Source organism: Lepeophtheirus salmonis, chromosome 1 (assembly GCF_016086655.4).
Source record: "Lepeophtheirus salmonis chromosome 1, UVic_Lsal_1.4, whole genome shotgun sequence".
NCBI classification, from domain to species: domain Eukaryota; kingdom Metazoa; phylum Arthropoda; class Copepoda; order Siphonostomatoida; family Caligidae; genus Lepeophtheirus; species Lepeophtheirus salmonis.
The window spans coordinates 21,060,902-21,205,080 of NC_052131.2; the positions used below are offsets into that span (position 1 = coordinate 21,060,902).

The following is a 144,179-nucleotide window of genomic DNA, read 5'->3' on the forward strand; positions in this document are numbered from 1 at the left end:
AAATACTAAAACAACAAGTTGTTAAAATGTTATTGATTATGGTGTTTCATTCTCTAATTTCAGTTTTATTTACGCATGATCCTAGGGCCGTTCCAAAACACCCCTGTCAAGTACATTTTATGAATTTACTAAGTAAATTTTGAGATGCAAATCCTATTTTTGGGCTACCAGAACGTAATGTTATTTTGCTGAGGAAACAGGAATACAAAAAATTAAGAACCACTAATTTACCATGTTTACTACTTAATATACCGGATGGTCCATTGGAATCTGAACACTTACTAACTCAATAATTACTGAAGGTTGAGTAATTGAAATTAATTCATATTTCGATATATTATAGTATAAACCATTAGTTACAAAATAGAGCAAATCTGAGCTCTTTATCTTACGTTCAAGTCGAGAAAAGAACACTTGAAAGGGATCGACAAATTTTCATTTGCCTACTCCAAGCAGTTGGGCGTCTCCAGGATAACTATCTACGCCGTTTTAATTTTATGCTATTTTTTGGTAAAAAGATACAGAAATTATAAATTTTATGAATACAAAACAATTTATTTACAACTTTTCAGTATAAAATATTTGTTTAAAAGTAATTATACATATGTATATTATCTGATAGGAACGACAAATGGTACGAAAAAACCCACAAAAGATAAAAATAATCAATGTTGATCTTCAAAAAACTACTTTACAAAATCATACATAGATAAATATGCAAATATATAGCAACTAAAATGTATTAATCACATTCATTGATGGGCTCCAACTTCTTTTTCACAACGAATTTGATATGATCCACAAGACTCATGTGTCGAGGTCCAAGAGCTATGATTTCTTTGAGGTGTCGACGCACAAACATGATCCATAAGTATGTTAAAGAAAGGGTACGAATGAAGACGATGATTCCAGCGACTCGGAATCGACCTATGATAGAAAATAATAATGACATAGGTTGGCATAATAAACAATGATATTATTTACTGAAAACTGGGAAATTATCTTTATTATTAGTACGTATAGTGAACATTTTATGTTATTACTTTATTACTATCTTTATTAAAGTAGTAGACAATAAATATTAATTCAATCTTGATAAGGAAGAAAAAATAGGTAAAAGAATAGGGTTGAGAACATACCTCTTTGCTTTTCTTCAAAAGATAATTCTGTTTGGTAGTGATTATCTTTACATTTCCCTTATTCATATATCAATAATAATCTTAATGTCTTAATAAAACCGAATCTATTGAACCAATGATAATTATCCTTTATTTTCTTTCAAAGAAAGACATGCATAATCCCTTATTGTCGTAAGAGGTAAGATCATTATCCGCAGAATATAGGATTACTGAGTCTAAACTAAATCCTTCCTAATTTTTAAATATTTATATAAAGTATATAAGGATTTACAAATATATGTTCGTATACCGGGTGGATCAAAAAAAAATCCTGAACCCTTTAAATCCTGAAATCTAGAGGTTGTACTGACGGATTTTAAAACTTTTGATGGGAGCTGATAGGTAAGAGACTTCTCTGTTGATCTTTCTTGTTATGTTTTGTTTTGTTATTTCACTACTACGGAGAAAGTGAATCGTGTTAAAGTTTATCACTTTGCTCCTTGCAAAAGAGGACATTTTCAAGCAGAACGGTCTGGACCATATGATGAAATGATCAATATATTGCATTTGGGGATGTTATTGAGGTGTTGCATTATATCAACCACAAAACACCCGGCTTCAATAATGAGTCTGAGATTTGTTGCATCAAATGACCACAACATACCATTGATTTTGTTCCTGGCAGTATACACACTCACAGTGGCCGACTACATCACCCATTTGAGATTTAAATTGATTCCATGCTTCCCTCCAAAAAAAATGTGGTTTCCAACAGGATGGATCACATGCACATACTGGGAATGTGACCCAGTCCTTTCTCCAGAATAACTTTTAGGACAAGACAATCTGCCGACCATATGCACTAGACTTGAACCTCTTTGACTTTGGGTGCATGTGGAGAATAATACCTGTGGCAAACTCCGGTCCAACACTGAGGCCCAGAATACCTCTGTCAATAAGATTTGGGACATTATTGAAAAGGAATTGGAGTAAAGTTGATGTTCTGGCTTCCGGCCCAGGTTGAAGGTCATCAATAAGGCTAATATAGATAATATTGACATCATTAGACTCATGAAGTACATAGTTATTGATTAAGTTTGGTATTCCCAATTGCAAAATAGTTTTGATACTCTAGGTATAATTATAACCAAAGTGGAGTGGGATGTGATGTGTTCATTTTCTATTAGATGAATTAGAAATAAAAGGTCTAAGAGGGCATAATCAAACTAAAAAAATATATATTAGTCACAATATGGTGTGGCCATAGACATAAAACACATAGAGTGAGGATGTGAAGAAGTAATTGACATCGTCAAAAAAAGAGGATATAGTTTACTAAAACGTTTAAATAGTAATAGTCAGGTAATTAAAAACATAGAGGGCACTTCAAATACCTTTATATTTTAAAATGTTTATTGTAAAAAAAGTTAAAAAAAAAAAAAATATGTATATAATCCTGCGGACGCCCCTGATTTATATATATAAATTCCCTGCTTAATAGATTTAATTAGTATGAATATTTGGTTTGATTCATGAGTTGAAACAAAAACATGTCCATTTATACTTCGAAAAATCTAAAAAAAAATTCTTAAAAAAAAGTAATCCACAAAAAATTAATTTTTGTCGTAAAAAATTTCAAAAATCCATAGTTATTTACTAAAAAATTCAGAAATTAAATTTCAAATATGGAAAAAACTTTCTTAAATCCATACTTACGCATAAAAAATTAAATTTTTTGAAAAAAAAGTTTCAAATAATTTTACCGAATAATAAAAAACAATATAAAAAACTTTCAAAAATCAACAGCTTTCAGCATAAATTTCTAGAAAATGACCAAATAGCACATTCAACTTTATCTCCTCTAATTCACAAATTCTTATTTATGACTTTAAAAGCCTACTGTTTGTTATAGTGTTCAATAAATAATAAATAACCTGAGAAAAGCACCCTCACGCAAACTGACAAATTTGATTCAACATTTATCTCTCATGTTATACAGTTATATAATATTCTTATATTATTATCTAGTGGAATTTATATCGAATTTCCTTAGCCCCAAACTTTTCATCGTTTTCTTTTTAAACTCTCTCACATATTGGATATCATTTTATATCCTATGTATGTGGGCTTATAAGTACATAAATATATAGGTATAAGAAGAACTTTTTCTATAATTTTGAACAGTTTTTCTGGCTATGGAAAATTCCAAGAGTGTTTTTATATTCATATTTATCTCTTCTTTTTAACCTTCTTTTTCGGAACTTTACATTGCTTAATAATTAAAGATTCCATGAAAATTAAGAGTTAAAATGATGAATGCTGGGTACTCCCGTTAGTTTCTAATATATTTATATTATTTACTATAATGGCGTTAAATAAATGAACTCAGTTTTGCAGTATCACCAACTATTCTTGAATTGTGCAAAGTTTCAATCCCTTTATGTTATGCCTATTTATACAAATTATGTATATAAATGCTACTATTTAACATTCATTTTTTTAATGTAGTAAAAATTATTTCTATTACTTTTTGGCAGTGCTTTTGTGGAATTTTTCATATACTTGAAAAATATATATTTAAATACATACAAGACAATAAATTGCAAACATGGTAATGTCAACATTATAACAATATTTACGATTGCAATTTTTCTCAAAAAGAAAAGAAAAAAGAAAGCAAACTGGGTCAATTCCGTCTTTTGAATGAAGAAAAGTTCCCAATTTCAATTATTTATGGAATGGTAAGCAATTCGTGATATGTAGAAATAAATAATCTTAAACTCATTAGATATGTTCCTCAAAATCATAGTTGCAGAAAAAAGAAGTCCAATATGTTTAATGGATTAAAAAAAAATAATAATAAAGTTCCATTAATGCTCATCTCCTTGGCAATCAAAACAGTGCTTATATAAAGTCCGAGAAAAAGTAATTACGTATTTCCCGCATTTAAAAAAAACAACTAATTATACATTGTTCATTATTCGTCACAGGCAGGAGTATATTCTACAAATGATTTTTGTACTTTATTGCACTTGGCCAGTTCAGTCGTGAATTATCGTGCGTCGAGTTTGGAGATCTCAAAGGAAGATATTCCCCGTATTTTACTATTTTACTATCTGAAAGGGAAAACACGACGAAAACGACTAAGAAAATAACGAGGTATTTAGGTTATTTCTGTTCGTGTTGCACAACAGTGGTTCGAGCGATTTCGTTTTGGTGTAGTGGAGGTGAATGATGCACCACGTACTGGGAGGCCTGTAGTGGATAAAATCATGGGAAATATCATGTTAGCAGTCGTAGCATCACCCAGGAGCTAAACCATTGATCATAAAACGTTTTTGAACCATTTGAAGAAGGCTGGATACAAAAAGAAACGTAATGTCGGGGTGTTTACGAGCTGACACAAAAAATAATCTCATGGACAAAAATTTCCATCTGTGAATTATTGCTGAATTGAAACAAAATCGATACATTTTTTAAGCGAATTTTGACAGACGATAAAAAATGTAACACTAAAATGGATATCATCCGACAGAGATTGTGTTCGAAAGCCAAATGAGCGGCCCAGACTGTGGCCAAGCCAGGATTAACTGCCAGAAAGTTGATGCTTTGGGTTTGGTGATATTGGGAGGGAATAATCTACTATTAACTGCTTCCTTATAGACAAACGCTCTATTCTACCATCTACTGTGAATAACTAGACGGTTTGAAGCTGGCGATCGATCAAAAGCGGCCAGCATTGTTGAATAGGATAGGAATCGTGTTTCATCAAGACAATGCCAGTCCGCACACATCTTTAATGAATGTCCAGAAGCTCCGGGAGCTTAGATAGTAAGTTATTTACATCAACAATACAGTCTGGACCTGACACTAAGCCACTACTTCCTGTTCATATCGTTCCCGTCTATGGCCAACACACTTGTGAGTACTAATTTAGCCTCAATAGAGGCCTGTGGAAATTGGTTGTCCAAGTTTTTGCCAATAGGGACAAGAAGTTCTACGAGGAAGGCATTATTATGTTGAATTCTCGTGGGCTTATCCAACAGAACGGGGCATCCTTGGCTTAAATCGGATGATTGTAACACTTCTTATAAAGCATTGAAAGGAAGCGACAAATATGAAATTACTTTCTGCCTAACCTATTATTATGTTCATATAAGATCTTATCGAATCCCAATGAGAGAGAAATAGATAACGTGCATCAAAAGTTAGGGCCGATTAAACTTATCCTTCAAATACCAAAAAATATATGACTATGAAACATTTTGATCTTTTTATAATGTAAATGAAGTTATTATTTTTATAAAGCACACCATTATTCTTAATTCCATGAATTTCTTCTCTATAGTTTAATTTTTTGAAAGAAGGATTTAACCTTTATATGGTTAAAATCTAAAAAAACCAAAGATATAGCTTGAAAAATTCGAAATCATAGTTTTTTTTTTTTTTTGTATACAAAAATTTTAAAAAAATTACTCAATAAGCTTTGTTAATTTTATTTTGCTTTTTAATGATCTGCCTATTATTACTTAAATTAACGATATGTTGCTTATTAAATATTACTCAAAATGCCAATTTCTTCATCTTTAAGGCTTCAAAACTCAGAATTGGATTCAGTAACAGATCAAAAATGTCATTTCTGAGTAGGCATTGACGGGGAAATACATCAGTGAATAAGTCCCGGGTCTAGATAGGAAAACAACATTTTTTTGCTAAAATTCATTTTTATTCATCATTATAATTATTCCAACGTTTCTCTAGCTTTTCGATACCATGGGTGTAGAACGATTTATCGAGACCTTCAAAATATGGTTCAGTTGCGACAATCACTTCCTCATCTGAGCCAAATCTCTTTCCACGGAGCATCTTTTTGAGTTTTGCGAAGAGCCAGTAGTTGCTGGGGGCAGTAGCTGTTCGAAATCCAGTTTGACCAATTTTGCGACTGCTTTTATTGACTTGTGACTTGGTGCATTGTCTTGGTGAGAGAACACTTCTTCTTCTTCTAATGCGGTTTTTTCTGGGTAATTTCATCCTTCAAACGATCCAACAAACTGATATTATAGGCGCTGTTGATTGTTTTTCCATGTTCCAAGTAGTCAATGAATAAAATTCTATCCGAATCCCAAAATACAGAGGCCGTGACCTTCCCAGCCGATGTTTGAGTCTTTGGACGTCTTTCTCCGTCTACACATAACTCAGAAGAATGCTGTTTTGATTCTGGAGTGAAGTTGTGAATCCATGTTTCATCCATTGTGATGTACCGACGCAAAAACTCCTTCTTATATTGTGTGAACATCTCCAAACAGTTCTTTGAATAATCTTCTCGTTGTTACTTTGATACTGGGGTGAGTAAACGTGGCACTCATTTGAAGAACAGCCATTTCATACCCAAATGTTCGTGTATGATGGTTCAAACACTACCTTTTGATAACTTCAGAGTGCCAGCTATCTCTTGCAACTTGCCTTTGCGATTGCCAATGATGATTTTCAGGATTTTTTCAATGGTTTCCGGAATAACCCCCTCATTTGGCCCACCAGTGCGTTCAACATCATCGGTGTCCGTACGACGCGTTTGAAATCGGCAAACCATCGCTTGATGGTTGTTTTCGACGGGGCAGAGTCCGGATAACATTTTTCAAGTCAAACTTGGGTTTGAACGATGTTTTTTTCCTGTAAAAAGGCAATGATAATTCAACACACGAAATTGATTTGAATCTATCGTTTTTAAGAATAACAAAAGTAGCGTCACTTAAACCCCTGTAACTCGTCAAATGATAAACTAAACATCATGAAATTTTGAAAATAACCTTTTTAATGTTTGTACTCCCGAAAAATATTTTGCTCTTTCGTTAGTGGCACCAATTAGTAGTTAGGCCCGTGACTTATTGTCCGATGTGTTAGTTCTTTGGCATGTTGGACATTGTCTTCTTGATGGAGGCTATCAGAGAATTCCTGATGGCTTGATATGTCTAGTTTGTTTTAGATTCACGTAGCATCATACAAAATAATACATAGTCAAAAGAACACCCCTCCCCCCAACCCCCAATTCTTATTCCAAATTATATTTTCTAAATTTGGCATTTATGAAACAAAAACCATTCTCTTATAATTGCCAAATAAGCCCCTCCCCCCAAAGCCCCTGCAAATGCCCCCGATTACGTCACCATAATATAATTAAATAATAATTGCAAATACATTATAGGCCCACTGCTGAGATTACCATTCTATGTAAAGGTAGAAAAAGTTTGAATAAATAACCCATTTTTAGATTAGAAAAGGAAAAACAGTTTTTACGTTTGCTTTTTTCTACTTTTTGTTCATTCTTTCACAAATAACTGTTGTGAGAACATCTCCCTGTTATAAGGGATCTATAATTTGCCGTCTATCTATGTGCAATATAGTAAATATTATTAGTGAAATGTTTTAAAAAATATAAACTTTTTTTACTAACTCTCCTCTCCCTAATGGTTCTTTGAAATCTTAAAGATTCTCATACCTAGAGACGAAACACATCATATAATTTCCTCCAAACTCATAACAGCTTATTTTCAAAAAAAAAAAAAATCAATATTGCCATATTTCTTGCTCCCACCCTGTCCTTGTGCTTACCCATATTCCCAGCCCTAATTATATATATTTTGTTTCTTATTCCTTGTAGGTTTTGGTTCAGTAATAATCAAATGTCAATAGACACACTTGATAGACTTTTTAATTTGTATTGTCTTCTTTTTATAATTCATTATATTTATGATATAATAGAAAAAAGAAATACTTTTTACTAATATAAAACTTTTTGTATTATATAATTATATCATTTCTTTAGGAAAATAAAATAAAATTAGAAATAAGTCATTATTAATCATTTTCTAATTAAATGAAGGAGCAAATAACGTCATACATAGAATTAAAATAATAATCGATAAATGTAATTACAGAAATGATGCTGTTGTTAATATAGGTTATGACTGTACGTATGCTGCTCTCATCAAAGATATCTTTCACCCAGCAGAAAAATATGCGTTCTGAACAAAAGCTGGAACTGAGATATTAAACTTTCAATATTTGGGTGACTATATTTTTGCTATTATTGAAGCTTGGAGATTAAAATTTTAATATCAACATTAGCATAATCTAGACACTGGATGGGGGTCTGATACTGTTAGAAGTGGCCAATTGCTTGGGATGTTTCTGGAATATTATGTCAGGTTCATTGGAAAGAACCTTAGTTCCCCTTTTACAGTACGTGGGTATGGACACACCTCTGAGTTTGAATCCCCTAAATAAATTGCAGAATGAATCCTTTAGTTAGAGGGGGTTCAGCAACAATAGGAGATTATCATTTGAGATGTAGGAGCCTTCCCATCTTAATTCTCGATTTCAAGGGGAGACGGAACAAATGGAAGGTTAACAACCGATTCTATTTTTTGTCAACTTGGGAAAATGATTTAAAATACAATTAGGGACACATTGACGATGGCAAAGTAACACAAGTTAGGCATCAATTAATAAATGGTGCTGCAGTAGACTGAGGATTTAAAATTTAAACGGGAATCCTAAAACAGTATTTGGGAAACCTTCTTATGAACAAAAGTGGCTCTGATATCAAATGGCTATATCTTTTCTCTACACTAAAAAATTAGCAGCTGAAAATATATCTGCATTTTCATTACCATGGAGATTGAAAATTTAGAGCACCTCTACTTCCTATGTCTGTGGTATTAATTATGAGAGTGGAGGAGATGTTACAGAAAAAATGGAACTGTAGAATCAAAAAGCGTGATTTGCCATTGTCAATAGTGTAAAGTAACACAGAAAAAATTGGTACTCTTTGCCCTACCCTAGGTAATATGAGACACCCTAATATACACTGTACTATTCAATCTACAATAACATTGTTTTGACAAATGTTTGTAAATTATATGCTCTTCCTGTCATATTGCATTCAAGATAATTGTGCCCCTCATGTGAAGAAAGTATGTATTGATACTTTTATTTTAAATTGCAAATTATAGTGGATTAAATTTGTTGATGTGCAGGACTGAAATGTACCAGACTGAGACTGGACATGAATGCAGTCTTCAGTCCTAAATAAGGACCAACAAAACACTAATTTTCTCTAGATTGTGGGCTTGCCATTAATAAAATTTTTAAATATACACATAAATAATTTTTTTTTGTATAAAAATAACAGTTAAATATAAAAAAGGCCATTATGATACTGCAATGAATATATTTTGAAAAAAAAAGAATACATTTAAAATTAAATATTTTCTAAAAAAGTGAAAATGCTAAAAAAATAAAAGTAAGAAAAAGGCCTTATATTTATGTTTCTCTAAGCCCCGCTGACGTTAAAGGCGGACCTGGATACTAATAGAAAATTCAGCGCCAAATTAAAAAAAAAAAAAAAAAGATTATCAACCTCGTGTGATAAAAAGAAATCATTTCTCTATCAGCGAATATAAAGAGAAAAAATAGTCTAAGTTGAGTCATAAAATCTATAAATTTTTTTAATATTACTTTTTAGTTATAATTAATTAAATATATATATGGAATAAATTATGTAATTTAATCATAAAAAAATGCATATTCAAACAAAAGGAGCATAACATTAAATTAATCTTAATAATTGAAAAAAATATTTCTATAATTTTTAAAATTTGATGTAGGGATTAAATTTGATGTTTAAGATTTTGAACAATCTATAACTGATACTGAAAAACCAATCAAAGAGGGGAAAAAAATAATAACTCTTTATATTGAGTGTTAACTCTTTCTCTGGAATTCTTGTAAAGCGTAGTAAAAGTGGGATTTCAGCAGAGGGCGATTTTATTGATTGAACATCAAATTTATGTCGGCTTGCAAACATTTAGATGAACCACCCTTTACAACCCACGATTTATAAAATGCGTCTCATTCCTTTGGATCTACATTCTATGGCCACTATTTTTCAGTTTCTTCATAAAATATTCAATCTGATTATTTGCAATTATTTATCTATCTTGGTAATGCTTTATTTAGGATTTATTTAGATATTTACCATTTTTAATCGAAGTTTAGTAAATTTTAATAAACTTTCCTGCTTAAAAGTCGTTCCTTTTGATGTTTTGGATTCTTTTTTTTTAATGTGAAAAAATGTAATATTTTGCTATTATTTTATATCGTACACACAACTTCATCAAAACTCATGAGTACTAATTTGATTCTATAATTTGGATAAGCTATGAATATTTCATGGAAATATTCATACCGAAAACAAAAATTTCATGTTTGCACTTTAAAAAGAACAAATTATATCTTGTTGAAACCCTAAACTCATGATGTTAAGATTATTTTAAAATAAAGATTACTTTTTTTTCAATGTATTACATATTTATAAAAGCATTTTAGGTTTTAAATTGATATTTACGTGTGCAAAATGATACAAAATTGAAAAAACGTAATTAATAAAATTGTTCAACTGTTTATCGTGTAATTAAATACGTTTTATCTTTGAGATCTCTTTTTTATTCAATTCAATAACTGCATTATATAAAGGATGTTCACTAACGAGGGGTTAATATATCGTTAAATTTACTGAAGGTATCTAAGTAGATATTCTTTTATTATGATAATAATTATTGACTCATGAATGGAACTCCCTACCTAGTAAATTCAATTTACTGCTTGACATGTCATTGTACATATCTTGTCTATTCATGATTAACCATTAGTTTCCTCTAGCTATTTAATTAATGAAATTACCTGTCATCGAAAGGAATGAAAGGAAAACAAAGTATCCACAAAATATTTCAAAACCATAAAACACCAACCAAGGTAGGAATAACCTTTGAATATCCAAATACACTCCAAGGACGAGTATTCCTATGGTTATTAGAGCAAGTACCAGAAATAATATATCCATGCAGTGGTTAAAATTGGCATCTGGAGATCTGGTAAATTATAAATGATTATTATTTTGAATTTTTTCAAAAGCCTCACGGATAAACTTACACCAGTTCTTTCTCTTGCTCTGACGTTGAGATTGGATTCAAGAGAGATGTCTCATTAAAAATGGTTCCATTGGACGTTGTTGTTGTAATATTTAATCTATAAGGAATAGCTTTCTGACGTTATTTAATACAAAATTTATCTTACAACTAACTACAATATATACAATATTATATATTGTGATGCTAATTGATAGTATTTTAAGCATGTTAAAAAAACGGGAAATCAACTTGGTAACCCTCACAATTTGAAAAATGTTTTCGAGGAGTGCAGTTTATCTGTCATGACGTTTCATTGGATCATCTACAAGCAGCTGTGGCGAGGTTAAGGGAGAGAAGGAAATAATAATTTTACTTTGAGTCCAACAAAGACTTACATTTTTTTCTCTGCAAAATCCTCGAGGTCTTTTATGAGTACACACAAATGATCAATCCGATTTTGTATCTATTAATGATAGCTTGTATATTTTAGAAAAGGATGTTCGCATGTCAGGAATTAAATAATAATGATAGCAACAAGGAAAAAGAAAATTCCCTCTTCAGATTGATATTTAAAAAAGAAAAGAAAAAAAAAAAAGCAGCTAAAAAATGAAACCGATTTGAATATATCGTCAAAACATACTTTTTTATTTTCCAAAGCTGTTACGATTGGTATTTAGTTCTCGAGAAAGAAACAGCAAAGTATAAATGATATTTTGGCCGGAAGTTATGAGTATAAATCTTTCTTGGACAATGTGTTGAATTGAGACCGATTAATTCCACCTTAAATGTCCTTCTTATATACGGAGTGGGGTTTGTGTTTATTTCTATCCTCTCATGGCTGCTTGCAGCTTATCTAATAAAACGCTATGACCACTAATTCTTAAATATAGTTTTTTTCTCATTACAAACATAATAAAATTATGCACACTGCTGATTATATATACCCGTATTTAACCTTCATAAATAATATATGTAGAATATAAAACGTGTCAGGTGACGTCAGCATTGTTGATTTTGGCCATTTTTTGAGCCTAAATAACCACTTTTATAACAATATAAACCCATAAATATTAAGGAAAATAGTCAACTATTCGATGTCAAAATGGGACCAACAAATAAAACAACTTAAACCTTACTGGCAATTAATGTTTGTTTCTATATTTATAATAGTTCCTAAAATGTATTAAAAATATGTTATTACATCGTCTTACAATATTATTTCCATAATGTACACAATAAATGAACTATTATAGTGCAAAGAATAAGATATATTTCGATAGTTATACTACTTTTCTCATCCTTAATCGATTCTATAAATTTACAAATCAATCCCATTTTAGAGACTTTCAGTTCATGTTATTACTTTGATTCAATTCAAATATCCAGGATTTTCTTTGGGGTCAAGTAGTATTCAATACATGGTCTTTTTTTTATTCGTACAGTCATTTGATAAAGTTTCATCAAAATTGATTGGAAATTTGTTCATTGCATCTAACAAAAATATCAACCAAAAACACCCAAGATGGCATCGCCTTCAACTTTGAAACCATTTATGATGTCTGCAAGAACGCTTGATAGCTATTTTTAAAGGATGATTTGACGATCATTAGTGAAATTTATTTCTTACATATTCATTTTATAATGTCTACTTGCCTCATTTCGAACAATTAAAAGTAATACTTAGAATAAAACAAGTGTTATAATTATATGCGTAGTAAAAAAGAATCCATTATTATTCCATTAGATGGCTTTAGTAATGTGTTTCTTTCGCGCAGTATAAGTGCAATCCCTTTATACTAGATGACATTACAAAGATAAAATTTTGTAATAAAAACATTATAAATTAGTTTTACGATTGTGAGGCTCATTATTATTTTTTATTATTGATATTTATTTAATATATATTACAATATACACCTATTCAATATTATTAAAAAAATTATGTACTTCCCATAAAAAAATTACAGAGTGTGAATCTACACTTACATAAATATATTAAAATATGTAATATGTTCATCAATACATAATATGTACAAGTACTTCGTATATTTTATTTGCGCCTGCTAAACTCATAAGTAGTACATACCTACAAATGTTTTATAAACCCAGGAAAAACAACGCCTTGTGGGATGATTGATGTGATTTCTCACCCTCCCCCACGCGCTCGTATAGAGACGAGTAGAATAATGTAAAATTATAATAATAATGATTCATGATGCATAAATAATAATCTTTGGACTAATTTTCCAATCCCTACTAGCACGGTTTGATCATTTAGTTTTTCTGCATATATTATCCCCTGAACTTGCATAGGATAAACTCTATCTTTAGAGCCTCCTCCATATTTACTGTCGTCGAGACCAGCCAGTTGGAAGGACTCAACCTCTTGTTATAATGGAGCCAGATCTCAGCCTCTACTACACTCACCACAGGGGCGATACCAGTCCAAAAATAAAGAGGTGGAATGAAGTCTCAATTATAATTCCACAAAAATGACACATCCGCTCCTCTGGAGTATCTAGACTCTTGTTGGTAAAGATAGACGATGTTGCTCATCTATAACTAAACCATTTTTGCTTTGTGTTGGAAAAATGATTTTAGAATATCACGCGCAGACCATTCTAGACCAAGCCTCTCCATTCTTGTCCTCACGTCGTTGACTGTTGAATACAGCCCTTCTATTTATATTTTTTTTTCAATTTTATTTATTACTTGAAATATTTTATGATTTAAATAAATACACAATAAAAACTTATTTAAAGTAATTCATAATATTGATTAGATGTTGACAAATTTCAAAAAATATGAGTAGGTGTATATAACTTGTTTATAAAGATGGATATTAAATTCTTCTAATTTTTTAATTACACACCGAAGAAGAATGGAATCGGAGGCCCGTTTGACACATGGCTCCCAGGCTGTGAGAAACTTTTTCGAGCTCTCCATAAAAGTATAAAGTCCTTCAAATCCACTTCCTCCTGGCAGAGGAATTGACAAGCTAAATATAAGTCCACCTCCTTGTCAAAATCATCTCTACTTCTAAAGTCCTGGGTTAAAACTTAATGATTCGTTAGGACCGAGAAGGGGAAGCACGGAATTGAAAATACCGGCCCATGATGATCCCATGTCTCACCAATACGGTCCGCAATTTTTTGGTCACTGAAAGGAGTATGGCCCCATACATACTCTTTCCAAAAAGTTGTATTTAGTAACTTCTATAAACTTTTCTTTAATTCTTTTAGCCCAGAAATCTTCACAGTCAAGGAGTCTTTTGATCCAGGAGAAGTTTACTGTTTTCCACAAAGACTTAATGTCTAGAAATACAAGTCCCCAGCCGTTTGTCGGAGTATTAACTTTATCTTTTGATATGTACGCCCTCGAATGCTTCCAAGATAGATCGGTTCTAATCTTATATACTTCATCGCACAGTTCGCCTGAGAATGGGACGTACCTCATTTGATGAAAAACTTTTGGAAGGACGTTAATGTTCCATTCTAAAATTGCTTCGTATCTAGAGAGGGGAGTGGGGGATCCTATAAATCATGATACTTCTTTGAAGCATATTCATTACTTTATTTTCGTTCTTGCTTTTAGCCTCATGGTTGGACAAAGCAACTTCAATTCCAAGTAGAGAGGTTGACGTAACGAACGCAAAGTTACTAATGTGTGGCCTCAGGAATTCTTCCAAGTTCGACAAAATTTCTATCTCCCCAAGATTAATCATAAGTTATCACTATTGTGCTAGGGGTTGTCAAAGATCCGTATATTACAGTTTCTCTTCGCAAAAGGAAACAAATGCAAGCCAGGTGGCTGAAAATGTGGGCACTTGGTACTTTCGCCTTATAGTTAAAGGCAAAAGTACCGAGCACCGAAAATGTGAATAGTGTTTCAGGTGTGTCCACAGAGGGTGGATTAAGAATGAAAAAACTTTTAATAGAAAATTCAATATTTAAAATTTGATTTGATTTTTAGATTTTTTTTCCAAAAAGTGAATAAAAAAAAAAAAAAAAAAAAAAATCCAAAACTTTATATCTAAAATTTAATTTTTGACATTTTTTGATAACAGATATAAAAATTTTTTTCAAGAATTTTTTTTTAAATAGCTGTGGTTTTATAAATTTTTTTACAAAAATTTAATTTTTTGATAATATCTTTGGATTTTTTGCAAATACTTGTGGATTTTTGATTTTTTTTTCGAAAAAAATTAATAAATGAAATTCTATTTTGGAAAGTGTTTTCCAAAAAATTAATTTTTTAAATTAATTCAATAATTTAAATTAATTTGAAATAAACATAAAAAAAAAGTAAAAACCTAGCACCCTCTCAATATAATCCTGTGGGCGCCCCTGTGTGTATGGTTTTGATACTGTAATCAATCACGCACAATTTTTGGTTTCGTCGATTCCGTTCCGGTAATTTTGATGACAAAGATGCAATACCAAATGTCGAAAATGTAAATATTATAATATAAATCATCGTGTCTTACCGTCATGTAATCAATGTTTTGATTAGCAAGCAGATAAATATTAATGGAAATAAATGGACTATACTTTATATGTACGAATATATAGGGAATAATACTTTAAGAGTTAAAGCAAAACAAATAAAAGAATGGAATATAATTATTATTAAACAAGAGACGTACATGTGATGTAAGTAATGTAAGCCAATATTTGATTATATATCATAGTTATAGAGGAGACTTATATTAGATTGAAACTTAAGTTTGATAATAATAACACATTAACCATACATTTATACATGGGATTGAAAAAGTTTGTAGATCATTTTTTATCCTATTTTTTGAATAGTTGAACGAGTTAACTCTACTATCACAGAGAGCGACATTTTTAACCTGTTGTGTTGTTACTAAAACACTCAAATTAATTTCGACTATTTTCATTATAATATCTACATTTTCGAAATTCTTATAGAAATTACCCTATTATATAATTATTGTTAATAATATAATTTAATATAATTGTGTACATAAAGTTAATAATTAATCAGTCTTAATCATTATTGGATCTATTGAAACGATACTAGGAAAACTGTCCTAGGGAAATTTGGCCGTTGAAGATTGCCTTGGAGAAAATAGCTATGGAGGAAAATTGCTAGTTAGAGAAATTTCCTGTATTTTGTTTAAACTTTGTGATGAATAATAACACATTATAAATTTACTTGATATTATGTATGAAAAATATAATTTTTTAAATCCAATCTTCTAAGAAATGGATTGAGAGGTATGGTAAGGAGGGGGGGGGGATAAATAGCTTAGGGCCTCATAAAATATGGTTGAATAACCTCGGCCCTCGGAATGGCCGGGGAGTATTGTGGGATTGCTAAAAATCACTACCAATTCATCCGAGGAACCCCTCTAACTCCAAAAAATAGTTCCAAGCCCTGGGCTTGCATGGGGTACTTGGGGGGGCCTGGATCCTTAAAAACCACCGTCAAAGCATCACACACATATAAGGAACCCCTCTGATACCAAAAAATAGTTTCAAGCTCTCGGGTTGCGCGGGATACTTGAGGGTACCCCTGGATCCTTCAAAACCACCACCGTAGCATCATATACATCCAATAAACCCCTCTAATACCAAAAAATAGTTTCAATCCCTCGGGTAGTTTTTAGCAATCCCACCCTACCCCCGGGCCAATACGAGGGCGGAGGGTATTCATTTATATTTTAAAGGGCCCTAAGCTATTTATTCCCCCTCCTTACCAATCCTCTCGATCCATTTCTTAGAAGATTAAATAAAATTGTAATAATTGTTACTCACACTTTAAAAGTACTTCCACGGGGCACAAAAATGTTTAGATATTTTTCATTCATAATATTAAGCGAATTTATAATGTGTTATTGCTCATCATGAAGTTTGAACAAAATACGGGCAATTTTCCTTCATGGCAATTTTCTCCAGGGCATTTCTCCACAGGCAATTTTCCCCAGGGCAGATTCCGTGCACAGTTCTAAACATGACAGTAACTAACTGAAAGCTTAGGTTATTAGCTTTTATTTGATATATAGAACATTAAAAAAACCAAAATAATTACGATTGAAGAAAAAGGTTCCAGGACACTTTACGGAAAACGTAATTGCCGATTGCCACTTTGCCGAACGGACACTTTGTGGAAAAAAATAATTAATATATTAGAAGATAATTCATGCTGCAATATCTATGAATTTATCTACTACACCATTTCTAATTCAAAATGGAAATAGTCCAGTTCAAAATGGGAACAGTCAAATTCAAAAAGCAATAATCCAGTTTCAAATGGAATAGTCCAATTCAAAATGGAATACGCAAACTCAAAATGAGAACAATCAAATTTAAAATAAGAACGGTTCATTTTAAGAAAATAGGTTGGTAGGATTGAAGCTGTGATACAAAAATTCACTATGGAAGCCTGTGCATGATGTATGGATAGTTCATATATAAAATAAAGTCACTGCTATAAATATATCAATATATATATAGTCAACAAATTTTTCGTCTTATACTAGGGTTATTCAAAAATTTGTAGCTCCTAAAACAAAATTTATTTCATTTTTTTAAAGGTTCAAAATTTTCAACCCGTTTCCCCCAAGAAAAATCCTAGCGAAATCCCTTTATATAAATATACGTATAATAATACATATATTAAATTCAAAAACACATTATATACCTATCAAATCCTAAATATTTGGTCAAAGGCTTGATTAAACATATAACAGATATCCTTTGTACTTTCAATTTTATACCCAAATATTTTTTGACTACCATTAATAAGTTCAAATAATATCATTTTAAATTGGACTGGTCTCACAAGTCAAAACCAATCAAATAAATTTTGAGTTGGAGCAGCAAATTTTTTTAAGGTTTGGATCTACAAATTGTTAAAAAATGGAAAAATGAATAGCTTACGATGAATAATACTTCGAATAAAATATTATTTATCATTTTCATGCAGTAAACGTTTATTTTCTTCAAAAAAGTTCCAGATTCATATTTCCACACCTGGTACTTTAATAAAATTTAAAAAGCATGTATAAATGATTTGATTTGTCTCAAAGTATCTATTGATTTTTAGTTGTGTTTTGGGATAAAATAAATATATGTTGTTCCTTTATATTTAATATAAAGGGTAGGGCAGCAAAACGTGGGTTCGAGAGATGGATTTAGAAATACATCAATAATTTTATATTTTCAATAATAGGGGGAAAATAATGTTGGCAAAACATATAGACAAGGTTTTTGCAAAAAAAAAAAAAAATCACTCAATATGGCCTCCTTCATTTCAATCACAGCATTTACACGTCACCTGAAGGCCATGCAAGAGTTAGTGACAAACTCCTCTGACAAGTTGTACCATGCAGCCACTATGGAGGACTTGAGTGATTTCACATTTGGGATTGAGGTTCTGTTGCTTTCCCTCTCCAAAGAGCTCCATAAAAAAAAGTCAAGTGGGTTCAAATCTGATGATGAGCCATGTTATCTGCGCAGAACTTTTGGCACTTGCCGGAGTTGTTAGAGGGGGCGCCGTCCTGAGTCCGCACGTAGTTACCCTCTAGGTTGTTAGCTTTCAGCCATGGCAAGATGGTGTCCTAAACACCTTATAGTGGACCTTCTGGCCGATTTTCCATCCACCCTTGAAAAAGAACGGCGGTATATATTTTCCATCTGAGACCACAGCGCTGAAGTTTTGGCAGGATATTTGGTGTTTTAAACACCTTGGACCTCTTCTTTTGTTTCTGCAAGCTAGCGGTCGTTTTGGCGGTTGTGGAATTGATCAATTATGAAAATCTTATTGTCCGAAAAAATTTGCACAATTTAATTGATCCATGTGAGGATTTTCTTGCACATCTCGAGCCTCCTGGCTTCCATGCCCTCTCTCAGAAGGTGGAGTACGGTCCTTGTGAAAGAAAATAATCCCAAGTTGTGCTTTATAGCCCTCTAATGGTCCTAGAAGCAACGGAGAAGTCGTTGGCCAGGCGATTTATCGACTTAGTGGGATCCTCCTCATATTCTTCTTCAAACTTAAAAAGAACTTTGTAGAGTATTTTTATTTATTGATAAGTGAAGACGTGCCAGTCCTTCATGATGCATAAATAAATCTAAAAAGTGAGATTAGAGGTTGGTTACATACTTGAAAAGTGAATATTTGGAATCATGAAGTTTTAAGTGTTTAAATTTGTGTTCACAAATAATATTTATTGTTATTTGAGGCCTTGAGGTTTTTAACTTCTCATGGGGTTCTACTCTCTGGAATCCTTATTCTTTGACGTTTTATCTGGAACAGATTGTCGCCATCTTTTATGAAGTAACATAATTATTATTGCATTTCAATTTTTTTTCGTATTTCTTCACTCATCGCACTCGGAATATACACACATAAAAAAATCGAAGAGAGTTTTCTTCTTCCTTTTTTATGTCATTAATCAAGGGTAGCTATAGACTGGGATAGCCACCGATTTTTTACCTGTTCAAGTGTAGTATCAAAAACAAAGAATGATGAATAAATTCAATAGCGCTGAAATATAATCAAACATTTATGAATAACCGAAAATCATATATTTGAGCAGTATTTTTTTATATATTCTCTTAAATTGAGACCTTTTAATACAAGGTAAGGTATAATTCTGCATTATCAATGATATAACTAATGAATAACAAATATTAATCTTAATCAAAATGTGGAATGTATTTTTAGGATTTAAAAGGGGTTATCAAAAATATTCAAATAAAGTTTATTTTCGGAAGAGACAGAGGATAATTGAGCAGCTTTTCTTCGTTGATATGATGTTGATTCTTTTATCCGCTTCAGACTTGAACGAATTTCATTATTTCTTGACCTTGATAGTGACATTGAATACTTTGCATGAAATTTTGCTCAATAAATCCTGGTACTAGTAACCAAATTCACATTTTTTAAATCTAGAATGCACTTTCATAGGCATTAATTCTTTGGATCACCGCACAATTGAAAATATTAGTAGCAGATGAAGCTTTGAACAACTTTTTAATTAAATCTGGGGTCTTCAAAATGCTACTTAGGAAGTTGTTTATGTAGCAAATCGACAAAAAGAGCACATTCAAAGGGTTAATAAGTCCTCCTCTATTAATCAACTAAATTAAACTGTTTTATCAGCTTCTTCTTCGGTGGTAGCTTGAATATTATTGACATCGAATAACGCTCTTTGATTAAAATATTCTTGGAGCTGGAACAATATTTTTTTTTTCAGAGAACAACCTTGCAAGGAACTTAGAGATGCAGTAAAGAGTAGCATTGAGATCGGTATCTTCATTGGTAAACCCAATTTCGGTATTACAGATGTTAAACACCAAATCGAAGTCCCCTTCACATTCTAATTCAATGGTGCCTTCAAATATTCCGGATAACTCGGTAATTGGAACTTTTCTACTTGAAGAAGTTGTCTAATTGAGTTGAAATAGTTTGCCCCTGCCATTCAAGAGAACGACCACTTCGACTTTTTCTTCTAAGTTGTTGAATGCATCTTTAACAGGAAATTCTTCTTTTTCTAGTTCTATGCTTTTCAAAAGAGACAAAATGTTTGTAATTTGCAAAGTCTCTCTTAGTATTACATCTTTCTTAATTAAGTGCTTAAGACGATGAGTAGGTATAATGGAACCATGGAGAAAAGCTTTGAAGCTCATATTGTCTTTTTATAATGATTCATTCCTCTTTCTATCACTGGGAGTCCATTTTCACCCTCACAAAATTGGAGAATATCTATATTTTTGGGTTTGATTTGAAGAATTTGAAATCCGCTGGGTAAGAAATGTTCCCTTCTGAAATGAAGGAAAAGAAACCGTGACTTTCAACTACACTGTTCTTGAATCAATAAGTGATTCTAAACAAAAAACAGAGATGGTAACCAGATTCATGAATTACTGGAAGGATTTTTTCAGCTTTGAAAAGCTTTAGACGCTGAATCTATCCTTTCTTTTTCTTTCTCAAAGCGAGAAACAGAAGTGGCTGTAGATGATCTTCTTGATGTTGAAGGAGTGGATAGATAACTGGGTAAGTTGGGCTACATGCAAGGAACAGCATCTTCTTTTAAGCAAGGTCTCGATACTTTCTCATTTGGGATTTTCTTTTTCTTTCTACTGGGATTCCTACTCAAAGACTTAAAAATGAAATCATCGGACCGTTTAAGTAGAGACAGAAAATTCAATATAAATATAAAAAATGAGTGGGGTCAGTGACTTATGATGAAGTGACAGACCAATTATCCCAATTCATAAAAGTAGAAAGCATTCAAGTGGCCCAATCAAAGCCCATGGATACCCAAGTCATAAAAAAATCCCTTTCCTTTCAACAATTTCCTCATCTTTTAAAGAAGCTCAGTTCTTCTTTACATATTCTGTCAAAAGGAACCCCCAAAAATATGCCTTTATTTCTACCTATAAATGAAGCTATATATCAATTAGAATTTGATAGGGCAATAAAGAAATGTTCTAGATGCGTTAAACATAGAGATGGTAGAACCAAATGCTATCACTTGTCTAAGGGACCAACGGAATATTCCTAATGGACTAAATGTAGGCTTCACAGCCTGGCAAACGGGCACACCATATATTTCACATATAATATTATCTCCAAGGATTCTTCAAATCTTCATGTACCTTTCCTTTCTACAATCTCCCTATCTTTTAAAGAAGCTCAGTTCTTCTTCAAATATTCTGTCAAAAGGAACCCTCAAAAATGTGCCTTCATTTCTACCTTTAAATGGAGCTATTTATCAATTAGAATTTGATAAGGCAATAAAACAATGTTTTAAATGCTTTGAATTTAGACATGGTAGAACCAAATATAATCAATTGGATAAGATATTAAATGCATATCCCCAATGGATTAAAAGTAGGCTTCGCCGTCAGGCAAACGGCCACACCATACATTTCACAGATGAGGTTATCTCTAAGGACTCTTTAATTCTTCATGGATAAGATAAGATTGATGAAACACCAGAGGAATCTACAAAACAACATAATGAGAATGAAACTGAAAAGGAGGATACGACCCCACGAGATAAAATAAATAAAGCTGCAGACGAGACAACTACGGAGAATCAAATGTGCTCTGGAAATGAGAGGAGGGAGGACCTCTCCATTGAATGCGGGGAAGTATGTCTAAAGAGGAAGGGGAAGAGAAGAAGATATTAGAGTAACGAGGGTGACTGTAATAATGGGAACTCAGGTGACAACTGTATGGAAAGTAATAAAGAGGAGGGTTCCGTAGAGGATCAAGATAGCAGTGGGGCTGTAGATATACAAGGGATACCCAGGAATGAGAAAGAATCCGACATATTGGAAACCTTGATTCTCTTTCATAGAGCAAGGAGAGGGTTTGTGTCTCCTAGTATAGATAGTGGGTCCAGTCCTCCGATAAAATTGTAATTCGACCAATAAGGAGGACAATATCAGATATTTCAATTTTGCAATTGAAGCAGTTTTTGAAAGAGGATCATTCAAGAGGCCTTGATCACTTTTGAATTTACCAAGGCTTCAGATTATATAAAACATGGACATGTCATGAGAGCTGTGAAAAAACTTTTTCCAAATGAATATTTTAATTCAGAAATAGGTATATGTATAATATACATCGACTGTCACGTTAGGCAATCTGGAAGGAAAGGAGATCAGAATAAAGAGAAGTTGTCGTCGGGGCTACCCCGTGTCCCCTCTACTCTTTATTGCTGCTCTTAACATACTTACGTAAATAATTCAACGTAAATACAGGGGTTTTGGAGTAAGTTTTGTTCAACAGAAGCATGTCATCGACCCTTATGCTGATGTTATTACTTTAATTATTGAGGCAAACTCAGAAAAACAACTAAAAACAGGATTGAAATTATATTAAAGTATTTTGATATTTTCGAGGTCAGAACTGGTCAAAAAGAAGACTGTCATCCTTTCATGGGTTCATGGAACCCATCGGATAAATTGAATGTGGGTGGGCGGGCGGGGGGGGCTATTTTATTAATGAAATAACTTTAATACTCGGATTAGAATGTAACAAAAATGGAGTTTCCGGCAAAAGTTGGTCAAAATTAAATTGACACATTTTGATAGATATGGAACCTCCAAAAACGTATTGATCTTTAAAATACCCAGGTAGTTCCTTTAGTTCTAGGTATATAAAGCAGAATCAAATCCAAAATTGGGGGATTTAATTTTAAATGAAGAAAAGTCTTGTTTAGAAAAACTTTTTCACAGTACATATATCCCGCTCTCAAACGACCGAAGAAGTACATAGGAGGTGCCCTAATTTTGTGGGGAAAAGTTGTTAAAAAATGTGTAAAAGTATATTAATTGTTCTCACATAAAGTCAAGAAGCTGAATGGAAAGGATATATCTCTTCAAGAGGAGGCATTAAGTGGATTTTGTTTGGTACAACTTTATCAAACAATCATATTAGTGGTATGTCAGAATCATTGTCTATAGCGAGGAAACTTCTTTGGAGAGGTTCTCCAGTGTATAAATCGAGTTTCACATTTGAAATCATCCACCAAAATTTAAAAAAAAAGCCCTTTTTCATACAACAGGCTGATGCAGCACTTTGGGAGGTGGAACCGGTGCCATGACACTTTCTCAAACTGTATGTAGTTTCTCAAAGGGAAAGTTACTAAAGCTATTAACAAGAAGCTCCAAGCTCAACCAAGCCCCTGCACTTTAGCCAGTGAAACTTAACTATTGAGAAATTACATTAGACGAACCAATTAAGGTGGCCCAAGATTATTTGGGACTACTTAAACTCCCACAAATCTGGATCAAACGAATACTAAGAACCACATGTAAATTTACGGCTCAGTTACAGATCTCGACAGATTTATGATGTCTGTAAAGACTGTGGGAAAATGTATTCATGCATTCACTTAGTTTCCCCGTCTGGAAATACTTAAACTATTTGTATCTCTAAATATGAAGGGTCTCATAAATACAAAGTCAAGTTATCTATCGGCCATTATTCTTTTTGGATTATCTATGAGAAGGAAGTCGCCTCCAAAAACCAAGGTACTCTACTATGGACTTTTAAATTCCAAGGCATATATTACCAAAAAACTCACTTTGAGAGAGCCAATCACAGTAAAAGATTTTTGAGGCATTTAAATCAAAATACCGAGAGTCTTTGGAAAGCTTTGGGTCCTTGCCTCTGACATAGTGAGGTTCATACCCTCTGAATTAGAACGTCACGTGAAAAATTTAAAACATATTGTGAATATTTTTAGAAGGCATCCTTGTCCCGCGGATAAGTTATAGCTGTGGATATTTTTATTACTGTAATTTTTATTATAACTTTTATTGCTTACTTAGTATTTATGTCCTTTTTCAATATTTTTTAAAATTCTTTTCATTTTTGTTTTTCCTTTCAAACTTGTGAAATGAACCCTTTTATAGAATTTTTGTAAATGAAATATAACAAAAAAGAACCGAGAAATTGGTCTATGTCTGGAGGTATAATTTTAAATTAAAATGTTAATTATATTCTTATAATGCAATTTATTTTATTTTATTTTTAACTTTATTAAAATGTTATACTTAATAAAAAAAAAAAAAAACACTTGGTATCCGTCTTTAAATTATGCCATTTTTATTTTTTTTCATCTTGTCCAACTTAAAAACTAGGCTCCTAGAACACTTTACAATGTCTGAAATCTTCATCACATCAACTCCAGCATCTAGGAGATTTGAGATGCTCTGCCTTCTTGCTCGCTCATGATGATGAAATGACTAAATGATTAGTATTGTTTGTTTATGTAAAAATGACAGCGGAAATAGTATATCAACGTAAAAATAACTAAACCTTTTCATATGAGTAATGTGAAAATAAACATTAATTACCAGTCGATGTTGTGCTACCATAGCTTGTACGTTTATCCAGTTAGATACATACAAATGCGTATAGCCCTTGTTCTAAAAATTATTTAATTCCCAAAGGGTTCAACCATCTTCGTTTTTTTAAATAATAAATAGTATTAAAGCCTTTCCTTCGGTACATAATTTGTATAATATACATACAAGAGCTTCTAATGTCCGGAGAATGATTATTAATTCCCGGATCTTGGGAAATATTGTAATCCCGTTTTTAAATATTAAATACAATAAAATTTTAGTATTTAATTGAATATTTCTTTTAAGAGAAGTAATATGCTTCTTGCTAGTATTAAGTATATATTCTTGATTATCACTTTTTTTCATTTTTTAAATTATTACTAATAGTGTCCAAGTTGATCTTCTTTTTTTGAATTCCGTAACCCAATCCGACCGTATAAAAAAAACAAAAACTAATATTGTAAGTGATAGAAAACTCATTTTTGGTGGAGCTGAGGGTTGTACAATAGTGAAATACACAAATCCACCAGCGGATTAAAAGTTATCACATCATTGACCCAGCGCAAAAACATGCTATCTGGACAACAGCTTAAACTGAAATATATAACTTTCTATATTAATGTGATTGTATCTTCGCCAATATTGAAGCTAGGAAATTTAAATTTTGCTTTGATCATTCACATTATCTTGTCACTAGATTCTAAGTTTTTCAATTACTTTGTGTCTGTTATAAATACCCAAATTATACAATACATTTACCATTTACTGTGCTATTTAGTTTGGATTGTATAATAAAACAAAGATTTTAAGCGTAAAAAACTATTTTATCAAACATATAGAGATAGTACAGTTTACTAAAATGGTTTTTGTGTACTAGTACATAGAGCTATTGAAGTAAAATATTGTTATAATTGTAATATAGATTTTACACAACTCTAGCTAATAGTCAGGTGTAACAATTTCTCTGAAGGAATGTAATTCTGCATTGCAAATAGGATTGTTAAAGTCACAGAGCATAGATTCATAGCACAATTGTGTTTCTCTAACTCCCCTTAGACATACAAGTCCAATGGGGACAGGTCAGTGGAGCCGTGATGGATTTCTTTAGCCCTGCCCTGAAGATAGGAGTTGCATTCCTCACCTGAGATCAGTCCTGGATTTTCCTGGTGATGATGCTGGAGGTATCTTAACTAAACCCTAGACTGTATTTGTAGGTTAGGTAGTCAGTTTAGCGATGGCTTTTGCTTTGTGGCCCAAGTGGAATAATACGGTGATCGTCTTTCTTCTAAGCTGCTCTATCTCAACAGCTGACCCAAAATTAAATTATATAATTTTATTATTTACCTAACTTTTTCTATGGGCAGGAAAAATTCGGCTGTGATGCACTCATACGGAATTTGGATGAGGTCAACGTTTGTTACAATTATAAAAACTAGATTTAAATGTTGCTAATTTTACATCTATGTCTGACTATTCCTTGATATTAGAGATATATTAATATATTAATTTGCTAACAGGATTTAACTTGAGTTCCTTTTAAACGAGTTCAAAAACTCTATTTATAGTAATGTTCATATTTTAGGATAATGTCGAGTTATATGATTCAAATTGGTTAATATTGAGAGAGATGACGTAATTAGCAAGCTTACTATTAATATAGGGCCTTTCTTTTTCTTCTTCCTATATTAGAAAAAAGGTTGAAAGATGCAGTCATTTTGTGCATCTTGTCCACATTGTCTGCTTTTATTTATAAAACAAAAAATTTACTATGATGACGTAATTAAGTAACTTTCCATTTTTTGTTGGTATAAATATATAATATTTGCTTCACTTATAATAAATATTGCTTTGTTATTACAATTATTTTTATTGTAACATCTATTAAGACTTCCTTATGTTTTACTATTTCTTTTCCTCAAGAATTTATATTTTATAATTAATAATCATTAGTCGACTATACTGGGTCGTGCAAAAGTTTTAAGATTAAAAGGAACGAATTAGACAATGATGTATAATTTTCTATACATTTAATATCCAAAACAATTTTATTTATATAATTTATGGAAATGATAATTAATTTAGAGTATTACCACTGTAGGTAGCAGATTTTGTTGCTGGTGCTTTTATTTAAGTCCTCTGACAGGGTAGCCCACTGCTTATTGACAGAATCCTTTAACACCTCAACATTTGGGTGTTGGATTTATTTAGCCTAGGACTCTACTTAATAACAGATACTATAATCTAAGGGATTCAGATATGATCATTGGGGTGGCCAAGGTTAATATAAATACAAGGTAAGACCATGACATAATCGGGCTTGCTAGAATTTTCAATTTGATGTATTGTACCGACTGCTGTGCACGACAGACCAATTTTGACAAAACACGCTACCAATCATATTCTATGACGTCACTATTAAAAACTAGAACTGAACTGATGTCCACTTTTTCACCATTTCCGCTATCAGGAGTGTCACTTTTTCTGGCTCGTAGAGAGACATCACTACCTTATTTGAGACCGTGGACCTAAAGACATCGACGTTCATGACAATGTCTGTCATGAAGAGATCCGGCTGATCTTTGCTTTGTATTTATGTTAATTTATCCTACCCCTTCTTTTATTAATTATTATCATTATATAATACGTGTGTTTTATTTATAACATTAAGTACTTTTATATTTCTTACTATAAATATTTAGTGGATTGTATTGTTAATGTCAGAGTAGTATGATATTCGTTTGTATATAGAATATATGTAGTATCATATCCTATTCCTCCACGACATTTCTCTCATTCTGGATCATCTCTTGGTAGTTTGCGTCTGATAACCCTGTCAGATGCAACACTCTTTAAAGGCTTTGCCTACAGCTTCAGTTGTCAATGTCTTTGGAAGATGTCTCCTGGGGCATTCTCCGATATTCTTACCATTATTCAGGCGCTCCTTTATATGGTAGACAGCTGCCTCTGAGAAATCTCTGGGCGCAATAACTGCTTTTGGAGACATTCTGGTTGCAAACAAGGTTGCAATTTTTGTTTCTTCTCCATGATATTAAACTTTAATGTTTTGAATTTAATGTGAACAAAAAGAAAAAAAACCCTGGCTCATATCTGTAGAGAGGAAAAATAATCAAATTCTTTTTGTATAATCTACGTTATGATGTTTTAAAAATTGTTAAAAAACTTTTGTACGATCTGGCACATTTTTAGGGAAATTGTCCTTCAGAGAGATCCAGAGAAAAACATTTTGAAATTTTGACATTAATAGAAACTCTAAAAATGAGGTTATTGATAATAAAAACATTAAATTCAATATATGAAGAAAAAATTAATTTTAAACTAGTAGTGAAAGATCCATAATTTACGTTATAAGGTGAAGTTATAATTAAATATTCATTTGTTGGTTTATTATAGGTGCTACATTAGACATTTTTTTGCCGATGCACAACATTGGCACTGTAGCATGTATCATTAACCCTCCGGAAAGTGACCAGGGATATTATACAGTGCGCAAGGTAAAATTGTGGACTTGACTTCAAATCAATCTAGAATACTTTAGATTAAACTGTCTATTTTGCTATGGGTGTCTGATTTGCTCTATTTCAAGTGATTGTTGAGGAGATGATGAATATCGTAGGGTGCCCCAAGAATATTTTTTACAGGATTTAAAACATGGTTGCTCCAGGTTTGAACCTGGAGATCACAATAAATCTGGCCAAATCGATGAGGTAGGACGCTGAAGCTTTCAATGTTATTTATTGGACTCTGGTGCGGTATATGAAGCATTTAGAGAAGGTCTCTTATGTACAGTGACATTGACAACTGATTTCAAAAGCAACTAAGGCCAATCGGGTCAAAATAATCCAGAAATTGTTGACTTGGTCAAAAATATCATGGATCAATTTGGCCACCCTTCTCACCAGACAGTTCCCACATCAACTATTCCATTTAGAGTGTGGTCGAGAAGATACCTTATGCTACCCCTTACCGAAATTTTGATTACCTTGTCCAAGGTATTCATCAAGGGGTGCTGTAGCGCCTTTAGGCCTAAGTTGGATACCATAGGTGATGCAAAACGAAATTATTCAGAAAAATATAGGGATATACCAATGGAAAAGTCTGTGATAAAGCCTCAATGCTGTACTCTCTTTCATTCTAAAAAAGTGTACCATATTTGTTCGTTATCAAAATGTCTACGACTTTACCTCGCTCATTGTACAATACGGGATTTACACAAACGCTGTTTATTCCTATGAATCTTAATTTTATTGCCAATAATTTTCAGTACGCTCCAGAAACAATGGCCTTGTCTACGATTTATTCACATATTTAACCATTTTTGATCGAGGTTTTGTAAATGTAATTAACTTTTTTGCATCAAAACCTTTCTTTTGTTTTTTATGATTTCTTGTTGGATTCTTCTTATTTGAAACGTGAGGACGGAGGCATATAACAGAAGCCAACAAAACGTAGAATTGTAGCTAGTATTTTATTTAATACTGATGTAGATTTTGCGAAATAGGGTACTCTACCTTCGGCAAATTGGTATTGGGTAAAAATGTTTTCAGCCAATGGTCCGCTCACGATATATGCGTATCGTGAAAAAAGGCTTTCATCGTCAAGACTGTTCGCCAGTGTAAGTAGGGTGTTCTGAAAGAAGACATATTTAGCAATAAAAAATATAGCTAAATATAGTATTTAATTATATCAATCATTGATTTTGAATGGTTTTTTCTTGATTCCACACAAATTAGGATTTCGTAATTTAGTCATGCTACTACAAGTTTTGGGGCCTACTCGGTATATAGAAATAGTCAATTGCAAACAGGGATGAAGAATGTTCTTGGTACATTTAAAAAAGACTATACGATGATTAAAGTCGTCTGCGTCTAATATTATTTGAAGAAACATATTTATTTTTATTTATCTTCATATAGTTTGTACGGTCAGTATTAGATGTTTTTGCATTAAATAATAAAACAGATATGTGTTTTATTTCAACAGATGATACAATACAGAATTTCTCATACTAGAGATGTAACTATGTACAACCCTTTTGACTTAATTTTCCTCGTTTTATAAATATTATTCTCCTTTTAGTTGATTGTATTTTCCCTTTGGAAAGGCTAGGCACATCTGTACAGTTGATTTGTATGAAATATACTTAAATTACTTTTAAAAAAAAGCAATATACCTCTTTAAAAAGGAGGGGGTTGTTGTAAAATGGTCAGGTCTGCCTTGAATAATTATATATACAGTTTGGTTTTTTGTTCTCAAAATGAGTCTCCAAATATAAATGAAGTGGTTGCAATAATCGAATTGTAACACAAATCCCACACACAACAACCTCAATAATTCATTTGAGGGAAGCATTTAATTGGCTAAAAGACAAAGGAAAAAAGGCTTCATCTGTTATTCTTATTTGACTGTTAGTTAATAAGGGGTCTAAAAATTAATTTCGTTGAATTACATAGTCCAAAGATTTGATAATTATAAAGTTTAAGGGTGCCAATAAATCATATTAAACATCTTATCAAAAGATCTATACAATTTATCACCTCTTATTGAGGAATAAATATATTGTTGTTTGTATTTTAACCAACTTTGATTACAGAAATGTTGTAACCAAATAAATGGAGGACATCATTAACCATCTAGCCAATAAAGAAGACAAAACTATCAAAATAAGTCTAGGTATATTTTTTGGTCAGAAGTTGTCTACTCACAACTAGTGTTGGTCGATCCTTATTTATTTGATCCCGTTCCGTCTTAGCACCGCTCCTATTTTTACTTGGAACCGGCTCTTAACTGTCGATCCTTGGAGTTGTTCCTTAAAATATCCCTGGTTTCTTAAGCCTAATAAGATATATGAGATATGTATTAACATATCTTACAAAAAATATTTAGTTTTTCATCATAATTATAATACAATATAAAACGAACATATTAACGTGCCACTTAGTTATACTTATAATTGATTCTATTATATAGCAGAGTATTTAAAAAAGGAAAAACACCCTCAATGACGTCATGAGGGATTGGTTTTACCTTCTTTTAGGACCGACAAGTGGAATAGGTCCTTGTTCCAAAATTAGGCCCGACACAGCACTACTACTCACAACTGAAAGCTGAACTGATATTTCTGACACGATTTGTCTAGTAATGCACTATCGTTTTAACTGGTGTTTGAGTCTGCGCACATTTCCCCCCATTCAGTATCAAAATTAGGTCACCAAAAACGGGGACTTTTCCCTGGAAATAGGGGACGTCTTGTCACCTCAGTGTATGTCTATTAGTGTTTGGCTTCGGTCAGAAAAGCCTAAACCGGTCTGTGAACGTTAAAATTTTTGTTGGAAAGAAATAATTCGGCCTTTGAATAAGTTTGGTCTTGATCGTTCTGCTAGGAAAATTTGTACTTGATCGGTACAACAAAAAAAAGTTATTTTTTTAAAATATTTTTTATATATACTGTTTTTTTGATAAGTCCGATGGAGTTGCAATGATTAAGTACAAGGCAATATTTTTAATATTATAATTACTCCATGACCGGAAGTTACGCCCTGTGCAGTTTTGCCCTGGGAAGTTTCGCCCTCATACAAACATTATAGCAGAAATGTATTATCCTATATAATTTAAGGTCATCATTTACTTAAACTTGAAGTCCTTTGTATTTAATCATGAAATTATGGTATTCTTTTGTTCATTATTTAATAAGTTGTGGGGGTGTTAATATCTCCCTCTTAAAGAAGAATTCTCACCTATCTTTGGTGTCAATTGTTTTTTAGATTCATAACAAAATAAATATATATGTTTTTAAATATAATTATGATATTTTGCCTGCGCAAATGACATCTGTAATGTAGAAAGTTATCTCCATTATTGAAGTAATTCATTTTATCTTACCAAAATCATATAACAGCTAGCTGTTATTAACAATGGTCTTAATGCACTTCATGCTCCTGCCTTCACCTTGCCCTATTACACAAATCCTATCTCTAATAATGGATATAGTTTGTAATAAGCCTTTGAGTATTTTTAATGTCATATTTACTAATATATTAAAGTAGCATTGAATCAATTTTTGGGAATGAAGAAAATCCAAATCGCTCTTGAATTTTCTTTTTGTCTCATGCTTCATGTTAGCTTCAAATTTGTTTTTATTTTAGATGTCCAAAATTAAAGGGCAAACGACTTTAATTTCTACAGGTGGGATTCTAAAGTTTTTCTTGGAAATACAGTCAGTTACTATCATGCGTTGGAGTAATGACAAACGTACGTTTGCCGTCGAAAATAAATATTGTCAGTTAATTTTTTCAATTGTTAATATGCAAAAAAAGATTTTTGCTCTTAATCTTCATAATTTGAAATATGGAAAATTCTTTGAACGCAAAAAAAAAAAAATAATAATAATTATACTAGACAGGAATAATTGGTACCATTAAAACCAGTGTTATGCAAATTTACTCAAATTAGGTAATTGAAACCAGATTTTTTTTTTTAAATGTTCCTTTAATTGGTTAGATGGAGTTGCACTGATTAAGTATAATTAAACATTATAGTGTTACAATTACTCTCTCTAACCTAGGAATCTTTTGGGGAAATCAATATACATAAAGTAGATTTCTTTCTCTAGGAATCACCGGGCGGAAACGTACACACATCAAGTTCAAGTGAATAACTCCCAAGCGTGCTGTCTACGAGCTATGGTGATTCCATTTGGAACCATATTTATTCCGGAAAACCCCAATTTTTGAAGATTCCTTTGCAGAATTTTCAATAACTAATTACATAATCAACTATTTATCCTCAATTAAAAAATAAGGATATTTTGATAATTAAATTTTACGTCTTTCTGTATGAAATAACTATCCTTTTAAAACCTCTCAATGAAAAAAAAACCACACAAAACTGAAAAAATCACCGAGTATTATAATACCGAAGTTCGTTTTATTCAATGTATGGAGAATGGGGAACGTCACTTATCTGAAATGATTTCTAAAACTGTGTATAACAAAATTTCAAATATGTACTATCCTTTTTATATCCAAAATAAATCTTCTTTGATTTAAAAAAACTTGTTTCATTGCCTTTTGGGAAATGAAGTTATTTGCAGCACTCTGTATAAACTCTCACACACACACATATATATATATATACATATGAGACTCTTACAGTGGGATATTTTACAAGTTATGAAATAACAAGGGTATAAAATTGTAATTTTTCGGAGAAGGGTATTGATGTGGAATGACCCAAAATACCAATTCATAGATCGATCAACCCCTTTTAACTTATTTTTGAAATAAGTTAAACATGGTCTCCCACAAAAAGAAATACACAATACAAATATTTTAAATTACTTTGACCTATAGAATACTATTTTGAGTAAATTGAAATATATCATGCATTTAGAAACATCTGGAGAAATCTTTCGAATTAAGTTCTACAAATATACCCAAATGTAATTTATGGATTTTAGTTGAGGAAAAGTTTATATATTTATTAAACCTACTTAAATATGATGCAAATACCCCTTAAACCAAATCAATCAAACACTTCAAAAACTATGTTTTTAAAAAAAAATAGAATGCTATATAATTAATTAGTATAGAGAGTTTTCACGTGACGTCAGCATTGTTTATGATGGCCATTTTTGGAGTATGAACAACCAAGTTTAATACGAATAAAAACCCTTTTCATTAATATTAAGAAAAATAGTGAACTATTGGATGTCAAAATGTGACCAACAAATAAAAGGACTTAAACCTTAATGTCTTTCAAAAAACTATCCCTCTATTGCCTAGTTTTATTATATATCTGAAACTAAAATTTATTAAAAATATCTTATTACATTGTTATACAATATTATTTCCAAATTGTTGATAATAACTTAACAATATCAACGTAAAGAATAGTATATTTTTCTTTAATTTTCCAGTTCTTAATATATAAAAAAAATATTGTACGAAAATAGGCGTTTTGAAGGATTTTCAGTATTTATTACTTTGATTATATTAAAATGTCAGAGTTTAATATTGACATAAAGTAAAATTCAAAGCAGACGTTAAATTATTTCATCCAGGTAGATGTTAAATTGGTACTTTTTTGTTAAAAAATATGAATTATGGGCCCCATTAATGGCGTCAATTTCATTTATGACGTCAGTGACAACGGTCGTTTTTTTTTTCAAAGAATATATGGAGATCAATATTTCATAGGCATATTTGAGTAATTTATGGGCTATGTATTCAAATTTATAGGAGGAGTTAAGAAACCTAAGAATTTAAGCTAAAGTTTAGTACCTTTGTTTCATTTAAGAGGCTTATATTGACCCTGATATGGATCCAATTCGAATAAAATTCTCAATTTCTAAACTTTTTATTCTGATTATTAATTTTATCTACTTCAAGTGCGATTTGCGGTGGCTTCCAATGGGTAATAAAAATAATTTGTTGATGAAAATTCACGAAAAATTAAAATTTATTTTAACTTTTTGATTTTTTTAAATAATAAAATCAATATATTTATGAATTTAAATATAACTATAGTATTTTTCTGCACTAATACTATTTTAATTGTAGAAGATTTTCCTCTTTCTAATTGTAATTCATTATCCCCCAAAAAAAAAAAAAAAAAAATAAAAAAAAATAACAGGGAGTTGATACTAACAAAGGTATTAATTCAATGGTACCATATGTCTTGCTCCCCCTTCTTCTTAAGCTCTTGCAAAAAAATCATCCCTAGTTATTACATCGTTATACAATAGTTTTTATATTATTGATAATACATAAATTACCAATTACAAAAAACAGAATAGTATACTTTTCTCTAACTATCCTACTTTTCTTGTCCTTAATCCATCGAAAAAAATAATAATTGTAAAAATAATTGTCTATTACTTTGAGAATATTTAAATAAAACTGTAAAAAGTAGTGCTAAATACAGAGTTAAGTCTTATTTTATTCTTAAAACTAGTCAATTCATGACGTTTCATGAAGATTAATTGGAAATGTGTACATTGTATGTAGTAAAACATCAGCTTTGAGTCCAAAACGGCGTCTTCTTCAACTATAATACAATTTATGACGTGAGTCAAAATTCTCTAAAAAGAATACTTATTATAATATTCCATCGCTCGCATTGTCTTCAATTTTAAGTATGGGAAAACATTCTTAACATTTCATATATAACCTTTTATTGTCTTTATCACATAGTAGGTATATATTCTCCTCTCATACTCATTATGTAAATGTATGGGGTTGTAAATTAATAGTCTAAATATTTAAGTGTTTATATTGTACATTTTCATATATTTGATGAATTCAAATGCATTTGTACATACATAACATAGCTAAGCCTCCATCCAAATTGGAATAATTGTCTTTTATATTGTCATATAATGTGGAATATTTTTCTTTTTCAAGGCTAGAAATGCGAGGATTAATAATTAAGTCATTAGTAGGCATGTATTTGTCCTACTACAATTCAAGTTTGTTTGACCTCATTTGACAAATTATTTCGAAAGACTTTTAAAATATACGTAATTCTACATCAGTTTTTTCCTTCTCTAAAATATTTTTTACAATGTATGGTAGATTGCTTCTTAAAATTGTTTTTTTTTCTCAAAATGATGGGGGGTATATGATATAAAAAAATTTTAATATTAAAAAAATGACGAAATATACAGTTTGAATTTATAAATTTGACAATTTTATGAAGAAACATAAATTAATTTGAGCCTTCGGATTGGCTACTATTAACTTTGCCTTTGTTCAAAGACGCCTTTAAAATCAAATCCAAAGAGTTATTTATGGGAGAAAAATTAGAAACAAAGCTATTCCGGATGGGCTCAAAAGTCTGGTTTCGAGAAGAATAGAGTCACACCGTTCCCAAATGATGGAAGGGCATTTTTACATTTGTAAAGAAAAGACTTACCAAACCTTCTGAACCAGAAAAAGATAAGAAATGTGACAATAGTCCTCTCGTTATTGATGCACTTTAATCTAAGAATATTGTTTTCTTTGTTTTTATATTTTCGCCTTGCTAAATGAATGTGTATTTTCCCTAAAATTTAATTATATTGATTTGCTTTTTGATACAAAATTTTAATTCTTAAATAATCTTTTAGTAAGGAGTCAAATAAAATGTTAAAATAGTTTTTTCAAAATATTGGGTGGGGGGTTCTGGTTCAAAAATGTTTAAGCCACACTACTGCAAGGTGGTTTTTGGGATCCATTCTTTACGTTTAGGCCAATGGTTCAAGGGGATATAAGTTCAAAATTACCCCATACCATTCCATAGTCTCAGGGTATATATTGGCCTGACGGGAGCCAAAAGTAGGTATACATTATCAGATGTGATAAAAAAAACGTAGCTTGCATTCAACATAAACATAAGCTATATGTTGTTTGTCACGACTAAGTTTTTCACCTCCCTCTAAATCTATTCTATTATAGTAAGACGTTTGTGATATATTATACATAGATATAGTGTAATTATTAATTGTTACCTATAAATATCCTGGCAGGCGAGTTACTGTCAGGTACATAGTATGATCATGTAAATAAATCGTTTTACATATTCTAAGTCTCCTCTACGCCTTTCTTTCTGTCGTTCTGATTTGATACCTATAGTACTGTTGTAAATCCTGTGATTTTTTTGAATGGCAAGTTTTTTTTGGAATGGCTAATCGGAAGAATGAACTTTATTTTCCTTAGAAGTTCTAATTATTATTTAATTCCTGTGTAGTAAACAACCTTTCTTAAATATATTCAATTATATTCAAAACTTGATTAAACATTCGTATGTGCTCATAAAAGACGAAGGGTACACTTGATGAGTTGTTGCAGAGTTATTGTAAGTCCTTATTGGACTCAGAGTGGAATTGGGGATCGACATCGGAGTGATTCCATCAAATGTCTTTGTTTATTTCATTCTTCCCCTCCTCTCTTGTCACAGCTGATTGTAGCTGATATTTTTTTTTAACATGCCCATTATACGTATACATAAGATTTTCATGACTATCCTTTATTATTTCTATGTTATGGCGCTATGTCTTGTCACGTTACAACCGTATAATCATGTTTAAAGTTTAAGCATCAAACAAATGTCTTTTTTGATATTAATTTAATCATTAGTTCCCGGTGTTCTATTTCTATTTTTGTATTTATTTTTGAAAAAATATGAATTTATAATATATATAGTAGATAGTTGAATCTGAAAAATTTAAAGTATATTCCATTAGTAGAAATGTGTAAAATAAAAGTATTTTATAAAAAATGTTGTTATTTATTGTACTGTAGGTATGTTTCGAGATTTGACCCTGATTTTGACCTTGATAATCAACTAAAAATGGACTTGAATTTGACATGTATATTAGACATAGTATATATTAACTTCAAGAAAGTAAACTAATTTACATTCCATTGTAAATAAATGGGATTTCTAATAGACATCACTTAATTAAAACGCATATCAACACGTAAGATTTTTTTTTTTTTTTTTACGTTTTATGAAATTGCTCAAAACGGGAAAATATTATGATTAGGATTGATAAAAAATAATAAATAAGGATGGGATTTAGGTTGTTTTTTTGTATATTTTTTTTTGGAAAAATTGAACTTCAGACTCGAGTAGAACCGGGTATTGTAATACCCGCGAGTAATTTACAAAAAATATTCAAAATTGAAGAATAATGCACTTGTATAAAACATGCCCTTAGAATGTAGAAGCGGTTTTTTTTTAGTTGGCAATCTGGAACGGGCTTTTCTATCTTCCAAAGTTGTTATCACGGGGACATCTAAGTATAAAGTAATATATACAATATTTCATAGCAAGTTTTATGAAAGACGAAAAGAAGCAATGAGGGTTTTCTCGGGAGATATAAGTGTAAGTCTTTGTTGAACTGAGGAAGAATTGAGAATCGACTTCATTACATTTCCGTAAAATTTGTCGATTATCAAGAGATCAAAAAAAGTATGATAATGAAAGAATTCTTTTTGTAGTTTCTACATCAATATATGTTTTATATTTTCCTATGCTGTCATCCTTATTCTGTAAGAGAGAACATTTAGCTAATTATAGAGTGAAAGACTTAGAATATCGCAAAGGATTTGTTGCAGAATTATAGATACAATTTTTTATTTGGAATCGGAGTATAACATAGGATCGAGATTGGAGTAATTCCTGCTTATATAAGGGGTGAGATTTGTATTTGTTTTTTCAAGGCTGCTTGAATTAGACGTCATGACAGCTAAGCTGCTCTCCTCCCAAACATTGTTCATATTGTGAGGGTGACTACATAAATTTTCTGCTTCTTCTATTTTTACATAACAGTAGGACATATATTAAGTATCTCTCTGATGAGCATAGGCACCACTACAGAAGGAAACCCCACACTTTTTGAAAGGCGATAAAGATGACAAGTTGTGGGACTAATTTGCTATCAATATTATGACGTCATTGTTATATAACTGTCCCTCTTCCAACTTTTGGATTGGTTATAGAGACCCTGATAAGTCAAAATGAATTTGATGAATGAGCGTGCGGGAAGAAAACAATCAATTTATAATTTCATTTCTTGTGAATCTTTCAAGACAGATGATGATGACGTTATAAAAAACTATGAAGTGCTGTACATAAGTACTCATATAAAAAGGGATAGATTCAAAACTACGCGTAGTTGTTTAATTAAACTTATGGATACGAGTCCACAGGTATTAATCGGATCCATCCCTAATGTTTGTATTGATTATTATAGAATGGTTTAATAAATAGGGTATAAGTGGTACGTATATATATATGCTTTGGAAAATCCACTTCATAGTTGGTCTTTCTAGAGAACCATTATTTTTTCTCTTTAGCAAGGTATTTATTCCATTTAATTATAAAATACAAATGAGTAAATAAATAAATAAAAAGGAAATTTGTGTTATAAAAATAAATAAATAAACATTATAATTTAAAATTAATTACCCTTTGCATCACCTTTTAATACATGTTACAAAAACTTAAACAAACTTATATGCATAAAAAAAAATCTTTTACTTACTAAATTAATATTTTTTAAACTTAATGTACTTAAAAAATACACCAAAACAACTCAAATAAATAAAAAAAGAAAAGAAAAAGACAACTCAATCTGTTTTTCTTTCTTATACTTCTTATATTTGTTTTATATAGTTATCTTGTGAGTAATTCATTTTATCCATCCCCCTAATTCATATAATAGGGAGTTGATGTTAGCAAAGGGCTTACTTCAGTAGTATTATAAGTCTCGCTCACGCCATCTCCTTGCACTCGCTCCACCGATACATTTGATGCTACTGTTATGAAAATCAATAAGTTAACTAGATCAGGGATTCTCAAAATTTTTTTAGGGATGTACCACCTGTAAAATATTTATTTAACCACCCAAGTACCCCCTTACCAGCACAAAGCATTTTTAACTTCAGTGACTAAGGCGTCTGCAGGTTTATGTTTTGGAGGAGGGGGGGACTTGGTTTTTGGATTAAAAAAAATCCAAAAATTAACATTTTTTAGAAAAAAACTTCAAATTTTTTTTTCTAATTTTAAATTAATTTTTTTTTTTAATTTCAAAATATTAAATTTTTCAAAAATAATTTCAAAAATCTGTAGCTTTTTATTTTTTAGAAAATTTTCTTGAAAGACCAACAAAGTTTTTTTGGAAAGAAATTCAAAATCTACAGCTGTTCACAAAAATGGAATTTTTGAAAATAAAATTATACATAAAAGTTCTAGAAAAAAATACATATATATAAAATTTTTTCGAGAAAAATTTCTAATTCCATAGTTATTCATAGAAAATTAAATTTCAAATATTAAATGTTTTGAAAAAAACAAAAATTTATTAATTTGGGGGCTACATCCCCTCTAGCCCACCTCCTGCAAACACCCCTGAGTTATGTACCGCTTGTAAAATATTCTTTCCAAATTTCAAATACTTCAAGGGGTACTTATACCCCCATTTGAGAACCATTGAACTAGATAATATCATAACATGTGAAAATAAGTGTTGAGAGATAATTTTCTTGAGCATATCAATAAACAACTCAAGTCAACAACATGTTACTTTTTTGAAACCAATGATTCAATTTGGCTATCTCATCTACTCGTATGTACTAAATGATGCACTTTATATAATATAAAATGTGTTTATGAGCTTATACATCTTAATGCAAGGATTTTGAAAAACTCGTTAAATCTTTATCCATCTTTTTAACAGTTTTATTCTAATATAACCCCATATTAATTATTATATGTCAATGCACATTTTAATTCAGATAACTCAAGTCCGCTATTTTAAGTACAATTTCTTATTCTAGCTAATAGTACATGATACATTAATTAAATCTTTGATAAAAATTTTCCATATCAAATCTAGTCTTTGTGAATTTTTGACTATAATTTTTCAAAAAAAAATTACACTTTTGATTGGGCTGAGTCAAATTTAAGTAAGAAATCCCCAATAATTCCCATGGAAATAAACTTATTATTTATAAAAGTTAATGTTAACTTAAAAAATGTTTTTTTTTCTTCATATGAGATCATAAAATATTTAGAAAATCACATTTTGAGGTAAGAAGACATCTTCTTTCAATGATTGTTTTGTAAACGAATAACGTCTTGGTTTTTTATTTTTTTATACATTATATAAGTTTTATTTTGAGCATGAACAAACTAAAATATATATATATTATTATCTACTAAGGGGTGGGATAATTTGGGGGTGCAGTATCAATTTATTTTTCTAGCACAACAAATACAATTTTGAATTTGAATTTTGGAAATAATATTATCATTCAGAGAGTTGTATTATTTAGCCATACGACGGCGCCACTCTTGATCGTTTTGTAAACAAACTAATCTTAGTCAACAACCTTCATGCCTCATTAGTTTTCTAAAGGTGGGTTACCACAACTACCATGTGTGTACACGTAATATGCAGAGCATTCGCCCACTCAAGGAATTCTGAGTGCACTCCCGCTCAGTTTCTAATTTTGTCAGCACTCTCTTGCTCCCACTCGTTTTTTAAAGCAGCGCTCCTGCCCAATTAAAAATGAGCAGCACTCATTTTTTTGCTCGTATAGACATGTTTAAATTTGACAAATCTATATAGTGATTGCAATTAATTTCTTTAAATTTATATATATTATTTATTGAAAAAATGAATAGAAATAAGGTGCAAGAATAAATAAAACTTAAAGATCTAAAATTATATTTGAAATTAAAAAAATACAATGTTTTAAATATTTAATATTTTATTCATTGACAAAATTTATTTTTGTCAAATTTTTTATTTTTTAAACTCTGATATCTATCCTGAAATAATTGATCAACATTAGGAAATACTCTCTCTACGTTTTTCTGATGACAGCAGTGTATAAATTAGAAGGGGACATTTATGCTTGGTTATATCTAACGGCAAGTCTGCCAAATATTCAAATATCTTTGATTGACAATTATTAAACTGATAGAATTCACATTAACCTCTGCAAATAAGATCATATTAATTGCTAATGGGTATTGGTTTCCAGACAGATTGTCTTGCGGCAAGTTCAAGTGTGCCGTACGATTTGTGACAACCATAAATTATTTGCAAAAGCTTATAATAATCCAAATATTTGGTTTAATTAAAATCAAGAAATTTTGATTTGTCTAAAACATTTGGGAACCACTTTCTTAGAGACATATTATTACAAGGTTACAATGTGCACTATCATCCAGTTAAGCCTGATAATTAGTTTGAGCTTGAACAATCGGTTCTCAAGTTTTTGAACTTATGCTTGCGAGAGATATCGAGATCTTACGTCAATTTGCTACATAAAAATATGAGAAAATCGTATTACGGTTGGGAAAATTTGTTTACAAAAAAGAAAGATTTGTCTTCCAACGTAATTTCCACACACGAAGAAGCCAGCGGTATTTCTAAGGGAACTGACGTTTGAGTCTTCATAGAGTGACGAGCAAATGAGAGGCAAACTCGTCAACCTAAGACAGCGGAGAGCCACAACATAGAAAAAAGGATTATAACTTATCTTGAGACATAACTTCAACCGTCTTTTCTTGTAATCTTTCAAATTATTCTGTATCTTTCAATATTTTTGGTGTTATCTCATAAGATGCAGAAAAGTAATACAAATTTATATGAACGAGCGAAAATTAGAGCAATTACCTCGCTCTTTTAGAATGGCGAGCGTGCTCCCGCTCTCACTTGTTATTCAAAACAATTAGTGCAATCCCACTCTCGTTCAAGAATTTTGAGTAGCATTCGGAGCGGTGCTCAATTGAGCGCGGCTTACTAATGCATTGATCATATGTGTATGGAACATTTATTTCTAAAAAACAACAACAACAGTAGTTTTATATTATTCAAACCTCAACAACTCTCTCTTTTAAAATGAAGAGATTATCTGATTTAAAAAGAGTTTAGTTCCTAGGAGTGAAAATACTACGATAAATTAAATTTTTGAATCATTCAAATATTCTATCACAAAAACAAAAAAAAATATTTGAGAAACATTTGTAATCACACAACTTTTTAGTCTGATAGAGAGTGTCTTTGAAGTTTGAAGAGTATAATCTGTAATATTATCAGAATTAAATTGCGTGTACCTGCTTGATAGATTTGGTAAACCACCTTTAGATCTGAATAAAATATAACATTTAGCTATTTCCAACTAAACTAAAATGACAAATAACATGATAACCCTCAAAAACTCAAGACTGTATAGAGTAGAGCAGATTTGCTGTCATGACGTTTTATTGAGGAAATTAACACAAATGCCAATCCTTAGTATCCATTCATGAGCCCATGAACTAGTGATACTTTATATTCAGATTTTCTCTCTTCAAGAACGGAAGAATAATATCATCAGCATTGGAAAATAAAAAAAGACACTTTAAATTGCTAACTAAAAATATATCAAAAGTATTAAGGTCATATCTTATATAAATCTATATATTCCATACACAATAGATTCATAAAGATATAATGAATAAATTTCTTTGCATAATTTTTCCATTGCAATATATTAAAATTTATTTATATACATATTTTATATAATATATAATTTTCATTACCAAATTGCAACAACTTTGTTTTTGTCTGCTTTAAATCTATACAAAAGACATCCATAAACATATATAGTTCAATTTTATTATATAATTAAACCTATACTTACGTAGATGGAGGACGAACGCTTAAAATATACTCATTAATCATACGGAAAAAAAGTCCAGCGAATATTTGTGCAGGAATGTTGATTTGCATATGAATCACGTTTGGTCTCATTGTCTCTCTCATCTGAAGGATCCGAGGAGAGATAGTCGTTGTCGTGGTTGTACTGGGAAGAGGTGGAGGGGCAGGTAAAACAGCCCGGCTTTCTATCCAGGACAAAATACATTTATATGAGAGTATATTGATTATAACGAGACTCTAAAGATCGGACTATCAAAGCTATATACCAATTGGCGAAGCAAATATAACATGACTAATATTTGCAGAAAGTAATTCTCCATGCAAGACATATCAAGCTTGATGAAGTAAAACCTACATGCTAGACGTGTTGAATGTTACTCTATATTTAACTACGCAACCTTATGGAATTCACGTTTTTAGTAGAACATGAGCAAAGTAAATAAATATATACATATTAGGTGTAGTAAAAAGAAATTCATTAGTTTTTTCAATAGATGGCTAAAGTAATGTGTATCTCTCCTTACATAAGTACAATCAATGGTGTTAGAAATATAAGATTTCTTACTAAAAAAATTCTATGACATTTTTGTCATTGCTTGACTCAATTTTGTTTGATTGTCCGTCAACGATGGACACTACCAAAAAGGAAATACGCCATATTTTACAGTTTTTTTTTCAATAAAGGTAAAAAAACAATCCTGACAATGTTGTTTCCGTTGATTCTGTTTCGTTAATTTTAATGTAAAAGATGCCCCACGCTCTTGAAAGCCAATTGTCGAACATGTGAATAAAATAATGAGAATCGTCGAGTCCAATCGTTATGTAAGCACTGTTTTGATTATTAAGAAGATTAACATTAATGAAAAAAAAAAACCATTAAAAATAATTTTTTTTATGGATGTCATTTTTCCTACACCTATTATTATTTGCATTGTGGTGATACAGTCTGTAGCTTGTTGTTTAAATTGGTGTTTAAAAAAAATCCCACCTGCTTATAGGAATTGTCACAGTCCTCTTTATGAGACTAAAATACCTATATTTTATATTTAATAATATTAGCAATCCGAGGGATGTATTATTTTCCCGTAAGACGGCGCCACACTCTGCTGCATTGTTTACAAGCTGATATAAGTAAATAACGCTCATGCCCCATTGAATTAACAAAGTAAGAAATATTGCATAAGAAACGACATCTTGCAAGGAAAACACTTTCAATAAGCCAATGAATTTACTCAAGCCACTTGATTTATAACATTGGAGGCGACAAGCTAATCAATGGAAAAAATAATGGTCACCTTGAAATAAAATAGATTATGATTTGTTACTGCACTAAGTTCATATTTTGTCTGGTGTCATAGTGAGGGAGGATATTACAATGCGGTTTTATTCTCATAACGCTCTATTAAGGTTTTATACGTAGCCAAGAGTATATTTCATATAATGAGGGTGCGTGAATAAATGAATATAATCTAATAAGATATTTACTTTTTTCATTATTATTTCAACTGTCTTGTCGCCTCTTTCTTAATGTTGAGTATTTTTTATGCTTAAATATACTTAAATAAAGGGCAACTTTAATTTTTAAGGAACGTACCTGCGGTTGTTTCATGCTCAAGCCTCTTATAAATGAGCAAGAGGAGTGAATTTGTTTCTTTTTGAAGCTCAATAAGGTCACGAGTGTTGTAGGATCTTGCTTCAGGAGAAATGATTTCTCGCTTGATTCGTGATATGAGTATAGAGGGTTGATTTGAAGGATTAGACTCATGGGTGGGTCGTAGAAAACTCGGATAGAAAATATGTAGGAAGAGGCCGGAGTGTTGGAATATGAAAAAGTGTATTGAAATGAATATATTGACCCATGGATCTTTTGTAGGTATATATTTTTTTATATCTATATACACTTGAGAGTACATTTAAATATTATTCTAAAACAAGCTGGATTATATTGCATTTGTAAAATTGCTATTTTTATTTATCATATCTGCAATATTATATATAAAAGTATGAGAGGTCTTCAGTATATATATAAACATTAGACTGATAAAAATTATATTTTCTGCTGAGAACAATAAAATTACTTTGATAAAGTTTAACGGCTCTCAGTCCATTTTAGTTTGCTAAAATTGTATTTTTGTGTCTAAATTGGCTATTTTTAGGTCTATTTCGTGAATTTTCTTTGACATTCTGGTTCAGACTTCCTTTGAGCATACAAAAACTATTATAAACATTTTTAGAATAGATTTGGCTGCTAGGACCCTCAAGGGAGCTGTGAAGGGTGATTTGGGATTTTCCTCATAATTTATTTTGGGGATGTTAAAAAAAGAAAACGAAAATCAACATGGCAATTTAAAGAATATTTTTGAGCAAAAATATATATAGTCATGTACGTGCGATGAACTAATTAAAAGGCTATACCTCAAGGGATGGAGAAGATGATCAATATACACGATTTAGAGTTTTGATGAGAATGGAATACTGATTAAATATATATAAAGAACTGGAACAGCAACGCGTTTGCCGAATAAAAGGAGGGAACAACTGAAAATAATGCAATAGTAAAGTGTTGAAATTTGTGTATTAAACTTTTTATTTTATTCCATTAAAATTTTGTCAATATGATCCTATAAACATTTTTATTGGTTGAAATATTAATTATTGTTTAATTGGGAAATTATTGTTGTAAGTTTTTTTTCAAGTTTTTAATTAAAAAAAAAACTTTTTGGAGGAGAGCAGCTTAGCTGTCAAGATGTTTGATTAGATCAGTTACCCTCACCTATGACGAGGGAGAGAAATAATTAAGCATGGACATTGGAAAGAATTACTTCCATATCAATCCTCCATTCTACTCTGAGTCCCCCATGGAGTGAACTCTGCAACAAATCCTCAAGACTACTCACCGTCTTTTTTGAGAACACACGAATGTTTAATTAGGGTTTGAATATAATATGATCTTGTACAAAAGGAAATCCACTCCTAAGAAGTTATTTAATTGTTACAGCAGCTGATAAATTCTCCTGATTATCAATTAAAAAAAAACGAAACTGTACAAAATGCTTAAAAATTGCCAATTTTGACATAAAATTGTCATTTCCCCCAAAATACAATAGACTGAGAGGCCTTAAACTTTGTCTAAGTCAGTTTTTTGATTTTCCCATGCAGAAAATTTATTTTTACGTGTACTAGGATAAAAAATCGAACAACAAAACATAAAAGGACAAAACCTTAAATGGACAAAATGTCGAACGTTAAAAACATGGAACATAACATTTTTTATGAGGATATTTCGAAACAAAAAAAAAAAAATAAAAGTGAGAAGAAAGAAAATACAATGACTAAAAAATTTGGGGCATGATTTTTGATGATTGAACTTTTGAAGGTAAGGGTTCTGCCACTACATGATCCTTTTTATAACACTCCAACAGATGATGGTACTTCCATTTTCTTTATCTACATACATACCCAGTATTCAAAACTTTTTCCGCCGTTTTGAGTATTAATAACTTCCATGTCACAATACAATAAAAATAAAAGCTATAGTTGTAATTGCAACTAAATCTATTAAAAGAATAAATAATAGGTTTCGTTTTATACATTTTGTCCTTCTACATTTTTTATTTGGATATTATATCTAAGCAACATTTGTGCAGGGAGATAAAAATACTAAGCCGAAAATATTACAATCTTCCAAAACATAATATATGTTCAGTAAGATATAGAGAATTAATATTAACTTTAGTCATTAGAGTGCAACATTACTCTATAATGATAGTATCAAAAAGTACTTCAAATTTTCTATGAAACAAAATCCCTTTTACATCAATATGCTCTAACCAAATAAATACAAGGAACCGCATCCTTCCTTTTTTTTTTTTTTTTTTTTAGAAATGGATGTATATCGTACATATATAAACTTTTTCCACATAGATTTATACAAAAATAATCAGAAATAGTTACCCATCTAATGTACAAGTTTTAATTAAAATCCTTTTTGTTTTTGAATAATGTAGTTTGTATATTTGTATTCACAGTATAAGTGCAATGAGAGCAACTACAGTGTTTGGACCCAATACTTAAATTACAATATTGACAAATTATGATTTACGAATCGCTATTAGCTCGATAAAAATACACCTAAATGAATTTTATAACCCAAACTTTCTGATTTTGTGACATAAAGAGTCTTTTTTTTTAAAAGTATTCTACAATTTTATTTACTTTTCGTCTTGAAAGATATAAATAAAAAAAGAAAAAAACTGAAAGTATAGTTTTTAGATTTGATAAATATTTTAGCTATTAAAAAAATAAATCATTGAAAGTCTAATAAATTCCTTATTTTTACTCAAAATGACAAAAATCATAGTTTGATTATAGGACAGACAAACAATTTCACAAAAAAGAGAAACACCTTTAAAAAATATTTTAAAAGTTATTTGAAAATTTCTACTTAAATTTTTTTTTTCGTTGATTAATTTCTCTAATTGATCGTATCGTATTATATTTTTAAGATTTCACAAAAAAACATTATTTCAATTCAAGGTCAAACATTTGTTGATTAGAAGAGATGAAAAAATAATATTAATGAAAGAAGTCTTTTGTAGTTGCTACTTGAATAAATATTTTATACTTTCCATTTGTGTCATAGTTCTTCTTATATTCTTAAAGAGAGAATATTTAAGTAATAAAGTAATTAGTGTGTGAAAAACGAAGAACAACATTTAGGATTTATTTAACAAAGTTGTTAGGGAAGGTACTTGTTGGACTGGGAGTAGAATTGAGGGTCGATTTCGGAGTAATTCCTTACCTATATCATGGCTAGATAGGAAGATCGTGTTTATTTCTTTTATGTCAGTAATTTTCAGAGCTAATTTAATGAAAAGTTAAAATAGCTAAGCTGATCCTCTCTTAACCACTCTTCAAATTGTAAGGGCGACCATCTTAGTTTTCAATTTTGTTTTTGCGATCAAAATAATAATAAATTGGTCTTTATCTTATCTATTAGACTGTTTTAAAAGTAAAACATAATTATAAGATGAAGAATTTTCAGTACTTTTGATGAGGATACTCCAATATTTGAATACTCTTACGACGGTCAATATATCAATAATGTATTTTATACTATTTTGATAAAATTACTAATTTATATATAAGTATTATGAGTCACAATATAATGTTCAAGTGCCTTCAGTTTCATTATTTTTTTTAAAGATATATAATAGATAAAATATATTAATGTAACAAAATGAAATGATAGCATTATCAATTAATGTTTATTAATGTTATAATTATATTAAACGTATTGAGCCGTACAAATTGTAATTTTGTACAATATGCTCATATAAGTTACAATTTGAATGCAACAGAAGCACGATAACTCAAAATTGAGAAGATAGTCAATTTGGCTCAGGATAAGAAATACCAGTAAAATATTCAATTTTATTGTTGTTGATTTAGTTTTGTTCGGCTACCGGTACTATTGTAGTATTTTTTCAAAAAAGTAACGGAAAGTACTGAAATACCAATATTTATTTTTGTAGCAGCAACTCTGTAGCTAACCATTAATTTGATTTTGAATTCTAATAATCGATCAAAAATGGAAGAAAAATAGATATTTTTTCACTTACCTAATTCGAAAAGTAGTAAATGTTACAATTTTTTGGCATAAAGATATATGATTTTTTTTTTTAAACTTATACAATTTGATTATGCAAGTTACATTTGATCTCAACATTCATAGAGTTTATACTATCTATAGAGTATTTTCATTTGACGTCCGACTTTTTGTTGTTGACCATTTCGGAGGCCTCATTTTTACAACAAAACAAACTATTTTCGTAAATTAATAGGTATTAAGGAAAATAGGGATCTATTGAATGTTAAAATGGGACCAAAAAAAAAAAGGACATAAATCTTAGGATCTATCATAAATCTATTACTCTTTTGCCAAGTTTTATTATATATCAGACACTAATATGCATTAAAAATATGTTATGACGTCGTTATATAATCTGACTTCCATATTGTAGATAAAAATTAAATGTTACAATGGAAAGAATAGGGTATTTTTATAAAATAATCTTACGTTTATCGTCCATAATCGTGTACAAAATTTAGACATTTCATAAGAATTTTCAGTATTTTAGAAAATAATCAGCTATTATTTGGACGACAAAATGGTACCAACAAATAAAAAGGCTCAAACTTTACTGTCTTTCATAAATCTATCCCACTATTGTCTAGTTTCATTATAAATATGACCCTAAAATGTATTAAGTTAAATAATCTTATTTAATGTCGTAGATAAAAGTCAAGTACTGTCATGTAAGGAATAGTATATTTTGCTCTAATTATTCTACTTTTCTCCACCTTAATTGTTATTATTATTATTTTTTTAATTTAAACATTTCATAGTAATTTTCCATACATATTAATTTAATTATATTAAAAAATAAATATGATAAAATAATATGAAGTATTATTCAATGTATTAATTACTCATAAGTATTTTTTTATTCTTAAAGCCATTTGATGAAGTTTAATAAATATTTATTGGACATTTGCTCATTTTATGTTGTAAAATTATCAATTTTGAGTCTCTAAGATAGTCAATGTAATTTATGACGTCAATGAAAATGCTACATTGATTTTCTAAGAAATATATTAGGATGGAAATAAAGTAATTTCGTATTTACTGTCTTTATTTTAATAATTATACTTTGGATCATACGATAAAGCGTTGTAAAGATGTAATTGTATATTACAAACTCTTTTTGGACATTATTGCGTTCAGTCGAGCTCAGTCGTGAATTATCGTGCGTCGAATATGGAGATCTCAAAAAAAACTTTTTGCCATATTTTACATTTTTACTAACCGAAAAACTAAATCGTAGTAAAAATCCCCCAAAAAAATTGTAATGCAGGCCAAAACTTTTTCGGTTCGTGTTGCACAACAGTCGTTCGATAGGGGTTTCCGCCCTCTACTGTGAACAACTCAACCATTAGAAGCTGGTGATCTAAAAGAAGCAGACAACCTTGGTGAATAAGAGATAAATCGTGTTTTATCAAGACAACACCAGGCAGCACACATCTTTGATGATGAGCCAGAAGCTCCGGGATCGCAGGAAGTTCTTATGCATCCATCCAACAGTTCGAACCTTCACCAACTGACTTTCATCTGCTCCTGTCTATTGCAAACGCCTTTGGGCGTACAAAGTTGTCCTGTGAAAATTGGCTGTCCGAATTTTTTAGTGATAAATGCTTCTACGAGACGAGTATTATGAAGTTTGATTCTCTTTGGCAACAAGTTATTGAACACAACAATGAACTGCGCTTAAATCGGATGATTGTAACACTTCTTATAAAGCATTAAAATAAAGCGAAAAATACGAAATTACTTTTTCCCCGACCTATTATATAATTTAGTACTTGTTTAGATATATATTTGGAATATTAAGAAATAAGTATTTTATATCAATTAATTTATATATTAAAGAAAGAAACATTATAATAATATTAAAAGATAACATGATGGGTAGATGTGACATGTAGCAGTGAGTTTCTTGCATTTCAAATTCGTTTGTACCTTGAATACCTTGCTTTATTTAATGTATGTACTTGAATGTATTATTAAAATGCACTTATAATTTTGTATCTTTCCTAATTTTGAATCAAGTAAAAAAAAATTATTTGTATGTATGTAATATGCACGAACAGTTTTTAATTCATAGACTTGTATGTACCTATATATGTTTTTTCTAAAGTTTGTTTTAAAATGTTGATACACATACATTCATATGAAACAAACGTTGATTACACTAGTCAGCAAACTTTTGCCCTTGGATTGAGATGCTGTGTTCCTGATTGCTTATTTGTAGATAAGGAAAAAAATGACCGCTATAGTCCGAAATATCTGTTTTTGTGTTCTACTGAGAGCAAGTTTTTAATTAAAATATTCTTCCATTTATGCATCTATTTTCATAGAATGGACATAAATATTTATGTATATAAATAGCTTATATTTAGTTATGTAAAATCGCGTTTGCCCATATATATACTCTGGGCCATAATAAACAAAATGAAATTAAGTAAAAAAATCTTTAACTTTCTTATTAATTTGCTAAAACCTTTCGCGACCAGTAATTTTGACCAATATATTTTCACCTCTGGGAGATTTTGCCGTACGACATATTCGCCACCTTGATGTGTCTTAAATTATAAGTTAAAACTTTACTTTTAGTCTAAGGACTAAAGGTAAAGTTAGTTGAAATATTCCTTTATTTCTATACTGGTCTCGAATATGAAATCTGCGTCCTACTTTGATTATCCTGGAGCCAAATTTTGTCGTCATATCAATTATTTTAAAAATCAAAATATATTCATTCGGTTTAATTTGATTATAATGCAAGAACTATACTTGGAGCTGTCGCAGATTCAGATAACAGAGGAGGAACGGAGATGCGTTGTAGTTATGTGTCTAATTAATAATAATGGAACCGTTACATCTGTAGCACAACTGGGTTGACAATGTGTTGCATCCAGGGAACCATGAAGAAACTATTGGATTCGAAGAACCCTTAGAGGACTATATTGAGGTCACAAGAGGAAGGTCAGGGACGCAAAAAATTTATTAAAAGAATTATTACTTTATTCCTCTTTGTTTAATATAAGCCTGTTATTATTAAGAAGGTGTGCACTATCATTGATCGGTCCCCAAATCTACCAATACGTGATGTACTGTGATTTCCCTTGGATAAGCTAGGTGAAAACCTCCGGGTTTGGCAGCAGGGCTCTGCACCTTGCCACGTGTCCAACATGTATCTTGTCTGGCTTGAAGGTAACTGCTACAACCTCGTGACTAAGCACCAGTTGACCCCCAGTAGCCCCAATTTTAATATGATTGATTATTTTGTCTGACGCTGTATTGAGGCATACACTAATCGACGTTCCCACACCATTAAGGAAAGTCTGGTGCCGCCATCAACGAGCAGTTCGCATCTATGAACCTGTGATCAAGGGACAATCATCAATAAGGCCTGCTCCCGCTTCTGAGGCCTTATTGAGGCTGTTATTGAGGCTGAGGGAAATTATATCGAGTAAGCTTAAAGACATATAACATTGACCTACTATGACATTGTTTTTTATTTTAAATAGAAATATGAAAATTACGGACTTCATGTTTTGTTTTTACAAATACGATCGAGGGTGTGGATTTCATTTTCTACCACTGTATATGGAGTTTCTTTGATATCTTCACACCTCAACTAACATCATGACTACGAGTAAGGTCAACTAATCAATGAGTCCTTTTGAAGTAGACTTATGATCCCATATTTGTGATTCCTTACTTCTTCGTCATTATGAACACTATTGTTTTTATATTTTTCCTTTGTGTTTCTTCTATCTACAGATGAGGTACAACAGTAACAGCCAAGTAAAGTTCGAACTTATAACACTATGTAACAAAAATCATGTCATTTAACGCATGCCGGCTAAAACTAACATTCATTATTGTTATTTAAGTCATAAAAACGAAAATAATATTTAAAATTTTCAATTACTGTAAGCTATGCCCTTAAAGCTTTTTTTCAATTTTTTAAATCATGTTTCTAGAGTCTAATTTCGATTTAGAGCTATATTTCCAAACAAAATAAAGTTACAGATAAAAATTAAGGGTAATAATAATTGATAAGAGAAATTAATAAAATGATATTAAACCTTATATTACAACTTGAAAAGATCTATCGTAAAAAAAGTTTTGATTTTGATTGATTTTTTTCAATTTGACTTTTAATTTATTATGGAATATAGACAATATTAAGCAATGTAAGGTTGCATTATAATGTTTCGAAATTAAATATAATTAAGTAAATTACTTGACTAATTGTATGAAGTAGTTAATATTTTAGAGAAAGAAAAAAAAGTTCAGTACTTATATATAAATAAGTTGATTAGATTACTTACATCTAATTAATAAATACTAATAAAATAAATTGGATGCGAAACATATTTAAATTGGAGTTAGTCTTCTTGCTTCTAACATTTTATTTACTTGTTACAATTAGTCAATTAGTTTACTTAATTATATTTAATTTTCCAATATTTTTTATGTAACCTTACATTGCTTGTTTAATTATTATTTTATAAGAAAATTAAAAGTTAAATTGAATAAATCAATCAAAATTGAACTTTTTTTTTTGACAACAAATCTTTGGAAGTTGTATTATAAGATTTATTCTTTAGTTTTGGATATATTATATAGTAATTGAGAAAAATATTCTTTATATATATATTTTTTTAATTTACTTGATTTTTGTATGATCAGACACATTTTGCAAGAACTGTTATTACTTTTAATTTTCATTTATATTGTTATTTCACTTCAGAAATATTTTTCTAAATCGAAATTATACTAAAAAAAGTAATTTAAAAAAGGTAATAAAGGCCAAACCTATTGCAATTGAAAATTTTAATGGTCATTCTTGTGTTTTATGACTTCAATAACAATAATAATAATGGGTTTTTATCCGCAGGCGAAAATCCTGTTGTATAGTGAAATTGAAGACTTATTTAATAAGATTAAAATTATTATTTCAAGCAACAAATTTTAAATAAATTTTGAAACATCAATTTTTGAAAGTGCTTCTTTTTATTATAAAGTTGTATGTCTTTACTTTATGGCAAATTATAATTTTTGGCATTGTGATCAAAAAGGACGAATTGATTAGACTTTCATCAAAATGGTCTATCTTTTTGTCATTTTTATTTTGTACCTTCAAGGCATTTGTTTGATTTAAAAAAGGATAAAGAAATATTTAAAAACAAATATGAACACACCCTATCAATGAAAGGGGAGAAACAGATGAAATGTTTTACATATATGCCAATTTTCCGTCAATTAAAGTCAGAGCTCGTTTTTAAGGCAAAAGACTAGGCCTAGGCCCTATTATTTATTTTCTTTTTGAAATTGTAGTTTATATAAATATTTTTACATTTTTAGAAAACCAAATGCAGGCACTTTTCTTTTTTTCAAATATCTAATTTGGCTTTTTTTTTGCATGATTTACTAGTAGTAGTACCCGGAGTTATTTGGAGTTGACAAAGTTTCCTTTAATAAATTAGAAGAGAACTCCTTAATAAATACAGAGTCTTACTCTCCATTTTTTATCAACATACTCTCATGTAGTTACTCCATATTTTTATTTTTCCACCTCGAAAATAAAATAATAATAATAATCAGCTAAAGAAAGTTTTTTAATTTGCTTTAATGAGCCTGGGACTACTTTAGATTGTTGCTAAACCTCATCTAAAGTAAAATTTATTTATATATTTGACTGCAATGTACTTCCCTTTTTTTCTTTTTCAATATGAGTTGACCGAAACGCCTGCAAGATTTCATTCATTTTTACACACCGTTTAAATACAACTATATACGTATACTCTATTTTTTTTAACATGATGCACACGCTCGATTGTATGTACATTTCTTAAATTAAGTGGTTACACTCAAAAATGACTTACGGGTAGCATAAACATAGACAACACTTTACTTTATTAATTTGTAAGTCAAAATTTTATTTTTCGATTTTTTTAGAAAATAATAATATTTCTTCTATTTTTAAAACAACCTTTTTTCAGAAAAAGGTGCATCCATTTTCTATTTTACTGTGTTTCTTCTTTTATATATGTATATATACTTACAAATTTTAATCGGTGCAAGGCTCCACTCAAGAGGAAGTGCACCCCTAAAACTGCCCCTGCATTTAATTTTAAGGGATGTGAAAATTGTCAAAATCATTGAGAGTATACATTCTTATAAAAAGTAAATGTAGGTAATCTGCAATATATTAGTACTCTTATAAATGATTTCCCCTTATTTTTTGAAAGTTCAAATGTATTAGAAACCATGGTGCACTAGAGTTTTATTGTAATATTTGTCAGCAAATATATCCTCTATCAAAGGTGGCAGCATATATTTTTCTTTTTGATTTACACTCTTGAGGATTCAGCCAATTTTCACATCTGTATTAATTTGGTATTAGAGTATTGTTACATTCAAACTGTTTTAAATGAAATATGATATTTCATTAAAATACGTACAGAGTTCTTATAAAAAGCTGCAATATTTTTGCTTGTGAAATAAGTTTCAATAATTAATGACAATATTTAAAAAAATAGATTTAATATAATTCATAATTACGTTTATTCAAAAATTAGCATAAATTAAATTGCTAACTACTAAATGAAATAATCAGAAATGGATTACAAGCTCTATCTACAGAGATTTTTAGTTTAAAATTTATAATTTATTTACAATACATGTTTTATTGGGTTACAAATAAATTTAAGAACTTGAAATTCACATAATATAAGGAAGGGGACTATTTTTTAGCATGTAACTTAGCTGGTAGAAGTGTTATTGAGATTTGTTTCTTTATCCTAAGGTCAAAACAATATGCAGCTTTTAGTACACTTTTCATAAGTGGTACTGTAATTGTAATATCAGTATGTAGCCAACTTTTTAAACCATCTTGAGATAAGTTTTCTCGTAGTTACTCTTTGATTTCAAACGCTAATATCTTGCGGAATATTATACCGTTTTACAAAGTTTAAGTCTTAAAGTAACCACAAATAATAACATTCCAATAAAATAAGGATTGTTTAAGAACTTCAGCAAAAATATGAGTTTCAAAAGAAAATTAATTAACTCGAATAAATTTACTCCCTGCTTGTAAATTCAAGATAGGCCTTGCTACTCAATCTGTAAAAGCTAGAGTGAATGTGTAAGTAATAGGTGGTTATTCCACAGGAATATTTAAGCACCACCGATAGGAGTTTATTAGAAGTTGAAAAGTACCATCTGTCCGCGTCCGCCAACTACCACACTCTCCCCTTACCAGGGCGTTCCTAGCTTTCATTATGGGGTGGACGAGCTTAGCCTCAAAGTTTATAAACACCGTAGGTTAATTACTTATATCAAAAGGTTTATTTCTTAAATGTATATATATATATGTTGTGTAGAAGTTGTAACTTGTATAAGAAAATGGTACAAGTTGCAACCAAAAAAACGAGATGAATCTTTTTAAATGATGGATTTACATTAATTGGATTGAGGATAATGCAATATTTGAATATTCTATGGATGGTCGACTTATGAATTGTGTAATTTTTGACTTTTCTCATACTAATAACTAAAATATTATTATTCTGTGGCACATTATAAATTTCAAATGCTCACAGTTATATAAAAATCTAATAGATAAAAATTAAATGATAATATCAATAAATAGTTAGAATGCCTAATGTTGCAGATAAATAATGCATTTTAAAACAAAGACATTGCAACTTGTACTGTATGCTTTTAAAAGTTGCCTCTCTTACAACCATCTGAACTTGTACACTATAGATATATTTATATAACTAAAAATATTTGGTTATTCCATTTGATAGATTTCTAAGCAGCAAAATAAATCCTTAATAGCTGAAGTTGACTAAAATTCTTTTATTTCCTAAAAGCAGTATAATTCAGAGTGAACTTTTTTAGAGTAAAATATAAAAAAACTATTTGCCTTTTTAATTAACTATGTACAGGTTAAATCATATATATTTGTAAGCAAATCCCAGAAATGGTACTCTTGCCTTCGATTAAACAACATTACTTTATAAAATGTAATATGACTTAGAAGAAATATTTCTTTTGATCCCTACTTTCAATAATTGAATGATTACAAATAAAAATAGAGGCAATAGTCAAATTTTTTGATTAAAAAAAAAAAATATATATATATATATACTCTGAGATAGGTTTGGATCAAATGAGCCTATTTTAGTTTCTGGCTCATAACTTGTTAGTTTCAAATGTTATATAATATTATTTTATATCAAACTGTATAAAATGTTAACGCAAAAAATTCCCATAAAATAGTTTTTTCTTACGTGGGGTCAAATGGAGCTACAATTGTAAAATAAAATTAGGATATGGTTATGTAAACAATATATGTAGTATGTTTCAAAAATTGTTTTCATCCCCTATATCTATTTAGTGCATACAAATGCATGATTTAATTCTTTTTCAGACTCATATATTGCTTCTTTCTCGATATAAAATTCTTCATTTTATAAAATGGACATTGTTTCTTATTTTAAATGTACTTCTACACAAACAGTAAAATTAAACATAAATAAATTTGTAACATTATGTCGGTAAAAGTCTGTAGATAAAAATAAGTCATTAAAAAACTATATATTTCAGACAAAAAGTCTGATACACCCATTTGACCCCACATATGAATTCAAGAAGTGTACTTGACTTTTTTTCTTTGAATTTTCTAGATTATTTATTACTTACACATTAATGCTACATAGATCAAACAGCTAAAAATGCTAAAATGGAATCATGAAAAATTTAACCAATTTCTTGGGACAAACCTTCAAACGGACACACTCATTAGACCCCATAATACCATCTGCATTTAATGTACACATTATATATATATTACAAAATGAACAAATGCTTTAAGGAAAAAAAGTGATGTTATAGTGATGTAAAATAAAGGGATTGTGTTTTGTTTCTCATTGTATTTTATTAATGCGAAACTTCCATAGCGGAAATTAACATTAGGAAATTAGATCATTTCTCTTCACGTTATACTACCATTCATCTCATACTTACCTATATTAATATTGTAATTTTTCATCTTTCTCACTTAAATTCAAAACATAAAACGGGTCTTTATTCAACATGAAAGAAGTCTCATTAACTTATCTTAAAATTTATACTTTAAACGACAATATATTCATTTCATCGTTAAAAAATATATAGTTTTATTTTTCTGACACCTTTGAGGAGAATAAAAGGTATAGGGCTTAACGATCATCAAAAATATTTTGTCATACTTATAAACTAAAATTGTATACAGAGTTCGGCAGCAAAACGTGGAATCTCGACCCTCCTGGCCTTCAAAACCTCTGTCAGAAGGTGAGATGGGTGTCCTCGTATATGAGAACAATCCCAAGTTATCCATTACAGCCCTCCTGATGGTCCTAGCAGCCATGGAGAAGTCCTAGGTGAGGTCATTCATTGATTTGGTGGGGTCCTCCTTGATCTTCTTCTCTAAGCTGGACAAGAACTCTGGATTCTTCTTTAAATTGTACCCTCTACTTCCAACTTTCCTGGAGAAGTCTCCCTTAACATAACCTTAACACTTTGAAGACCTGACTGCTGGATCACTTCACAATGTCCATAATCCTCGCCACCTTAACTTAAGCATCTAGGAAATCTGAGATGCACAGCTGTTTGGCTTTTAGCTCACTCATGAAATGACGAAATATTTCTTTATTAATTTGTTTATGCACAAAAAGATCAGTGAACCAGAATATATAAATAATAATTCGTTAACCCTTTTATATTAATGAGAAAATTAATATTAAGTAACAGTCCACGTTTTGCTGCCTAACTCTGTATAAGTACATTTTTTTTCAATCTATAGTGCTTGTTTAGAAAACATTGTTGTAATAAATCACGTTTGAACGTTATTTATTTAAGTTAACTAATCATATACAGGGTATAATCTATATCATACTTAAAAAAAGAGTTCCCACTGTTTCCTTTTTTTTATTATTCCATTTTATATCTTTTTATAGTAATTAATTAATTATACTATTATTAATAACTTGGGCTCTAATGAAAAAAGAATGAAGAGTTATTGAACTTAAAATTCATGATCCTTAAATACAAGGTCTGAAACCAACCCAACTGATATGATTCTTCAAATCTACTACGGGTCCTATGGGAAAGAGATTGGGGTTTTCCAAAAACTAATTTGTGTAGGAATAAGGATAATATTTAATAACTGAGACTTGGTCCGGTTTTATCATGAGCGAGGCTTGGAACATGAAAAATGTGCAGGATTATTTTCTTTCTTTGCTGTGTAAATATTTGAATTAAATTTCTTTTCTTTTTTTCGATTGACCTCTAAAAAAAAAGAAATTTCCATTTTTTTTTTAAAAGAGCGTGAGGCATAATTTAAGTGCAGGCCGTTGGAGTCTCCCTAATATTGTAGTTAATTTAATAACTTTCAGTTATAAATTCACATAAGTAAATGACGTAAATAATGTTTGAAAAGAAATTGTACTTGTATGCGACTTTTATAAGTATAATGTTCCTTATTAATAATATTATACTCCTAGGGTTAAATTAATTAGTCATATTAATTGTGTAGCAATTTTATATGATTCAATATTATGCGACATTATTTTTTCAAATAAATAGATATACTCATAATTGAAGGAAACATTATCATATTATAACGACACATGTGGTATATATGTTTTATGATGAAAGTGTCATAGATTTGCTTTCAACATGAAGGAGTTTGATTTTTTAAAAATTTATCATAGTAAAATGTTGATGCAGATTCAATTTTTGTCTTCAATAAATCAATCGTATGTTACTAAAGTAATATTACATATGTATTTTGTACACATTGCAGGTATAAATATTTTGAAATAACTTTAGCAATATTTTACATCATATATACAAATATATATATATATTGTGTACATGCAATCTTTTTTCTTTCTTGATAAGTACTAACTCATGTATATTTAATCTTTTTCTTTCTAACAAAGAAACTACTTAGATATAAGAAATAACCTTATTTGAAATCCAGCTTTTCCTTTTTACGGGCAATGGACTTTTTCAGGGACTCCACAGACGTATAATACTTGGCACTGAGCTCATGGTCCACCCTCCCCCAGAGATAAGAATCGCATCGGCTTAGGTTAGGTCTGTTTGCAAGCCAAAAATCTAGAATATATTTTTGTAGGTCTAGTCGGGGGAGTTGCAAGCTTATAATATAAAAGGTTATTCCTTTATGTGATTAAAATAAAAAAAAAAGAAAATGAAGGTCACATACTTTGAAAAATTGAAGATCAAAAACTAAAATCCTGGTTTACTTAATAAAAATCTGTTTTTTTCTCCATAATATTTGTTATGCGAACTGATAACTTTGTAATGATTATTATATACAGCCTACTATTGAATTGGATTACGTTATATTAATAATCAAATATTCATCAAAATGCCATCTGATTTTATTTTTGAGGCCTCAAAACTCAGAATTTAAATAAGTTACAGATCTTAAATATCTTTTTTAAGCTGGTTTACTGTCAATAATACCCCATACAAAATTTGAGTCAAATCCTTTTCCTCGTGAAAATTTATGATAGAATTACACTTATAAATATTTACATATCCATTCACAAATATTTTCATTTCAATACATTGCCTATGGTTTCTACGACGGTAAGAATGTATGTTCCAATAAGGAGTTTTCTTCGTAGTGGAGTTGCTGGCATGTCTTTAGAGTGTAATGCCTACCAAAACAACTTGTTTCCTATGGGAGAAAAAAGAAAAATTATGATGACTTGAAAATTACCAAAATATGTTTCTATAATAAATTAAATGGTGCACTAAGTATTATAATACCTACCTAAGCCTTATACACATTTCATTTGGTAGCATGTTCTTAAAACAATGAATGCCTTTGAAAAGTTTATATTAAAAACACACAAGACGTAACATTGTTTTTTCACCTTGAAACTATTACATTTTAATTCTTTCGACTTAATAAAAAAAAAATATTACTCCTCAAAATCCCCATCAAACATGATTGCCTTTAACCTTATAAATACAACAAATATTTATAGCACCGGTAATCAAGCCGCCCTGTAAAGCCAGCTACTTTTTTATAATTATCAATTCGATTTATTGAGGAACTTTTTCATAATTTACAATTTTAACTTTCATCTAGCTGCAAAATAATAATGTTTTTTTTTTAAACAGATATTTCTTTCAGAGCCTAGGTTATCATCAATGGTGCAAATTGTGAGTATTTTTTTTGTAACCCGTTTTTGTTTTGGAATTGAAACATGTATTTTTTCCCCTTTGGAGTTGTCATTATTTTTTAATTCCTGTGTAATTTTAATTATATTCAAAGCCTGATTGAACATTCGTGTCTACTCATAAAAGATTGATAGTAACCTTGAAGATTTGTCGTAGAGTTATAATTTTAAGTCCTTAATTGACTCAGAATAGAATGGGAAATCGACAGCGGAGTCATTTTTGCCAATGTCTTTCTCCCTCTCCTCACAGCTGATTGTAGTAGTTCCTCTCTTCCAAAACATTCTTCAAATTGACAGGTTTCAAATTTTTTCTTACATGCCCATTCATCAATAGTTATGATATATGAAACATTATTTTCTATTCCTTTGAATCTGTATTTTATCGCCAATACTTTTCAGTATGCACATGAAATATCAAATATGATAAATATGTCATTCTTTATTTATTCATATAATTAGCAAGTTTAGTGAATTTAAATATTTTTTAAAATTTTTTTACTATAAGAATAACAAAGTATATCTTGTTGAAACCCAAAACTCATGTTGATATGATTGTCTTAAAATAAAGGTGGATTTTTTCTCAATTTCTTATATTTATATGTATTTTAGCATTTTAAGTGATATTTACGAGTGAAAATGGATGGAATAGTTAAGATATAATACAAAATTAAATGATGTAAATATTATAATCGTTCAACTGTTTATTTTCTAATTAAATACATTTTATTCTGGGTAACTGTCAGAAAGTTGCTGCACTGCAGTATACCCTAAAGTGGGAGTAACTATCTGATCATGTCTTTTTTTCCTTTATATATCTCATTTCAGTCCGTTATTATAGTACCTGGGCCTCATTTTTGTACAGAATGGGGACTCAAATCTTGCAGTAACATGAATAAATTATGATAAACGTGATTTTTATAGAATCAAGGAAAAAAACCAACTCAAAACCAATTTGTGATGTGTTCAAATATTATGTTTAGCTATATTTTTTATTCTTTATGTCTTCCTTCAGAAGCATAACAGCCTTGACATCCCAGGGAACAGATTGACAGCTCTTGACGATTAAGGGCGGGGTTTAGCACGCTGTCGTGATGGCAAATCGATTTTGTTTACAAATTTGGGAGAGAAGTGCGGAATACATTATTCTCCAAGATGCCCTAAACTGCAAAGTAAGACAGTTGAGGTCTGGCTGGGAGCGGACTCAATGGAGGCAGGCCAGAAGTAGTCCATATTGTTGCTGCGAAAGTTTTGGTTTTTCTTGACTGTTTGGCCTGTAATGGGCTTCTTGACTGTTTGGCCTGTAATAGGCTTCTTGATGCTGCAGTTATTCCGGATGATATGCCAATGGTATCTTCAGTCTTCTCAGCACTAACAGCGGCGCTATGGAGATCGAACAAGGCTTGCCATTTTTATTGTTGCTCCCACATTTTAGACTTATAGTCATGGGAAAAAAACAAAGCTTGTTTAATTTTGTTTGAGCTGTCAGCTGATTGTGTAACGGAACCTCGTAATTAAAAATAAAGGAGATAAAATCTGAATTAAATGCTGCTGCAATTTTGGTGTCTCTGCTCACTTTACTCCTTTTATAAACAAGATGTTCCTACATAATGGAGTTTCAAGCATTGTGGATTTCAAGTAAAGTGTTGTTTAGAATGATTTTGACTCCCTGTATAGTGTGGTATATTCCCATCATATCATATTTATTTTTTATATTATGATAATAAATTATAAAAAACTATATATTAAGGAAAACAAAATTTTTTGAAGTTGTTGATGAGTTTTTTCATACTATGCCCCTATATCTTCTTATAAAATAAGTGTATAACTTTGCATACAGGGGGGAGTCTCCTGTAAGTATTTATTTGATACTTAGACTAAAATTTTTTGGTTAGTACTTATTATACAAACACTTACAATGAAAAAGTTTGCTGAATAAACATTGCTTAAGTTACAATTCTTTAAATTTTATAGTATTTATGGTAAATGTTAAAATTAAAAATCAAGCAAATAACCGATTAAACACAATTTATTTTTTCTATTATACATTATTTTAATTAATTTATGATGAATAAAATGCTTTTTATTGTCCTAACTATACTAAAAAAAAGTAAAAATAGTAAAAAGTAGACTTTGGAAAATATTTTCTCCCATTTGACGGTTTTACAGCCAAAAAAATTCCCATATAACGCGGATTTCATATAATTGCTCCTAAAACGCGATAAGCAAGTACCCCCGTACAAAATTCGTTCTTTAATTCCTTTTGATATTGTTTGATATCTTTATTTTTAGTATAAACATATTATTTAGTTGATAATGTGACGTAGCTTTATTAATATAAGTTGATTATTCAAGAGGTAAGAAGCATATAATATTTTTAATTTTAGAAAGTTCTGTTATTTTTTCTAGGGTTAAAAAATAACTCTAACTATCAACATTTCTTGGCATTTTATACGTTAAATCTCATTACATCCTAACATATTACACACTCATATATATTGTATGATTGAAGAGAATGAAAAACAATGATGGTGCTATATTGTACTTATGTATGGTAGTCCCATAGGATCTCTTTTCCATTTGTGTGTCTATACATATGTATGTATTTGGATGGTTCAGTAACAAGAAGAAACGTATCTTTTGTCCTTAGAGACCATCACGAATAACACTAGGTAATACAACTTTGTGTTCCTGATTGGTTTGACCTCAAAAAACTTCCTCAAAAATAAAATTTAAAACCATTTGTTTATAAAAATATAAAATAGTATTTATTCAAAAAATAAATTTTAACCCTCCATCAGTGAACATCTTTTATAGCACATTGGCTCAAAAGTACTATTAACAAATAAAACAAGTTTTTTTTCGTTAAAATTGGATTTAAAAAAAATTATTATTATAGGAGTCCCAATAACACTTTTAAAGTCATTGCTTAGCTAGATACAATTGGCAGCAATTGATTCACTCCCTCCCAAGATTACTGGATAGTACATGTCGGTTTTGCAATAAAAGCACAATTTAATCTATTTATACCATAATTAGCAGCCTAAATTCAAACAAATAATGCATATTTTAGTCCTATTTTTTACTTTTTGATGCTAATTCTATTACTATTATACATAATTTTCGGTGGCCGTATGAAATGTACTCTCGAGCTGTCTGTTGAGAACCTCTGGTTTAGAATCTTCTTTTGATTTATAAAAATTAATTTGGTTTCAATATGGTCTTTTAAATTAATTTGAAATAATTTCATTACTATTTTGCTATTTTAAGTGCAATTTGCAGAGTCTTCAAAGGATTAGTCAGCATAATTTGACGATAGGTCTTAGACGATAGTTGGTCTAAGAAAAAAACTCATTTCTAGCTTGCTTTTGTGTTGACATGTCACATATATACTTTTTGACAAAATAGTATTATTATTCTTGGTAAATATACAGTATAGCATAAGATTGATAAGTTACTTATATATGTTATACATATTACGTATACAAAAACGTCCCATTTTATGTATTTATGTGTTACAAAACGGAAATAACTTGTTATTAATAATGACGCATAAGCCTGGAAGTACTATGTCTAACCTTGATCTACCTAACTGACTAAACAAATGCGTAAAAAGAGCAGAAAAATACTATTCTAATTAATATTAAACAAAAGTTTTCTGATTGTCATTGAAAGTCTCATCTTCTTTGTAAATACCTTTATATAGGACTGTTCCATTTTTAGTGATCAATATAATTAGTTTGGTAAAGTTTGAGGGTTCTCAGGATATATTTGGAGTACAGGTAGTTTTAATTTGAAAACTAGAATGAACAATAGGTTGAGCTCAAACCTTTGCTAAATTACATTTTTGCAATATGATGACGTAACCCTAGTGACTAATAAACAAACAAACATGTATAAGAACATAGCCTCTTTACAACTTTGTAGCAGTTATAACAATATAAAAAAATACCGGCCAATTATACAAAAATTGTATAAAAAGTACAATTTTTGACTTATCGGATGGAAAACAAATCATTTTTTTTCAATTTGAACGTGATATATAGCACAGTACTATGCCAAAAATGACCTGAGAAAAGGAAAACTGACTTTGGCAAAACCATATTTAGTGCGGTGCTATCCTTTACCACCCGTTTAATTGATAAAATGAGAATTTTCTAAGGGATATGATTAAAAAAGTCGTACTTTTTATATATTTTAGTAATATTTAGTATATTGCTTAAAAATATTGTTTTTTTTAAACCAAAAATATGTATAGAAAATAAATTATCAATTAATCTTAATAAAACTTGACATAGTTAATGTGATATCACAAATTGGTAAAAAATATTTAGCTGAGAAGTGCTTTTACTTCGTCAGCACTTGGAGAAGTGGGACTGGTTCCTATGAATAAATCAATTTCTGTTATCTTGGCTTTCAAGCTTTCCTTTATTTGGCGTTACTTTAGTTCAGCGATAAAGTATTGTTAATAATTGAAGTATACCTGTTTTAGACAGTACCGCGACAAATAGAGCCGTAAAGACCTCGAATTTTGCATGAGAGGCAAATTTTGACCAAAAAATCTGTTTTTTCCCAATTAAATTGCCCTTTACTACTTCAAAATGGCTGGAGAAGACACAAACTTTGACCATGTCAGTTTATTGAATGTCCCTAGAGAAACACGTCTATGTGCAGAGGAAAACAATATCAACCCGAAAGTGAGGCAGTCTACTATACATATTCTGTATACTTTATGATTCATCTATTGAAGTCTGCCTGTCTCATCAGTCTTTTCTTTTTGGCTAATGTAACTGTCGAGGTGGTGCAGATAAATTGGGAAATCTTTCAAGGATTATAGCGAACGAAATAGAACGGGTAAAACTATAATTTTTTTATTGTTTTGCAAGTTACATTTAAGGATATTCAATTATTTATAATGAGATCCGTTTCATTAAAGATAAACTTAACCACGTGGCGCTGAAGGTTTGGCAGGCCCAGGCGATCTCGTACGGATCAAGATTTGTAATTGTAAAGGTATGGACTTCTTCAGAGCCTCCACAGACGAATGATACTTGATATAGGATTCATGTTCTATCCTCCACTAGAGATAGAAATCCCGGGTTTAAGTATGTGCTATTTTAGGACAAAAAATCTGGGCTACATAAGTGAGGACATTATATGGCCAAGACATCCTGCACACTTTTGGCCTTGTGGGCCGGTGCACTGTCTTGTTGGAAAGTGTAGTTTCTTACTTGGGCTACTCCATCCATTCAGGGAAGGACCACCTCCTCAAGCACCTTCAGGTACACGTTTGCCTTCACTTTTTCGTCCTTATTGAAGAAGTGGTGGGTATGATATCCCCTTTCACTAGAATAGAGACCCAGGTTCATAGTTCCGGCTGGCTTCTTCGTCTTCATGATGGTGTGACCTTAGAAGAGTAGGAGCATATACATCTGTCGTTTCTGTGGTTGAAAAATGTTTCTCGTTCAATCCCGCCTCCCCCCCAAGAAGTCCTTGAGTTGACTTCATCGAGTAGATGATTTTGTTGCCTTTAATTACGATGGTGGCCTTATTGTCTTCACTGACGATATGTTGATAGCCCTGATCCTAGAGAGATATCCCAGGTCGTTACTGATGGCTCTCTTAATGGTCGTCTTGCCCAAATTCCTGGTCTTTGCAACTTTGGCAATGGAGTTTGTTGTATTTGTATCAATGAACTTTTTGAAATCTACCACAGATATGGAGGATCATTTTTGTCAGGTCTCACCTTGTGATATTTTATGTGGGTCTTCCCCTCAGCGTCAAATTTATTACAAGTTCGGTAAACTGTACTTTTCGAGTACTTGAGACGCTTGAAAATCTCATGCAGACTGAATCCTGTATGACACTGGTCACATATAACGCGTCGTCTGGTCTGCTCCATCTTTAACATTTGACTGATTTTTTCAAAAAAGAATTGTTTTCAAACATTCGGAACTAAATGAATTTGTATCACACAACATATAGAAGCCCAGATGCAATCGATTAAACTTGGTCCAAATTTATCTGGACCACCCTGTATATGTAGTATTAAATATTTTCTGAAGAATAAGTAATGTCTTGGAAGATCGCCAAACTTACATAATTAATTCATACTTATTCAAAGATTTTTTCCTTCCCTTTCAATGTCCTGTCTAAAGATTTTTTTTCATGGACGACATTTTTATGTATAGAAAATCAAAGATATTTTATTATATATGTGTTTACACAAGAATCAATAGAATCATTTTTTTAGCACACATTAAATTGATCGTTTAAAGCTATAAATTTTCCTAATTTTATCAATAATAAAATTTATCTAACTATCAAACACGTATAAATTGGTCATTTAAGGGGAACTGAAAACGAAACAGCTTTTACAGGCCACCTCTTAAATCAGGTTTGGTATTTTAAAACAATTCAAAAGTTGAGAATAGTGGATACAAGAATACAATAAAGAATATATGAATTTACGTGAGGGTATCATTAATGGATAGATATTTTTTTTTGTAAGAGTGGAGGAGAATGTGGGAGAGAGACATATGGTACACCTGAATTGAGACTTTGGTAAAATCAGCTGTAGAGAAAATGAGTTACTGATATATATGGGAGAATCTAAAATATTTAAAATAACATTTGTGCAGACAAAATATTACAATTATATTTAAATTCATGTGTATTTATTTTATTCTGCATTTTAAAATCAATTTACACCAAATATAGACGATAATTCTTCTTTTAGAGGGATATATTTACACGCCACGACTATTTAAATAATGAACAAAAAAGAAAAAAGAGCACACGTGACAATTTTTTTTTCTTTTTCTAATTGCTATACTTAGTTTTTTCTTTACACACATCCCGTCATTAGTAGCAGAGTAGTAGTAATTCTCAGATAGAAATGGAGGAAAAAACAAAAATGTGGGGGAAATAATCATTTAAGTGAAGGCATACATATTTGATTTACTAACTCGTGAAAAGAGTGTCTATCAGTCTCCATGTGGCCATTCATTCTTTGCTTTGTACTCAACAGTTTATGTCAGTTTACAAAAATGATTGTAAAAAAAAGAAACATCTATGAATAAGGTTGTAAATCTTAAGTATTTTAGGCATTAAAAAAACAACAACAACCAAAAACTTAAAATTAACATAGTAAGTCTGAAAGTTTGAAGGATAAGTTAGAGAGGAAGGCAGCTTAGGTATCATGAAGTTTCATCAAATCAGCTGTGAGCATGTGTGAGGGAAAGCAATAAACACAAGTCCCACTTCGTTTCAAGCAAAGCCATAGGGAGATATTGCTCCGTTTTCGATCCTCAAATATACTATGAGTGCAACAAGGATTAACATTATAACTCCCCATCAAAATTCAAATCTCCGTTGATGACTGTGTGCTTAGATGATTTCTCCTCACGAATAAAATAATAATGATGACAGATTTAGAAAATTTAAAAATATTGATCAGGTTGCTAACAAGAAAAAAACTCACACGCTATTAATAATAAACATTTACAACACTAACTATGTAATAATTTGCGTAACTGCTGGGTGGAGATTGCAGGTAAACGCATAATACAATATTTTTCTTTAATAAAATTCCATTGTGGGAATTCGATATGGCCGATTAGTGCGTTGACACGTTTAAATCAGATAACCTTTAGACCAGGTTTGACTGAATATTTATAAAAACATTTATACACATTTTGAATAAAATGACGGGTTTTTCTTTGAGAAAAAATAAAATGTTTTTTTTAGTTCTTGAATGAATTTATTGATTACTTTTGGTTGAAAATTGAGAATGTATCGATTGAAATATTTTTCAAAAAAAATATGAGGTTAAAAATTGTAAACCATATTGTATGTAATTCAGCTATTTAAAACTTTTGAATCCGAAATAAATTATTTCCATAGACAATAAGTTACAAAGGTGTTCTATATAGGAAGCACTAAATTAGACTTTATAGTACTATAAGTGTACAAAAAAGTCTTAAAATATCAATAAAAATATTTATTAACCAGCGGGAGTACCAGCTATTTCATATTAAGAGTCAGCAAACCAATAAACTTTGCCGTAATACTACAAATGTATAAGTGCTTCTTTAAAAAGAAAAAACATAACGTGCTGAGCTTTATCAACTCACGTTTGTTGCTAAATTGCCATTTTTTAGATCAAATAGTCTTTTAACGCAAATTCCATTAGATTTTTAAAGTGTTTAAAAATCTTTTATGTCATTGTTGCTAGAATGAAAAACAAAGTATCTATATTTTACTTCAAGCCAAACCTTGAGCATATTTATAGATCACTTAAAAAAATGGAGGTAAAAATGTTACAAGTTGCTACTATGATCCACTGCGGCAAGAGCACTCCTGACGCTATCAATTAGCTGGGTATCTATCCTCTACTTTAGGTTTACAATGTCCATAAACGCTTAGAAAGGGTTGAACACATTATGAATTAGAGTGGCTCAGAATGACTGGTCAAATTTTATGCTAAAACCACCAAAAATGTATTTAAAGATAATTCAGCAATGTGCAAGGTTGAACTTTCTAAAAGAAGTCTGTGTGTACTGCAATTGCGCACAATTCTATCAAATCTGCTGGGGTTAAGTCCTTGAGATATTTAAATTAACCATTCCTGTCTGTAAAGCGAAAGGAAACTCTGTTTTTAATGTTGTCGGTGTCTACTGAATTGTACTAAGGATAAATTTTTTACTTTTTCTCCGGTAGGGAGACATTCGATATTGATTCGGTAATAATTCTTCAAAATAATCAAGTCAATAGTATTCCTAATGTAATTTGTTACATATACAGAACGAAATATCCATCATCAGTATTCATTTTGGTTGCACAAAATACATTAATCTGGTTTGATAAAGGATTTTCTTTAACAGACGCCGACCAATTGGTGATTTTGGACAAAAAGATTATCCCATAGATTAACAAAATCATTAATATGTCTACTTGGGTATTCTCATACTTTTCATACTACAAATATTGTTCAAGAGGAAATTGAGAAAAATATAAACATTTGGTTGTAAGAGCTTTGACCTCCACAGAGCCTCGACTTCAACTCATTGGACTATTCCTAATGGTGGAAAACATGATTTAGTGTCTATAAAATACGCCAAAGTGAAATTAAAGATTTGAAGTCATCTTTCAGCAAAGGATTAAGAAAATTGACAATGGCTATATTTATAAAGTTTGTATGACTTTCCAGTCAGGAGGTCATTATTGAGTCCAATGGAGATCATATCAATGATGAATAATGCTCTACATTGTCAAATAAATCTCAATAACAACAAAATTGTGTTGAACTTCATAAACCTGACAAAGGGATAGAAAATTCATCTGATACTGAAGTTTTTGAACAACCAGGAAAATCCTTTAAAAATAAGTATTTTTATTTTATTTTCAGGATTGACTGAGAAAAAAAGAAGATATTAAATTAACATTTAAATTACAAATCATATTGTTATCTATTTTCTGGTTATATATTTTAAAGCTACAAGCCTAGTAAAAGTAAAATAAATTACAAAAAAAAGTAGAAAAACTAGAGGAAAAATTTATTATCAAGGGACCAAAACAGACGACTAATTTGAAAGCTTAAGAAAAAAAGTTTGTTTGATTAACAATCGTCCAAAACCGATACTTTGGTATCCCGTTATAACAAATGTGTCTCTCCAACAAAAAACAAAGATGGACGATTTTTTTTCAAAATTGACTCAAATTTAAAGTGTATGTATTCTTGGATAATTATTGTCAATTTTTACCAACAAAATGATATAAGTAATAGTTTGCACATATAGTGCAATTCATCGTCACAATGAAAAAATAAGACATTTATAGATTTTAATTTAAAGGGCAATAATAGGGTTAAATTAAGTATCATACAAAAAATTAAAGATTTTAAACTATAATTAATTAATATTCTTGAGTACCTCACGTCATTTCAACAAATAAATACAATGTTGACCTTAATATACTTATCAAATAATGGACTGTATGTATATATATATATGAACAAAATAAAAAAATTTCATTTTTCTTGATTTTTTTTATGATAACTTATCAAAATAAAATATTGAAATTAATAAATAATCATAAAAAAATCAATTTGACACGAAATAAAATACTGGTAATGCATATTAAAAATTTAAAGGTTATTTGTAATTTTACTTTCTGCGGAAACAACAGAGTTAAAACTTGCCATAATTTATCAATTGTGTCCCTAAAAAAATTTAAGACATCTGCTCATTACATATTTTTTGTTCACTAGGAATGTTGAATATTACTCCATAATTAAAATAGCTGCTTCTAAGAAATTAACTGAACTAACAATGTAAATTCAACGAAACGAAGGAAAAGTTTCATAAGGCATAAGTGAATAGGACAAAAATGTTATCTATAAAAAGGGACATTTTGCGGGGGGAAAAAGATGTCACGTCGTTACCTTTATTGTATCTCGAAACTTATCATCAGAAAGGAAAGTTAAAAGGCCCAAAATCCGTAGGTAGTTAACCAATTCTTCCCGACTATGGAATTATTATTTAATGATTGTGTGGAATAATTCAAAGCTTAAAAAGATCTCAATATAAGTCAACCAATCAACGCTCAGAACACTGATTACGAGGAAAGGAGCAGAAACAACGACAGCTGACAACAAAATACACTATATATTTTTGTGTAAGGTAACAGCGTGATATAACTATGGTCTTGTATCAGTATAACCACAAGTTAATTTCCGCACTCCATTACTTTGTTATAAAGTTAATGGTGAAAATTTTATGTATCTTTTAGCTCGCCCGTTTTTTTTTAATCTGAAGAATGAATTTTCCTTTCCTAACCTATTGTCATTATTATTTAACTCCTGAGTAATGAACTTATTTTCCTACTGCATTCAATATAATACAAACTTGATTAAACATTCTTGTGTCTTCATTCAAGGCAGAGTAACCTTAAAAATTAATTGCAGAGTATTTCTTGCCAATGTCCTTGTTTATTTCCTTCTCTCCCTCCCCCTTGTTAAAACTTTTTGTAGTTTATATAATGAAATGTCATGACAGCTAAGCTGCTCTCCTCAAAACCAAACAGGGTTACCAAGGTTCATTTTGCTATTATTTTTTTAACATATCCAAAAACACGCAATTTTCATCAGTATTTAAAGCTTTAGTTTTAAGAATCAATGAGTGCCCTCTCATTTATCAATTTTTGAATGACCCTTTTGTTTTAGAAAAAAAAAAATATTTTTGCATTAAACATTTTGATTTGCGAAAGAGAGATTTTTTCCCAATCTTTTTTACAAAAAATCCTTTTTTAAGTATACATAAAAACTGAAAGATAATACCCAACAAGTATTAAACCCTTCAAACTTCATGTAGATGTAATTCTACCTCACCTTACTTTTACCAAAAAACAAAGCAACTATTTTAAAGCCATATAATACATGTATATTTGTAAATATATAGACATAAAACTTAATTAGATAATAAAAAAACCAACTTGTGTTATATTATCTCATAAACGTAGTAGCGTCACCGAAATTATATGAAAGAGTTGATTTGCTCGTAAAAAAAAACACAAAATGTTATATTTAATTTAAAAAAATAAAAAAATCTTTTGCAAATAGCTGTGGATTTTTGTAAATTTTTCCAAAAAATTTCATTTTCTGTGAAAACCTTTAAATTTTTGAATTTTGTGTTCAAATAATTTTATATTTGGAGTTTAATTTTTTCCCCAAAAATTTGATTTTCTGAGAATAACTTAGAGATTTTTTAAATTTTTTTCAAAGGAATTTTTTTTTTGTGAATAAGATTTTGAAGTTAAACCTCCAAAAAAAATCCTGCCTTAAGTAAAGTAAAATATGATAACCAGTAATTTGACAAAGAACTACGGCTGCTCCTTCTTGGAATGGGATATAAGTGATTGTTTTCTAATTGTTATTTGAGTAATACATATATGCATTTGTACTGAAAACATCTTCGATGATGACAGAAATGAGTAAATTAAACTAATTCAATGAAATCTTTCGTATTAACGATTTTTTTTTTATTTTCTTCACTCTTACTATTTTCATGATATTTTCCTCTTTCCCTCATTGAATGAATTTATTACTTTTCCAATGCTCTCAAAATTTATTAAAGGGCAAAATAATACATAATAAAGATAATAGAAGAACGGACCTTTTCTCTACCTCTATACTTTTTTATCAAGCTCTCATTCCGTTATCTCATTTTTCATAATTTTTTTTCTCCTTCACTACTCCCTGTAGTCCATTATTGTATCTAACTAACTTTTTTCTTTATATATATATATTTAAAGAAATAGAAGAAAGTACACAGTATGTATTTCTTCCTAAATTGCTTCAAATCCAAATATCCATTGCAATGTGTTTTTACTATCAAGAAAGGACTTTCTATACTGAGTGGGGATTTGAAATCCGGAAGATTTAAGGATAGTATATATTACAATTTATTTCCCAAAAATAATTCAGAAACTCACCCATCTTTTGTTCTTACTTTTAGGGCCCATAATGAAGACAATCACTCATAGCATACACCCTCAGGCTTCAACTTCAGCCTCCAACCTGATCCAGAAAACCCTATAAATGCTGGCCACTACATCAAGATTGGAAACCCTCAAGGAGTCAACTGTGGTATGTGCACGTTCATTAAACTATCTCTCTAATAAACCCCAAATATAGTAGTCCAAGGCTTCAGATCCGTCGAGCTAGGAGGCCACATTTCCTTTGCCTTTTGTTTAAAGAAGTCTGGAGTGCGTTTTTTTTTGCACTTAGAATCATCATGAATCTTCCTTCCAGGTGTTCCCGACCCATCAGACTCATTGAAAGTCTTAGAAATATCGCAAACAGTTGACTCCTTAAGAGTACATCCGGCACGGAAGCACAGTAATGACTGCACAAAGTTCTTATTCGAAGACATTTCAGATTTTCTTTCGTTTTTTCTTATACAGTTTAGTCAGCAAAATCTGGGGAGCATATAGATCTCAAGTTTGTCAAGATATTTAGGTCTGAACTTGTTCCAGATTTAAAATCTCACCTTGTATATGTATATGGTGTGTAAAAGTTGTTATTGCATAAGCAAATTTTACATTTTACAATTTCTTGTCTTGGCTATTATGTGTTTATGAGTTATATAACTATGGGTATTTGAACTTTATAATGTGAGAATATGTCGTGCGGTAAAATCTACAAGATGCAAGCAAAAAGGTATACAGTAAAATTACCGGCTGCGAAAATAATGTTCGCGCAAAATTACATAGAACGATTTTTTAAACTTGTTTAATATCTTTATTTATAAATAAATGCATTTTTTTGGTATATTGATGTATATGCTATGTATAAGTTGCAATTTATTCATCTTCAAATACATTATTTAACTACAACATTAGTCATTCTTATAATCACTATTAATTGATACTATAATTTCATTTGGATCCATAAAAATCATTAATTTAGTATGTATTTATGAGTAATATAACTGTGGACATTTGAACTTTACAATGTGCAACAGAAAACTTACATTTTAGGGATTTGTATTAAAATAGTCAATAATATCATCGATGGAATATTTTATTATTGCAAGATCTTTATACCAAGAAGTACTGCACATCCTTTATTTAAAATTATTTATCTAAGGAAGATTCTCATATTTCTTTTTTTCTCAAATTGACAATACAAATGTACATTATAAAAAAAATGAAATAAAATTGAGATAAAAATGTGTCCATAAATGGCCCAGCTTAATATTCATTTTATATGCATATATATTCTTGTTGCGTATGGAAACAAGGGATATATGAAGAGAAAATGTTAGATGGCCGCAGTATATTCCATAGGTGATGCATTATTCTTCACATGGGACTGAACGAACCCTGATTGCGTCATTTTAGCACAAATTAATGAGTACGGTATCACAAAAAAGATAACAGTAATTCGAAAATAATGCATTTTCACTCACTTTTTTTTATTGGATATAATATAAAACAGTGGTCTCTGCTCTCAGGTATTCGAATCAATCAGTAAGTACAGTGCCACATAAAAATTGATAAGTTATTTATATTATATTTATTATTTAAGTTTGAGACAAAAATAAAAGGAGACTTACTACTTGATGGTACCATCTCGTTGCAAAGAGCTCAGGGCTCCCATTGATTTATCATTAAGAAAAGTTTTTTATGTTTTATTGTTTAAGCAATATGCCAATAAAGTTATTATTTCCTAATGTTATAATATTGGAACATTGTGCTAATAAAGTTTCATAAATGTAAACTTTGGACTCACATTTATTACTATTTCAGTGCGCAACAAAATTGTCTAGCGTTGATCGATCCATAATTAAAAAAATCCCAGTTTGGGGCCTCTGACCATTGAAAAATAAATACATAATTTATCTAGAACAAGGATAACCATGATTGGAATGTAGCGAAAATTTAGACATTTTATACTTAAATTCAAATTTCATGAATAAGTATTATTTAATTGATTATATTTTTTGGTGGAGTAAATATATGTAATTTTTTTGTATTCATATTTGGTATGTATAATCCGGATAATCTCCGGGTATTATTGGATTGGTCTAAAAAGAAACTAAAAAAGACAGCATACCTATTAGTTCGGTCCTGATTCAAAGGACCGGTCCTAATGAATCTTTCATTATAACTACTATGCTGAAATGACGTGTTTACTAACCACGTCATTTCAGCTGTTAAAGTTTTATCATAATCTCTTTCAATGAGGTTTAAAGTAGGAAGTGTGTGGCTAGAATATATAATACTCAAGTATTATATATTCTAGCAACCATTTATACATTTATCCATTTTTATTTTCTTCATTCCTGTCTAAGAGCGAAGAAAATTCAAAATATAGCTATATAGCTTAGGACCGATGAATGGTTAAAAAGACCATGCCGATTACAAAGACTACTAAAGGAAATAGTCATTAATTAATTGTTCTCTTTTAAAGAAGAAAGAAATAATGACAACAACTTTGTTAAGTGAAGGTTTTCAGGAGGCAAAAAGATCGCGATTAACAAATTTCATAATTTTTAAACCTCTGGTGATGTTATTGTATTTTTTCTGGGCTAAAGGATTTTCTGCTGCATATATATGAATATTTATTTGATATTCAAATATTTTCTACCTATAAAAACCATTTTGAAATCGCTCCAGATCTATAATTTGGAAAATAGAAAAAATATCTTTTTTCAAGAGGCTTCAGAGACCTCAATTAAAAAGATATAAAATACATGTGTAAGATTTTTTTTCATCCAATTTCGCCAACAATTTTTTTTTAAATTTTATATAGAGGTAACATTGGTCTTTCCAGGATCAAACGTATCACACATAGATTTTTCATCTATACGTAACCGAAAATGTCTTGATGTTGACAAAATCCTTGCAAACGGTGGTTCATCTAAACGTTTGCAAGCCGAGAAAAGGAAACAAAAACGCCGATCTTATTCAATTTCTTACATGATTTTATTTAAATTTTCACAAAAAAATTACATTATAACATCAATTTGACATTCAATCAATAAAATCAAAGTTTTTCCTAATCAAACAAAGAGTAATCACAAGCGTACCAGAAGATGTTCTAGAATGTGTAACAGAACATTATTTGGATAGTAAAATAGTATTTTCTTTGCAAAAAGGGTTAAACTGTTTTCTGTATAAGTCCTTTTTAGTATTAAGTTATAGAAGTCCTATTTTCTTTATCAAATGGTGCGCGTGAAAGCATATATTGATTGCTCTTTGCACCCTAAGAAAAACCCTTGAAATTTTTTTCTTGATAAAATATATGATGATGCCCATTTAAAAAAAAAAATTTATGACGCATAACAAAAAAATATTACTTATTAAGGAAACCTTTGATCGCCAAATGGGCCGGGGTCCACCTAAAATCTATTTAACTACGGGTATTTTTAATGTCAAGACGCTACTTTCACGGGAATTAAACCTTTGCTATCTCAATTTTCATTTTGGACGATACCCTCTAACGAATATCTAAAGAGTAGTTCTTTTAAACCTTCGCAAATTTCTCTAGCTCCATCCCATTCCACTCAAACTGGTTTTACTAAAAACATAAACTAATGGAGAATAAGTCCAATAGTAATGACACTACGTCACATCAGGTGCTCAATATACTTCCTTACGACAACACATCCTCGTCTTTTGTTAATCAGGAACAAAAATGTTGTGCACTTTTGTGTATTTAATGCAATTGAAATGCTAAAGTAGGCTAAAGGTTTTTGTATAAAGTGGTTGATTGCACCAGTCGATTACTCCAAAAATTCAAAAAACGTGCATGTCAGTATAGTGAGGGACCACTGACAATGATTTCTCAGAATACTTGTCACCTGAAAGCGGGCAAAATCGTCTGAATTTCTGCTTTGTTGAGAATTTTTAATTTGGGAATAATTCCGGTTTTCCCGCCCACCTGTAAATGGAACAACGAAGCTCAATGGAAAATGTGCTAAGGAGATATTATTGTCACGAAATATTGATGCGTTGTATTTTATAAATTTTTATGCTTGATCTCTTGGTTTATTACTTCAACAATTTTACTATTGAAGTATTTTGCATTATGGTGCAATGAGGGATAGTGGCCTTTTGCTTCACCAAAAATCAACCTATAGTCTGTAAAAAAAAATACAAAAACTGGCCTGTCTAAAAGTGGACTAAACAAAGAAAATTGCAAAGGTAAGCAAATGATCAAAGAGAGTGAGGATACCTTTGATATATCTTCATCCCAATATTATTACAAAAGAATACCCAGGGATATGATTCACTGCTCGAGAAAGATCCCCGTAAAAGAGTGGCAACACTATATTGAGCAGAAAAATAAGACTGGGATACTTGGCCCAATGACAAAAATTGTAAGCACAAGCATCATGCCGTCAAATAAACGGAGAGAGAGACAAAGAGTATAAAGGAAAATCAAAGCCTTCTGAAGAAACAGTTTACCGAGAGTGATATTCTATCGCAATATTTTCAAGATTTATCTACAGAAGATAATGATGAGCAGGAAGAAGAAGAAGCCATAACGATTTTCAAAAATTCAGAACAAAATAAACTGAACTACACAAATTTTGCAATATTGACGTCACAATTTGACTGTCCGGTACAGAAGTGGCAACAAGTTGCAACTCTCTATTGAAAGACATGAAATTGTTCATTCCTTAAAATACCTTTGATCGACTAAAAGAACATTCCATAAATTAAGATGTATTGGTTTCGATTCAAGGATTGACAAGACAAAAGGGGTTGTTATATCTCTTCATGAAAAGGAAGAGAGAAAAAAAAGAAGTAAAACATGACCTTATATGTTCCTCCTATATTACAATTTCGGTCCTATAACAACCTTATGAAAGCAGAATATAGGTTTTTGGAAATTTAAAACTTTCATTGTCATTCTCAGTTTAAAGAAAGACCTATAAAACTTGTTTGAAAGGACTCTGAAAAAGTTTATGGGCACAATCAGAGATATGTCTATATTTTATCAACACTGAAATTGAGAAAAATACTGAAAACAAATTAGAAAAATAGGAAATAATACGATTAATTTTTTAGAACGAAAGAAATCTATAAAAACAATATATCATAATAATACACTTATATCTTAGAATGAGGATGTTTATATGTATATGTTTATTAGAAAAATTATTTTTATGTAGGTATGTGTGATGGTATTATATTTAAATTAAGATGATAAGAGCTTGTATTTTCATTGCAAAAAGGGCAAAGGGGTTCTGCTTTTTCTTCTTCCTTTTTACTTTCAAATGATAGAAGTTGTTCTTTATCAGACTTTATTGCCCTTTGAGCCCTTGGAAAGTACCTTGATATTTTTAAAAATAAAATAAGGTATTCAATTTTTTTATATGAAGCATAACAAAAAAGTTTTACTTCATAAAGAAAAACCTTTGAACGCAAAATGGTGGGGTGGGGGGATCCACCCAAAATCTTTTAATCTGCATTTAACCTTTTCGATCTCAATTTTCGTTTCGGGCAATAACTTCTAACGCCCATATTAAGTGTATTTACTTTACATTCAAAATTCAAATTAAATTGGTCTACTGTAGGCAAGGCTATCCGAAAGGCTGGATGAAGGTCGCTTAGAGAAATTGAGAGGCCAATCCTGTCCCAACGTCAGAAAGAACTCCGCCTTCAGCGATGTCAAAAACTCTTGAATGATCTAAAGTACGTCTGCAACATGGTAATTTTTTTCTTTGATGAAAATACCTTTACTGTTGACTCCGTCACCAACAAGCAAAATGATCGGATGGTATGCATTCACAATGCATACAACAGCATCAGAACAGTCACCAAGACCAAATATCCGGTCTCTGTGATAATGTTGGAGATTGTGACATCAACTGGAGAAAAAATGCTTCCAGTTTAGTTTCCTGTTGGATATCGATTACCCACTATAGATCTCCAAGACCATGAATAAGTCCAAAAAGCCAACTTTTCAGTAGGATGAGGCTCTGGTCCATACTGCTAATATTGTACAAGAGTAGATGGGTATCTATATGACTTTCTGGTCTAAGAACATGTGGTCTCCTCAGAGCCCAGATATAAATCCATTGGATAACTCTATTCGGTGGGAAGTTGAAAAGAAGGCCTGCAAAGTCCACTACCCAAATATATATGCCCTGAAGACCTCCATTAACCAGCAGTGGAGGATCATAAAAAAACACTACGTTGCTCCGGAGGCGGGTGGAGACTGTCATTTAGAATGATGGTGGCCAGATTCATAATTAATGTGCATTGTTATAGTAAAAAATATGATAAAATAAATTTTTCTGTTGACAACATCATCCTGATCAATTATGAGTATTTCAATGAGGCAGGTCTCAGTACTTCTTCTATACCCGCTAATTTTTTCAAAAGAGGTAGAAAAAAAAATGACACCATCTTTGGATAGTTACTAATTATAATTACCAACAAATAATAAAATATATTTAATTAATAAATAATGCCTGTTTATCACAATATCAATTTAAATTATTTTGAAATTTATTTTTACAAAATTAAATATTTTTAAATTTAGTTAAATTTTCCAATTTTTTTCCCCCAAAAATTATTTTCTCTGAATATCTATTAACTTTTTAAATTCTTTTCCATAAAATTTAATTTTTGACATGTTTTTTCCAAAAATATAATATTTAAAATTTTTTTTAGAAAAAATTTAATTTTCTTTGAATAGCTATTGATTTTTGAATTTTTCTGGGAATTACAAAAGATTTTTCAAATTTTTTTCCAAAAAATAATATTTGAATTTTTTTTCCAAGAAACTTAATTTTTATTTTGAATAGATAAAGATTTTTCAAATTTTTTACATAAAATTAACATTTTAAGTTTTTTTATCAAAAATTTTTTTTTTGTGAATTGGATATTCGAAAAAATAGCAAAAACCAAGCCCCTTCCAAAGAAATGCGGACCTCCCTTATTTTTTTTTGTCTCGAGTAATATCTCTTTCTTCAACAAAAAATGACTTATAGGAAAGTGATATTTTCCGTTTGATGATAATATCTTCAACATTATTGCATATTTGCATACTACATGCATGCCCATAATTATAAATCGGTACTAAGCCATCCTTCAAGTGAAGATTATAAATTATATACTTACCTATTATGACATATATCTACAACATAGTACATCTTTATAACATATATTATATATGTAAATACAAATCCAATAAATTTTAATTTTAAATCGTCAGTAAATATAGAATATACATTCTTTTGCCCTTTATATTTTTCTACTTAAATATTACAATGCATTTTAAATGATTTAAATATTAAAAAGTATATCATTAATCAAATGTATTATTAATGTTATATTCTTTCAAAATAAACTAAATGCATATATTACATCGGACAATAAGTCCCGGCCGAACTAGCAGATGGCGCCACTAACAAATTAACAAAATATTTTTCTGAAGTACAAGCAATCAAAAGGTTACTGTCAAAATTTCATGACGTTTGGTTTATTATTTATCGAGTTAAAGTGGTTTAAGTGACGTTATTTTTGTAATTCATAGAAACGATGGATTCAAAACAATTTCTTGTGTAGATTTATCATTGCTTTTTGATGGGAAAAAACACCGTTCAAGTCCAAGCTTGGCTTGAAAGATGTTATTCTACCCCATCGAAAACAACCATCAAACGATGGTTAGACGATTTCAAACGTGGTCATACGGACACCGATGTCGCTCAACGCCCTGGTCGGCCAAAATGAGGCAGTTATTCCGGAAAACATTGAGATAACCCTTAAAATCATCATTGGCAATCGCAAAGCCAAGTTGCAGGAGATAGCTGGCATTCTGAAGTTATCAAAAGGTAGTGTTTGAACCATCATACACCAACATTTGGGTATGAAAAAGCTGTTTTCCAAATGGGTGCCATGTTTGCTCACACCAGAGCAAAAGCTACAACGAGCAGATGATTCAAGGAGCTGTTTGGAGATGTTCCCCCGCAATAAAAAGGAGCTTTTGCGTTGGTACATCACAATGAACAAAACATGGATTCTCCACGTCACTCCAGAATCAAAACGGCAATCTGCTGAGGGGTGTGCAGACGGAGAAATCCGTCCAAAGACACAAACATCAGCCGGGAAGTTCATGGCCTCTGTATTTTGGGATTTGGATATAATTTTATTAATTGACTATATGGAACATGGAGAAACAATCAAACGCGACTATTGGATCGTTTGAAAGTCGAAATTACCCAGAAAATACCTCATTTGAAGAAGAAAAAGGTGCTCTTTTACCAAGACAATGCAGCTTGTCACAAGTCAATAAAAACAGGTGTAAAATGAATGGGATTTCAAATTGCTACCGCACCCACCTTATTCTCCAGATCTGACCCCCAGCGACTACTGGCTCTTCACAGAACTCCAAAAGATGCTCCGTGGAAAGAGATTTGGCTCAGATGAGGAAGTGTTTGTCAAAACTGAAGCATATTTTGAAAGTCTCGACAAATCGGTCTACACCCCGTTGTATCAAAAAGCTTGAGAAACGTTCTATCGTTCTAAAAGGAGATTATATTTATGTATAATAATAAATTTTTGTAAGAAAATGTTTTTTCCTATCTAGGCCCAGGACATATTGACCGATGTGTTATATTAGGGCTGCTTCGGTACGGGGTTGTAACGCAGTTTAGGTCAGTTCGTTACTTATTTCATTTTAAATATTCTGACTCATATAAGAAATAATTTATGTATGTGTTTATAGAAGCCTGTAAAAATTGGTTGTTCAAGGTTCTTGCCAATAGGAGAGCTTCTAAGAAAAGGGCATTATGAAATTGGATTCTCGTTGCCAACAAGTTATCGAACAGAACGGGCATACTTGGCTTAAATTGGATTGAAAATGAAATAAAACGAAAAATACGAGATTACTTTTTTCCAACTTATTATATCTAAACAATGGGAAATTGTGGCAAACCAACGAATTTGATTACTGCATCAAAAATTTCTTTGCAGCACTAGTATTTCAATTGTACCCAAAATCTAAATAGTTCTTGGCGTATAATTATTCTGAACTCAACTTTATGTATGCTAAGTATTTTAATATATTTTTTAGATCAGATAGAGTTATGATTGTACTACCATGTTTACAAAAAAATAATCAATGCAATTTAAGAGTAAATTAAAAAATGTTGAAAAAATCTTTTTGTGCATATCTACGGAGCTTTCTAATAAAAGAGGTATTTATAAACATTAATCAAATTAGATAGTCAAAACACTCTTGCAATATATGATATTTATTGTAATGAGCACTGAAAAATAACATTAATAAATGTTGTATACGTCTATAGATTTTTTTTTTATAAATTAGAAAAAAATAAATAAATACTTTTTTGTATATAAAATGCAAATTAAATTTAATTTGTCCAAAGTCATAAAAACTAATGGTTAAATATTTTTACGGAAATTTCAGATTGCTAAATATAAAAAAAAGAACCAAATATTTATTTTACATTATAAAATATTTTTTTTTAAATTTAAATTTTTATTTCTTTAAGTATATGTAGTGTACAATTTCAAATGCTTAAACAAAACCATTTACGACCAAAACTTTGAAAATAAGTTTCCAAATAAATGAATAATGATAGGTTTTTTTGGAAAAAAATGGGATATTGATGGCCTACTACCTATATTTTACTTTTGCCTTTGATATGATTTCTTGTATAATTGTGAAAATTTTCCTCAGTGTGAAATTTTTAAAACTTAAAAATAGAGCTTGTCCCCCCGAACTGCGACTGACACTTTGGAAAGGAATCATTTATTTACTAAATATATTTTTCCGATATTAACTGGTAAAGGAATAAAAAGATACAATAATTATGAAATAAAATTTACTCATCAGACAAGGATAATTGAGATGGAGGCTAAAATAAATTGTTTGTCAGTGCTTTTTGAATGCAGGAATGAGTTATGATAAAATTTCACCCATCGTTCCCTGCTCTGAGGGTCTCATTACAAAAATTAAAAAGCGAAAATTCTTCAAACAGAGCCTTAAGATGAAGCATGGAACTACAAAATCAAAAAAACTCAAGAGGGGTGAGAAAACAACTTTGGAAATTTCAAGATCTTGGAAATGTAGCCTCCGTCCTCACAAGACTGTAACCCTTTTGAGTGTGGAATTTGGGTGATATCGAGAAAAAAGGCTTGTACCAGTTCCCATGTAAATTTTGTATACCTTTAAGTGTATTGTGGAGAAGGAATGGGCTGTCATTTCGGAGGAATACGTGAAGAAGACTTGAAAGGCCTTCTGGCCTAGCATCGAGCTTATGGTGGAGAAAAAAACTGGCCACTTTGAGATTTAATTGTTTATATAGGTACATAAAGTAAAACAAATATGCAAAGTCTAATTGTCTTACTACTTGGACTTTTTGGGAATCTTGAAAAGTTAAGCTTCGGGAAATTGGTGCGCTATTTGCACCATTTTGTATATAAATATAATTAAATTTCATATACATATCGTTGCCTGAGGAAAAAAATGTTTTGCTCAGTAAATTGCATATTATGACATCAAATCCACGATGATCAGAGAATTGGAAAAAAGAAAAAAATCTGGGATACTAGATATTTTTTATTTTGTATTTAATCTAAACAAGAAAAAATTATGATACATTTAAAATTGATAGTTTTGAAATAAACGCTACAAATAATTTATTTATTTGAATAAAATATGTAAACAAACGGCATTTATATGTCATATCTAACATGTGGTAGGAATGTTTGTATTCCTAAAAAGGGTAACTTAAGTCAATTGGGCCACTGGATACTAATAACAATTTTAGATTATTCTTATAGAATATTAGAAGGTGTCATTGTGAAGAAAGTAAAGGGCAATACAATATTGGAATGGAACAAAATGGATTGTTATAAAATCAGGCATATTTTTAGAGATTTCGGTCAGAAAATCATACGCAAAATCAATTGGACCTCCTGTCTTACTTCAACAAGTCATTTGATATAGCGTTTTCATACAAGCTGCCCATTAGACCTGTTCAAATTTTAAGTTTTTTTTAAACCTTTAAATATTTGACTTTTTCATGTTCTCCAAGTTCTATAGAAACTAAACATATCAAATGGCCCTTGAAAATTTATTGTTGGTAGCTCATAAAAAAGCCAAAAAAATAAATAAAAAACACCGTGATTGTTTGTATTCTTTTAACTATAGCTTCGCAATGGCTTATCTTATAGCATTAATATGGGTATCAAATCAAAGCCAATCAACTGTGCTTCAATTTGAATAAAACTGTTATAAACCCTAAATTTGTGTTCATGGGTAAATTTTACCCCAGAGATTTAAAAAAATGTTTGTTTTTTATATTTTTCCCCTATCTTTTTTGAGTATTCCTAAGCTATTATTAACTTGACGTATATGTATACAAAATTAGGATGAAATAGAATAAAATACAAAAAATACCCTTGTTCCTTTAATAAAAGCTAATAACTCAATACTAAAAAACATTACAATATAACGTACTATAAATAGATTGATTTTTGTATGGTTTGAATTAGATTTCTTGAAACTAATATATTTATTTCTGTGGTATTCCACAACTTTCAGTAAACAGTTTCTTTGCTCTTGGTCGGTGTTGCAAAGTGACTCATGAGATTTACGTCTATTTCAGCAACATCATTGGTCACTTTTACTGACTTCACAAACTACCATACTGCTCTATTTTTTATTATTTTCCCAGGTATCAACCGGTATAATAAGTTAATAATCACTTTTCAATCCGAGAGCGCCAAGAAGAAAATGTGACTCAGGTCCTACCAAGTTTGTGAGAGATGTAGCTTGAGTAATGACTGGAAAAACTGGCTTGCCTTTTCTATAGCCCTCCGGCTTTTTGGTTTTTTTGACTGCCAGCTTTTGTTTCATAGGCGTGGTCATCCTCTGATGTGAACTGAAAAAGGTGAATCGTACTCATTCCTGAGGCAGATACCAACCGTGATTTCTCATTTTCTTCGGAACTGAGGTTGTAAGTTCATTATCAATATTTTAATAGTGAAGCATGTTCTTAATCAATTGCAAATAGTGGACAAGAGCATCAGCGGCAGATATTAATATAATTCAATGGTTTGTATAAAATAAAGCCAATAATTCATTTATTATCTCATGTTTAATGATGGTGTCCTTATCTTATTTTAGTACATTTGAAAACATCAACATTTTCATATCATATATATTTTTGACCTTCTAACTGGCTTGATGAATTGTACCGGACTTGGACCAATGAATAATTCAACTAGGTTTCTTACCGATAAAAATAAAGTACAGCTCTGCTACTTCTCTGAGCTTGGCCCTTGGATATATCTTCCCTAGAAAATTGTTTATGGCATTAATTGATTTTTTCATCATGGGCTCAAAATCTTTTTTCAACATTGGCTAAAATTCTTGGATTGTCCTTATCTAATATGGACCAAACTTATTTTAATTTACCAAGCATTGAATTGTCCGGACCCTGACTCCTGCCAAAAATAGCCTCCCATTCTCCTCCAATTATCATCTCTGTTATTTGATGTCTGCTAGCGAAGTACAAGACTTTTCACCCAAGTTCGTCTTCAACCAGTTTTGATGCACCGTTGTTGATGCGACTATTGCTAGTTGTTGTGTCAAATCCTAGACCAACAACGTTGTTGTTCATGTTCCATCTTTCCAATAGGTCTCATGTAGCCTTGCATTGTTGAAGTCCGGGGAAACCTGTTATAAAAGGAACACTGAGAAATTTCCTTTGCTCGTACTGTGAGCATATAAAAGCATAAACTATATCCTTCAAAGATGAAACGGCAATTTTTTTTCCAAAACTGCTATCATTATTATTGAATTCTTGAAAAAAATAACATTTAAGTAAAACGTAATAATAGGTGCGTATGCCGTGTGTGTGGAGGTATATGTGTAAGTCCTGTCTGAACTTTGAATAGAGCTGTGGGTCAAAGTCGAAGTAATTTCACCCTATATGTCTTTTCTATATTCGGAGTGGTATTTGTGATAATTTCCTTTCTCTCACGGATACTTTCAGCGGTTTTCATAAAAAGTCTCGACAGCTAAACATCTTTCCTCTCAAACATTCTTCAAATTGTTAGGATTTTCGGTATATTTCTTTTTTATATGCAGACCGGACAAATCTTACAACTCACAGATATTCTATTCTTTGGAAATTTCTAGGTCAAATTATTGGAAAAGTTTTGACAAAAAATATTACTTATAAGAAGGAACTTTACATAATATTTATATCAAAGGGGATTATTTTCAAATCAATTGAATATACGAAACTTTTTTCCCCTCCTAATTGCTTCAAATCTATTGATGATAAATATAAGTTATATTTGCAATTCAATCCCTTATACATATAATTGTAATATTGATATCCAAATCTATAATTGCTTTTGAAATTTATATCATATATGTATATTGTAGAGGTATACTATATAAATCGATTAGAAAATAGATAAATAAAGTTTTATGTATGGGGGAGGGGAGGATACAAATAAATAGGAGTCGAGAAACCCTTCACTTGATTTATATATAATATATAAACGTTTGAAATGAAATATATATCAATTTATATAGTTAAAAAAATAAGGAACTACAACATATATTTATAGATTGTAAATATGTCTTCCCCCTCCCTCCCTTCACCATTTTTAGACCATTGGAGGGATTTTATCTTATTTTTATAATCATTTTTTTAGGTTCTATCTGCAGAATGGACACTTTTGTTTTTTTTCGCTCATTCGAACATTATGATGTTATATTACTTATCAAAGCATAGAATAATAGAGAAAATTCAATCAGTCAAAAATGATGTAAGTAGATATATATTATATTTTATATATAATTTGATGTCCATGAAGAAACAACCATCATCAATAAACGATTAAGAATTTCCCTATATATTATTTGTGCTGACTCAAGAAGGACTACCAACAATCATCTGCTACTGTGTCGTTTTTTCCTATTCTTCAATAATGCCAATTTAAAAGGGTTATATAGTAAAATAAATAAGTAATTGGCAAAATACATCAAGTTTGGGATGGGTAAAAGGTAGATAAAATAACATTTGTTCCTTTAAAAAAAATAGATTTATTTATTGAAAGATCTTCATATGGTAACATCTCGATATAAATTAATTTTTCCCCGCCTATCTTTGATGTAATAACAAAAAATTATTTTAAAATTATAATATACTAGCTGTATTACTAGGAGTTATTGGGATTCGACAAAAAGACACACTTTGCTTTAATAATATACAAGATAACTCCATAGAAATCCTTATTTTTAATCTCTGTTTTTCATGAGCCCTAAAACACGTAGTTACTCAGTACTTGGATGGTCTCTTGTAAAGAATAATAATAACTGCATGAGATTTTTTTAAATATGATATGATGAGCCAGGGAGTAGAATAGTCTAAAGACTAATACACTTTTAAACGCCTGTGAGGTTTCATTCATTTTGATATACCATTTTTGCAAAACTATGCATTGACTTTCTTTCTTTAATATGACGCGCCTTCTCACTTTGAATTGTTATTTCTTAGATGAAGTATCTACATACATACAGACAAACTTTGCTTTATTTATAAAAATGGTATTTGTTATCACAAAAGCACGCTAGAATTACTTTTTTTCAAAATTGAGTGTGAATTTCATTGTGTTCTTTTTACAAATTATGGATAATTCTAATCAATAAATATATTTCATTAATCCCTAAGAGGTGCCGCGAATTTCATTCAAATACATCGTTAAAAAAAGTTAAATATGAATAGGTTTTGTTAAAAAGACAATTTCCTGCTTAAATTAAGCTTCATTAATAAAAAGAAGACACTTCACAACTAATCTCATAAGTTTGAATATAAGGTCTATAATTGAATAAAATATATATATATATTATATTTGGTTGTATGTACAAATTATCAGGTGTACTGGCAATGCTTGGAGTTATTGGTTAAACTATAACACAAAGTTTTTAACAGCTTTGTTACCTACAAAGCCTACATATACAGTCAATTTGAAAAAAAATAATATTATTTATATTTATGAATAATTATGGCCAAGTTTAAATCAAAATATACATTGAAAGAAAATTAAAAGGATATTAAAATTATCATTCTAAAAAATTAGAAACACTGCTACTAAAATACTTTTTTTTAAACAATATTTGTAGTACTTTCGTCTTGCGTTAACATATATAACCATTTTTGTTATGAACTTAGTAGCCATTGTGTTTTTTTGATTTTTGGAGATTTTTTTTTGAACTTATTATTTGTTTAAATATTACGCATTGAACAGTGTTGTTTTGTTTTTTGATGAACTTAATTTTATGAATACTAAGCAAGTTAATCGTGAACGTAATGTTGGCCTTTTTCAGACAGAATTAGTTTTACTACAGCCGCAAAGCAGTTGGAGGTAAAGCATATACACTACATGATAAGAAAGGTCAATCAAAACATGGGAGTTATTAAAAGAAGTTTCAAAACACGTAACCTTTCGTTTTAATGCTCTCCTGATCTTAATGTACGGACCTGAGATCTAGAATCTTCCAGAAACTATCTGTTTAAGTCCTTGGAAAATGTACATATAAGGTTAGTGTCATTTTTTCCTTTATTGGAAGATAACGACAAGTATCAATGCAAAATCAAAAGAGTTAAGCTCATCACTCTGTACGTTGACGTGTCTTTAAGGATATTTATATGTTCCACCAAATTTTCAACAATAACATAAACCTATCTCTCCTACTCTGGATACTAAACAAATGTGACTTCTATCCATTTTTAAGCATAGTGATTATTTTAGTAGATCATTCTTTGGAATTCCATACCTCCAAGCATTCGTCAGGGACGTGAAGCTTACCTCAAACGATTTTTTTTTAAATTACCATTTATTTTGGTACAAAACCCTAATTAGTTAAATTTGTATATTCTAATATATGTAACAATAAAAAGTTAAAAAAAAGTCAAAAATTCATTTAATTGACTAAAGTACTTTAGAATATGCAATCTATGAAGAAATTATACCTTTTATTAGGTTTTTGACAATTAGAGAAGTTTTTCAAGGCCAAGGTCAGTTTTAAATACTATATTAAGGAACAATATAACCATAGTCATATATGAACAAATACAAAGAAACTTAATGATTCTGATTGATGGTAATGTCTTCATAATGAACTAATTTGCTTCTTCCCTTGCCTTTATTGGTCAGATGGAGTTACACCAACAATATATTTTAAGTGAATATCTAAATTAAGAAAACAAGGTTTATCTGTCTGTATGTCAATTTTTGTGTTGGATGAGGCTCACCTGTATCAATGAGCACATTAAAAAAAAAAAATGGAAAATACATAAAATAAATAGTAATGAATGTGACTTTAGAAGGAACCTGTGTAGGTAAAGCACAGTCATTTAGGGCTCCAGAGACTGAAGTACCCCCTGGCTCATCACATCATGTTAAAAGAAAATTTGAAAGCTATTATTATTGTTCTTTCATTCTTGAGGAGAGAACATTTACGTATTAAGTAGCTGTATGTGAGTGTGCTCATGAAAAATGGAGAGTAGCATTGGGGATTTGTGGGGGGAGTTATCGGATATATTATTCAAGTAAAATTTGTTTGTTAATCGATGCTTGATTACGCCGAGTAATGCCGGACACTACAGGTAGTACATAATATAAGAGCTACAGTGAATCATTCTCACATACACTGACTTCATAAGAGTAATTTCTCCCAAGTTTATTTTGAACTATGTTTTTCCTCGCTTCAGCATGAAAAATCTTCATTTCTTGTAAATTCCAAATGATTCTTAGTAAACATTTCATTAACTTATAACAGATAGAGGGCAGTGCAATGTCAACTATTCACTAAAATGTTTGAACAGGGGTTTTATAGCATTATGCCAGCGTTATTTAGCGATCAGTTGATTCTTATTCATACTAAAAAAATTATGTTCGGTATTTTTGGTATATATTTTTTTAGTAGGCTACAGATCGCTAGTATATTGTTGGGAAATATGTGCTTGACTTTTTAACACTTTCAAGTAAATATCAATAAGCTACAATCCAAAAGCTCATCCTACTTTAACTAGCAACAAATATTCCAGCGTTGAGCATTGGAAATGTCGTTGGCTTGTATCTAAAACCACAACAGCTGTGTGTTCATTTTAAGCGTTTAGAAGGTTATAAAAGGGATTCAATTTATCATATCTATCTATGGATAGATTTTAGTTTGTTTTAAATCGATAAATATATGTATAAGTATACAATTATTTTGTTTTCTAAATCGATAAACGGTGTAACTCATAAATAATGTAAAAATATTAGAGCAAAATGATATAATGATCATACTAAACCCAATATTTTAAAAAAATCATTATTTATTGTAAATCCAAGTCTTTTTTTTTCTTTACTTTTAATATGTAAATATTTGAAGATGAATAATGATGGTAAATAATGGTTTGTTTTTAGAGAATTTTAAAAAGCCAAATATTTATTTCATCTGTAATCTTTACGAACATATACATTTGAAAATTGATGAAATATCTGTATGTAGAATAAAAAAGCTTGAATGCAGTGAAATTATAAATTACAAATTTTCAAATAAACATGACACCTTGTAAATTAAATCAAAATAGTTTAATAATTATCGAAAATATTTGTGTCTCTATCGTCATTGATTATTGACAAGTTATAATTTTTATTGTTCCATCCCTTTGTTTGATGATAACTACAGAGTTTCTCAACAAAATTTCAACTTTTTTATCCCTTTCAGTGAGATTGTTTACCTCTGATTCATTTTCCAAAATATAAAATGACTTTTATAATACAAAAATCCTGTTTTTGACATCTTCAGAGTATTTTTATGAAAAATATTTTTCTTAACATCTATATGATTTAGGGCCATTTTTTGCCTTCAAATATCTACAAAAATAGAAGGAAAAAAATAGTAAATATAGTTTGTAGGTACTTGTTTTGAGATTTAAAAAAAAAATTACGATTATTTATTTATCATTTTTTGAATCGGAATTCCTCAGCGATCTTATCTTCAGGATTTTTTTTATAGTGAATTGATTAATTATTTCTCCCAATTGTTTCAAAAAATCCACAACCTTCTTCTATTATATATCTCACATCAATTGGGAAAAGAGAGTACAAACATGCATGTCATTTATCAAATTTTGGGTTAGCACTAGCAAGTTCCTTTAAACTCAAAGAATTAATATGAATATGTTTTAATCTATCTAAACGAAAATACATTTCATCTTTGTCCTCTTTAATATCAGCAAAAATTTTCCCACTTAAATTCCCCAAGCATATTTATATTATATTATCATTAAAAGTAAAGTTACGGCTTCCTGCCAAGACTTGATAATACGACATATTAGCAAGATCATCTGGGGAACGATCAGTAGCGTTTGACTCCATAGACGAGATATCAAACGAAGTGAGAGAACAAACATACTAGTGATGGAAAAAATCAAATCAAAATTCTAACTCCTTATCAGATAAAAACTTAAAGTTCTTCTTACCCCGGTTATTGCACGAGTATAAGAAATTTAAAAGCTATTCCGGATTTACAAAATAATAGTTGCTTTATCCTTTTATTTAAATATTATGTAACTTTGCTCATTCTTTTTTATGAAATTTGTAGCTATTTTGTGGCTTTGTAATGTTTATTTATTTACTGTTGAATTTTATAGAAGGAGCTTTTTGTTGAAAATGAATTGATAGCTAAGATCATATAAAGCAATTTTTTAGGATGTTTAACATTGGGTTAGGGAATTAATTTTAAACTATAATGCTTAATTATATATATTTTTTTGTGTGTAGTTTATCTAAATAAATAAAGTCATAAAAAATCGTTTTAAAAAAACTGAAAATAAACATCGTAACCCTGACAATATGAAAAACATTTAAGAAGTAGAACTGCTTAGTTGTCATGACATTTAATTAAATAAGATAAAATCAGCTGTGACAAGAGAGAAGAGGAGAAAGGAAATAAACAAGAATATTGGCAAGAAGAATTACTCCGATGTCGATCCTCATTTCTACTCAGAGTCCAACAAGATCTTACAATTATGCAAGGTTACTCCGTTTTTAAGGATCACATACAAATGTTTAATCATGTTTTGAATATAATTGAATGTAGTAGGAAAGAAAGTTCACTACAGGAGTTAGATTGTAAGGACAACAGGCAAGAAAAAGAAAGTTCATTCTTCAGATGACAAAATCCAAAAAAATGGGCGGGCTAAAAACTACACCGGATTTTTATTAATAATACAAACCTGAGCAGAGTAAACAGGAGGAAGAACTCCAAGGGGGAGAAGGGAATGGAGAGTTGATAAAAACAAAACAAATGAAGTCTCTATTACAATCAGAATCTTCACAAATAGTTTTTTTTGACGAAAAAACGAATAAAGAGATCACAGATGATCCACACCTAATGATACAATCAAACTTAGTACAATTACACTCACTTATTTGGATACATAAACGTAATTTAAACATTAAACACGGTAAATTTCATTTAAAATCAAGAGAAAAGGCATGGAGCGCTCCTTGACATACATAAACACATTTCCTGAATCAATAAAAATGTCACTTAAGTACAGAAAAATGAACCATTTCTTTGTAAGTCTAATCAATTTCTCATTTTTGATCACAATGATAAAAATCATAGTTTACCAACTTCATAATAATGAAAAATAATAACTTAAAAATAATATATTTTGAAAATTATTTTAGATTTGTAGTTTGAAAAAATATTTTTAAATATAATAACCACTACTACATGTGTTCAGTAACCTTCTTAACCCAAGGGTCAAAATTTGTTGACTAGTGTAACTTGTACAGGATTGCAAGGCTTCATGTAAATTTTAATAATCATTATTATCCTCATATATGTTATAAGCTAAATATTTAATTTCTTTTTTGTCATTTTGTTAGATAAATGAATATATGATTGTTTACCCTTCATACATCTATTTTCTTAAAATGGACATAAATTTTCATAGATATACTTTGCTTTTATCTAGATTTGTTTAATGAATGTATTTTTGCAATATACATTAGGGTGCATCAAATGCTCCATGAATTTTAAATTTTTGAACAAGGAGCACTTATATAGGTACCCTAAAATTATCAACACTTCTATGTGATTACTGATATAAATAAGTTTACTACATATATATATATATAATTATTTGAGCCCCCAAAAAGAAACTAGCGACGCCACTGCTCTGGGGCATATCGTTAAAATACTTAACTTTCTAATTTTGACACATACACTTTCACTTCTTGGAGAGTTGGCTGTGTATTAAATATTCACTGCCTTGCCATGTTACATACTATAGGTTTGAACTATAACTTTAGTCTTAACGGTTGAAACATTCTTTTTTTTTTAAGATGTGGTTTTTGTTATGTATCTTCATATTTATAGGTTTAGTGATCTATGTATAAATGTTCCATGTATATTTATGTACTATAATAATATATTAATTTATGAGAGTCATTCTGGATTCTCCTCGTGTAGAATAAAGTATAAATTTAAACTCCATATCTCATATCCACGTATATCACAAGGCGAAGCCGATAAACCAGAACCAATCTTAAGAAACATAATGGAATAACTAAAAAGTAAGAAGTTTGACTTTATAGGAGCATTAGTGAACTGAATTGAATTAGTAAAAATTTCTTATCAAAGGGCCCGCGGAAGACTACATGTACTAGAGGATATTTTATAATTAATGGAGTTCAAGTCTGAAACACAGGAGCCTCAAGAGGATGTCTTGATGTTCATGTAAGAGAAAGATGGTATGTATGAAGAAATTATGAAGGAACTCACGGGAAAAATGGAGGAACTAGCTACAAGGAGGATCACAATCTGCCTTCAATGGATGGAGTGTGTAAAGTATACGGAAAAATAACATATAAGGAACCGGAACTATTGAGAGGAAGCATGGATTTGAATGAGTTTATTGAATGGAAACTCAGTTTTGAAAACAACAGGCAACTAGCAGGAGTTGATAGCTACTCTCACGCAAAACAGGTAGCGAACTTAAGATCCTTCATGGGTACAGAAATGAGGGAGAAATTAAGAGTCTCAATTGGAATGAAAGAAAACACAAAGTTATCCATTCTTGAAATTTTAGAAGAATTGAAGAAATATTTTTGCTCTCAATATAACATCATTCTTGACAAAGTTAAATTCCAGTCCTTATATGAAAAATAAGTTCAATCATTCGAGGACTTCTATGTAGAGGTAGTTCGAACTGCAAATCGTGTCGAATTAAATGAACGGTGCAGTAATAAAGACTGTCTAGAAGAAAATATCAAAGTTAAATTAATTGTGGGACTTCGGGATGAAGAAACGAGAAAAAAAGCTTATGGCCATAGAAGAAAAAGAATGTACACTTCAAAAAGTTATTGATAAATGTTAAGCTGAGGAAATGTCGAAGAGGGATGACGAAAAGTTATATTCTGTAAAAATCAACAAGATCACAAGAGGAAAATTCAGAGCCTTAGCCTGAAAAAAAATAGTTTTAGGAAAAATCCTCCTGAAAGAAAAATAATTTATTGTGTATTCGTCTCAAGAAACCATATCATAAATAAATGTCCTGCTTGGAAACAGGAATGTAGAAATTGTAAAAGAATTGGGCATTTTAAAGATTCAAATGCCTGTAAAAATGGAATTGCAAGGAACAGAAGAGTCACGGTAAGAAACATGACCACATTTAGTACCTCACCTGCAATACAAGTTCGATTAAACTCTCTAGATGGAACATATTTATGTACTTACTGGTAGTCAGGTATCTATTGCAGATGACAATTTTTAAAAAGAAATTGGAATACCTCTTAAAGATTTAAAAAGATTCTCGTTTGAATGGAGTTACTTTTAATCAACTAGGGTCCATAATTTTAAATGTATGTTTTGGAAACCAGGAGAATCCAGAATGACTGTCATATTAATATATTATTATATTACATAAATATACACGGAACATTTATATACAGGTCACTAAACGTAAAGGTATGAAGATATATAACATCCCCTCTTTCCTTCAGGACAATGATTACAAAATATAAATTTATGGTACATGAAATGAAATTTGCTTGTTCCCTTCTGTGGAATCCAAACGGATGAATCTCCTATTACAATACCAAAGACGACCATTTTTCGTACGTATGAGATATCGCCTTTGAGATTCCTGTGTTTCAATTGTATCTAGATGGGTCCATCTTTTGGTTATATGATCTTGTATCCGAACCAATTTATTTATCTTCAGTACGGATAACTTCTTCCCATCTCCTTTTTTAAAAAATTGGTTTTGGAGCTTTACAATGTTGTTAGCTTCTCTTTTGATGGAATTCAGGTAGTATAGGTATAATAGATCTAGTCCTACGACCAAAGACGATTTATTATCTATTAAATAACACTACAATTAATAGTTATTCAATTAATAACACTGCCCAACAGCAAAAATGGTAAAAATAAGTTATATGCTCAGTTTTATACTTTTTGTTATTTTTGCCTATTTTTCTGGTTCAATGCTGTTTTAAGCCCTCGGTGTTAAAGATAGGGATAAATTATTTTATTATATTTGAAAGCTAAATGTTGAAAAAAATTTTAAACCATTTTTAAAATGTATATTTCTTGTTTATATTTTGAGTTATCTATGTTAAAAGTTAAAAATAGGTGTTTTTTATTCAGAGGCTCATAACTTTAAGACGAATATATTCAAAAAGTATCTCATTAGATAGCTGAAAGTAGAACTTTAATTTAAAAAAGAGCCTCCCCCAAAATGCTCTGTATTGTTGTCAATTTGAGATGTGGCCACGATAATATTTCAAGCGAAAAACTCATTCTTGACTTGATCTGATAAGATAGGTCCATAGACATAGATATTTAGACAGCCCTAGCTAGGAGAGAAGAGAAAGGAAAAAAAGATAGAAACAAAGAGAGAGAAAAAGAAGAGGGTCATAATTGTGAGGTGAAAACAAGTTTTACAAGTGAAGATTTTATTGCTGTATTTAACTCTTTCTCTGCAATTGTATCAATTTTTTAAATATTTCTGTGAATGTTTTTTATGAATGTAATGGATTATTTTTATTTTATGTTGTTAAGTGAATACTCAGTACTTTTTTTATAGAATTTTCAATGTTACTTTCTTTCCATCGATTGATTTTTTTACACTTCTTCATCCCTCAACTAAGTTCATGACAATGAATAAGATACAACTAATTAATGAGTCATTTCGAAATAGATTAATAATATCATATTAGAGTCTACTTACTTCTTCGTTCTTATAAACACTATTTTTTCTATATGCCCACACTATTTTTCATTTTTTGTTTCTTCTTTAGATCTATAGCTGAGATACAGCGATACAGCAGTAAAGCCTAAAGCTAAGTTCAAAAATATAATGTTAAATAACAAAAAGAAGGCGAATATGTCATGAGGCAAAATCTCCAAGAGGCAAAATTACCAGCGGCCAAATTTTTTGCCGCTAAATATCCTAGAACCCCCCTAGTCATGTTTGGTATCAAATTAAAGTCCATGAAGGGAATAAAAAACATATAATATAAACATATTATGGGTGTAAGGATATTTTTAACATTCCTTATATTCGTCAGATGAAGTTGTACTGATTAAGTATAAGTAAATATTACAGTATTAAAATTACTCCATCTAACTAGGAATTTTCTTTAAAGTCCATATATATTCGGTTTTCAGAAAAATCTGAAGTTATAATTATTTATCCTTCTCTAGACCCAAACTTACACACCTTGAGTTCACTTTCGATTTTGCTGATTTTTGGCATCCACGTTTCTATTACCAAGTGCCCCATATGAGAGAATAGGTAAAAAATAAGTATATGACGGTAACCTACAAAAAATTAGGAACTTTGTACAGAGTACGTACGCTAATAAGAGGGGGGGGGGTTGAAATTGCCAACTTTCGTACATGGGTTTTAGTGATCTAGTTCAACGTTTATCAAACTTTCAACAGTGCGTAAAATATCAAGGGATCCTAGTGTACAATACTATAAAAAATAAGATTAAATAGCCTTAATGCAAATGTCCTGCTTATTTAAGCGAGACAGTAAGGAATAGAGCATAATTCGATCTGTAAATAATAATAATAACTTCAACCTTTAAAAACACAGGTTATAAAGTGATTCACAAGCTTACTTTCCCGCTTAAGTGATACAACAACACAAGAACTCAACAACGAGACCAGGAGACCCTTTTCACATCTCTAACACTAACTCAAGTATTCTTATGCCTTCTTATTCTTATTATCTTAGTGACATATTCCAAACTGTCTTTACATATTCCATCAATATATTACAAAGTCAGTGACGCAGTTATTTTGACACACTAAGATTGTATGAAAGTTAATCACAAACTTATAAAATTTAAATCATAATATATTTAATTTAAATTTTATATTCAGTGATGGGCTTCCTAAAACGGAGTTCTTACTTTATATACATTAAATTTACAGAAAATTGTCATCTTCTAAGATTTATTCAAAAACAAAAATTGAACAGCAGATACAATCAATGAAAACATATTTCACTCAATCAAATCTCCGTTGACCTCAATATCCTCAGACCCTGGAAACTAGAGCCCGATCTAAATTCTTCCATTAATGGACGATGGTCTAGAACAGGGACTTATACATGGTGTGAAAACCTCTGTTTATATTTGACTAAAGGTAGTTCCAGACAAACGAATATATCGGACTAATGTCAAGGGAGCAAGGATGCCAAATATCCTTGGACCTCCAGCTGTATCATAGTGATTGGGGAAAATCTCGAGTAGTTTTGAATGTGTGGCAGTGGTCTTGCCAACCTTCTGTCGATCCTTGTCGTTTTAGATCTCAGCATTCCACTAAACCTGGATCGTTGTTAACCAAATCATCACAACAGCACATTTGCGTTCTGCGAAAAGGTAATAGGCTAATAGGCTCATTTGTGTTTTGGCTACTAAGTGAAACGTTTATATGTATATTTCAACACAAAACACATTCCGCAATTTCGTCCTTTTATATCCCGTAAAAATCCAGAAATCTGAAGTACCAAATTTGTGTGTTGCACCCTGTACATAAAACCTAGTCTTTTTCCCATTTAAGACTCTTCTATAACTATAAAACTTTAATTACATTTCAAATAAAGAGGTAACACTTGTATTATTTAAGGAGAAAAAAAAAGGAATATCAATTCTCAATTAAATGTAAAAAAATAAACGATAAAATCTGAATGAGTGACATTTCATTATTGACTGTTTGACATAAGTTATTTTCATCCGTATACGTTCATAAAAAGTATTACAATTCTACATATGAAATATATAGACTTCCAATCAATTTGAAGTTGGATATTTACTCCTGGGGTTTGTAGACTTGAAGTGAAGAAACACCATTGAGTGAAAAAAAATAACAAATTGCAATTGTATTGATATACAAATAAGAAGATGTATCCATCTAAATAAAATACTAAGAACAAAAACAATCAACTCTTAAAATTATATTTTTTAGTTGGTTACTATAATATCGCTAATTCTTCTAATGGTGTAGGATTAACTTTAATAAATATACCAACTAGGGGAGATTTTTATATTTTTCTTAATAGTTCGTTCAAGACACGAGAATAAGGATTCATTATCTTTAGGTTTACTAATATTTTTTATTGTTTGTACCAAAAGGGATCAGTTACCTAGTCTATCTTGGCTTCCAGCTGCAATAGATACCCTAACTCCAATTTCTTCATTGGTGCATTTATCAGCTTTAGTAACTCCTGGGATTAATTTGTTAATTCGTTTTTATGATAGATTGATTATTGTTTTAAGATTTATTTTATTAGCAGGTGTTTCAACTAGAGTAATAGTAATTTTAGTCTCTATATTTGAACACCATATAAAAAATATTGTTGCTCTTTCAATATAGATACATTTAGGGATTATAATATTCTTTTAATCTATTAGACACTATTTTTTTTTTAAGGGATTTTTTTACACTTACAGACAAATCTCTTGAATCAAAATTTGGCTGTACTTGAGTTAGGTCTAAATCAAGACTACACCTATTATTGGACATTATATATACTTAAAGTTTTACTGAATAAAAACTATAATTCGTCAACTGACTTATTTGCTTACTTATTATATTGGCAATAGTATTTTGTTTGTTCAGGCGGTTGTGGAATTGATCAACTGTGAAAACCTTCTTGTCCGAGAAAATTTTCATAATTGGTTAATTTGCCTTTATCCATGTTAGGATTTTCTTGCACCTCTCGAGCCTCCTGGCTTTCATATCCTCTGCCAGAAGGTGGTGCGGGGTCCCTGTGGAAAAAAAACTAATCTCAAGGTGTACTTTATAGCCCTCCTGATGGTCCTAGGAGCCACAAAGAAGTCTTTGTCCAGGCGATTCATCGACTTATTGGGATTCTCCTTGTTATTCTTCCACTAACTTAACAAGAACTTCGTATCCCTTTTTAAATTATACCCTCCACTTTCTGACATCCTAGAGAGTCCGGATTCAAAATTGTTATATATCCGTAAACCAATTAATGGTCTTTTTGAGACGTTGTTATATTGTAGTTCATGACTTTTTTTAGCAAATTATCATAACTAAGCAATACAAAAGTGGAAAATTTTATGAGCAATATCTAATTAAGTTTTTGCCTCCAGTATAAAAAAAAGATAATAATTGAGATTAATATTAGTCATTTTTTGATGTCCTGTCAATGGAGGAAAACAGAGTTGTCTATTGATTTTTGGAACAAGAACTCTCAGTGGACGAAATTCCTTGAAGGACAACCCTTTTCGGGAGAGGGCGATTGTTTTCGGGGTATTTTACGCATTGAGGGGTTTTGTCATTATATATTGTTCGTGATATCTCATTTTCTGTGACTCACATGAGTGATTGGACCGAACTGTAAATCTTAATCCTAAATTACTGATGATATAACAAAAAATGAAACTGATTAGAATGAATATATTTAAAAATAAATTTCAAATGAAAGTCAAAAAGTGTTAGAAAAAATTATCTATCAATGTTGAATATTGAAAATCCAAGAATTGATGACAGTTTTTTTTTTTTTTTTCAATTTAGATAAAAAAATTCAATTGAGAAATATTACTATCAAAATGTCTACCTCAATAATTTAAATGTGGTAAGGTTTTTTTATTACTTATTTTCGAAGGATACATATTATTAACCAACAATGGTTGAAACACGATGGAGGAACAACATGTGCTTATATTATTACAACTTCAAAATCACAAGTTGGATTCCAAGAATAATACAAATCTTGTCACTGATAAGCTACTAATTAATATTTCGTTTTGATTTTTTAAAATATTGCATACCAAGGTGTATGAATTTGTTAAAAACGAAACAACCAATGGAGTATTAACGTTTTTTAATCATAATGGGGAATTACCTCGCTAATACATAATTACACTATTTATTTCATTGTCACCTATCAATTGCCCCTTATGACGTCATCGCTATTGCATAATTTATTATAATACAGTACCAAATAAAATACAATTTAAAAATAAATAGCAGTTGGTATGTTGACTTTTTTGGCTAACTACTAAATGATTTCGGGCCTTTTTTCCAGTTTATTTTTAAAGCAAAGTCTGCATGATACAGTAAAAGAGGACCATGCAAAAATGTTTCTTAGTATGCGCAATGTCATTAAACAATAAGTTACAGACTGCCACACAACCTAACGGATAATATATATATTTTTTAAGTTTGCTCATGTCTGACTGTGACAAAACAAACAAATATTTTCTGGGATTCGGTTATATCTAACCATTTGAAAAATATTGGATCGGAATATTGTATCAATAAATATTTATTCATTTATATCAGATTTGAAAATATTTTGACATCAGCCCATGTATAATCTACAATGTAAATATCTCTAGTAAATAAAATAGAAGCAATTTAATTTATAGCTGTTTATTTTGTATATCCAATGGAAATTATAGAATTGTGAATATATATCCCTAAGGAAATAAAAGTCTTTTTAGAACAAACAAATTTATAAAATTATACATATTTCGGATGTTAACTTATTCAATGGTTCTATCAATTTGAATTGATTATACAATATGCTCAACTCTTCCGGGATTACCTAGATATTGAAAATCAAAATATTCCATAGTATGATAATGTATGCAAATGAATATATTTATACAGTTATTTTACTAAATATACGAAATACTATGTTATGGTATTTATTTATGTCTTTCTCGAGAACAAAATGTTGATCGTAATTGGATCATTCTATGATAAATTTTAACGAGGAAAGGGATTTGTATGGGTTGTCGATTTGAAAATGTACCAAGAAATTAAAAATCCAAAAAACGAATTATCGTACATACGGAAAAGGGGAGAACGTCTATTGAATTCGAGTTAAAAGGGGCAATTAGGATGAGGATTAGCAAGTTAGTCTAAGTTACCTCGTTACATTTATTATATCACGCAACCTTTCTACGGAAAAGAAACAGAAAAAAGGCCCGAAATCATCTGGTAGTTAGCCATATAAGTTAATCATACCACCAGCTATATATCTTTTATGTACACCCTAGCTATCCCCGTAATATTATTTGTTCGTAATCTATAAAAGGAATTAGGTATATATATTTAGTAAAATTAAAATCTATATAGTATTTTGTTCGATACTGTATTATAATATTGCTTAGTAACATTTGATTAAACGCGTCCTATAAATTTGTAGTCAAAATTTATTCATAAAAATAATATAATGGCCAATATATACATTATGTAAACGACGCAGGATCAGCAAGAAATTGTATTTCTGTTCCTTCGGAAACGGAGCATAATATATAATAACTTATTACTTTATTTAACATAATACTTTATCAAATAACCATGACGTATCAAGCGAGAGGAGGAAGCATAAACTTGATCTCATTCATTGATAAATTAATAAGAAAAAATATGGCACCGGAATTTTTTGTTTTACTTACAATAATGATTGATGTAGATAACTGTATACTAGTCTGTTTTTTTTAGTTATTTTGATAACATTTCAGTTTTTATTTTTTAGCACAAGGAACAATTAAAGTATCAAATTGCACACATACCTAGTGAATAGATGAAATTTGGAAACCTATAAAAAACGGGAATATTATTTCTCAAAAAGAACCTGCAACATTAATGTATTTTCAAAAGTTTTTCATCTAATGACGTACTTCCCATTCTCGATCTAACTGTATGATGGATTATAAAAAGATTAGGAATGATCTTGTTTGGAAGCTTTCGAAGTTTACATAGCAAGAGATAGAGTTAATAATCCAGATATCCGACTGGTAGTAGGATATCTATTGGCTGATGGACACCCAGAGAAAAACTGAGGGATGCGTGTTGTATTTGATCTGACCGAGGGACTGAGGTGTCACAATGGGACTTGTGATAATTTTTTTACCTCTTATCAAGTCGGACAACAGCTCCTGAAGAGGAAGATTACCATGGTTGGTACGGTTCGTAAAAACAAGCCTGACTCCCAGCCGCACTGCTTGCATCAAAAGAGAGAGAAGTCTTCTCATCAAAATTTGCCTTCACATCCACTACCATTTTAGTTTCTTATTTACCTTAGAAAAACATAAATGTAGTTCTTCTAAGCACATCGCACAGAGACGGGAGCATTAGTGATCGTGACAATAGAAAGCCATTCATAATTATGGACTACAATCGAAACAAAGGAGGTGTGGACAATCTAGACATGGTAATTGGAGCATACAGCTGCAGAAGGATGACTGCCCGCTGGCCCCTGGACATCTTTCATAATATCATTGACGTTTCCTCTTACAATGCCTTTGTTATTTAGAGAGAGATCAATCTGACCTGGATGTCTCACAAGAACCACAAGAGAAGAGTGTTCCTGGAACATCTAGGAAAGGCACTTGTAGCTCCACTCATTGAAAGAAGGAAAAACGTCCCCCGAACAGAGGCCTCAGCTCAGATTGTGAAAGCTTTTCAGAGTGCTAGACTTCCGGATCGACCTGATGATCAAGCCTCAACTTCTACTTTCAAAGTAAGCAAGAGAAAAAGATGCCAGTTTTCCCCTAAAGAGAAGGACAATAAGACGAATAATACATGTTTTAAATGCAATAAATACATATGCAAAGGTTGTTCCTTATCATACTGTTCATCATGTGCTCAATAGATGAATTTATTTTACTATTTTTATTATTTTGTCATTGTTTTCTAAGTATTTATAATTATTTAGAGGTAAATTGAAAACAAATATAGAAAAAAATTGCTTCCCCATATTTTTTATTATTATTTTAGCTATAAAGTTGATTTGGCAGGGTAAAAGCAGTCATTCCATGATATTTTTTTGTGAATTAAAAAGTAGTTCTTCTGGCAAACTGAGTTGTAGTCGTTAAAATATTAAAAAAAGTCCAATAATTTAATAGCAAAGTATAGACGGGTCATTTTGACCCAAAGGGCAAAAGGTGTGTACAGAAAATGAAGACAACCGGATGATTAATAATAGGCTTAATGAACTTCTTCTAGCGTGGTGTGCTCAAAGAAGTTTCATAAAGCTTAGGAGGGGGCATGTGTCAACTGGGTCTTTGATTCTATTTTTCTTCACTTTGAGCTGCCTGAAAAATAAGAAAACTAATAAGAACCGTACACAGCAGTCAACGTAGTAACCCTGAAGTCCTTGTGAGGAAAAGAATGAAAAGACTTAGTCTAGAATAGAACACTTTGCGTGTGAGTCTGCACGTAGGGTTCAGAAATCCTTTTTGTGATGGAAAACAAAAATGGTTCAGGTATAGATTGGTAATTTCGCTTATCTTTACCAACAAGAGCCTACATACCCCTGAGAAGTGGATGTGCAATTTTTGGGGAATTAATATTGAGACTCTCTTCTACTTCTTTAATTGTTGGGCTCGTATCACCCCTTTAGTGGGAGTAGTGGAGGCTGAACTCTGGAGACACTATAAGGAGAGATTTAATCCCTCCCGCGGTTGGTCTCGAGGTGGCAAATATGGAGAAGGCTTTCAAGATAGAGTTCGTCATAGCCAAAGTTCAGAGGATACTACAGGCGTAAAAGTTTTCCTTGAAATATTGTGGCGGCCTTATCTTAAATTGACAACGATATAGAGCGTTTTTGGAGAGGCTCTTTAAAAAAAATTAAAGTTCATACTTCCAGCTATCAAATAAAATACTTTTAAGCTTTCTGAATCTATTCCTCTTGATTCTATGAGCCTCTGAACAAAAAGCACATATTTTCACTTTAAGCAAAGATAACTGGAGTTAAAAGTATGACGCAGACATTTTAAAAATGCTTTTAGAATTTTTTAACATTCAGCTTTAAAATAAATTAACATAATTTTATACAGCTTAGAACCTTAAAAATAACCAAACATATCAAAAAAAATTATGGCTTTTTTCTGAAGGCCACGAGGCTATGAGATAGAAAATAAGACCATATTTGGAATCAGGGGATCAAACTGTATTAAGTTGAGGATATGCTGTTCTTGTGCATAAAAAAAGCGTGATTTTGTTGGATAGTGTAATTAATTGATAATATTATGCAAGATGCTGCGTTTCCAGGATAGGGAGGGACAGGCTGTGGAAAATAAGAATGTACTTACGGCATACCGGATTCCTGAACCCATAATGGGACATGTGAGTACTAAATCATTAAAACAAGTAGCACATCGAAGTCAATAGCTGAAAAATATCTTGGTCAAAATTTACTTCGGCTATTATTTCTTCCTTGAAAAGAAAAACAAGTTTAGCCACTAACGAGAGTATATCTGTTTATTAACAAATATATAGGTAGAGTTAAGTTTTTTAACTGATAAAGTATGTCTAGTGATTAAATTAATATATATTGGAGTATTCCAAGAATGGTCTGCTTTCACAGCTCTGCTACTTGTCCATCAAGAGAGCTTTTTGACCATGCTAAGAGTCCTTTTAGAATTAAAGAAAGTTCTTCCAACTCTGCTAGTCAACTCAAGCCTTCAAGGACTGTATGGATTTGCTGCCCACAACTGCATGATGCCTACTGGAACATTCTTGTATCTTGTTTTAGAGGAGTTTCATTCGAAAATTCACCAGAAGGTTTGAGGAAGAATTGAGCTTAGACAATCAAGTTGAGAAAGGAGGTTTGTCTCGTTTCCTTAGGGAGTCTTCCTTTGTGCGCCAAAAAATAAGTATGGGGAGCTCTCTTCCTAAGAAGCAAAGACCTTCACAAGGTTATTTCTATACTATTTGGGGGTTTCTTTCTCCAAATGAACTCTTGGCTTTATTTAGAAAGAAACGCCTTTCATTAGGGTTTAAAATTCAAAGTTTTATCTTTAAATCCTTCAGGCAAGAATTTTTTTGGGCCTCTCTTGAGGTGGAAAATTGATGGAAATTCATGAAATTAAATCGGAGGTTGGTACAGCTCAATACTGGAAACGCAAAGGGAATAGTCGTTTTTTTCATACGGAAAAGAGGGCAAATTGTGGCCTGGACAAAGGTTGATGGGACTTCCAGAGGCATGAGGAGGCTACTGAAGAGACAATTATTGAATTTGGAATTATTATTATAAATATATATTCCATAATAAATTAAAAGAAATAAAATATATAAATTAGGCTTGAATTTGGGTTCCTTCTTTTCAACTTGTTTCGAGCAAAGATTTTATTTATTCTTAAATTTACATTCGTTTATGTGAAGATACTCACTTCACACATGATCGCCATCGGAGAAGATCGTTTCATGAAGAATCTGCCAACTATGTACAACTCATCCGTCTCCGACGATAATAAAAAAATAAATAATTGAAACAATATATAGGCAATTTTAATTTATTTATAAAGGGATTTACTATTGTTGCTGTGTTCTTTTAGTTTTTATTAAATTGGATATCTTGTTCATCATTATTTAATGTATCTATTTGCAATTTATATTAAAACAGTATACATTCATGTTATGTTTTGCAAGTTACTGTTATAAGAGCGCATTTAAGGTTAATTTTTCCTGGAAAAGTTCTTTTAAGAGAAAAATCATGTACGCCACCAATCCAACTATATGGGAAAAACGAAGATCCAAAAGATATATTGACAGATAATAGGAGCAAGTAATCACTTCAAGGAAACATGGGAGGTCAAAATTCAGTTATATGAAGGAGATACGAAGGAATTAGGACCTGAAAAATATAAATGATGTTTTGAACTGCAATGAAACTACTCACCCTGAAATGGCAATTCTGAAGTGCTGCCTTCAGCTCTCCTGATTTCATGTCTGTGCGTATAAAAGTGTATTTTTCAAATGTAAATGTGTATGGGCAAATTTGCTAATAATTAAAATGTCTAATTTTCAACAGCGTACCTGCTGTAGACTAAAATGTCCAACAAAGCTCAGAATTTGAAATAAAAACATTATCTTCATTACAAATTTTGTCAAGTTTTATTGAGGTCTAAGTTTATTTATTGGATAATACAAATTTAAGGAATTGAAAAAGAATATTTTTCAAAAACGATGTATTTTTTAAGTCCAAAAAAGTACCAAAAATTTTTCTTAGCATTCAACATTGAAAAATGATTTTTTTTGCAATATACTCATATTTATTGACAAATAGTCAATTAAGCTATTTTTTATTTTTCCCATCTTTTGATATATTGGGTAAACCCGTTTATAATTTTTTTTTAAACTATTTTACAAATTGAAGAAAGTAAGGAAAAAAGTTTTAAAATGGTAAATTGATGGTTAAGATATCTGATTATTAATTATAACTTCTATTCACGTTACTCCAATTTTAAATAATAGCATGCTTAATCTTTTGTCACGAATTGAAATGATTAAGTTTTCATAAATTAATGAGTGTCTCTGACTCTATAATGATCAAGAAATGTTTGTGATTAGACCATAAAATTAGACTACACCAAGAGCACAAGTCCCTGAGTAAAGCAATACGAAAAATATTCACCTTGTAATTTTAAACATTCACAGCTGACTTCCAAACCCATTTTATATTATGGTATTAGTTGGGTAGGGCAAATTATTGGGCAAAATAGTACATTTGGCAAAGTAGTCATTCGACAATGTGCCCTGTTCGGCAGAAAAGTGAATGGCAAAGTGTCCACGTAAGGTATGTACTAGTGTTGGGATTTGGTCAAACATCGATTTTTTTCCCGTCGTTAGTGATTATTTCTATACAGATTTGGACGATATTTCGGTGCAGACCGTAAACCGAAATTTAATTGCTTTTAAAATCGTTGACCAATTATTTTCTGTCTCAATCTATGTACCATGTTTTTCCCTATCCAGATGTATGATTTATGCTACACAATTAACTTCATTCGATGTTATTGCCACGATATTCACAATTTTGAAACACGCATAACGTCATCAATAATTTGTAAACTTATTATGTACACCAAATTTTAAATAAGTTTTTTTCTGGGGGAGCTATTTATGGAATTTTATCCTAATATATACGTTTGATATTGTTTATTCCGTATTCACTGATTAATAAAGATTAGAAAAAATATGAGGATTTTCAAGCAAATATCAAATAAATATAAAAATTTATGAAATCAAGGAAATGGCGTACCATACTGTCAAGATGACTTCTAGGAAAAAATCCAAATTGGATCATAGGTACGGCAGAAATTCTCTGCTAAGATGCCCAAAACTGCAAACTCCAAGACTTTGAGGTGAGGGCATGAAGAGGGACACATGGAGGCAGGTCAGAAGTCAGTCATATGGTTACTGCACATGTTTGGGTTCTTCTGGTCTATAATTGACTATTCGATGTTGTAGGCAGTCTTGATGGAGATGCTAACACTCTTTGCAACATTCTTTGGAATTACAAAGGCGTGGAAGAGATCATAAACGTGTTGCATTTTTTTGGTGTTGCTCCGACATTTTACACTTAAAGACGTGGGAAAAAAACACTTTTTTATTTTGATTTCCAATGACGTTTGGTTGTGTAACGAAACCTCGTAGTTAAAAATAATGGAGGTAAAATCGTAATTAAACTCACCTACAAGTTATGGGCTCTACTCTGTAATAAATTTGTTCATCCTATGTAAAATATAAAATACATCCATATATTCTTGATGTAATCAGTAACCATTTCCAAAAATATCAAAATAATGAGGAGAAATGGGGGATTTTCCTTAGAATAAAAACTATTTTTAGATGTTAAAAAAAGTTATATTAATGAAACAAAGGGAAAATAATGAATGATTGGAACACATAACACAATATGACATTTTTTAAGAAACTTTATTATTGGTGCAGTCTTTCAAATGCATACACACATATATTTGTCATATGAGAGCTGCGTTATAAATCCTTACTTTTTTTTTGATAAAGATGATATAAAAAAGAGGGTAGGACAAAAGATAGCTAGAAAATGATTGCCATGGCATTTTTTTTTTTTTTTTTTGTAGATGATGATATAACTAATGAGATTTTTTGTTGGCTAATGATATGAAAAATATAAAGAGAAGATATAAAGAAGTTATGTACAATAGTAATAGAAAGGATTACAATCAAGCTTTTTTTTTTTTTTTCAAATTACGGCTTTTGAAGGATCGTTCATTATACCTTGATTTGTATATATATTTGCTTCACAGTATGTATAATACCTATAGAAGTAACTTATGTAAATTGGTCAGTTTGATTACCTTTATAAACAAAGGGATCCTCCTTTTTTTCAATAAGGGCAATTAAGAGGGTTTTTATTTGGAGTCTAGAGAAGCTATCAAATAAATAGTAATATTTTTTTTTTTAGGAAAATAATTATTTTCAAGAAGACTTAGTTAAAATGTCTAATAAAAAACTTAGAAGGACAAACCGTTGAACCTACAAAAAGTAGGATGGACCACATGTTAAACGAAAAAATATTGAACATACAATTTTTATTAGGTATTCTGAAACAAAAATTATTCTGAAACAAAGAAAAAACCAAAAAAGCCAAGAAATCTGAGAACGTGATTGAAACTGCTATACCATCCAACAGCCACAAAGCTACTCCGTTGAATGTGTCTTGAGCAAGCTACAGCATCAGTTTTAGTTCAACCACTTCAAAAGGAACTTAAAGTACATCAAACAAGTATGTTTAAACTTAAATAATAATAAAAACTATTTTTGATAATTTTGAACATTTGGAATCATCAGTATTCACTTTGCTTCATTTTTAAGTGTACACTTTAAGCAATGCTCACAATTCGAGTTTTGATAGGAACTTTTACACTTTTACATTGTATTCTAATAATCATTTGCAATTATTTTTATTTATAAATATTGCCTTTATTGTCAAAAACAACAAAATTGAAGCCAAAATTATTGATGTGCTAGAAATACTCGCACCCAAGAAGATCCCAATCGAAATTTCCAATAGCATTAGTATCAGAAAGACGGCCATGTATGCTATTAAAAAGCATTTCAAAACTCGAAGAACAATCGCCAGAAAGTTCGGGCAAAATCAGAAACAAACAGAATTTTCATATAAAAAGCCGCTATGATAGAAACCCATTTAGGACAATTCGAGGTAAGGACAGAAGATGTGTGAGCGAAGTTACACTCCGAAGGACAATTAAAGATAACTTGGGAGCAATGATGAAGAAACATTGCATTGCGATGACTACAAGCGAGAATATATTGTCTAGAACCAAGCATCTTTTGAATGTGTCCAACAACATGTCGTCTTCCAACTACCCCGATCTTATTTCTTAGGAAGAAAATGTTGAGGGATCTGTCTGTAACAAGAGTTACGGATCTTTGAGATCTTTTGAGTCAAGCATCAAACATGCATGGACGGAATTCTTACAAGACTACACCCATAAGGTTTATGCGACCTTCAGGAAGAGGGATGAGGCTGTCAGAGAGGTTGAGAGAGGGCATATTAAATAAAATATCGATTTAAGTTATAATTCACTGTAAGTAAACTAAATTTTGTTTATACTTTCTTTACGAAAGAGTTTTTAAATAAGTTGGAAAACTTAAAGACAGTCTAAACTTAAATATGACGCATGGGGTAGATTATTCATTTTTTGACTCTTATTGATCGAGGTTGTATGAAAAAGAAATTGGGAGTGTTGCATTAAAATTCCATAGATATTGAATGTTCTTCTGGATTTTCTTTGTCCTATTTATTTTTTTGTTTCGAAATATCCTCATAAAAATTGTCGGTTTTACATTTTGAGCGTTCTACTCTTTGTACATTCGACGTATTGTCTTTCGATGTTGAGTACGAACATTACTTAAATGCTTATACATAATAAGAAAAAAAATATGTGTAGATAAGCAAAAAAAACTAGCAGCATGAAAAAAAAAATCTATGAGCTTTTACAATGTTAGGGTTAGGGGGTTTCCGTTTGTAAAAAAGTTTTTTATTTAAGCTTTAGAGACAAATATGGGTCTATAGACATATTAATATGTATCCCATTTGATATAAAATAATGGCGGGAAACAACAACAAAGAACATAAGAATTTTTTTGTGCTGGTGGAAAATATCAATTATAAGCAAACTCCAATTTATGTATATGTCCACATAAAAGCAATCTAGAACAATAACCAATAAAAGTATTTGTTTTACAGTTTCATAAATATATATGTACACTTCAATAAATGACGGATATATCTTGATAAAATAACGGTTTTATATTCAAATTTTTGTGATGTTTTGAAATATCTAAGAATGAATGTAAGCTATATTCTGCAGTCCTCATGTGATCTATGATATTTTATTTGAATAGATTTTATTACTTTTCAAGAAGAATTCATAATAATATTATGTATTGGTTACAAGCTGAAAATTTTGACCATTTTATGTGCAATTTCTTGTATCACCAAGGAGTAATCAAATTAATTTATAATAAAAAGAAAGATAATAGGGCATGAAAAAACCAAAAAAAAAAAATATATATATCTGCAAAGTGGTGTGAAAAAATATCACAGCGCCCTCAATGTGTGTAACATACCTGTTTTTTTATATTCAATCATATTATCATTCGGGAAGTTGTATTAAATTACTGAGAGCGGGCGCCACGCCATGTACCTTTGCTTACAAAATTTTAAAGCCTTTGTTAATGAAATGTGTTCTTTGGTACCCAAAATTTTATAAAATTGTTTCGAATCTATAAATATAGCATTTATCACCATAAATGTTAGTCATTTCTTAAAACATACTTACGAATGAGTGCAACTCTGAATTGTAGCAAAAATGTATTTCCATGGAATTATTCGTAAATTTTGAAATTTTTAATTAAGGTTTGGTGAATTTGATTTATTTTTTCGCTTGTATGGCATTCTTTTCCTATTTCCCTTTTTTTCAATATAAAGTATACGCGTTGTTACTAATATAATATCCGAAAATGCTAATGTCCGCCCTCCAGAGTCCAATAAATTGCCTGAGAAAAAGGGCAAGATCATGTCTTTTACGAGAGTCCTTTCTAAGAGAGAGGAAACTTTCAAAAACGCACTAAACAATATTGACCTTAGTGCAAGTTTCTTGTGGGAAACATTTTTTATAGCCTTAACAGAGTCAGAGAGCCAACGTGTTTTACATAATGTAAATATGAAGTAGTTATCCGCATACATGGCAGCTATAAATTATGGTTTCACAGAAGACAAAATCGCTGGTGCACAAGCCCGATATGGCTTTGGATACTCTTGATTTACACCAAAGTCCCTATGGACATTCATCCAAGGCTAGAGATAGTAAAGAAATATTACAAAACCGATGTAACTGGACCTATAGCTGAAATTGTGACCAGTGATATGAAAATTAAAAACATTGACAATTTTAAATTAGAAAAGAAGAAAAACTTCAGATGACTGCAGTGAATACTTTCAAAAGAGTCGACGAGAGCAGATTGAAAAAATTGTTACTAAATTTGTTGAAATTGTTGACTCTCACCAAGAACAAAACCCTGGAGACTCAGAAGCAGAGGAATGCTTCAAGAATTACAAAATGAAATTGATGACCTCAAATTATATTTTTGACTTGGTAGGGGATCCCTTGAATATCCCCCAAATAATGCCTGTGGATGAAAGTCTTGTTAATCTCCGATTTCCTGAAGTTAGACTACAATGCCAAAGATGTTTTAGATCTGGAAATCCTCGGCTGAATTCTCCCAAAAAAAGACTGCAAATAAGCGAATATACACAAATTCTAAAAGAAAAAATCAGAATTATTACTGAAAATAAATCGAATCAAACTTCTGAACTCATTTCTCCGATTGATCAGGTACGTTCGAGCGCAGAAAAACCAACAGAAGAATTTTACATTACACAAACAGACACATCGACTTTAAAAAACACTGTATAACTCCAAACGAGGGAGGAAGGAATGGTGGAAAAACAAATACGAAATGTCACTAATAAAACAGATAGACAGAAATCGTCCATCTCTGACGTGGAATAAGGGCCAAGGGAAGGTGAATCTACTGTAAGAAGAGTAAACTTACCCCTAAGACCAAGAGGAAAAAGGGTCGGTCCCAAAAAAGATATCTTAAGAGTGCCAGAAACTGGCTCCCCCAACAAATTCTACAGGTGCTCTTTCTAAGAAAAATATTTTGCCCTCTAGGTATAGATCTAGATCCAATCCGAAGAGGTCATTGTCATTTTCACAATTGTCTCCCATCAGTTTGTGTTCAAAACAACAAAAGAAGAGCAGCCCTGCATGTGAACCAGAACATGATCCTGACGGCTCTCATGGGGTGTTTAGTCTTCATGGAAATAACAAAGTAGATGGAAATTGGTCGTATAATACAATGAAAAAATAGATATTATAACTTTTTTAACCCTCAATTGTGATTCACTGATAAAATTGGAGAGAAAGTACGCTTTATTGAGACTTGTACGACATCTTGATTACCCTAATTACCCTAACGTTGTAACACTATCCGATACTAGGTGCTGCTTAGAAAATAATTTTTGTATTCCAGACTTTTATCTAACTTTCAGTGCCTTCGACAAGCAACTTTCAAATTCGAAACGTGGAGTCACACTGCTTATCAGCAAGAATTTCAAACCTACAATTCAATTTCGAGAATCGGATTGTAACCTTAAAAGGGTATCCTGTAACCTTTCGGGAATTACTTTTGATATTTTGGGAATTTATGGCCCAAATTCGGACAACCCTGATTTTTATATTTAAAAACTTTTAAAATTTTTGGCTCACAGGCCAACAATTATGAGTGGGGATTTTAATATAAAATTGTACACTAACACAGACTCTACAGACCCTAACGGAAACACGAATTCCCGCGCAAAGAAAATACTTTGCTCCATCATTAAATCATTTGATGTCTATGACGCAGCTGAAACCGTAAAAGATTATAGCCATACTTTATTTTCTTCTGAAAAATCCTCCGAACCCGTGTCCTCAAGAATTGACCTATTTCTATTCAGTGGTATTAAAAAACAATCAGTCATATCATATAAAGTAATTGATACCAAAATATCCGACCATAAGGGGATGTACATTAAAACTAATTTGATACATTTCCCAAATCATAGAGATAATAAAGCTTGGAAACTCAATTCATCACTATTAGATATACCCAAAGTCAATGATGAGATCGTGGAAATAATTAAGACCACGAGATACAATGTCAAATAGGTATAAGAAAATTGAAAATCATTGAAAATATAAATAATGAGGACATTTCAGATTGTGAAAAGAAATTCAAACTGGATCAAATCTTCCGAGATTCTGACATAGCATTTAGAACCAGATTAAAAATGAACAACATCGAAGACTTATCTAAATCAAGACTAAAATGTAGTATGATGGAGAAAAAAAGAAACGAAAGCAAGGATTTGACAATCATGATAGCAAGGGGAGAAATATCTGAAAATCGTACAGAAATATATAAAGAAATAAAAACCTTCCTCTCCGAGCTGTATCAATACTTCGATTGTACAGCACTTAAGAAATGTTCCAGATGTACCCATCGATCTGTATACTTCTGCGAAGAACTAAGATGTAATGCGGACTGTAAATTCACAAGTCCTCCTGATGATAATAATTTCATCAAGCAAACATTTAACGATACAAGGAATCATAACTGCTGTGAGAGAAAATGCTAAATCTAATAAAACTCCTGCACCATCTGGTTTTAGTTTTGAATTGTACAAAAAATATATACTTAATATCGCTCCTATTTTATTACAATTTTACGAAAAGATAATGAGCGTCAGATATTTTCCTGAATATGCGTCTGATGGAAATATCATACTGATTCGTAAATAAAATAAAGATGCAAAATTTATAAAAAGTTTTAGGCCTCTTACTATGCAAAACTGTCTTTACAAGATTTTTCCATACAATATATTATATCGTATAAACAACGTCTTGGATAAAATTTTACATGAATCTCAGTATGCCTTCTTAAAACATTAGCAAATAGACTGCATTCCTCTCACTCTACAAACGTGAATAGAAAGGGACCAAGACCTGACGTTAATGGCTGTGGATTTCGCCAAGGCCTATGATACTTTATCACACGAATATATTATCAAAACGCTGTAGAGAAAGGGTTTGGAGACAATATCGTTCGAATGGTTGGCGTAACCTTAGCAAGAAACAGAACAACCATAAGGTATGAAAACCAGTGCAGTTATTTTGAGAATAAAAGGGGGGTCCACCAGGGAGATCTACTGTCTGCAACAATTTTCATCACATGCATAGACAAACTTATTCGTGATATTCACTCAGAAGCCACGATATAAGGACTTCAACTATCTGACAGAACTTTAAAACGTTTGTGCAATGCAGACGATATCCAAATTTATATCCAAAGAGTAGCCACAATCTAGTTTTGGAAAAAAGTTCAAATTATTAGGATCATGGGTTGGCCCCAATAGTATGTTGATGAATTATAAAGAAATCCTCTTAAGGATAAAAATAGCTTTAAGCCACTACGCCTACCTAAATTTATGCATATGGGATAGAATAAACGCATGGAACGCAAACATTGTGCCCAAAATCACTCCCTTGTTACGAATACCTATCTCCATTCTGTCTTAAATATAGCTTATTATATTCATGTAATTGAAGAGTCTTTCCTTCAAATCTTAAGGAACAAAAATATATCAACTCAAAGAATGCACAATCCAATAAAATATGGTGGCTTAAGTGTGATATCATTTGGTAAATTTTAAAAATGCCTCAACTCCTATTTGATCAGGAAATTGTGAGACACATACCACTTTTGGAATCTCCAATTTAACCCCTTTCCTGTTTAAAAAAGGATTAAAATACACCGACTGCCTATACTCGAGCCTCTCCAAAGTCTTTGAAAAACTGGGCGGATTCTCGGCTTGGCTCAAAGGATTTTGTGATGGGTCTTGAAAAGTAATCAAAAAATTTAAAGTCTCCTTGGGATGGGAAATGCCTTGAAAAATTGTGTTAGCTACAATTATGCTGGTGATATTACATTGGATGTAGCTGCAGACTTAAAAGAGTCAAATTCTCTTGAAAACCAGATGGTTTTTTTCTTCTATGTGTAAGTCTTAGGATATTTTTTACGAGTAAATCGACCAATATTTCGTTTTAGAATCAAGATCAGTATTTTTTTCTACTTTGTACCTGAGAAGATGTCTACCACAACATACACTAACGTCTTTCATTGCTTCTTTAAGCCGTCGCAAAATCCCAAGAACTCCATAGCAAAGCATCAAAGCCATTAAAAATAAATATCTAACCGCTCCTGAGAAATGGTTTAAGTAAAGAGTACCTTCGGGTACTCCAGAAACGGCCACGAAATACTACAAAGACGAGCAAGCAGATTGTTTTTTCTGCAGGTTAACCAGAGAAACAACCTAGCACATACTCTGGGAATGCAGCACATTAACAGAATCTTCATCATTAAAGAGGGGGGATTTGCCCTCAAACTTTCGAAAAATATTTTTTTATAAACAGCAAACGACGGAAAAATTGACGCAATAATTACAAAGCCACAGTATATAATATACAAATTGCGCACTACAAGAGACGATAACGTTGATGGCATTTTACCTATATTAAGATTGTATTTTAGGACTTTGAAAGATATTTTTTGTTAATCATTATTTTATTGTCATGAAACTATCGACTGTTTTTGATGATCGAAAGGTAAATTTGTATTCTAGTACATGAATACCAATGGTGATTAAAATGAGTGCGTAGTTTTTTTTAAAAAGATATATCTTATTTGCTAAATTATTTATCAATGTAATCTGTATTAGAAAATTGTTGGATAAAACTGAATGCCCTAGTGGGCAATAAAAATATATATATATATATGTAATATTAGCTTTTATTTTATATATCATACTCAGACTCATCAAAATTAGTGTTTCCTAGAAGTTTTTACAAAAATGTAATTATAATTATTTAACTATAAATAATGATCATATGATACCTTGTTGATACCCCAAAAAATATTGTTGAGCATAATGAAAAAAAAAATGTATTTTTTCTCCTTGTCTCGAACTTAAGCATGTACTTTTAAGCTTTTTTTTAAAATTATTTTGTTTCTTTTATATTATATATTCAAATAAGTACACACACACTACAAATTAAAATTCACCTTTACTGCAAGTAAATATAATTTATCGGTTACAGTTAAATTGATAAATCAATATCCATTAAAATGGTTTATTATCATATCTATGATATAAAATTACTAATATTTATATAATTGAATATAACTAAAAGATACTAATAATCTAGTTCAACGACTTCCATATTTTTATGATTTTTCTCCCTTTAAAGAGACTTATAACAAGTAAACTTTCCATTCAAAATTCTCAGAGATAGAGAAGCAGGTCAATATTAATAAAGAACGCACTTTCAGTGGATTTTATTTTGAAACACTATCACTAAAAATTATTATGTGGCTAGTGGTGTGCCTCCTCATCAGAAGGAATCCATGATTTTAATCAAAGTGAACATTTATCTTTGGATTCCGTGTGGAATAATCCCGTTCATATGCATTGCCGCATAGAGTATTTCCTGGACTTTGAAAATAATGTTCTCTATTTGAGACACTCATCATATGAAGGAGACGTGACAACAAGTTAATCCAGCTTGGTGAATCTCACTCTGAAGGGGCACCACTCTCAACATAGGTACAACTATTTGACAAAAGTAAAAGACATGAAATGATGTCTCCGTCTCCTTCTTACAGAATGATCCCTTTCGATCCTCAAGACTCGCTCCATATTTCTTACCAAAAGTTAGGACGTTGCTAAGCTAAGCTTAAGCCAGTTTCGGTGAGAATCGCTGAAGAGGTTGTTCAAAATTACTACTTAATTATGATATACATCAGAGAGCAATCACTAAAATAAAAAGAAATAGTGGTGTATATTCGATGTTAGATACAAACGCCTACAATATTTCCTAAAAATGACTACATTGTTATTTCTCAGATCAAAAATGTATATCATATGGGTGTATCAGGGAGTACTATATAAAGTACACCCTGTATACAGTTTCAATGTTATATGCACATGCCTGCAACATTTAATTAATACGACTTCATTGTCATTTCTTTGATCAAACCTTTGTTTATGGTATACATTAATGAATCTGTATGTTTGTTATTACTCTATTGTAGCATTCTGTAATATGTTTCCAGTATTTCAAAATCTTTGAAATAAATTCTGTTTATGAGAAAAATAGCATACATCAGGTGGACTATATACAGTGTACCCGTGATTTTTTTTCATACGGACAAACATACAAACTTTGCTTTAATAGTTTTAACTTTATATAGTAGAATATGGAAAAAAAATTACATTTGAATACCAGCAAATTAATAAAAGTAAGTAGATACTTGTAGTAAGTCATTTTTTATTTAAATATAGGTACATTTTTCTTTAGGGCATGCAATGAAAAGATTATAATAATTGAAATTCAAATACTCAAACAATGTATTCTTTTTTTGCAAGGATAATAGCTCTGATTATACATTTTGTCAATACCAAATCGTTACTATATAGCAATGTATAATTTTGTTTAAATTGTATTATTTAATCTTTTTCATTTCTCGGACAAACAATTTTTTAAGTATGGGAATCTCAGGAAATATTGGAATCATTTTAATAAATAATAAAAACAGTGAATCTTAAGTATTTCTTTTATTACTTCATCATTACAAATCATTTCAACATTTTCAATTATCATTTTCTTCATATTATCACTAATAATTTGTTTCCTTTGAAGAGTGTATGTGTTTCCTTTTAATGGTGATGAAAAATATTATTTTTTCTGGAGACGTAAATAATTTCAATGGGAAATTTTTATATGGCTGTAATCATATGATCGTGTTAAAATAGTATATTTATTTATAGTCTTAAATTTGTCCTATTGGGTGGATTTATAACTTCAAATCCACTTTATTAGACTTGGTAGTTAATTAATCTTATGAAATTCACTTTTCCAGACTAATCACTTGTAATTTCAACACAAATACTTATACAAAAGATAAACTAACTTTATTATCTGTTAATAGTGATATTATATCACAAATATCAGGGTAGATCAGGGACGTAACTAGCTTTCATAATGGGGGGGAGCTTAGCCTAATAATTAGTAACGACGTTTTATATTTACTTGTTTATATATCTTTATTTTATATATACATATGATAGGAGAGGGTGACCGCGTTGCAGAGCTGAATAGAAGAGAATTAAAACAAAGAATGAATATAGAATAAAAAGGATAGAGAGAGGGATGCAGAAAGAGACAAAGGAAGAAGAGAAGAGTACACATAGAGAAGGAGAGACATATAGAAAGAAAGTAGGGAGGGGAGGTTTTATTGCGGTCAAAAACAGCCTCTTAATGACCTTGTATACCCAAAAAATATCATAGGAACATAGTTATTTTATACGTCTACTCGATAAATTTGAGACTGAATTGTTTGACTATTCTAGATTCTATATTCGATTACACCAAAAATGTACTTATAAATATATTTAAGATATGATATAAAAAATTGAGCTTTAGAAACTTTTAGGATGGTCAAGCCCTCTAAAAAGGGACTAACGATGCAGTTGTTCTTAATGAAATATATGATTTTTTTTTTCAGATTCTTTATAAATTATCCGGCAACTGAGAGACATAAAGATTTATAAACTTTTATTTCAAATAAAACCTCAGTCAAATGTTTCATGATACAATAAATATAGATATCTTTTTTTTTTAATCCCATCAATCAAGTAACATTATACAAAAAAAAAATGTTTTGGCTCTACTTTACCCATTATGTCAATAATTTTTTCCTCTTAAAATAAATATACAATTACATTAGTACAATTCTTACATACTCATACAAATAAATAAAAGCAAATAGCCTTAAGCATATGTTTTTGGGAGGGGAAAGATAATACAATTATTGGAATATGTTGCATGTTCTGCTCATTGTTAAATAAGTGATTTTCAACATAGTTGTTTACATGATCGAATAAATTGACCTTAATCAGCAGACATTTCTCCATGGATTCTATATTCTATATTAATGAGGCAAAGTATGTCTGTCAAGATCCAAAAATTGCAATAGTATTTAATTAAAATTTTATCCCCCTTATTTATAATAATGAAGAACTTCGTTAAGGAAACATACGACAGCGAAAAAAATAAGGTTTTTATTTAATTACATATCTGTAAATCTTAAAATGTCGGCACAACAAAAATAAAAATAAAGGTGTGTGCAATCTCCTACGTGAGGGTGTCAGTGCCAAGAAGGCTGCAGAGACTGTTGACATCTCCATCAGGACTGTTTAAATCATCTGGAAGTTTGCAATTTGGGGCATCTTGTAGAAGAATGTCCTCTGCAACTCTCATCCATCCATATTCACATTTGACCCAATTTGCCATTATAACTACACGGTACGCAATGGACACGGGTTTCATCGTTCAGAGATTTCAATCTGTTTGCTAGAGCGTTTAGGCTGTTATTCTTTGTAAATATGGGAATATTGAATAAAAAAATATTTCAAAATATAGTAATAAACATATCCTAAGTTGGTTTTGAGTTGTCGTATCTTGATTGTATAAAATTCTTTTTTTTTTTTGTAATTTAGTGATGCTACTGCAAGTCTTATTTCCCCACTCTGTATAGTGGAAATTCCGTTGAGGTGTTAAAGACTTCAATATTTAAACTGATTTTAGCTAATATAGTAGCATGAATATAAATATTTTTTAAATTGTGTTATCTAATAATTGTGAACAAATTTAGAGACTTTACTTGAGAAAATATCATTTAAAAAAGTGTCATTCAATTTAGACACATTTCAGAGTCTGATAATTAAATTCTTTGAAAGTATATTTATAAAATAAAAACTAAGCATGGACTTTTGAGGATTCAAGGTCAAGAATAACTTATTTTTTGAAAATATGATTCATGTATATATATAACAAAGCAACAATACTATATATTTATGTAGAAACTGCGCTGAACATGCAACCCTATTGAAAATGAAACATGCAATGGCTTATAAAACTCTTTCTTTTTTTCTTGTTAACTTTATTTGATATTTTCAATAGATAAAAATTATTTGATTATTATATATTCTTTTCATCTTTAAAAGAGGAGAAAGCATGGGTTGAATACTTTCTTTTCTATTTTTAGAAAAATAATCATTTTAAAAGAAATTACAAATCAATGATATTTGTTGATGGGGTTTTTTGTTTTCTTCTTTGGTCTAAACAACATCTATTATTCTCATGTTACAGGAAGGAACATTTATTCTAATGTATCTTCGATAAAAACTATTTTTATTTTAGTTCTGTACATATTAGAATGTTTTTGAAAATTGACGAAACTTAAAGTTTGCACACATTGAAAAACGCTTTTCAATGGTAAAAAGTTTAGATCTAATGTTATTAGAATAATAGCAAATAGATCAAAAATAATCATTGGAGGAGAAAGTTTATTGACAACCTCTTGAAAGATTACTTGTTAATCTAAAATAGTTATTTTTTACAAATTGCTTTATTTTGTCTATTTTTAAGTAGAAAATATATTTAGGAACATATTGTTCCCAAATATATTGATTCATTTTTGGACTATCTCCTCTCCCAATATTTTGATAATAAAAAAAAATTAACCCTCCGTTAGAGAACATACTTTCTATAACAAGATTAGTGAACTGGGTAACAAAATAACCACAAAAATAAAATGTGTAGAAGATCTCAATTATCCCTTGAAAACCGTTATCACTTATAGTTATCAACATATTCTGGGAATAGTATGGAACCCTGTCCCTCCAGTTGGTCAAACATACGTTCTTTTGTAGAAATATTTTGCTATGAATGGCTTAAATTTAGCTTTGCAAAAAGAGTCGATTTATAGTCAAGCTTGTTCGTAAATAATTTATGTAGCGTCAGATATTCCTCAGTAGCTGAGAATGTATTGAAAGAGGATGATGAAGTTTGGTTGAAAATACTTTTCTGGAAAATATATATTTCCACCTTAAAAAGACCCTGCAAGCCATTTGGGGGGGATCTTTAAAGGCGGATATTCTTCTAAAGATATAAGGAAAGTTATTTGTGGATATTAATGAATGTCCTTAAAGAGAATGGAGAATCTCCCATTATTCCATCAGTGCGATATCTACTGAATGGGCAGTTTTACAAAGAATTGTTTGATGAAGGACTCCAAGATTTGCCAATAATAGTACATTTAACAAAACCAACATAGAAGACACTTCTTGAAAAACCTTCCATGACCTGACGAGCTTGAGAAAGCTCCTCTGTTTGAAAAAAAAAAACCTTATAGCTCACGATGCAAAACTTGATTCCTATTTTAATAGTGAAATGTTCTTTTTTGCTCTTAAGAGAACATCTAAAAAAATACACCTAACTCTTATGACATGGTTTATGAAATTTTATTATGGGCTTTTGAAGTCTGCGGAATCGGGAAACATTTATAAAAATTATTTATCATCGCTAGATCTGCCAGTATCTTTGGAGATGAACATACTGCGTTGAATGAATGGAATTCACGACGGGAGTAAATTCACTTCTCATTTATAAATATCGAATAATAGTTATTTTAAGCTATGCAAAGATGTACAATAGTACAAATTTTTTGACTGTCTCGCTCTATGAATAGTTAATAAGTTTTTAGAGTTAAATTTGAAGGAAACGCTACAACGTTAGTCAGTTAAATAATAATAAAGAAGAAAAGTAATTGAATGTTGTCATTAATAGCGTCAAAGGTTATGTGGCACAAAAATTAATAATAAAAAAACAACTTATCGAGCCATACGATATTTAAGGATTAACTATCTCAACAGCAGAAGATATTCAATGTTTTCCATCAGAATTCCACAAATGCGTGGAATAATGGGGATTTTGCCGCCAATTCAGTGAAATTTTATTCATCAGTCTCTAACAGAAATGTACAAATGACATTTTCCTATTATGTATTTGTTTTTCATTTTTATACAAATAATAATAAATAAAGACCTTCCCTTTCAGAAAAAAACGTACTTAATTACATGATAAACAGTTGAACGATTATAATAATTATGCCATTTAAATAATGCTACACTTTTTTTTTAAATATTCCATCCACTTAGCACTCATAAATATCAATTAAAGGAATTGAAATACTTGTAATATATAAGACATCGAAAAAAGAAAATTCTAATTTAAATTCTGATAGGAAAGCCATTGATAAAAATTTGTTTTACATATTAGTTACTTTATGCGATTTGTGAATGAAATTAGTTCTCACGAAGGATATTAGAAAAACAAGGTTATACCATAACACTTGTACGACTGATGTTTCCACTTCCACCACGATTTTTAATATTGACGCCATAGTGTATAAGTGGTTGCATGTTTTGTCACAATCTGTCTTTCTTGCCCAGCAGTTGGTACGATACATCAAATTGAAAATTCTAGCAAACCCGATTATATGATGGTCTAACCTAATATTTCTATTAACCATGGTATTTATGAGTTTTTGATGAGGTTGTGTGATATATATATAATTATAATAGTAGATCCTTGTAGCTACTGTGGAAAAAATGAAGAACCCAAGAAATCCAAAGAAAAAAAGAAGAACTTTTAAGCTAAAAAGTTAATTAAATTAACTAAAGCTCAATTAAAAATGGCTAAATATACAAATAAATCCTAAACGAGACAATATATCGATAAAAAATGGATTGTTGCTTCAATATCACACAGAAAAGTATTGATGAAAAAATGTGGATTAACAGGAAAAGATTTTTAAAAAAAAGTATTTCTATAAGTCTTTGCTTGTATAATACCCAGTTCACTAACTGAGTGTTAAGAAACAGTCTATTATAAACATACCTATTTACAAAGACAGGGTGGGACAATATTAGTCCACATTTAAATTTAGAGTTTTCAAAACCATGGTAGATAGGTGAGGTTCCTCATTTTCCATACACTGAATAAATTGAACTTTTAAAATATAAATAAGGAGTGATTTTTTCATTTTTTGTTTCTCCTTAGAAATAAATCCAATTTCAATTACCTAATTTAGACAAATTGCAGTAATTTAGAATTCTTGCATAACATGGGATCTGATGGCACCATTTTTATCTCTCTAACACCATTATCTTTGAAGATATTTGTGGTAAAAATAAATTCAATTTCTGAAAATGAATTTTAAAAAAATCATCTTTGTAAATTAAATTTGGAAGCAATTGACTGATTTTAAAAAATCGCACCAATAAAAATATAGAAGCTAAATTACAATTAGTTTAGTTTTTTGAATATTATGTCAAACCCCTTTTTTGGCACTATATAATTTTTGATGGCAACCACAAGTTTATCAGAACTTATAAAAAAAAAAACGTCTTTAAAAAAAAAATAGAATCTCACCTCTAGAATAAATCCACGTTCAACCCCACAATACTTCTACAGCTTGATTACTACGCATTATGAAAAAGGAATTTATGTTTTTGTATTCTGGATAATACATTTTATTAAATTAAAAAAGTAGAAATAGTTGTAATTATGAGACAATTGAACTACATGATCATTCCCTTATTCATTAATGAAATTATTTAACTTTTGCATGTTGAATTTTTTTTGGCTTCATCCTCTTTGACATGATATGCAGTTAAAGTCATACCCCATGAGAAAATATAATAATAATAATAATAAATGTTATTATTAAAATACGAATAATTTTAAAATTATTCCTATGAATAATTAAATAGATGTCGATGAAAGGAGCCAAAGTGAGAGTGAGAGAGAGGCAAAGAAAGGGTGAAATAAAGTACCAAAAAATATTTCAAAGGTAAAAATAGATAGATTAAATTTAAACGTGTCCTTGACGCCAATCCTTAAGATTTCCTTAAGTTGATAATCCAATTAGTCGCCTACCCTTATCTACAGAGTGAGGACCCAAAACTTGAAGTTTTGGATTTTCTTTTGTTTTATAGGGCTGCAGTGGACTTCTTGATATTGTGGGCAGTCCAAATGGAGAAGCCAACGGTCTTTGCAGCCATCACGGCTGCCACACATTGCCTTTTTTGTAGGCGCTCCATCATTTTTACACTTAGAGACATGATATAGCACAGAACTCGTCTATTTTTTCTTCAACTGTCGTTTGGTTCCGTAATGAAACTTCAATATTAAAAATAACGGGTAAAAATTTTACAAAAAATACTACTCTGTTTTTGGTCCCCACTCTGTACATTATTATATTACTCCGAGTCTATTTACCTTGATGCCTCCCTAGGATTTAAAAAGTTGTACTATAGAGTGGCACATATTTATTCTCGCTTTTTTAAACTTTAAATTAAACAATTAATTTTAAACGTTTATAAAATGCCTTAGTTCAACGAAAAGTCTTAGTCTCTGAGCTTTCAAATGTTATATTAGATGCTCCATTTGGAAGTAAACATGTGGAAATAAACACTTCAAAGTCAATGGATGGTTGATTTGATCGTAATGCATGTGTTAAATTGGCAGATTGCTGACATTGTAAGAGTAAATATCCTGCACAAAATGTAGCTGGTGAAACATGGAAAATAAGTAGGAGCACAATAAAGTTTTCAGTCATTCCAAAGAGGCTGATAAACCAGATATCTAGGGGGCCATCAAATAGGGATCAATGATGTTCTTGATATGAATGGGAAGAAAAATTGGACGGTTCAAGGTAAAAAAAAATCATAACGGCACAAGATGCTTGATTTGTGATCGTATATAAGAGTCGCAAAATAAATATTGGCGAAACTCTTGTGGAGAAACAAATCACACTAATCAAGTTATCTTGTTAACTTTTTAAAAGGATATGGACAAAAATATATTCACAGTTGACCAAGTGTAAAACCAATTTAATGACAAATATATGGCATTGTCCAGTTGCTCAGTGGCATAAAAAATATCTAGCGCAAGTCATAATGTTGAGATTATTGGTTAGGGAGGAAAAAGGATAATAATAGCAGCTTGATATTCTTTAAAAATATGATATGACCCAGGGATTATTTTAGTTACTTGAAAGCTGTCTACATTTTAGTTGCACTATGTATATGTATTCATGTGTCTCCGTCTAAGGCGATATACATTTATAATTGTTTTCATTTTTCTGATCTTTTTGCCTAATTGCTGTCTAACCCAGGCAGTGCCAAATAAGGAACTTAGAAGTCAGCTATCAAAATTTTATTATATGTTGTTCCTCTTTACGGTCTTAGCAACATAAACTTCGTTACACAACAGTGTACAATTCTTCCACTTTCCGCTCAGAAAACATAGAAAATAAATATTGTCAGATTAGCACAGTCCCGAGAAACGAATTATAAAGAAAGCATTCGTGGGATTGCTGAATCACCCAAAAACTTAGAAAAAAGTCATTAAGGTTATATGAAACAATTTCCATAGTCATCGAGACTATTAAGGAGAAAACGGCCTACTGTCAAATTCTTAGAAGGGAGTTTGATATAAGTAGGATCAATTTGAAACATCTCATCAAATAAGATACTAGACTTAATGTTTATAAATGTACTTTCAGACCAAATTTGAATTTCATTTATCGTAAAATAAAACATGAAAGGTACAAATTTCTACTTAACACGTTCATTCAAAAGTCAAAAAGGCAACACACAGCATGAATCTGTCACCCTTTGATTAATTATGGTACATTTCTTTTAGCTTTTAGACGAAAACCGGCTGTGGGGTCAGGAAAAAGTTATGGCCCAAGTCGATGTCCCTATAACCCGACTTAAACCTGCTTGACATCATATCCTGGTTGTACGTGGAGTTAAGGATCTATACCATTTACCACCCGAACATCGCCATTCCGAAGGCCTCTATCAAGGAGCACTGGGAGACCATGAGCATGGGGTCTATCTGCTACAGGGATGTAGCCTTTAGATGCCACCTGAAGACATTTATCGCCCGCCAGCGACCGAATGTAGAAGTAATTGTTATCCAGGAGTGTGTGAAATAAATAGAAAAAATATAACTGTTAATTATAATTTCAATAACATTAATACTATAACAAATTAAGTAGTATTAATGCTATTGAAATTATAATTAAAAGTTTTTCTAATTTTAAAGCAACAACTGGTAATAATTGATCGTTTTCTAATTATAAATATAAAAGTAAATACGAGTAGTTGAAATATGATGATTGGTTTAAAACAGATGGACGGATTTATTGTGCATTGCAAGTATAAAAGTCATTCAGATCATTCCAATTTGCTTATAATTTGCAACGAAATTGCCGGGAAAAATCTTCGTAAAAAAATGCAAGCAAACCATTATTTGTATAGATTTTAAAAATCAGAATAATGCATACCTTGTTACGAGGCTCTTGCTTACCAGGGAGGCCTTAGGGGTATGAAGACGTCTATTGGTAGAGTTGTATAAAATCTGACCTATTGGTACGTGAAAATAAAAGAAACCGAGATTAAACATAGTAACTTTGAAAATTAATAATTGTTCCGGAGAAAATCAGCTAGTTATGATGATATCGGCACAAAATCCTACTTCGTATCTAGCCACCTTATAGGTAGGAGTTAATCCTAAATTCTACTAGGATTCCAACACGGACTTAAATTATAACTTAACTAATATTCCTTCGTTTTACTTTTCGTCTTTAATGAACACACAAACTTTATATTTAAATGTTCTAACCACTAGAATGATTGAATAATGGTTAGTTTATTGGGGGAAAAATATTCTCCAGACTTCTAAATCGAAAAGAATCTTGCACGCGTTTATACAGCTCTATCTATTGGTATGTTAAAGATAGCTCCACAAAAGTAAGGAATGTAATTTTGTGCCAGTTTCGTCGCCGGGCCCTTTATTAGGATGAAAACAAAAAATTATTAATTTATCACATCAAAACTCCATTTTTTTCTGTGTCAGGCAAGTTGGACCTTTTATTTCTTAGGGATGCGAATAGTATGAGTAGTGATATAAATCGTCTGTATTTTTTAGGTGACCCTTATCTGGATAACTGGATGCATGAATTTTCTTTTTCTTAGGTTTTGCCATTATTATTTAATTTCTCAATAGTGAACTTCCTTTCCGACTCCATTTAAGGATACTCAAAACTTGGTTGAACGTTCGTGTACACCCATAAAAGGCGGATAGTAATATTGAAGGTAAACCGTGGAGTTATGATTTTAAGTCCTTGTTGAACTCGGAGTAGAACGGAAGATTGACATCGGAGTAGTTCAACAAATGTTGGTTTTTTCCCCCTCCCTTTAAAAAGTTATAAGCGTTAAGCCTGTTTTAGGTTTAATATGTCCATTCGATAATGTTTCTATTTGCTGAGGATAAATATTTGAGCCCCCTCCACACTAAAAAAACAACAACTTCTGAAAGCCAGTATGGAATTCATATGAATATTTCACATTCTATCATATCAAAATAGTTTTCATTTGTTTATACAAACATTTGATCAATTTATAACAATAAAAAGGTAACATAGCCTAACTACCTAACATTTATTTTATCATAATAGCCTTATTAATATATTATATTAGACGTATATAAATAGATTTCCATTTGTTGCCTGAAACGTATGCATACACTCATAATCTACTGGATAGATTATGCAGATTTTTGGCATGTAGCCTATTTGACATAGCTAACTTTTTCTACTCCAAGTGTCAGAGCATATTTTATGTTGCCTGTAAATTTAGGTATTGTTCCATTTGATGTTATACTTTGATAGTTTCTTTTAAAACTAAGTTCATACAAAAATCTTGTCCATATGTCTATAAACTAGAGTCTAAGCTGACTATTTTAAAATATAAAGTCTCTAAACCTTAATGTGTAATTCATAGATAAATTCCAATTTTTTGGGCATTATTCAATCGGAACAAAATAGTGGATTAAACTTGCAAACAAATAATGCTAGCTCAAAGTATCATAGATTATAGGCTACTATTTTTTAGGCCTCAAAGGGCAAAAAAAATATTACTATTATAATTTGATATTGGGGTTTGTGCTATTCTCTTACGCTTCTTGTTTAAACATATTTAAATGAAAAAAAATATATATGATTCATTCATGTGCCGGTATTATGGAGGTGTGTTAATATGTCGAAATGAGAAAATTCAATTTTAGACAATTTTTTATAATATCCAAATATCTTGGGATTATTTTGGTGTAAAAAAAATCGGTTGCAACAATTAATTGAAGGATGAATGGAAAATATTTAGAATATGCGAAGGATTTATTGTTATGAAATCGAGATAAAGTTATTTCCTTTTAAGTATTACTTTATTCGATCAAACATTTATGGTTGTTGCTAATCGTTAATAAATTGTATTAAATACACGTCTAACAATCCATTCCATGAAAAAATAAACAGAGAGAAAATCGAATCCCTCAAATGACTCGCATTGAAAGCATTATTTTGTATATCATGTTTATATTTATAGTAAAATAATCAAAATACAGATTTAGGCAAATAATCAAGATACAAAGCTAAACTCCAAAATTATATTCTGTTCAAATCCATATAAATTGATTTCATGATTTATAGTTGATTTTACGACTAAAATAATTTTTCATACTAATTAATAAAAAGTTTCTAATTATTCATGCTTTGTTATAAATACCAAATTAATAAAATACATTTTTTGGTTTTTATCGTTCAATAAAGATTACATTTCAAGGATATATAACTATTTTATTAAACAAAAAGGTGATATATTTAACTAAAAAAATTCGTATAAAGTAGTATATGTAGCTATTGAAGTAAAAAATTGTTTAACTTAAATTTGTTAATAGGTAATAATATGTATTGCATAACATTACAGCTAATAGTTAGAGTAATATAGTCACAATTTTCTATGAACTGATGCATCACTGAATTGAAGGTATGATTGTTAAGGGCATGGTTTCACACTGAATAAAAGTAGTAAAAAAATTTTACTTTTAGAAAGCAAATGTTGTAAAATCAAAATCTTCATCAATGGTTAAACCAAAAAAGTTGATAAACACATTGTTAATGTTTTGCAAGTTAAAATGTTTTCGCACTGAATCAACAATACCATGAATACAAACAAAAAGAAACTTCCAACAACATTTGATTAAATTTATTTTATATTAACACTTCTCTTTAATAATATTTTATATGTATATAAATAATTGATTTTAGCGATGTAATAAAAAGTGAGCTATAATTTCAATAGTAAAAATATTTGCAACACAATTAAATTTCAATTTAGTGGCTCCTTTGCTCAAACTTTATAAAAATATTTGATTTTTATCAAATTAACTAGGTGCTAATGAGACAAAAGTTATGTACTTAGTATAAAGGTATTAACTCAATGACAGAAAAACTCAAATCACGAAAAATGAAAGATCAAAATTAACATAATGTAGTTACAAAAAATGGGTTCGATGTTGTTTTTTACCAAAAGATGTTCAACTAAGAATTTACGTGTCATAAATCATTAAGTTTAAAAGGAATGTTATAATCCTTGTGGTTTAATGAAAAATTTACAAGAAATAAAAATATTCAATGCTTGATCTATGTAAACAAAATGTTTGAATAGGAAATAGAAGAACAATAAAAAAATGGAGTATTAGGATCAAACTAAAATGTAAAAATGTTGTTTATACTTTTATTTAAAAATCTTTGCCTTCAAGTATGCAATTTTGCATAAATCCAATAATTTATTATTCTTTTTAGTAGGAAGAAAATATTTTCTTAGATTTATCAATTTTACTTTCTAAAATCATTCATGGATTGATATAAATAGGTTTGTTTATTAATGATGCACTTCAGTCTGAACTTCAACAATTTTGTAACTAAAAAATAGTCATTGTATATATCCTCTGGTTAGTAAATTGTCAATTTTGATCATTTATATGTTACATTATTTAGAAGTAATTATATATGTTCTGTCCATGTTGCCTTTTTGTACAAGTTTCAACTTACGTAAACAACTTCTACAAGTTACATTTTTTTTTATTCTGTTAATCAGTCATTTTGATTAGCAACTATTAATAGATGTTATCATTTCATTTTGATCAATTACTTACAGTGTGCGTAAGCAAATCTTACACTGCTAATTTGAGCTTCATGATTCCGTGAATACTTGCAATTGATGTTGGGTTATAGAAAATATAAATTTTGATATTGAAGGATCAGGAGGTGACGAACGAGGTTGTGAACCCCCGTCTAGATACCAACTACGCCGAAGGGGATTAATGTTGATAACAAGACTAAGAATCTGGCAAATAAACCTCACCGATTTCTGGCTTCCAAAGTTATGGGCCCCAGGGGAATCCGTAAGGGAAGAGCTGGAGGGGCCGTATCCCCCCAAACCAAACTAAAAATATTAATAGGAATTTTTTTATTTACTAAAAATATTAATATTTGAATAGCTATTTTTTTTTTCATAGCTGTGGATTTTTAATTTTTTTTTTCCAAATTTTTTTAAAAAAATCCAAAAACCAAACCCCCCAATATATACATAACCCTGCTGACGCCCCTTGCCCCCTCATTACCAGACTATTTACCACTGGAATATGGGACTTCGTGGAGAGTGAGGCTTTCAATGTCTCCCATAGCCATGTTGATTCCCTGATTGCCTCTGTTAAGAAGGAGTGGGCTGATATGTCCAATGACTATGTCATCAAGGTGTGCAAGGCCTTTAGGCTCAGACTGGAAACCATGGGAGCTGCAGAAGGAATATAAGTAATTGTTAATATATATCATAAGATATAATTATAACAATAAATATTCGTAATACTATTTTTTGTTCTTGATGAAGTGGATTTAAAACTTAGCATAAAAAGCAGTACGATTTGCTTACGCTTATTTGAGAGTTTTATGGCTGTTGACATTTGAATTATTTAATGCCACAAATAGCACCACACAAATATATTGACCATTTAAAGAATATTCCATTGTCTTCTTCAAAGGTAGTGTTATCTTGGTCCCGAATTAGGACTGAAGACTTCAGTCCCGTCTAGGTCAGTATCAGTCCATACTAGTTTTGTGGCGAATATAAATCCTAAAACTGATAAATTTTGGTCTTCGAAGACGTCCGTTAAATATTTTTTTATTTTCTTATTGAGTTCTAGTACTATCATTACAAAATACTGTAATTTTTTAATTTAAACGTACTTTTGGAAACAGAGCATAACTATAGAATAACTTATAACTTTGTTTATTTATAAAGAGGAATACATTATGAAATATTCATGTCGTATTAAGCGAGATGAGGCAATCGACAGCTGACACGGAATACATAGGGTATTTTTCTGTTACTGAGGTAACGCCATGATAAGGTTTTTTATCATGTTTGGCTCGAAAAAATATGTATTTTTTTTTTGATTCCTTGCCAAGTCAATTTTCAAATTCTCTCATTTTAAAAAGAAACAAAATAAAACACAAGGTTATTTTTTTGTATAGCCCTTACAATCCCAAGTTTAAAAAAAATGATTTTCTGCCACTGTAAAAATTAAATAAATTTTTTTGTAGTTATGTTTGAATATGTCAAATCCATTCCATATTTATTGTATTCCCTCAACAAAGAGTTGTACACTCCAATTTACATTTAATAATGTATTTTATAATTTAAAAGGTCTTAAATATGCCATAAAATTTTAATACATTAATTTTTGTGACTATTGTTTACGAGGTTGCTTCTTTTTTGTAATGAATATGCAGGGTAGGGATTTTAAATATGAAAAATTTAAGAATAATGTATATTACATTTTATTTTTCAAAATTAATTCAGGAATTCACATTTCTTTTTTTCCATAGAAGTCAATCACTCAAACCAACTACCTCCTGCCTGGCACAGGCCTTGACGAGGAACTCATTATCTATATTTACCCCTTCTTTGAGAATGGACCCAATCTATTGCATATATACACACAAAGTTAAAAGATCTGATTATTATGGGAAAAAATGAAATTTTTTCATTTTTCTAAATACATATTCTAAATGATTGCATCTATTGATGATTGTATTACGTTGATATTTGCGAAGAAAATATATTTTTTCTCTTGATGTGTATAAGAAAAGCCGTTAGGTTGTTTTTAGTGTTATTTTGAAAAACATTCATAAACGTAAGAGGATGTTTTTAAATAAAGAAAGGCAAGAGAGAAAAAATAATTAAAGTTTTATCAAGCTTTATTATTTAGTTATGAATCGACAGTTATATGCAATCAGTATTAAGTATTTTTCTACTTGACTAGACGTTATGTGAACAAAGATTTTTTCTTCTTGACGGTGAAGGGAGAAAATGTTTCGTCTAGTGATATTATAATACACTAAGATTTTTTTTACTCAGAGTTTCTCAAATTAATTTTTTTATAAACAGAAAATTGGCTTTTCTATTCTCGTTTTTATTACAAGGTTTAATTGCGCATCCAAACGATAGCGGAAACAAAAATAAACAAATTTTGTTTTTAGCACATGTCTCGAAGTATAAAAATGTTGGAGAACCAACAAAAAAAGCAAGGCAGTTGTGATCATCGTCACAGCACTTTCAGTACGGAAAATGGAAACAGAGACCGTTGGCATTTCCATCTGGACTACTTAAAATATCAATAAGTCCACTACAGCTCTAGACAACCAAAAAGTACCGAAACTACTGAAGCAACAATATGGCTAACTTCTGGCTGACCTCCGTACAGCCCTCATTCGTTTCTGACATGAATTCTTTGGACTTTGCAGTTTGGGGTGTTTTGGAGAAGAATGTCTGCCGTACATCTCATCCATATTGGATTCTCTCAGAGCTACCTTCATGAGAGCGTGGAACACCACTTACACGAGTTTCGTCGTCAAGAGCTGCCAATCTGTTTTCCAGCGTGACGAAATTAAAATTTATCCAGGTGTTATTATTATTCATTTATTATTGAGGAAAGAACATCTAAGTATTGAGAATCTACGTGTGAGTGTGCTCATGAAAACTGAGGAGTAAAACTGATGATTTGTTGGATAGTTATCTTTTTTATTAGTAAAAAAGTCGATTGTCTCGTCGAGGCTTCATAACTCTGGGCAATGACGGGAAATACTTCATAAACTTCACTCAATCAGCAAAATTAAATTATAACATTTTTGTTGCATAACCCATTCAAAAATGTTTCATAATTTAAAAATATAATACAAAATGCATTTTTTTACTAATTTACATTCATAAAATTTTGCACGCTTTTATATGAGCAAAATATTCTGCTGTTTCTGCATTAACAAGAAATATGTAATAAGCCTCAATTTTTTTTAAAGTAAATATAATATTATTAATACATTATTTAATATGTTAAATTTTAATAATAATATGAGTTTGTCCCTAAATTTTCTCTCTGTAATAATTTTCCTATTATCTCTATTGAAATATTTCTTTTCATCTTTATTGATGATTGTAATAAATTATCCCTTTAAATATTATATAAGTAATTCAATTCCCCGTGTGACATAATAATTTAGCCATATCACTAAAAATATAGATAACCCAAACTTTTATTCACTTAATTCACCAGACCATGGGATTTCTGATTCGTTATTTTTCGTAATTGCCTATCTATGTGTTTTTTTGACACACTTTTTAGCTTAAACGAGTAGATTGTACAAGTTATAGCAAAATATGGAATGATTTATTTTCAATAAATCATTTAGAAAGTTTTTTTGCTTTTTCAAAAAAAGTCTTCCGTCTGGTGATATGTACTCGTACAAGGCCTTGTAGATAAATTTAGAATTTTTGAAAGAACTATACTGCAACTCCTACGTTGAATTTTGCTCTACAATTGGCCTTTCTGTGATTGGTGGAACTATTCATTTCATACTAAAATAATAGAATGTGGTACTTGTGCAAAATTCTGCCCCGTGCCATACTTACAATGCAACTCAGTCATTTCTATCTGTCTTATGTGTAGGCTGAAACCTGGCCTAGCAATATTCCAGATATGAACATTCCTGATTATTATCTGCGGGGAAATTGTTCCAGAATAGGTCAACAAACGCTCCAACAGTAGTCTTATCTCTCTTAAAGCTAGCATCACCAACAAATACACGATGATTCCAACAGATCATGTAATCAAGGCTGCAGCACAATTCAGGACAAGGATGACACATGAAATTAAAAGCTGGAGAAGATTATATCGAATGAATCAAAACGCAAGATTACAGTCAACAACTTCACGAATTTTTATCAATAAATGACCATCCTATTAATCTTATAATTTGCCAATTATACATTCCCATTTATCTGCAAGGCGTTGCATAATAAGATGACGGAAATCTCATAGAAGTTTCATATATTACGGGTGAATAATTTATGTTTTCTGATGCCAGCTACTAATTAATGTTTAATCTATGGCACAATAGACAATTCAACGGGCCAGGATTTCAACACTTGTAAACAGTATTAAATGAGTTATATGTATAGAGTAAAATTAAAAGAAAACATATTGGACAATAGTTTACACAGTTGACAATGGATGATATTGTAATTAATAATGATGAAACGAAACGTTAAAATCGAAACTTAAAAAAAATATTTCTGTATATTATAAATTTTACTCTAGTAAAACAATTTATGAAATATTATTTTGGTTTTATGGCACGTATATTAAATTAACTAGGATTCAACTTAATTAATAGATCGACAACAAAGATATACAAAATTTCCTTCAAAATTTTTATCTTTCATCTTCATAACAGGTTTATGTCTACATGGAAATGCCTAACATGAATCACCAAGCATACAGACAGAATAACACCAAGAAAGTATCATTGCTAAAGATCAGCATGGAGAGATAGAGATTATATTGTGGTAATAATGGCCATATCAGAGTTATAATAGGATAATACAATGATTGTGGTCCTTCCTCTAGAACAATGGAAACCTGAAGAAAACTTCAAATTTGGGATTCATTTATTAAGTATCAAATCTATGTTCTTTTCAAATTATGGGAGATAAATGGAGGATCATACTTAATTATGATAACTTTACAAGTTGCTATCAAGGTTAGGTTAATTTAATAGAAGAAATCATGCTAACAGACGCTTATAAATCTATAAAGTAACTGATTCATTCCCTCTGTATAATATGTTGCGATTGCATCCCAAAGATTGGTGATATGGGCATTGGAAGAAGAGGAGGAATGGCTCCAAATTACGTTCCATTGCAAATATATTACAACATTCAAGAAAACAAATAGTCAATTTGGCGGAGGGTTTGTTCAGTTAGGTCTTGTATTGCAAAAACTTATAAGAAAGTATTGATATTTTCTGCATCTCAGGAAAGGAGTTCAGCTCAGTTTAAAACTATATTATAACTGGAACGGATCTATTGTATCTTACATCATATGCATATTCTCCCTCATGGGAGACTTGTCAAATAATAACATGATATCTCCTAAATTTGACTCAATCTCTACAATCGACGTGCTAATGCAAAAAATAAATAAACAAGCTTACTTTGGAATGATTGAAAACCTTGCAGAACTCGAAACAGACGCTATAAGCACAATTCATGGCATAAGATCAATGAAACAACTAGACTAGTAGATGGAAAAGTTTTAATATCTTTTACTTAGGTCAGCTGTACTGATTTTATGACCAATACCACGGCATTTAAAGATGGCATATAACCCTACCATTGATTCAAACGCAGCATTAAGTGGTAGCTCTTAGATCTACCACTACTATGGGAGAAAATAAACATGCCATTTACAAAAATTGTGAGAGAAGAAAACAAATTAACGACCTAGCTCCAAATTTCAAAAAGATGTATTTCCTTCAGGTTCACCTTCCGATGTTTGTGGGACAATCGACAATTCCGTCCTAAATGCTTTCTCTGAATGTCAAGCTGTTATTTCTATTAAACCTTAATGCTGAGTTTTTGGGCTTGGTTAGTATGCTTTCAAACCACATGAAAGCCGATATTCTGTTCGGGATTCATCTCCTATGGAATTCCAGCTCTGAAAGCTGAGCAGTAAACTAAGCAGCTAAGCATTTATAGTAAGTAGACATACTTCCTGGAAATGAATTTCGATTTGGAGAAATAAGAAAAGTAATCATAGCCTCAAGATATACCAGTTTTGTATATATGTTCATTTAACTCGTCAGATGGAGTTGCACTAGTTATATATAAGTAAACATATTACAATTAATTCTTCTGACCTAGGACTTATTTTTTGAAGTCGCTATACATGACGTATATTTTCTTTTCTAGGAGCGAGCGAGTATTGAAACTACCCACATTGAGCTCAAGAGAATAATTTCTTCTGAGCTCGTTGTCCATTGAGCTACGTTGCTCAATATACCACTTTTTCCTTACGTATTTCTATAGTAAATTCCTTGGAGAGGGACTTCACCTGAGATAAGACATTTTTCTTCCAGTTGGTTAGATATCATCATAAACGAAAGACCATTATAGATGAATTCTGGAACAGTAATAAATGTCCATGGATTCTTTTTTTATTATTATTTCGAATGTTCTTTGACTTTACTTTTTAGTTGTGGTCTAAATATGTATATTTTTATTTAATGGTATGATTATAAATTTTATGTGTTTGTCTTAGCTAACTCAATATTTACATATTTTTAACAATCGTTTGTAAAAATTGTTTTTAAAAAAATACAAATGGGATGGTGGGCTATAATTGACGTGGAAACTTTTAAACTAAAATGTTTATTTATAATATTTATTTTCGCATTCCCCCTTACCTTTTTATTTTTTCATGATGTTAGTTATATATTATACATCTGACGATGTTATTTATATATTATATGTACATCTGACGATGTTATTTAAATATTATATATTTTTTTTTAAATAATAATAAAAACGCATGAAATAACTTAATATGAATTCATATACTATGAATTATAATATTCCCATGCATTATAGAATATCACTTTTATAGAGCACGTCTGGCTTATAAGGAGAGTCGATTATGATCACTTTTAAAACATTATTTGTGTTTGTATTTTTAACTCGTAAATTTATGTGTTTTTATAGTAGTTTTATAGTACCGTTGGTACTAACCTTCAATATATTTGCAATGATAAATCATTTAATATAATATGCACATTCAATCCAAAAACATTTAACAGACAATTTGTATCTTTTCTAACATATTATAATTGCTTCACAAATATGAAACAAAAAAAAAACAAATTAAGAAAAGTTTGACCTTCTATAAAATCATTTAAAAATAAGTATCTTTTTGGTCATAATTAATAATATTTGCAAAAAAAAAAAAAAAAGGTCATATAAATATTTTTATGAATGTTACATATTACATTTTCTATATTCTTCTGACCTAGAAACTTTTCAATACATATGAGTTTATACATATGAGACTGTCTCGCCTTTGCATTTTTAATCATTTAAGAGTCCGAAGATTTGATTGATGATTCGAAGGTTCCCTGATTTATCAAAAATAACATATCAAAATAAACCCTTAGTTGAAGTGATATCATGAGAGACGCTGAATTCGGAACATTAAGTTATTTTGAAAATCAGAGTTCTGGCGATTTTTTCAGAGACGTACATAAATTAAGTCTGGAATGTTAAACATTATACAACACTTTACATCGAAATTTCATTTTATCATTTATCTTAAGTTATCAATAAGATGGCGTCTGAACGTTACACTCGCGTACTTTTTGATGCAGGAAATAAAATCTGAAATCTATCTTCCTCCTTTGGGTTCGAACTAACTTCCAGGATGATAATTTGGTACTGCATCAAGATGGTGCTCGTACTCACAATGCCAAGGCTGACATTAACACTATAAACAATATGACCCTGTATTTACCACCAACCCTTTGAACTACGCTTATAGTTATATGTAGAGTCCAGGGCCTGTACCCTTAGGTACGAAAACATCATGAACATGAATGGCACTGTAAACTAACACTGGGCCGATATGTCCAAAGTATACATTAGAAAAACAAACATAGCCTTCAGGAGGCGTCCTAAGGTAATTTAAGGCGTCAGAGGGGGCTTTATCGAAGATTAAATGACACAATGTAGCGTTATAGCAGGTTTCTAAATATTTTTGTACATGTCTAGTGGCTAAGGAAATAATTTCATCTCGTTAAAGTTAAAAAAATTGATTTTTCATATTTACACGTTGTTTGTTGAGCCATAATCTTGTGTTATCTATACTAATAGAGTAAAGATTGTCTTTCATCCTTTAACACATCGATCAATAAGTCCCAGGCCTAGATAGGAAAACACTTTTTTTTTTGCCAAAATTCATTTGTATTGATCAATATAATCTCCTTTTAGAACGGTACAATCTTTCCAACGTTTCTCTAGATTTTCGATACCACGTGTGTAGAACAATTTATCAAGACCTTCAAAATATACTTCAGTTTCGACAATCAATTCCTCATCTGAGGCAAATATATCCTCAGTTCTCAGATATAATAGTCACTGTTGATTTTTTTTTTCAATGTTCTAAGTAGTCAATGAATAAAATTCCATCTGAATCAAAAAATACCTTCCCAGCCGATGCTTAAGTCTTTGGACGGCTTGCTCCGTCTGCGCACCACTCAGCAGACTGCTGTTTTGATTCTGGAGTGAAGTGGAGAATCCATGTTTCATTCATTGTGATGTACCAACGCAAAAGCTCCTTTTTATTGCGGGGGAACATCTCCAAACAGCTCCTTGAATCATCTTCTCGTTGTTGCTTTTGCTCTGGTGTGAGCAAACATGGCACCCATTTGGAAAACAGCTTTTTCATACGCAAATGTTCGTGTATAATGGTTCAAGCACTACCTTTTGATAATTCAGAGTGTCAGCTATTTCTTGCGACTTCACTTTGCGATTGCCCATGATGATTTCAGGGTTTTTCCAATGTTTTCCGGAATAACCGCCTCATTTGGCCGACCAAGGCGTTCAGCATCATCAGCGTCCGTACGACCACGTTTGAAATCGGCAAACCACCGTTTGATGGTTGTTTTCGATAGGGTAAAGTCCGGATAACATTTTTCAAGCTAAGTTTGGGCTTGAAAAGTGTTTTTACCATCAAAAGCAATGATAAATCTACACACAATATTAATTTGAATCCATTGTTTTTAAGAATCACAAAAGTAGCGTCACTTAAACCACTATAACTCGATAAATGATAAACCAAACGTCATACAATTTTGACAGGAACCTTTTGAATTATTTTACTTCCGAAATTTTTTGTTGGTGGCGCCATCTGATAGTTAGGCCCGGGACTTATTGACTGATGTTTTATACTCTATAAAGTATTTTTTGATGTATACAAGAAACAAATTTTGATCGAAGAAAAAAAAATGTAGTCGTAACTATGAAAATTGGGAGAAGTGCGTATAGTGCGTTGGATGTATATACAGGGTGCACTATATATAGTGCTACTAAATGTGAATATGATTTATAGTTTTTTATTAAGAAATAATAATGTAGTTGTATTAATGAAATATTGGTGGCATGTTTATCTATAACAAGGGTACTCTTTGTTTTTGTTATTGGTCAATTAGAAATATCATAATTAATGTGCATTTTCAGTATATGTTAATATAAACTCTGGTATGTTAAAATGAATTATGTTTGTTATTATTAGTCAGCGCTCATAAGATTATAACTTTTCTCAAACTCTTATTATTATTCCTTCATTCTTAAGGACAGAATACGTCATACTAATTGGTATATTTAATTCTTATTGTATTGAGTAGTTATGTGTGAGTGTGGATATGAAAAACGGAGAGATTTATCATCAAAGAAACAATTCTCTTTTAGCCGACACTTAATTACTCCGGCTAGTCCCGGCTATTACCACTAGTATTTAATAAAACAATGAAACTGCAAATCATTAAACCCATCTATAAGCCCCTTAATTATTAAAAGCAAGGTGCTTAATATTTTCAGGTGATCAATTGAATACTAAAAATATAAATAGTACAATTTTTTACTCATTGCATCATATTTGGAATGTTACAAAAGTCCTAAAATTGGACCGTTTTCCCCAAAAACACAATTTAAAAAAAATAAAATGACCCCTACCATGCCAAAATTGTTTAAAAGGCCTCAAGCTTTGCCAAAGTCACTTTTTTTATTGTCCCCAGCAGAAAAAGTCATTGTTTAGGGAGATAAAAATATCAACTCTAAAAAGAAAAAGTATCATACTGACAAATATATATAGAATTGCATAAGTAGTAAGCCACATAAAATAGAAAAGTGCCTGAAATGAATAATAATATTTTTTTAAGTAAGTGTTATATTTAATGTGTTAAAAAAAATGTGTAAGAAAAGTGTTTTTGTATATGTTTTGTACAAATTGCAACTAAATAATGAAATGAGCAATTTTTAATGTAGGATAATGCAGTAATTGAATATTTCTACTTTGATGGATTTATTAACAGTGCAACTTTTTAGTTTAAAAAAATAAAACTACTATTATATCAGTATTATGAGGTTCATTGTAATGTTCAAATGCCCACAATTTGTTAACGTGCTCGAAGCTAATAGGCGTCAGACAAAGTACATACAAACTTTCCTTGAATAATATAGATACTATGTACTCCTATTTTTATATGACACGCTGAGTTGTAGTTACACACGGACGTGGCTATATTATTATTTCTTATATCAAATAATCATACAGTTTTAAAGTATTAATCGCACACTTTAAAATGAGATGTAATGGCGTAGCTCAATAGACAACGCGCTAGATAGAATTTATTCTCTTGTACTCAATGTGCATAGTTTCGCGTCTTGGTTATTCTTAGGGAAGGAAATATACTTAATGAGAATATTTCAAGTAAAATTTCTTAGACCAGTTGGAGTTATTGTAAAAACTGTAATTTTTACATATACTAAACATGCACGACTCCATCTTACCGATTAAAGGAACAGTTAAACAAGAAAAAAAAAGAGTCATTCACCGACAAACTTTTGTTTATTAATATCGACCAGATAAATTAATAGACCAAAATGAAAAGTTAGTATTATCAATACATGTGGTTAAATCCAGTATTAATTCATATTGCATTCAAATATTAATAATAAAAGTATCAAAACTATATAAATCAGATACATTATTCACGAATAATAAAATGATTTATAAAAGTCCATAACTCTATTTTGATTAAAATATCAAAATAATTTCTTGCTATTTTTAAAATAAATATACCAATATACTTTTTCTTTGCTGTGATTTCATAGAAACAATATTCTGGTTTTTCCACAACTGCATTCTGCTTCCGCCCTTTCCAATGACCTTTCAAAAAGTATTCCTATTTCTGCTGCTAGTGTGTCATATACTGACCGTAGTATTTTACATTTATACCACAGGCAGATGTTGTTTCCTTTCCTTCTGTGCAAAAGTCTCAAAGTGCTTTTAAAAAAACAGACTCTTCCTGGGTAGCAGTAATCCCACAGTAAGAAAATCTTATTTCAGGATGAGTAAATGAGTAAATAAGGGTGTATCCATTAATAATATATAATTTAAATCAGAGGAGTATTTGCGCGTTTTGGACTGAAACAAAAGAGACTACTGACCATCTCTTCTAGAGCTGTAGGCTTTTCAGTGTAAAAGCGAATCTCATATAGACTGCTGGATAACTTTGGAGCAACAACTGGTAGAGATGCATTTTTAGGACACAATTGTGGGAAAGGGAAGCCATGGTCAAAAACATTATTACAAAAACTCAATAATTAAGATATGCTAAAACGACAAAACCTTACAGACGTCATCCCCATCTAATTTTTAAATCAGAGCCATTAAATATATGGACTAGTTCTTCAGTAAACTAAAGACTATAACACTAACGTGTTATTTAATTTTTAATTATTTTTCTGTTTAATTTAATTTTAGTATTAGTTTGATAATTTACTTATATTTACCTTTTTTTTAAGCTAAAATGTTTATGTTTTATTAGATGTTGTAAGCTTTTTATTTTGTGGGAAAGTTTATATTTGGTTATTATATTTATATTATGGTTACGCCATTTGGTAAAAAAAAATCAGAAATTTTTTGACTTTTTTTTAGGCAAGTATCACTAACTAGGGCACAGCATTTTTAGTCGAAAAAAAGACGTAAAATATCGTATAATCAGTTATTACTGATTACTATCTGTTTGATTAATCTTTAAACCCGTACATATGAGTCATACTTATTCTTCTTCTCTCTCCCTTTAATTCACCCTCACCCCCCTAACGGATGGCAGAAAAATCAGTTTCTACATCTGTAGTCAGAATACTTTTGAATTGGTACAATTTTTATAAATATATATTTTTTTCAAAGTCTTAAGTATAATTCAAGTAATCTCAAGAATAACCTATAAAAAGGTTCAATTAACTTCAAGGGCTATGCGTACCCACATTTGAGAAATAATGGTTTCAATGACAGAAGTTGTAATTAAATAAGCGTTATGAAACGCAAAAATTATAACTTAAGCGAGAATGTTGTACAAGTTTTAATCTAAAATGAGAAAATAAAAATCCATTCATGGTTGTTATATTAAAAAAGTAAACTTTTCATTTTTTTATATATAAAAGTTATTCCTAACTGACAAGTAATATGTAGCATATTATACCATTTGAAATGATAATTAAAATGGTTGGTGTCATTATTTAATAAGATATTTTTAGATAAATTAATTGCAACTTGAACAAGTTACAACTCTTAACATTTAATTTTTCATCAAACATAACATTGGAAAATTAATTTTAGTTGAAGTGATAGTTGTTGAATAAAAAAAGGAATAACATAAGTAACCATTGAGCACCTCGTCGATTCTTAAATTATCAATATCAGTAAGCACAATATTTTTTACTCATCAATTAAGTACTAATAAACATGAAAAGTTCCTTTTTTACTCATTTTTTTATTTGGGAGAGTATGAGAGGCATAAAATGACAATTTTTAACAAAAAAATACCAGTTTTTTTCAATCAAAATGGTCTTTTTCACACTCTAGATAGTTTAAATGGTCTCAAAATTGGACCCAAGCCCGTTTTTTATTATTATTGTAAACATAACAATTAATTGTGTAGATGGAAAAAATATTAACTCAAAAGCAAAAAAGTTAAATAATGGCATATATATATGTTTAAAAACACTTAAATAATAGTCTACAAAGTAAAATTATACAAGTAGTTTTTCAACTCAAAAACAAGCTTAAAATAATTTTTCACAAAAAAAAATATTTTTCTACAATGTATCCATAATTTCTA

The 144,179-nt window shown here is 30.5% G+C and overlaps 1 protein-coding gene across 1 annotated transcript; it reads right to left on the reverse strand.

The window, feature by feature from the left end:
- Nucleotides 1-527: 527 nt before the first annotated feature.
- On the reverse strand, nt 528-45,179 carry LOC121120448 (uncharacterized). The gene is made up of 5 exons (XM_040715327.2): nt 44,736-45,179; nt 43,125-43,326; nt 11,109-11,204; nt 10,860-11,047; nt 528-927 (listed from the first exon to the last, which is right to left on the reverse strand). The coding sequence occupies exons 1-5, from the start codon at nt 45,052-45,054 to the stop codon at nt 743-745; spliced, it is 990 nt and encodes a 329-aa protein (XP_040571261.2). The 5' UTR covers nt 45,055-45,179; the 3' UTR covers nt 528-742.
- Between the last annotated feature and the right edge of the window lie 99,000 nt (nt 45,180-144,179).

Bases quoted from the DNA above. Each gene is read 5' to 3' on its own strand.
- LOC121120448 (XM_040715327.2), bottom strand. From the start codon at position 45,054: ATGTACTCTCAAGTGTATATAGATATAAAAAAATATATACCTACAAAA. The intron at 11,048-11,108 runs GTAAGTTTATCC...ATAATTTACCAG, and splicing joins GAGCAAGAGAAAGAACTGGT to ATCTCCAGATGCCAATTTTA. The intron at 928-10,859 runs GTAATTTCATTA...TTTCTATCATAG, and splicing joins TTCATTCCTTTCGATGACAG to GTCGATTCCGAGTCGCTGGA.